At 37.4% G+C, this 144,179-nt stretch overlaps 8 protein-coding genes across 13 annotated transcripts in view; 1 reads left to right on the top strand and 7 right to left on the bottom strand.

Annotated features, from left to right (window-relative positions):
* Positions 1-17,304, bottom strand: part of hhla1 (HHLA1 neighbor of OC90) — a 24,590-nt gene extending 7,286 nt beyond the window's left edge. Inside the window, exons 1-12 of one of the 3 annotated variants that reach the window (XM_079875399.1) lie at positions 17,258-17,304; positions 16,646-16,729; positions 16,500-16,559; positions 16,065-16,145; positions 15,367-15,450; positions 15,161-15,244; positions 14,989-15,072; positions 14,558-14,614; positions 14,011-14,091; positions 13,885-13,914; positions 13,668-13,745; positions 11,596-11,949 (exon numbers count right to left, since the gene is read on the bottom strand). In XM_079875399.1, the coding sequence (XP_079731525.1) occupies positions 11,596-11,949; positions 13,668-13,745; positions 13,885-13,914; positions 14,011-14,091; positions 14,558-14,614; positions 14,989-15,072; positions 15,161-15,244; positions 15,367-15,450; positions 16,065-16,145; positions 16,500-16,559; positions 16,646-16,727 (1,075 nt within the window). In that variant the 5' untranslated portion in view covers positions 16,728-16,729; positions 17,258-17,304. Of the gene's footprint in view, positions 1-11,595; positions 11,950-13,667; positions 13,746-13,884; positions 13,915-14,010; positions 14,092-14,557; positions 14,615-14,988; positions 15,073-15,160; positions 15,245-15,366; positions 15,451-16,064; positions 16,146-16,499; positions 16,560-16,645; positions 16,730-17,197 lie in introns of all 3 variants that reach the window. The other 2 variants (XM_079875400.1, XM_079875398.1) reach the window with 2 other exon arrangements.
* On the top strand, positions 3,929-9,924 carry LOC307161007 (uncharacterized protein). The gene is made up of 7 exons (XM_079875441.1): positions 3,929-4,015; positions 5,913-6,015; positions 6,357-6,476; positions 6,558-6,647; positions 8,374-8,430; positions 8,556-8,603; positions 9,710-9,924. Exons 1-7 carry the CDS (start codon positions 4,002-4,004, stop codon positions 9,752-9,754), a joined length of 477 nt encoding a protein of 158 aa, XP_079731567.1. The 5' UTR covers positions 3,929-4,001; the 3' UTR covers positions 9,755-9,924.
* A 9,634-nt stretch (positions 17,305-26,938) lies between the features above and the next one.
* kcnq3 (potassium voltage-gated channel, KQT-like subfamily, member 3) lies at positions 26,939-69,439 on the bottom strand. Its single transcript, XM_079875362.1, has 15 exons — positions 69,043-69,439; positions 43,023-43,113; positions 42,797-42,923; positions 41,770-41,942; positions 41,294-41,467; positions 39,368-39,478; positions 37,008-37,103; positions 36,791-36,885; positions 33,908-33,934; positions 30,588-30,823; positions 30,052-30,157; positions 29,275-29,406; positions 29,009-29,104; positions 28,718-28,802; positions 26,939-28,641 (listed from the first exon to the last, which is right to left on the bottom strand). The coding sequence occupies exons 1-15, from the start codon at positions 69,345-69,347 to the stop codon at positions 28,099-28,101; spliced, it is 2,397 nt and encodes a 798-aa protein (XP_079731488.1). The 5' UTR covers positions 69,348-69,439; the 3' UTR covers positions 26,939-28,098.
* A 10,309-nt stretch (positions 69,440-79,748) lies between these two features.
* dnaaf11 (dynein axonemal assembly factor 11) lies at positions 79,749-89,261 on the bottom strand. Its single transcript, XM_079875402.1, has 12 exons — positions 89,197-89,261; positions 88,832-88,999; positions 88,664-88,741; positions 88,222-88,394; positions 87,020-87,201; positions 86,480-86,659; positions 86,227-86,301; positions 85,078-85,140; positions 84,875-84,944; positions 84,474-84,569; positions 83,073-83,155; positions 79,749-80,000 (listed from the first exon to the last, which is right to left on the bottom strand). The coding sequence occupies exons 1-12, from the start codon at positions 89,204-89,206 to the stop codon at positions 79,808-79,810; spliced, it is 1,371 nt and encodes a 456-aa protein (XP_079731528.1). The 5' UTR covers positions 89,207-89,261; the 3' UTR covers positions 79,749-79,807.
* A 3,636-nt stretch (positions 89,262-92,897) lies between these two features.
* LOC307160972 (tripartite motif-containing protein 16-like) lies at positions 92,898-96,887 on the bottom strand. The gene is made up of 6 exons (XM_079875378.1): positions 95,850-96,887; positions 95,581-95,676; positions 95,146-95,379; positions 94,900-95,059; positions 94,669-94,728; positions 92,898-94,280 (listed from the first exon to the last, which is right to left on the bottom strand). The coding sequence occupies exons 1-6, from the start codon at positions 96,435-96,437 to the stop codon at positions 93,748-93,750; spliced, it is 1,671 nt and encodes a 556-aa protein (XP_079731504.1). The 5' UTR covers positions 96,438-96,887; the 3' UTR covers positions 92,898-93,747.
* An 11,424-nt stretch (positions 96,888-108,311) lies between these two features.
* Positions 108,312-109,683, bottom strand: LOC307161835 (uncharacterized protein; the record flags this gene model as incomplete). Its single annotated transcript, XM_079876772.1, has 2 exons — positions 108,312-108,451; positions 108,624-109,683. 2 exons carry the CDS (start codon positions 109,681-109,683, stop codon positions 108,312-108,314), a joined length of 1,200 nt encoding a protein of 399 aa, XP_079732898.1.
* A 12,876-nt stretch (positions 109,684-122,559) lies between these two features.
* On the bottom strand, positions 122,560-130,398 carry LOC307161836 (tripartite motif-containing protein 29-like; the record flags this gene model as incomplete). Its single annotated transcript, XM_079876773.1, has 8 exons — positions 122,560-122,746; positions 127,511-127,693; positions 128,125-128,184; positions 128,355-128,514; positions 128,595-128,828; positions 129,026-129,121; positions 129,292-129,758; positions 130,266-130,398. The coding sequence occupies 8 exons, from the start codon at positions 130,396-130,398 to the stop codon at positions 122,592-122,594; spliced, it is 1,488 nt and encodes a 495-aa protein (XP_079732899.1). The 3' UTR covers positions 122,560-122,591.
* Positions 130,399-131,155: 757 nt separating this feature from the next.
* The window catches only part of crema (cAMP responsive element modulator a), a 13,897-nt gene continuing 873 nt past the window's right edge, over positions 131,156-144,179 (bottom strand). Inside the window, exons 2-9 of one of the 4 annotated variants that reach the window (XM_079875427.1) lie at positions 142,825-142,863; positions 142,441-142,540; positions 139,968-140,084; positions 139,115-139,200; positions 138,089-138,237; positions 137,667-137,855; positions 133,439-133,595; positions 131,156-133,335 (exon numbers count right to left, since the gene is read on the bottom strand). In XM_079875427.1, the coding sequence (XP_079731553.1) occupies positions 133,191-133,335; positions 133,439-133,595; positions 137,667-137,855; positions 138,089-138,237; positions 139,115-139,200; positions 139,968-140,084; positions 142,441-142,530 (933 nt within the window). In that variant the 5' untranslated portion in view covers positions 142,531-142,540; positions 142,825-142,863 and the 3' untranslated portion in view covers positions 131,156-133,190. Of the gene's footprint in view, positions 133,336-133,438; positions 133,596-135,925; positions 136,318-137,666; positions 137,856-138,088; positions 138,238-139,114; positions 139,201-139,967; positions 140,085-142,440; positions 142,541-142,824; positions 142,864-144,179 lie in introns of those variants that run through there. The other 3 variants (XM_079875426.1, XR_013821660.1, XM_079875428.1) reach the window with 3 other exon arrangements.

Below are 144,179 nucleotides of genomic sequence, written 5' to 3' on the forward strand. Positions count from 1 at the left end.
GGTAGGTTTAGGGATAGGGGCAGTGTAAGGGGATAGAATATACAGTTTGTACAGTATAAAAACCATTACGTCTATGGAGAGTCCTCACAAAGATAGTGCACCAGACATGTGTGTGTGTGTGTGTGTGTGTGTGTGTGTGTGTGTGTGTGTGTGTGTGTGTGTGTGTACTTGTTTTTATATCCCGGTTGGGACTTGGACCTGTTTGCACACCAAACCCGTGGGGACCTCATGAGCGGTGGGGACCTGATTCCAGGTCCCCACAGGCACACCCATTGAAAACGATAGAAATGGCCATTTTAACATAGGTGGCAGTGTTTCCCTCGAAATGCCAATTGGTCCCTACGGGGTCGGTTTATCGGAAAAAAATTGTGTCTGTGTATAAAGTGTGTTTGAGAGAGCGCCCCCTGTGGTCAACATTGGAACAACTGTGTGTGTGTTTTTTTTTTTTTTTTAATATGCTCTGACATGTTTAAACATATTCAAATGCAATATCTTAGGTGTTTCTTCTGTGATCTTTATCTTCTGTGATCTCTGACATAATCAGTGGGTCCTTATACGTTTGCATTCATTCCTTTTTTAAACCACAAATTAAAAATGGAAAATGTTGTTTTATTTTAACAATGATTAATAAAATATACCAGCTAATTTAAAACAATATTATTTCCCTTAAACAATATTATTTAATAATTAAAAAATAGTATAAATTATATTGTTAGATATAACAATATAATTATATTGGTGTAATGCATGTAGACTTTTCCAGAAGTGAGAAAAGTAATGAAAAAATTTGTAAGCATCTGTTTTCATGTCAATATACATATTTACATTAAATAAAAAAATCTATGAATTTTTTTAATTAAATCAAAATTCTATGAATTTAGACATAGCCTATACATACTGTAGTGGATGAGCTTGATCACTTTTCCTCTTTTAATGACAGCAAGGAGTGTTGTAGATGCACAATAATTCATCTTTATTCTAAACTGCACATCTTATGTTATGAGAACATACTTTTTAGTGAGAACAATGGTCAATATTCCACACTTATTTCGATATTAAGGTGGATACTGCTAGATTCGGTGGTCAAATGGTCCATTGTCCGGTATCAATGAATACAAGGACCAATGATAATAGCTTACTGTACAACCACAGCTGCATAAAAGTGCTATTGATGTGTGAAGGCATCTCCACAACATTATGAATAATGCTACTGTCTTTGAAAATGGTAAGATTTGCACATTTCCTTTTTAAAACACTTTGTGATACGCCAGCCCGTTCTCATCCCAAGTCGTCATATACTGACGCTTTCAAAATTTCTTCAATATCCGACGCACAAAGCACCCTTTAGCGTCCATATGAGACGCATAACCCTACCACAGACCTAAACCTACCCATAACCGAAGCGTCTCATATGGACGCTAAAGGGTGCTTTGTGCGTCGGATATTGAAGAATGTTTGAAAGTGACGATTTGGGGATGAGAATGCGTTTTGCAGCCGCCGCAGAGTCAGACAATTACAGTATATTCACACTGCAATATATAGGCCTATTCGTTTTTACACTAAAATAGCTAACACCTTATCATAAAACTTCATAAAGTTACTTTAATTTGAATTGTTTAAAACAGTCAAAATATTTTTTGGCCAGCGGAAATGAATGAGATCAACTCTATTCTAATATACAGTGCCTTGCGAAATTATTCATACCCCTTCATTTTTTTTTCCACATTTTGTTTTGTTGCAGCCTTATGTTAAACTGCTTTAAATTACTTTTTTTTTTCCATATCAATCTACGTCTCAAACACCATAATGACAAAGCACAAAACAGGTTTGTAACAACTTTGCAAATTTATTGGAAATAAAAAACTGAAAAGATCCCGCTGCATAAGTATGTAAAAAGTACCCTTTTCTGGGACACTGGAAATTTATCTCAGGAGCATCCATATTGCTTCTCGATGTTCCTACACTTGGAGTGAAGTTAAACTGTGGCAAATTCATTTGAATGAGTCTGATTTAGAAAGGCACACACCTCTCAGAAAAGGTCTAACAGCTGAAAATGCATATCAGAGCAAAAACCAAGATAACTGCCTGTAGAGCTCAGTGACAGACTTGCGTTAAGGCAATGATCTAGGGAAGAGTTCAGAAACAAATCTGCTGCATTGAAGGTTGACAGAAGCATTATCCATAATGGAAGACGATTGGAACAACTAGGACTCTAGAAAATGTCCAAGCTGACAGAGCTGACAGTGCACACACCTGAAGGCTCCAGACACTCAAACTGCCTGAACATCTGCTTTTATAGTGGTGCTCACTTCCTGGTCATCCGTTAATGTTAACAGTGTCCTAACTTTGTCACACGTCTTTTGGTTTTATTTTTGATAAATAAATAATGACACGGTGTGATATGTTGTGGTAGTATTCATCTGGGGTTTTAATTTCCAAATTTGAAGACCTGCAAATAGTAGGCCTTTTTTTTTTTTTCTAATACAGAAGTGGTGACCCAAACAGCCTGCTTACAAACTTTCTTCAAATTATCTTCCCTTGTGTCGGGCAGAACAAATAAATTCATACAAGTTTGGAACTACTCGAGGGAGAGTAAATGATGACAGAATTTTCATTTTTAGGTAACTATTCCTTTAAGTCAGTCCCAGACTAAAATGCATGTTTGAGCCGTCTCAACTGAAAATATCTTGCATCTTAAAATACGTCAGTGTCATAGTTCTATATCAAGATACCAGTAATGTTTCATTCTTGTAAAAGTTGCCTAAATATCTTAATTTAACTAAGGCCTAGTCCTGGCTTAAGCTCAGTAACGTCTATGAAACCGGGCCTAAGCATTTTCACATTAAGTGCTTTTAAGAGAGTTCCACATGGCTGCAGGGGATGTTGGGTTCAGTATAGTGACAGTATTTGGCTTGTGTATCCGACTGTTTTACAGGAGCAGGAGGGTACAGTCATACCCCTGGTTTCACAGACAGGGCTTAAGACTAGTCCTAGACTAAAATGTAAGTCTGAGCTGTTTCCACTGAAATAAACTTGCACTGACTGATCTTAAAAATATATCAGTGCCTTTTTAGTTTTAAGATGCACATCGGTAATGTTTTTTTCTAAGCATGTTTATAAAAATTACTTAAATGTCCTAATTGATCTATGGTCTAATCCTGGCTTAGTCTAAGCCCTGTCTGTGAAACCGGGCCATTGTGTTATTGAGGTGTTCTGCAGGGCCCATGTCATGAAATATAAAAACAATATTTTGTGTCCATAAAATGTATAGTTTAAATTGATTTAAATCTATTTAAATTTTGGTATTCAGCATAACATTTAAAAATACAAATTTGAATAAAAATAAAATCCAACTTTTTTTTCCAATTTTGAAAAAGGAATGTATGCAAAAGATCACAGATCTCATTGCCTTGTTTTGGATCAGGCATAAAACATAATCAGAGCTGGGCAGTATTTCAAATACATTTATTTGAAATGCAAATTACTATTTTGTTTTTAAATGCTTTTGCGTGTAAATAGGCCTATATTTAATCTTGGTATTTACATGTATTTTAAATATGCTTCAACTTGTAATTTGTAGCTTTTAAGTATCTTTAGAAAAATGTCATTTGTATTTAAATACATTTAATATTTTGACAATACAAAAATAGTAAGTTTAAATGTATTTAAATTAAAATAAGTTATTTAAAAACAAAATAGTATTTTGTATTTTAAATACATATATTTGAAATGCTACTAATCCCTGAACATAATCAACTTGCCAATGTAAGGGTGTAAACAAAAGAGCACCGACGACAGAGCGTCAGTAGCCTAGCTGCCTGATGGAAATCTCCAGAAGTGTGTGTTCACCGGACATAGCCAGTCCCCATCGCGACCACCCCTCCCCCTCTCGTCTGCGATCGCGCGGCAGCCATCTTTATTCATAACTAGCTGAAGTGCGCGGAATCAATTACCAGCCATTTTGAGACGACGACGACGCGGACAACATCTACGGACGCATCATGGACAAATTAAGGTAAGACTTGTAATAGAAAAATTAATATCATGGTAAATTTGAATTCTGTTTATAGTCGTACTATGATGAGGTAGATCATTAAACAGAGTAAAGTACTGCTTCTAATTAAGGTGTCATTAGGCAATTAGCCGGGCCAAGGTTATAACTAACAAGCGTGTTGGTTTGTGGTAATTTACGTTCGGATTTGCATGATTATTCGGTAAAATAATAGTTTTAGGCAGCAATGTACCGTGGTAAAGTTAGTTTGATGTTTGACATTCATTAGACATTCGGTTTCATACCAATTAAACTGTTTGCGGCCTTTGTTTTTAGCTCAAATTTAGTCAGATGGACATAACGTTAAATATATGTCCTTTATGTTGCACAAGGCTTAATTAAAAATAAATAAATAAATTAACCTTAATTATTAATTTATAATAATTTTACACTTTTTAATGTATGAAATAGCCTAATATAACTTCACTAGCACCTTTTGAGATAAAGGTATCAAATCAACTGTAAAAAATCTCTAAATATTATCTCCTGTCATGCACAAGGCTTATTTGTTCAGAAAATCCCTTTATTGTTTTTATACAGTACTGAAACTATTTTTGATGTTTAATATACGTTACCCACTTAAATTCATTAAACTCTGACACAGTTTGAGATAAAGGTATCAAATAACTGTAAAAATCTCTAAATATTATCACCTGTCATGCACAAGACTTGTTTTTTTTTTCAGAATCCTTTATTGTTTTTATATACAGTACTGAAACTGTATTTTTGATGTTTAATATTCTGTACCCACTTAATTTCATTAAACTCTGACACAGTTTGAAATAAAGGTTTCAAAACAACAATTCAAATGAAATAAAATAAAATAAAAATATAATACAACAATAAGAAAGGTAAAAATTGCAATTACAAAATATGATTACAAATATACTAATATGGAATTTTCACTTTATTGCTACATTCAGGCCAAAATTGGTGAATTTATTGGATTTAAATGGGTTACATGTATGTGAAGAGCTGAGATGCAAAAGCTTCTAAGTGTTACCTCTTTTTTTTTATTAATTTAAATTACATTTATTTATTAGGCTCCTACACTCTCACATAAAAGGTACAGAGCTGTCACTGAGGCATACCTTTATGTATAAAAGTAACAACAAAAAAAGTACAAACATTATTTTATAATTTATCAACTGTAAAAAATACTTTATATTTTAAGTGGGCACAGTATGTTAAATATCAAAAATACAGATTCAGTACTGTATATAAAAACAAAGGAATATTCTGAAAAAAAAAAAAAAAAGCTTTGTGCATGACAGGGGATAATATTTAGAGCTTTTTACAGTTGATTTGATACCTTTATCTCAAAAGGAGCTGTCTGTTGTTTAATTAATTAATATTATTTTATACATTAAAAGTTGTAAAATTATTATAAAACCCATAAAGTGCTAATTCCAAAAACAGAGTCTTGTGCATTTACAGGGAAGTTTTTCTGAACATTTTAGTATTGGTTTTATAGTATAATGTCATGTAGTTTAATTGTTTAATTAAGTTAGATGGTTAATTCTTTTTTTTTTTTTTTTTTTTTTTTTTTAAATTAAGCCTTGTGCAACATAAAGGACATATATTTATGTCCATCTGACTAAATTTGAGCTAAAAACATAAAGGCCGCAAACAGTTTAATTGGTATGAAACCGAATGTCTAATGAATGTCAAACATCAAACTAACTTTACCACGGTCATGTACCGAGTACATAAATGTTAGTGCAGTCTGACCGTACTGTAATAGGTCTATTTGAAAAGATTAACCTGAAGGCACATCTGTGCGTATGTGCACATGTGGCCTAATTGTGAGTTAATGAGGTGTACAGTATGTGTTAACGATTTTATTTTGCCTTTGGCACAGACCAGATAAACCCAACCGAAGCAACAGCAGGTTTGAGCGTCGCATCACGAGACTGAGAAAGCATCATGATGAGTGTGCCAGGAGACAAACAGCTAGACAGAAGGTGATTTTAATTTTATTATTTGATCTTATTTTTAATTTACCTACTTTAACATTTCATGTATGGAAGTAGCCTAAATCATTGGACACATTAGTCTGTATAATATTGCGGTTAAGTTGTTCACGTCGTATTGTTAAGAAATTTTGTTCATATGTAAAATATTTTGTTTTTGATTATATGAACATATGTACAAAACTATTGTCGACATAGCTTTAAGACAGACAATTAAATATCAAATAAAATCATATATCACGTCCACTATACACTTCTTAAAGCATGTGAAGCTGCAAAGTGAGACTAAATTATTTGTATGATTACAGTTGTGCTTTCGATTCTTATTTCAGGCAAAAGAAACATCAAGTGTTTGTCCCACCATGCCCTCCCAGGCCCCAGATGATCAGGTCCCATCTCCCCTCAAGCAGGACATACTTAACTTACAACAGATGTGTGAAACAGGATCCTTGGTAAAACACTTATTTATGTATTTTTTAATTCAGAGTTATCGTAAGAATTTGACAACTGACTATTTCTGTTATCCTGAACAGGCGGATTCAAAGGAAAATCCAGACAGTTCTGTGTCTTCAGATGTTCCCAAGCTCCTAGCCAAACAATCACTGTTTACAAAGAAATCAGTGGTAAGTGTTCATTTCATAATGCCCCTTTTCCGCTCCTGCTGGAGATGACACCACCGATACACACCGTAAAACAAACATCAGTTTGGTTGCGCTTTATCTGACAGTGGCCTGTGATACAGGAAACTCAATTAAATTAACATTTGTTTTTCTTTTAATATAAAACACTACGTAGTATATGATTAATATGAAACCTTAGTTTCATTACATTAGTGTTGTTAATTTGTAACTTGCTCTTATTCAATATTTAAAATTCAATATCATAAAGACAACTGTTGAACTGAACTAAAAATCATTTCATTGCAATTCTCTCTTCAACAAATCAATTTATTTATTGATTCTGAGCTTGGTTTTAAAAACTGAGTTAGCTTTTGAAAACACTTGTATTCTGCTTGCTTTTAATTCCTTACGCACATGCGTCACTCAAACCATTTAAAAAAATAAATAAATACAATGTAATGCTTTATAAACACAAATTTATGTTGTGCAACGTGCATGTTTATTTACATTGAGAAGGGCATGCTACAGAGTACAGAATTTATGAAAAGTCACAAAAGTCTATGGAAAAAAAAAAGCAAACCTTTAAATAAATTGAGCTTACTTAATCACAGACTACTGTAAGATAAAGCACAACCAAACTAATGTGTTTATGGCCCCCTATGCCTGACATTTCCTCTAAAGGTGTTTATTTTTTAACCTTTTTTATTAACTAAAACATTTGTTTTGCCTTTTTTATTTTTCTCCTGCATGTTATAAAAAAAAATCAAACAGACTTTAAATTAAAGCTATACTTTTGAATTTAAAAGAAAACCCTCTGCTCTAACTTTTTAACATGTATATCCATACACAGATTTTAAGCACCTCAATTATTTAATTCAGACATTCTTCACAACTTCATAGTACTCTTTCTTAAGTGACTGAATATCTACTGTTTGTATTTATTATAAAATAAACAATGAAAAATACAGTAAATACATTATAAATCTGTTTATGATATGTGCATAAACACCACTGACCCTTACAAGATCCACCTCCATCCATTATAAAATGCGATTTATCTTGTAGACTGATGTTTGCATTACCACATAAGGTCCTGGCAGATCACTAGATGAAAAAATGCACCCAGGAATCGAAACGAGGAATCGAAATTTTAATTTTATAATAAGTATCCGATTCTTTATCTTAAGTATCCGATTTCAGAATCGGAATCGATTTTCGATTCCCAACCCTAATCCTGTCTCCCACCCACTTCTCACTGGTCACCTCTGCTCTACACTGGGCTCTGGACAGAGCTATGTGTGGACAGACTGTCCTCTATTCACCAAACCTGCTCACTCAACCAGCCTCACCCATGGGTGATTGGCACCATCTGAAAGTAGTAATTGCTTTTTTTTTTCTTGACTGAAAAAAAGGGCAACCGTTAGTAACTAGTTCCCTGCTCATCACTTCCATCATTTGCTCACTGATTTGTGCCCATCCTACTGCATGTCCTCTGGACCCCATTCTTACTAGCCATAACTTTTACCATTGTGACAACAATCACACGTGATGTTTCATTTTTTTCTGGAACATTTCCTACAGCATTCAAGCAGGCTTTGGCAACTCCCCTGCTCAAAACCTTTCCTTAGTTCTTAGTTTAAAGTTGAGAAGATAATGTCGGGGGTCACTATCCCATTGTCTGATGCTAATAATGGTGTAAAGTTCTTAAGTCTTATTTTCTTCCCTTCAGAGAAATCTTCAGTTGGCAGCAAGTCTTCGAGTCATCAGGCCCCTTCATCATCTACAGGTAAAGTCAAACCTTTTCTTTTGGAACCTTTTCTTTTCAATAATGATGATTAATAATCATCATTATTGAAGCTTTTGTTTACAGTGTAGCAAAATTTTGAAATGGTTATTTGTTTTATCTTCCAGAAGAATGTTCCTTCTCGGCAAAGGAGAGAGAGAGTCCTTCAAGTTCAGGTAAAGAGTTAGGACTGCACTGCTAACTTGCTCTGCTCTCTGATTGGTTAGACAGCCCAGTCTGTTGTGATTGGTTATCCACACAAATGAGTTCTAGGGTGCTTTTCATTTCTTATTTTTGCATCCTCGTTCCCTTTCCTTGCTTCCTTTCCTCGCGAGAGAAGGATTTAAGGAAAGGAAATGAGGACGGAGGAATCAAAGGAGGAATATTGGAATATTCTTGACCACTCAAGCGTCACTTCAAAGCGTCATCAGCTGCGCTAAAGGGATCTGCCCATATGTTGTTAAAGTTAGTTATTTAAGGCATTCATAATAATTATTAACAAAGCAAGATGCACAGTTTAAATATATGACATTATTTACACTGCAAAGGGAAAATATAAAGGTAAATTACTATATCTGAAGGGGGAGGAGTGTGTCACGTTTAGTCGATAAAACACTTCCGCATAGGATAAACCCACGTATCCTCGCTCAAGACTCCTCAGGAAGCCTCCTCACTCCTCGATCCTCGCGGTGCAATTAGAGAATTGAGATGTCCTACAAGATGGCTGAACTCGATTGGTTTCTGGGTCATAGGATGGAGAACGGAGGACCGAGGAAACGAGGAATGATATTGACAAGCACCCATAGTGTCTGGGGCTTTAAGTTTTTGTGGGATGTCCATGCAGAACGTAGGCAGACATTATGCGAATTTGTTACCTTGTGGCCTCTGAACTTTGCGAAATAGGATTCAGTCTAAAAACGACTTAAACAGAGTCAACTTTTTCTTTATTGATGATGTGTGGTCAGTATACATTCACATACAGCTACATTACACATTTTCAAAAATCTGTGATGGAGATTGTTTTAAAGTGCTCCTGTTAATCTAGTTAAATGTACAATTTTCTTGTTATTAACCTATGTCTTGGTGACCTAGCTAGGAGCTACATTGTACAGAAAGTAAAATCTCATAGGTCTCAAGAGTAATGTCTGGTACTCCTCTACTTGGTATTGAATGCAGATGTTCTAGTGTACATTACCTCTGTTTTTTACTCTACACTCAGCCTTTTAAGGTAAGGTGAAACACTGTCTCTTGAAAGTTGAGGTAAAATTACTGTCATTTTTAGGTGTGTCAAGATGCCCAAAAAGAAAGTGGACAGAAGAGGAGGTGAAGGCAGTCGAGAACAAATTATTGGACTGCATCACATCTGGCAGGGTACCGGGGAAAAGGCAGTGTGAAGACTGCATCAGGTCAGCGCCGGTATTACTCAAACACAGAACCTGGGAATCAGTCAAGTTCTATATCAAGAACCGAATCGCAGCATTCAAGAGGGAATGTGAGAAAAGAAAAAATAAATAATCATGTCTCAGGTCAGTTTTTCTTGTTCAGGAAAGTCAAGCACTAGGTGCTAAAAGATCATTTTTTGCTGTTTTTGTTCGAGAAGTTTTTGCACTTGTATTTGTACAGTGAGATCTCTTTAAAGTTTTTGCATTTGGACTTCTCTTCTCTTCTCTTCTCTTCTCTTCTCTTCTCTTCTCTTCTCTTCTCTTCTCTTCTCTTCTCTTCTCTTCTCCTGAAAAAAAAATTGTTATAAGGAAAATTGAGTTTAACCTGAAGAGTATATTTGAAAAACATAACTCTGTTTTTGACAACTTTCAAAAATCATGTAACCCAACAAAAATAACCCAACTATAGTTTGACACATTAATTGGAATGCACAATGAAAAAAAATCCATTGTGCATTACAATTAATGTGTCAAACTAGAGTTGGGTTATTCTGACTAGGTTAAAGAAATAGTTAACTAACACCACAACATGATTTTTGAAAATTAAAAAAAAATGGAATAATTTGTTTTTGCAAAAACTTTATTGTCGGTTTAGACAAAAGAACTTTAGTCAAATGTGTTCAATATTTCTACTGTTCAACTGCTGCACAAAGCCAAAATGTTTGTCAAATAAGAGAAATGACAAATAAAGTTTAGTCAGAACTACTTTTGTCAAAGAACAATTTATTTGAATGCAATTGATTTGGATTTGAATGTATTTGCAATACGGATGTGATTAGTGGTAGCTAGGTTTGCCTACTGCAGAAACGAAAAATATGGAACAGTTGTGCTTATATTCAAGATTAAGGTCCAAGGAAAAGAATATGCAACTCAAATGTTATTTCTTTCTCTCTCTTTCCATTTTACAACATTAGTGAAAGATGGCTTACCTTATTAATCGCGTCCAACGTAGATTGCATGTTTTCTTGCACGGCTGGATGTTGTACTCAAGAAAAATAATCACATTGTTTGTATTTGCCAAAACTGATTTCCTAAAATGAATACAGGCAGAATTGGTCTTAGCGCAAACATCGCTTACAGTGAGGTGGGAGCGAGAAGTTGTCAGTGGATTATACAGCCTTCCTCAAACAGTTATGATAACAATTCTGATTTTGATAAAGTATTCTGCATGAGGGTGGCTGTGACTGCATGATGACAGGTGTAGTGATCAGCACTTCTGCAGTTTTATCAGTCACTGGTTAGCAGTCAAGGGAGGGCACATACAGGACACAAATTAAGCCCAAAATACGGGATATCCCGGTTAGTACGGACTGGTTGGCAACCTTAGTGGTAGCTGGGAGCACCTGTTGATCTGTATGATGTTAATTTAAGAAGTTTGGGGTGAGGTCCCCATTGGTAACCTTTTAAACACACACAGTGATGTCATTAATTAGCATATGAAAACATTACGTCACAGGTCCCCTCCAGGACCTTCTACCTGACGGGGTCCCCAGCAGTTGGTAAAATTTCAGGTCAGTCTTCTGGGGCTCAGCCTCAAGATTACAAGTGATAGCTGCTATAACAGTTGTAAATGGAGTGTGGATCAGTTTCTGCCTTGTCTATAGACCACTCAGAAAGGGTGGTTCCCACCAGGCTGCATGTAGTCATGTGTCCCCACCCAGTAGCAAAAACAAGTATGTGTGTGTGTGTGTGTGTGTGTGTGTGTGTGTGTGATGAAGGGTCTTGCCTGGTTTTTCTGTATGCGATACTTTAGTAAGCTGCTGGATGCTTGTCATGGTTGTTTGTCTCTGAGTTGGCAGTGAAATTGTTGTGGTCACCATGGTAGCGATGGTCTGTGAGGTTACCGTGGTAACAGTCGTGTGTGGGGATTTTGTTGGCTGTGTTGTCATCGTATCAGCTTTTGGCTGGGTTATCACAGCAGTTGTGAGATGGCTAGTGGATGTGTTTGTCATAGAAACAGTAGCAGTGGTCGTCACAGTGACAGCAGTGGGAGGGGCTACTGATGAGCTAATAAGGGGTGATGATGTCATTGTAGCGCTAGTGGTTGGCAAGACTGTTTTGGATTCGTCGCTGGTTGATACTGTGGAAATAGTGGAAGAACCAAGCAGTTAATTAACAGTTTTAACAGTTTATTAACAGTTTAAACTAACAGTTCATTAATTCTGGGAACAATATTTTATGGTTGCAAAATAATAACCTAAAAATAACCATTAGGGAATGTTCTGTATAAGTTATTTTAGATTATTTTAAAATAACGTCCCTGCAACATTCTGGGAACGTTATTTTATGGTTGCAAAAAATAAAACCTAAAAAGAACATTCATAAAATGTCATTTTTTGGTTCTCAAAAAAATAACCAAACGGGAACCAAATACTAACGTAAGTGTCAATCCAATGTCTGCTTAAAGGGACAGTTCACCCTAAAATTAAAATTAAGTCATCATTTACTCACCTTGGTGTTGTTCTAATGCTGTATGCCCTTTCATTCTTTTATGGATCACAAAAGGAGAATAAAAAAAAAATGTCCCACTCGCACGCATACATATAATGGGAGTGAAAGTGACATACATCAAGCTTTTGATCCCATGCCGTATATTCCAAGTGGGGGTATACAATAGGGTTTAGTGAAAAAACAAACCGAAATTGAATGTGCTATTTAACGAAATTCTTTACCTTGGCTGCATAGCGACGCAGTTCACTCTGTGTTGCTCAGAAAAAGCACACAAGTTATGAGAATTGAAGATTAACAAAAACGCAACATAAAATACAACGCCTAGAATCAAATATAACCGGACTGGAACTCCGTTTGTCTGATGACAGTCAGAATGACAATTGACAGATGTGAAGGCGATAACTTCTTGTTACGACAAAAACAACGGATATATTCACCACGGAGAAGAAGGTACATGGATTGTCGATGTCGGGTTTTTGTTAAAGCTACACTGTGTAGGATTTTCTCCCATCTAGCAGTGAAATTGTATATGACTAACTGAATATTACTTTCTAGCCACTCCCATTCCAAGGGCGTTTTAACTCCTATTATTTCAAATCTGCCGGCAGTCGCGAGTAACCTCCCAATCGCATTCGTCACGCTGCCACTGAGTGTAAAAACGCGAAAGGCGAAGTTTGAATTTCCAGGTATGTCCCTCTTTGGCTAATGTATTTTCAAGATGGATGCACAACATGGCTTCCGCCATTCGAGCGACTCGCTCGTATGTTTTCTAAATTGCAGATTATACACTTACGAGAATACTTAATTAGTTGGTTGAAGTGATTACACATTAATGAGAATGTATAATTTTGAAAGAACAAAGTGTTTTTTGCTAAAAATCAACTTAAAATATTACACAGTGTAGCTTTAATCTTGATTTCTCATAACTTGTGTGCTTTTTATGAGCGAGTAAACAGCAACTCTAACAGAATCTGATGAACGCACACGTCATGCAGCCGTGCAGAGAAGACCAACGGACATGGTCAAGAACTTAGTTAAACAATACATTACATTTTTGTTTGTTTTTTGCCAGACCCTATTGTACACCCCCAAGACACTTGGAATATATGGCATGCATGCCGTGATACTTTTGCATCTTTTTGCTATTCACTGCCATTATACAGTATAAACGAGTGCAACCAGGAGATTTTTTTTTAATTCTCCTTTTGTGGCCCATAAATGAAAAAAGGGCATACACCATTAGAACAACACCAGGGTGAGTAAATTATGACTTAATTTTCATTTTAGTGGGAACTATCCCTTTAACCCTTTAAATCTGCAGATTAAACTCCTAAATAGTCAAGATACCTCTGCTCCTGTAGGAATCTGTACTGGCTTTAGGCCACAGCACCAGGTCACTGTTGTTTGGAAGGTCATGCCACACTACTGTAAGGGTAGGACAGGTTCTGATTGGTCAGTATATATTCGCATTCTCATTATATGTTCATATATCATTTCAAAAAGAAAATTATAATACAGCATATAGCATCATAGCTGACAACAGACACTCTCAGAACTCACTTACCAAAGGGCAGCAGTGGAAATGTCATATTACCTACAGGGAGAAAAAATCATAGTATTTGACCAGCACGTTTCCAATTTATTAAATTGTTGGAGTGATAAATATAAGTGTGTGTGTGTGTGTGTGTACCTCTGGGTATTTCCTCTGTGATGGTCTGATTAAACAGAGGTGTGACTGAGCCCATATCCCACAGCTGAGACAAATCACTGTCTGTACACATGCCCTTACTTTAGTTTCAGGTTTTTTTTAACATAAACATGTAGTAACTTACATATTTTGACAATAAAAAAAGTATATTACAAATGAAAGGTAGGTGAGAGCAGGAATAAATGTCAGTAATAAATGTATGCAGAGTGCATTTATTTAAAAGTATGTGAGTTAATTAAGAATGTGCAATTTTTGGTTTAATAAAATAATAATAAAAAAATCAAATCAAATAATATCATGCATTATTTTAAAGAGTTAATTCTTCTTCTTTTGGATTGCTCTTGTCTGTATGCTTTTGTGAAAGAAAAAGTCATGGTTTTGAAAGGACATGAGGGTAATAAATGCTAACAGAATTTTCATTTTTGGGTGAACTATCACTTTAAGAAAATGACTTTTTGCAGTATAATATTAAAAGACGAGTGTGACATTTAGAATAAATTCTTACAAATCACTTCATGCTAGAACTCACCTGTCTTTCCAGCCATGACACAGATATAGATGCAATCAGAGCTGTTCTTCTGACTTACTGGAATAATGATAATAGCACACACACACACACACGTGCACGTTGGGTTTACATGTTTATTGGGGACTTTCCATTGACATAATGATTTTTATATCCTAAACCAAAACCCTAAACCTACCCATCACAGACAATTTTCAAAAAACATAATTTATTATGATTTATAAGCTTTATAATGATATTTAAGGTTACATTTTGTCCCCACAACGGGTTTACCAAGACCACACAGACACACGTAAAGACAAAATGACAGTATGACAAATCATGTGAGAAGGACCAGTGCTACAACATTATAGTACATTAATACTGAGGCAAACACAGGTTCCATAATGATATTATATTCAGGAATGTGTAGGTGATTATGGTTGGTGCTTTACCTGAAAGTATAGAGTTGGACTTAAATAGTTCTTGCAGGTAACTGGTGGAATTTCCCATCACATCCAATAGAATAGCTGTGAAATCTGGAAAACACAAAAGTGATTTATAAATATATTTCATTATTATTATTATAAGATTAGCAATCAAGGTCGACTGAAAGAGGTTTTTCACCTGTGAGGTCATTGGTCCTGTTTGTCAGACAGTAACAGTATCTCAAGGAAAATAAACTGCTCTCAATGTCCTGAAAGTTTGAGACTACACACACCCACACATGTGTACATGATGCACAGATACATGCTTGCAAACACGCAGAATAACATCATATTTGTGTCATATTGGTGCTGTAGTTACAGTGTTATTTGGATAAGGGTAGTTACTATTGTAGACCAGCAGCGTGAGCTTGTGGAGAGAGAGTGAACTGTGTGACGTCACACTGAGTAAAGAGAAAAGATGCTGTGAACCTGAAAACACACATACATAAAAACAACATTTTGAGATGTGTGCGTGCATTTGCATCTATACATGCGTGTTTCAACAATAAGCACTTTTAGAAAATAAACTCTCGTAAAACAGTAGTTTATTTGTCTACTAACAGTGTTCAACAATATACATGCATGCATCACAGGAATTCTGTCATTTTTAGCATTTTGTTTTTCTGAAACGACATTTTAACCACATCTCACATGTTGTATTGCGTTTAATAGTATTGCGTGCTGTAAAACGTTTTTGGAATAAAATGACTAAATACAAAAATCAATTAAATAATACTATAACATAATTAAAAATAATATATAAAATAATTAAATTATATATAAAACTATAAATAATTTCCCAAACAATAAATATTGAAATGTTATATCATTCTTTGTTTGGATTAGCATACATGGATTTCTAACATGTAATAATATTTTCATAATTGATTTTCATAATTTAAAATTAAATGTCTGGGTCTGAGACAAAGGTAATTTAATAATTTACTTTAAAAGGTTTTAATGTGCCCTTCATATATAACATACCCCTGGGACATATGATGCCCATAGCCAAAGAAACACTGTGTGTGTATATATTGTAATACCTGGTTGAGAAGAATTGATGAGTGTGTTGACGAGTCCAGTAAGATCTATAGAGGCAGGGTCAATGTTCTCTGCTGGGATCTCTGGGTAAATGAAGATTATACTTATTTATACCACGCGAAACATTCCAGCTATCGATCTGCAAAAACCATTATTTAATGCTCGGTAAATTACTCCTAAATCACACACACAGAAGCTGACCCAGTACACATGAACCTCATTACCAGGTTTCACCAGCACATTTATCATTTCACATTGACCTAATCAAAGGACTAAATGCCTGAGAAAGTAAAAGCATTTTAAACATTCAGTATATGCAATGATTCATAAACACTTAAAAGCCTTCTGTATGGCTTTTAAAATGTGTATCTGTATGTTAAGAGCTCTGTCCCGTTCATAGGTGCTTGTTCTCCATGAAAAAGTCTCTGAGTGGTTACCTGTGGACACCAGGAGCTCTCGTTTTTCTGTTTGCATCAACTGGCTTTGTCTTGAAAAAACTGAAAAAGACATATTGTTTACCTCTTGACTAGCAGATACATTAATGCAAAGTTTGTATTTTTATTTGCATTCTTCATTTACCAACCTTGTGCATAAATAAGGAACAGAGCTACTATGACTACGCAGATTCTGATGCTGATCCAATGTTTTAGTATGAGATTAGCCATCTCTGCAAAGCAAACACGTTTATTAAAAACACTAAGACAATGAACAACAACATTCCAAAGATTTCATACTATATATGCACCTGTTTGTACCTTAAGAAATTACATATAGCTAATCAACAAAAGTGTTTACATAGTAATTAGAACATACATTTTATGCAGTGAGCTTTCAACAGCAGAGTTGAAACTGTACTGCCATCAACAACATGCTTAATGCTAACCGCATAGCATAACTGCTGGTTTGTTAAAAAGAAACACTTTTTTTTTTTTAAAAGAAGAAAAAAATCCAAATCAAGCCAGGGTTATTAACTGAGTGTTAACTATTACCTGTTGACATTGTTAGTTGAAATAAAATTAAATATAAATATCAGCTGAAAAGCATAAGGTAGGCTACACTTTTTGTTAAAAACTAACTAAATTTAAATGAGTCAATACATCATCAAAACTTCTTACAAAACGTGTTTTTGTTTTACCCTGATTTATATTTTAGATTTGGCTGACGGGATGGTTTTCGCGGGAAATTGCATACATACGTCACTCGCCCGTGTGTGTCTCGTCATATCCGACATGGAGCACCTAACTCAAACCTCCGGGGAATTAGCACCAGTTAAAAACTAAAACAGAACAGAGGAGAGTCTGCTGGCAAAAAGAGAACGCGACAGAGCTTGTAAAAAAGAGAAACAACACTGGCTTGGCTTTAAGGCGCAGAAATTGTGATTTTATGACTCAACAGGTGAGTAAGGTATTTATTGAAACGATATAGCTCTCTAACAGAGTTCATTTTAAAGCATTAGCCTATCTAAAGGGTCATTTTCATCCGCACAGTCACGCAGAGCCGAAGCACAACCAAAATAATGATCTTCCGCAAAATGCATGCAGTTTTGTTTTTTAACCACTAGAGGGATAAAAGTTACAAAGTTACTGGTGTAAGTTGAAGCAATACAATGATTTACTGAAAATAAGTAAAAATGAAAACTAACTAAAAATGAAACCTATATAGCAATATATATGACAAAAGCACATAACAGAATTATTAGAAATTAAACTAAAATAAAGATGAAAACTAAAAATATAAGAATAAAAGCTAATTCAAAATCTGAACAAAACTATAATAAAAATAACATTTCTTGGCATTTTTTTACCTTTAAGCCGGCATATATTTTTTGTAATAATATAAAATAATAATACATCAAACATTCAACACCAAGTACGAAATAGCTATAAATTATGCAGAAGATATGCTAAGACAAAAACGACTGCTACAATATATTTTAAAAATAGTTTTCAGAAATTAATGAAAGTGGAATGAAATGATCAGAAAAAATTTATATATTTTTTTTTTTGTTGCTTCTTCTATTTTTGCCCTGAGTCCTGGTTGATTTCTGACTCTGGTGTGGACATGCATGTGAATTTGTGGAATAAAGCTCAAGGCTCTTTGTTTGCCAAGTGTGACAAGATTTGACAATTCTAATTAATTTCCACAGAGAGTAGATCAGTCACCGCAAACTCAATTAGCCTCTATCAGCGGCTCTTCACTAGCTCTCTACACAGATCATGATGTTCACAAGTTAAAATGAGCAAATAACATTAAAGATGAAAGACCTCATTAGTAACGGCACAACAGCACCAGCTCAATCCTCTAGAGAAATTTAGCTACAAAAATCCTTTTAACGCTAGTGTGGAAAAGTTACAGTCAGAATGTTTAATCTTTCAGTAAGTCCATCAGATTTTGTCTTTTTAATGACGCCTGCTGTAATTACAACACAAACTGAGAGAGAGAGAGAGAGAGAGAGAGAATTGACAGATGAAGAGAGAGAGGGGGGGAGAGAGTAATATTTTTCTTATATAAGAAGTTTCTTATAAACATGATTATTTTTCTGTGTAAAGTTGGTCTGAACGCAGACATTTACCTTCAACAAATTTGTGAAATCATTTTCCCTTAACCTTTCCTTAACTCTTAACCTTTTCCTTAACTCTTTTAAAAATAAAAAAGTTGAAAATAAATGAATAAATACATGTCAAATGTAGTAGGACTACACTAATTCAGTGCAAAAAAAAAAAAAATATATATACAAAGATAAATTAACAGCATTTATCTAATCTGAAAATTTCCACAAAGACAGAATTATTCATCCAAACTAAAATTTCATTAATCATAAAAAATACAAATATAGAAATAGTAAAACAAATACAGAATAAAAAAGCAGGTGTACAACATTAGCAATAGCTAAATATTCAAAGTGCATGAGCTGAAACGCCGAGTGTGTGAGGAAGAGTGTGAACTAAATAAAAACCCCACACTCACCTGCAGAAGAGAGACGCAGACGCTGCAGGACACAGACAGCCGTCTGCTCGCTGTCCGCTGTCTCTCACACACTCACACACAGAACCAGCAGGGCATCATGGTCCCCGGAGAGGGCAGCAGGCTGTAATAGCCCTCCAGTGTGTCACCTGAGCTCAGCTGGCAAACACAGAGGACCTGCTCTCAAACCAGCACACACACACACAGATACTCTCACAGATATAGAATCGTTCTCTCTTTCTCTCACACACACACAAAGAAACTCTCACAGATATAGATTCTCTCCCTCCTGCTAAATGTAACACACACACACATGCATACTGGTACATACATTTCATAGATGCAGTTGTTATTATACAAATGTGATTTAGAATCATTTCCAACATCCTAAAGAGCCAGTGTTTGGCGTTTCACTATAGTTGTGTAGACATTTGACCAAATTATAGCATTGCCTGTTTTGCACTTACAGATGTAGCTTGTCTCTCTACCTGAATTTGACACTTGCGCACACTTTTGGCCTCTCTTTAAATATGAAAATCACATGTCTTGTATATGCTAACCCGCTCTTCTCATGCACTCTGTCTTGTTTGGCAGCGTATGGTGTCTGGGACAGAGCAAGGCCTGGGAAACTCTGTTGTCCTGGAGACCAAGAACCAGGCAGCGGGCCATTCCCACAACAACCCCTCTACTTGTGTCCAGCACAATATTTCCACCTATATTCTGCTATCGTAACTCTACTGCACTCTGAATTCAGGCTCTTTGGTGTTCATTATCAATACTGGGTGTCACATGTTACAAGTAAGGCATGTTACTTAATCCCATTACTGTTTTTAATTTTAATTTACTTTCACTTAATTTATATATATATATATATATATATATATATATATATATATATATATATATATATACAGTGAGGAAAATAAGTATTTGAACACCCTGCTATTTTGCAAGTTCGCCCACTTAGAAATCATGGAGGGGTCTGAAAATGTCATCGTAGGTGCATGTCCACTGTGAGAGACATAATCTAAAAAAAAAATCCAGAAATCACAATGTAGGATTTTTTAACTATTTATTTGTATGATACAGCTGCAAATAAGTATTTGAACACCTGTCTATCAGCTAGAATTCTGACCCTCAAAGACCTGTTAGTCTGCCTTTAAAATGTCCACCTCCACTCCATTTATTATCCTAAATTAGATGTACCTGTTTGAGGTCGTTATCTGCATAACGACACCTGTCCACCCCATACAATCAGTAAGAATCCAACTACTAACATGGCCAAGACCAAAGAGCTGTCCAAAGACACTAGAGACAAAATTGTACACCTCCACAAGGCTGGAAAGGGCTACGGGGAAACTGCCAAGCAGCTTGGTGAAAAAAAGGTCCACTGTTGGAGCAATCATTAGAAAATGGAAGAAGCTAAACATGACTGTCAATCTCCCTCGGACTGGGGCTCGATGCAAGATCTCACCTCGTGGGGTCTCAATGATCCTAAGAAAGGTGAGAAATCAGCCCAGAACTACACGGGAGGAGCTGGTCAATGACCTGAAAAGAGCTGGGACCACCGTTTCCAAGGTTACTGTTGGTAATACACTAAGACGTCATGGTTTGAAATCATGCATGGCACGGAAGGTTCCCCTGCTTAAACCAGCACATGTCAAGGCCCGTCTTAAGTTTGCCAATGACCATTTGGATGATCCAGAGGAGTCATGGGAGAAAATCATGTGGTCAGATGAGACCAAAATAGAACTCTTTGGTCATAATTCCACTAAACGTGTTTGGAGGAAGAAGAATGATGAGTACCATCCCAAGAACACCATCCCTACTGTGAAGCATGGGGGTGGTAGCATCATGCTTTGGGGGTGTTTTTCTGCACATGGGACAGGGCGACTGCACTGTATTAAGGAGAGGATGACCGGGGCCATGTATTGTGAGATTTTGGGGAACAACCTCCTTCCCTCAGTTAGAGCATTGAAGATGGGTCGAGGCTGGGTCTTCCAACATGACAATGACCCGAAGCACACAGCCAGGATAACCAAGGAGTGGCTCTGTAAGAAGCATATCAAGGTTCTGGCGTGGCCTAGCCAGTCTCCAGACCTAAACCCAATAGAGAATCTTTGGAGGGAGCTCAAACTCCGTGTTTCTCAGCGACAGCCCAGAAACCTGACTGATCTAGAGAAGATCTGTGTGGAGGAGTGGGCCAAAATCCCTCCTGCAGTGTGTGCAAACCTGGTAAAAAACTACAGGAAACGTTTGACCTCTGTAATTGCAAACAAAGGCTACTGTACCAAATATTAACATTGATTTTCTCAGGTGTTCAAATATTTATTTGCAGCTGTATCATACAAATAAATAGTTAAAAAATCATACATTGTGATTTCTGGATTTTTTTTTTTAGATTATGTCTCTCACAGTGGACATGCACCAACGATGACAATTTCAGACCCCTCCATGATTTCTAAGTGGGAGAACTTGCAAAATAGCAGGGTGTTCAAATACTTATTTTCCTCACTGTATATATATATATATATATATATATATATATATTGGCTGCACTACAGTATATGATCATGCTATCATTCGTTCAACTGCTATTAAACTGCTATTCAAGCAAAAAGAACTGTATTTGCATACTCTCTGTGTATCTCCTGTCTGTGTGACAGACACACACAGGACTCATGCACACAGAAAGCCGCTTCACACGTCGGCCGCATTACATTGAGTTCTCTTTCGCGCTTGAACGGACAAAAACACAAAAGTATGTCAAAATGCCAGCTTTGTCGAGTATCCTCGTAAGCAAGTCTTAAATGAGTTAAAGTCTAAAATGACCGTAAAGAGTTGTGAGGACATCGGATATGAGTCAGAGAAAATTACTCGCTGCTCTTGTCTGAATAACTTTTGTAGCTTTAATGAGGATTAGTCTATATTAAAATGATAATTTATGCAGTGAAAACTGTGAAATGTTTGATAATTTATTCAATTTCTGTATAGGCCTATTTCCTACCTGTTAGATAAAATATTCAAAATATGATGTCTTATGTTGTTTTTTCTTATATGTTGTTTCTACATTAATTTGGAAATTATCTGTGAAATTATTACAATATAAAAATATTTACATTTTTAATGTTTAATTTTAATGTTAGGTGCGATTACTTGCGATTAATTACAGAAAAATGTGTAATTATTATTTTATTTTTTTTAATTGATTGATAGTACTATATATATATATATATATATATTAGTTTCTTGAGCAGCAAATCAGCATTTCTGAAGGATCATGTGACACTGGAGTAATGATGATGAAAATTCAGCTTTACCAACACAGGAATAAATAACATTTTAAAATATATTCAAATAGAAAACAGTTATTTCAAATTGTAATGAAATACTTCACATGGTCATTGTTTAGATACATAAACTACTTCTAATTAAACAAGAACAAACAGCAACATTTATTTTAATATACTTTATTACTAACTGGTGCAATTTGAAGATTTAACATAAAAAATCAAGTTCATCATAACATTTGCATATTATCTCATCAAATTAAACTATTAAAACTGGCCTTGGCCAGAATGTAAATAAAGATTATTATTCAAAACTGGAATGAATATAAGAGCTTAGAAGGCCACTAGTGTGAAATAATTTCATCTGAAACCAAAAAGAAGAGAGAACTAAAACATCTTTTGTCAGGTCTTTAAAAGGAAATTACACAACCGAATAGGTCCTAGTAAAATGAACAGATGCATTACTGATACCACTGAGAGCAAAACGATTATGGATGGCCTAAAAAGCAAAATGATGGCAGGTTTGATTCATGATGGAGAGAACGAAATGAGCGGCAGAGAGGGACTGGTGCTCTAAAAGGCCAAGGCACAAACAATAAACAGCAGTGTCTCTGTGTACATCAGAATAGATAGCAGTCATTGCAGTTAGGTAATAATAATAATAATAATGGGCAGCCGTATTTGTTCTGAGATAATAATTGACCGTTTTTAGTCTGAGATAAAATGAAGAGATAAAAATGGGCAGTTTATTAGACTGATAAGTGACTGAGAGGTTTAGTTTATGATGCTAACAGTGTGTTAACAGTGGACACCTGTGTTTAGAGACTAGTTTAAAATAGATTGCAGTGTTTAGTTTGAGATCACGAACATATGAGTTTAGGTGCGTGCACAAAATGTCGGAATTACGTGATTCTGACTTGTAAAAAGCATTCACGTCCTTGTAGAACTCGCAAAGTACAACTTGTAAACTCAGAATTTCTGAGAGCTCCGACTTGTACCACATGACCTCTGCAGATACATTTTTGGCATTAATAGTGTTGTCCAAGTACGTGAACATCTCAGAGTAGAACGTCACAGGTGCAGAACTTGATTTCGCCAAGTACATCATGTTCAACAAAGCAGTTGATCCTGGAACAACATTCCAATCAACCAATCAGATTTGAGGGCAAGTTTAGAGTCTATGTTAAGTTTAGGACTTCAACCAGGGTTTGGTGCTTCTACATTAGTGTCATTCCCCTATCATTTCCCTCTGATTTTAGGGATAAGTTATGGGTAGGGTTAGGTTTGGGGTAGGGATTTTCAGACAGGAATGTTGTTCCAAGATCAACAAAATATGCTGACTCAGGAACGCGTCTAACTTGGCAAAATAAGGATGTGCGTCACAGTTCGTCATCTAACTATGGTAATTACGACATGACATGGACAATTTAAGAATTGATGCCAGTGTTTAGTCTGAGATGATAATGAGCGGCAGGGTTAAGTCACATGATCGCAGATTTACAGGACATTTAAAGGGATAGTTCACCAAATATGAAAATTCTGTCATCATTTAAATCATGTCACATTACAATTTGTACGACATCATTTCTTACGCAGAGCACGAAAAAAAAAATATTTTGAAAAATGTCTGTTTTGTACAGAGCCCTGCACATGACATGCAGACAAAAATATATATCATGGCCACGAATTAAGAAATCGTTCACTCGTTTTAGTTCAGTCGTGGCCACAAATTAAGAATTTGTTCCCAAGACTTATTCATTTGGTCCCTCGTTTTGATTTAACTAAAACAAGAGAACGAATTATTACAACGTGGCCAAGTTTTAGTAAAACGAGGGATCAAATTATTATATTGTGTATGATTTACTTAAAATTAGGGAATGAATTAGTAAAAAGTGCTGACGTATTAGTAAGTCAGGGGAAAGAATGGTTAAAGGGTTAGTTCACCCAAAAATGAAAATTCTGTCAGTAATTACTCTCCCTCATGTTGTTCCAACCCCGTTAGATTTTCGTTCATCTTCGGAACACAAATTAAGATATTTTTGATGAAATTTGGCTCACTCCTTCATAGGCTGATAGGTAATCAATATCTGCCAGCCCAGAAAAGTTAGTAAAGACATTGTTAAAATAGTCCAAGTGACTACAGTGGCTCAACCTTAAGTTTATCAACCGACGAGAATACTTTTTGTGTGCAAAAAAAACCCAAAATAACAACTTTATTCAACTATTCATTTTCTTCTGTGTGGGCCTGTGTGAGTTCACGTAGTGTAACAGCGCAGCGCTTCTGGGTTGCACGTCAGAACATAGGTTATAGTGAGCCCACGTTCTGACGTACAACCCAGAAACGCTGCGCTGTTACACTACGTCAACAGCTTAGGAGAATGACATGGAAGAGAAGAGATTTTTGGGGGGTATTCTCGTCGCTTGATAAACTTGAGCCACTGTAGTCACTTGGACTATTTTAACGATGTCTTTACTAACTTTTCTGGGCTGGCAGCCTATGAAGGAGTGAGCCAGCTCTAAGATTTCATCAAAAAAAATTTCATTTGTGTTCCAAAGATGAACGAAAGCCTTACGGGGTTGAAACAACATGAGGGAGAGTAAGTACTGACAGAATTTTCATTTTTGGGTGAACTATCCCTTTAATTCATGATTCCCGCATGGCTCCATAGTTTTGGATTTTCATTGTATGAAATACAAAATACAAAAACATTCTTATTTTGGACAAAATATCTTCTTTTTTGTCCACAGAAGAAAGTAAGTCACATTTTCAATAGATGAACTATCTCTTTAAGCATCAAACATCACACTAAATCTCATATTACTGCCTTGACCTCATCATAACCCCAGGCTTTTAGCTGGCAGAAAAACAGAGAAGGAAAGAACAGTAAAGACAATGAACAAAGAGAAAAGCCCATAAACGGCAGATGAACAAATGTAAATGCATTGAGAATAGTTGTTCATTTCCATATTATGGCTTTTGTTCTCTGAATTCATAGTCTTGATTGTTACAGATTTACAGCTGCTACTATATTTATGTACTAATTATCTCTCAAACCCTAAATTAATGTGTTGCATTATTTCACATTTGTGCAATTTAAGGAGATTTACTGAGCATCAAGTCCCTTGAGTCAGAACTACTTGTTCAGGTGAATGAGATGGTGAATAAAACGATTTCAAATGATGTAGATGGAAATTATGACAACACTGACTGGAACAACACAACCAGCTGTTCGACTTAATTCACACTGGACTTGACAAATGACCTGAACCTCAGATTAATCCGCTTTTAATTGATCTAAATCTAGACATACTCGGTTGATTGGAGACTAAAAAAAACAGTGATATTAAATTTATACACTGTCAATTGTAAAATAAATAAATTAAAAATAATTAGATATTAAAGGGAAGTAGATATGCATAACCCATAATCTTGGGGCAGGGTTGTTATAGTTAAAACTAAAACCATAAAAAAACATTTTTGTTGCTTGAAATAAAATATATAAAAACTTATTTTATTTCAGCTAGTTGCAAAGGCAACATTTCTCATTTTCATTTACTTAATATACGAAAACAACTAAAACTGAAATAAAAACTAAAATAAAAATAGAAAAATAAAAACAATTTAAAAATATTAATAAAAACTATAATAGTATCTCAGTGATACTAAATAACACTTGACCTGGGGAAGAACTGACATTGATTAAATTGATTAAATGTAAAATTACATTTGAACAGTGAATTTACGCAGGATACCTATGTATTTGTTTTGGAGTAAACTTGCATTCAGTAAGTGTGACTATTAATTACTGTCATTTGACAGATAAGCTGATCAGAGTTAAAAAATAATTCTGCTGTCTAAGGGTAAGGTTTGCTAAGTTCCCACAGTCAAGTCCTGTCTTTCCCTGGAATGATTTGTGTGATGGATGTAGGTTTACCCTAAGAAAGCTGTGGTTACAATGGGAAAGTTGGTCCTACGTTACAGTGTCAATATTCTTTGAGCTGGCAGTTTGATGTGCCGCTCACAGATGGGATGTGCTCATTGGTTGGATTAAGGCCAGACACTTGAGGAATTCATAACTGAGGCTTTGCTTTTGGTCCTTAAAGAGCTAGTGGCGACGTTCATTCTGCGGAAAATATGCAATATCCCAGAGTGCAGTTCATGCTGACCAGAGTAAAAAGATTTGTACAATCTGCGAAGGGAACTAAAAACAAGCTCAAGGTGTGCAGAGAAAGAAGCTAGCGCGATCTCTCCTCAAACCGAAGTATTCAAAATGAAAGCAAGTGCAAACCGGAGGAGACGTCGATACATTTAGCTGCTCCGTGGATGAATCATGCAGTCCATGCATATGAAAAGATATGTAAATAGAAAAATAAATGTTTACAAAAATGGCATAGCATCTGTTGTGTTCTCCTCCCTTAAAGTTCCCAGTCAAATACAACCACACAGTCTCGATCTGCCAAGTGCAGTGTCTACCACTAGAGATAAAACGCATGCATTCCATGCAGTGCTCTTTGCTTTGCAGTAGGGCTGCACGATATTGGAAAAAACTGACATTGCGATATTTGCTTTTTCTGCTCTATGTTGCAATATGAAAGAATTACAACATAGGAATGTTCACCAAATGACTTTAATAGCTATATTTGGAAAGAATGATTCATTCTAGAATGAGTGCAAAATAAAAATTATTTAAAAAGCTGGAAAATGTTTCCTTTTAGGGCTGAACGATTTAGGATTTCTTTTTAAATTTGAGTGGTTTACTCTGTACAATAACACAAACAGCTTTCAGTAAGTAAGTTTAAAAATATATCTTTCCACTTGTGTTTGCATAGGGCACATTCCCACTGTTTCGAAAATCAGTATAAAATAATAAAAATAATTGTGTTTTTTTCTGTGATTATTATTAAATAATATATTAAACAAGTATATTGTAACTGTTGTACTGTAAAATAAGAAATCGACCATTTAATAAAAATAGATATTTTTTGTAACCGTAAAATTAAAGTCGGCATGAAACAGAAGTTGCGAAATATTTTTCTTCCCTGTTGTGATATATATCCGAGTGAAATAAATCCTAAAAAATGTAGGGCTGGACTTGATGGTTGGTTTTGCTGTGATGTCATGTGAGTGACAGGTTATTGTCCCGCCCTCATGCCATTAAACACATCATCAGAGAAGCGATGTCCCTGCAAGAGGGAGGGGAGTTATTCTGATTAAAGATTATGAGTCACATGAAAAATAATGATGTGCACAGATAAATCATTTATAATAAATACTGCAATATTCCATAAAAAATAAGATTTGTCAATTTTGATTTCATGGCGACTTTAATTTTTTTTTCTTTGTCGCTGTAAAATTACAATACTAATATTTACGTCTTAATTTCTTTGTTTTTAAATGTAAACCATCAAGTTTTTATTTTTGACAGGTTGCTGGTAAGTAGATGTATGCCCTGCCGGTTTCAGAGTGAAACTGCAGTTTTCACGCAGGCAGCTCGTGGTCCAGTGAATCACTGTAGCATAAGCTGCACGCGTGTAGATGAGCAGTGCCACTCTTGCGCCGGTAGCATGTGTATTTATTTAATTAAATCGATGTGTGTGTGATTTGAAAATCGCACTAAACCATATTGCGATATCAATTTTATTTCAATATATCGTGCAGCCCGACTTTGCAGGGGTAAAGCGTGAAGTGGATACATATTTAGATATGACGAGTATTATGTCTGTCTTTATGTGTCATTTGTGCTGTACAAGTCTGTAGTCTTTATAAAGAGTGTGTGTGTCTTTAGGGTGGTGTTCCCCACGCTCCATCGGATTGGAACCCGTCTCCGGTGGACGAGGGTGGAATGGGTCCGCTGGGGGTAAAGGGATCAGAGTCTGTATCCGTCTCGCCCTCCGCTAAATATCGGCGGTCGCGACCCCAGCTCGACCCCGTCGTTAACCCCGAGGCCTTGCCCGTGACCTCCTCTTTCTCAGCGGAGATGCTGAATCCGCTGGGCGAACGTTCCAGCTCCTCGTGAGTGACCGACAACAGCGACAGCGGCGTGCCCACCCTGTGGCCTCCTGATTGGTTGACGTTGGAGGACGGGGAGTGGCTTGGCAGTGGGCTGATGGGCAGGACGGTTGGTCTCAGTGGGTGCGTGTTAGACTGCGTGTAATACGGTGCACTGTGCAGCGGCGGGCCGTAGCTGCAGAACACGCGGTCGCCTGCGACGCTGACGGTCAACGTGGGGTCGCAGCGCTCCATGGTCATGTGGCCGGGGCCCGTGACGTCATGTTGCATATGCATATCCACCAGGAAATCCAGTTTCTTCTCCATGTCTTCCACCTGTGAGGGTGGTGCGACAAAGTTTAGCCAAACAATTCATTAGGCCACACAACGAGCTGTCAGAGTGAGTGAGTACCTGTCTCTCAACTCGCACAAATCTACCCATCATGCTTTGGTCTTCAGGATCTGGCAGGCTTGCCTTGGCAAGATATGACTCATGTCTGAGAAGAAAAGACACAGCGGTTATGAGAGCGGTTATATCTACTTCATTTGACTAAATATAAATTTTTAAAAAATCTGAAATTCAGCATCAATATAGGCCATAATGCATAACATGGATTTATGGCATGTTTAATAACATGTGGCTGGAGGATTTGCATGTCAGGGATTGATGAATCTCTAAATATATCTTAAGGTGTGATTTTACCTAGGTGACTGCTGGGAGGGGTACGGAAAAGGTGGTTTCTGGGGTTTCTTGTGTTTTGGAGTGAGAGGCGGTCCAGGTGTCAGAATCAGATCTATTCTGAAGATGAAACAAAAACAAATATTAGATTGTTTTTTACACAAAATAAAAATAAGAATATATATTTCAGTTTAAATGACGCAAGTGAATAATTTGAAATGAAAAAAAAAATATATATATATAGAATATTTCTTTAAAAATATGAGTATGTTTTAATGTGTGTGTGTTACCGTGTCTGTAGATATTTGATTCTGGTAAGCATGTCCAGATGTCCTGCAGAATACTGCTCAATCACATCCTTTACATCATACGGCCTCAGAGTCTCCTTAAAACGCTTCTTACTCAACAGGAACATTATGATCCTTCAACACAAACACAAATGAGAACTTTTTTTTTTTATTCTAAAATCTTGAGTTTAGCCAGAGTAGTTGAAATATCTGTTAAAATATACATATATATAAAGTGATAGTGTTTGCATGTACACTGCTGTTCAAAAGTTTTAAGTGTTGTGACATATTATTACAATTTAAAATAACTGTTTTCTATTTGGTCAGCAGTAATATTGTTTTAGGGTGCTATATAAATAAAAGTGACCTTGACCTTGACCTATTTGAATATATTTTAACCTGTAATGTAAAAGCTGAATTTTCTGAAAGTCTTCAGTGTCACATGATACAGTACATCATCCGAATATGATGATTTGGTGAATATGAAAAAATTTGTATCATTTAAAAAAAGTGATCGTTTTGTTTCAGGATTCTTAATGAATAGAAAGTTCAAAAGAACAATACAGTATTTATTTGAAATAGAAATATTTTGTAACATTATTAATGTCTTTACTGTCATTTTAGAAAATAAGTATAGTGATCCCAAACAAAATCAATTTAATGCATTCTTGCTGAATAAAAATACTAAATTCTTTCAAAGAAAAATCTTACTGGCCCTAAACTTTTGAACGGTAGTGTACACTTGGACTGTTTAGCAGTAGAAAAATAAAATGATAGTACCGCAGTGCTCTTATTACTAATTTGAGAGTTGGAATCATCTCCTCCAACAGTATGTCAGGTGGGAAGCCCTTCTCCTCAGGGGTGGGGTCAGGAAGACCACCTGTATCTACAATCAAACACCAAAACCAGGTCAGATTCAATCATTGTGTGAGTGCCTACTATACTTACTGTATGTATTTAATCTATTATTATAGTGTACATATTTCTAAGTTTGTGTATACGTGTGTGTGTGTGTGTTTGTGTTTGTTTGTGTGTGTGTGTGTGTGTGTGTGTGTGTGTGTGTGTGTGTGTGTGTGTGTGTGTATTGTGTATGCATATTAACTGTACAAGTGTGTGTGTGTTTACATGTCCACTGGTACTGTTTTTTTCTAGAAGTTTATTACTTTAAAGAAGTTCAGCTTTTAAAGATGCATCTTGAGTATTTGAAATCAGGAACATGTCATTTGTGTGTGTGTGTGTGTGTGTGTGTGTGTGTGTGTGTGTGTGTGTGTGTGTGTGTGTGTGTGTGTGTGTGTGTGTGTGTGTGTGTGTCATACCCTCTGAGCTCTGTCTCAGGGAGTAGGCCTTCATTCTGAAAGCCGTTCTGAATCGCTCTCTGTTACTGAACCCTGCTGGTTTGCCCTCTTTTGATGGACTCTCCTCAATCGCCTCCGCCGGCCCGCAGTTCCCCGACACGCTTTCAGGATTCGCAGCGGGCATCATCACACGGGCTCTTACTGTTGATGGTCTCGGCGTCGACAGCCGCACGCGTTCCAACAAACTCAATTTCTGACTGATGAAAAGACAAAATAACAGATGATGAATGACCTTATCATTTTGTAATTCTAATTGAGTGTTCTCAAAAGACAAAACAGTCTCTTTCTCTGTTTGAAGTCAAAAATGGGAGAGGAATGGATGATGATGATGATGATGATAGCGTCGTAAAGTACAGGTCTAGTTAAAAATGACAAAATAAAAAATATTTCCATTGATATACAGTTTACATTTTTCAAAAGTAAAAAAAAAAGTATTTTATTTAGCAAGGCTGCATTAAATTGATTAATAGTGAATATGTTTATAATTTCACATCAAATAAAATTCAAATAAATGCTTCTTTTGAGCTTTCTTTTCATCAAAGAATCCTGAAAAAATGTTGCACAAAAATATTAAGCAGCACAACTGTTTTCAACATTGGTAATAATAAGAAATGTTTCTGAGCAGCAAATCATCATTGCAGGAATGAAATGCATTTAAAAATATATTAAAATAGGAAACAGTTATTTTAAATTGTAATACTATTATTATAAGATTATTACTGTTTTTACTGTATTTTTGATCAAATAAATGCAGCCTTGGTGAGCATAAAATCCTTCTTTCAAAAACATTAAAAAATCTTACAGACCCCAGACTTTTGAACATTAGTGTATAAAGTCACCTGTGATGGTTATTAGATCTTTAAATTAAGTGGGCCGTTGAGGCTGTTGAGCAAACATCAAAGTTTATCTTGACAAACTTTACTTTTCTAGTTTAATATAAGTGTGTATGTAAGCAGTAGGTCTATGCATAGGTGTGCAGGACCCTATAAGAGCATCTGTCTTAATGCGGCCCTGCACACACACACACACACACACAAACTCTACCTGCAGGAGAAACTAAACCCTTCCAAAGAAACAACGCAGGGCATTCTACTGTGAAGGGTCCCCAAGGATGGACACACACACACACACACACAAACATATACAGACTTTGCACTGCAGCACACACAGTATCTCTTGAGTACAGTGAAAAGAAGAAGATTGAAGTGGTGAGAGGGACTGAAAAATCTTAAAATGCTCCACAATTACAGCTGATTACCAACCAGTTACTGATACAACACTTTCCCACACACACACACAAAACACAATCTGTCTACACTCGATTCAAACTCTCTGAGAGGGTTTTAATGATTGAAAAATGACTCTGTGTGTTTACAGTATGTGTGTGCGTGTTGTTGTTGTAGACAGGAGCTTATCAGACATACAGAAAAGCAGTGAAAGCTTGAGAACAGACAGGAAGAGAATCAACGCATAGATTTCACATGAACGAATGAATGGAGCAAAATATCAAGAGCTACTTAACAGTGCGTGTATGATCCAGTTTCTCCATTTCGGACTTGTTTTAGTAGGTCATTGATAATGTCAGGCTGCAGGTTTCCCAGCTATTTGTGTGTGTGTGTGTGTGTGTGTGTGTGTGTGTGTGTGTGTGTGTGTGTGTGTGTGTGTGTGTGTGTGTGTGTGTGTGTGTGTGTGTTTGCATTTGTACCAGAAGGTCAGGTTTTGCTTACATTTTGGGGACAAAATGTTCGCTAAAGGATGTTAAGATCTTCTACACACTAAATCAGCTTTTAATGAAAATGCAAACCTGCAGGAAGGTTTGTGTGAAGGTTCAGTTTAACGGATAAATAAAAAAGGGAATCATACGAAATTCTGATTCCACTTAAAAAATCTATTATTGATTCTTTTACTGAATGCTTTTTAAAAAAGAGGTGATATCAATCAATAATTAGTCTCAACTAATCATAAATGCTATACAATACTTGGGTACAGAGCCCCTAAAGGAACATTGTGATGGAAAAAATGTGATGGGAGGAAAATGTTATATTTCAATGATTTTACATTTTATGCATCATTCTTTTGCAAAACTTTCCTTCAAAACTTTTCTGTTTTTAGATTTTTTTTAACAAAAGTACCATTTATTAGAATGTGTATTTAACTACATGTTGTCAAATAAACAACCACTCAATAATCTGATCTGTGGATCATTTTGACAGATTCACTGATAAGAATCAGTTCATAAGAGTCGTTTGTTCCCGAATTAGACTAGACTGCACTATGTGGACAATGCAATATAAAGATGTGCTGTCTGTTTATTGTCTTTGTATTGTATCAAAAGACTCAAGAACAGTTACCAAACCAAACATCAAGAAAAGGAGAAACCAGTTCTGAAGAAAAATTTGTTTTTGATTCACAACCTAAAATAGTACAAAAAATAATAGAACTGAATGAAAAGACCATGTCATGATAGAAAAGCAAATGTGTGGGTGGTCTGGTTTCTCCATTTGGACTTTTTTGGTAGGCCACTGACAGTGATAATGTCAGGCTACATGCTTCCCAGCCAACTAGTCTTGCGTATGTGAATGTTTGCGTAGGTGAGTGTTTTGCACTTGTGTATTAGCAGTATTAATGTGTAATCTGATCTCTGATCTGGACTGAACATGGATTACAGGTCTCGGGTCAGGCGACACAAACAAGCACAGCACTCAATCCAACTCTCCCTCTGTTTCTATCAGTAAATCTCCCTTCTTTTAATAAACGGACTGTCAGGCCAGTATCCAGGTCAAGGACAACTGATGCTCATGATTATTAAATACGCAGTCCATCTTTGTCACGGCTCGTCGCGCTTAGACCGCTAATAACACTTCCCATCATTTTCCTTAGCGACACAGACGTCACAGATCCAGCCGTCGATTAAATTCTCCCACACACACTCGCAATCCCTCTCCCTCGCTCTGTTCTGACACCATCATTTATCAGTGATCCATAATTCACTCTTTTCTAATGGACTCTGTAATATCACATATAGCACTACTGGCCACATGTCCCCGAACTAAGAAACGCACACACACACACATACACACACACACACACACACACGCAGAGAAACGCACTGCTGGTCATTACGCCTTTGGCACTGAATTAATGGAGGTGGTGGTTATTAGGAGTTATTTAAGGAAACACATTTCACAGATTCATTAATCTCACACTTCACAGAGATGCTGTAAATCGTTAAAACAGTGAGCGAGAGACACAGGGAATGAGAGAGAGAGAGAGAGACTTACCTAGCCATAACCTCAAGAGGGTCCTTCCTGCAGACAACAGGAACAAGACAAACATTTAGTTTGACCAGGTAACTCTTATGACAACAGCAACAAAACTCATCGTTCACAACTAAACCAAATAACCACTATACTCCATCTCCATATATGTATAGGCTATATATATATAGATATAACTTGTTTATATGTTGCTAGTTTTAGGTTACTGAAATAAAATCACAATGGCAGGTGTTAATAAGAGAGCAGTTTAAATAATGCTAAATTAAAAGTTTTAAGTTATTTCTTTTTTTAAGATGAAGTGTGTCATTTTAGAATCACTGAATGGAATTGTAAAAAGTAATTACTGGTGATTCACCAAAATTTTGGCAACCGGAAACTATTTTGTTGGCCGAATTTTTTGTGTTTTCAGTTTTGGCCGAAATGATTTTGATTTTAATCAATGCAGAAAAAGATTCTTAAAGTCTCTGCTGTTTTCTGTTGATGCTTGAACAAAAGTTCACTGAACATTATTTGTAGCACACCTGCCATCCAATAATCACAATGAGCTGAGTGCTTAATGTGAAAGAAAGTCTCAGCTTTCAAATTCTGTCAACTTTATCATTCAATTCTAACAATAAGTGTCATTTTGGTGCTCTTTAATGTGGTGTGACAGATCGCTGTAGCCGCCCACGTGAAATGATCACCTCTTCCTCTTTACTATTTGTTATAGCACTAAATAAATATGACTGAACATCAGAAGGTATATTGAAAGAAAACGGTACAACTTACTGAAATGTATCATGTCTCATGTAATCGCACAATCAGTGTTTCAACCGGGGAAAGACGTCAAGAAAACAGCTTGTAAACAATATCACTTAATGGTATATTTACCTAAGGAAAGCCATTCAATGTGCATAGCACATTAGATAGCTGGAAACAAATATTTTGCTAAATATATGCACTGTATTACATATATTTATATTTGTACTTAACCTATTTAATGTTTGAATAAATCTGCCATGAAAACATTTTTTTTTATTACAGCCACATTTACATGTTTATATAACAACAAATTGGATTAGACATAAAAATCTGTTATTGAAAAACTGCCTTATTTGCAATTTAAATGTATTTATTTGAGTGTTTATTATTAAATAAATTTCATGATTTGACTGATTACTAAATTAACTTTATTTTCGGTTTTGGTTTTTGGCTAAATTAAAACATTAATATCTGTTTCAGGTAAAAATTAATTTCAGAGCATCACTAGTAATTATATAAAAATAATAACTTTAATTGGGCGGACAAACAGATATTCTTGCCAGTGTTATTTTAATATGTTTATAATATTATATATTCTTATTCATATTTTGAATCATCTTTAATTTTAATATTTTCATTTTAAATTTAGTTTAATTTTTAGTAATTGTGTTATTATTGTTTTAATAATAGTTTATTTTGTCTTTTTTTTTTTTTTTTTTAAATAAGGCTTCATTTTTATATATATTTTTAGTTCAGTTTTAGTTTTTCATTATTTCCACTTAGTAACTTCAGTGCTTCAAATTCAAATGAAGTTTTTCATCTAATATTTAGATTTTATTCCAGCTTTATTTCAATTAACAAAAATGTTTTTAATAGTTTTAGATTCAGTTAACAGTAATAACCCTGAGTCCTGCCACCAAACTCATGCCAGTAGTTGAGCCAATGTTGCCAGTCAAGGGATCAAGATTTGACTGGTTATCATGACCCTTTTAGCCCCTGCTGGTAGATATCGTAACTACGCCACCTGGCTGCAAAAAGCATCTTTCCCCATTGATGGCCATTCATAAATATTAAATATTCTGTCTGAATACTTTTTTGTCTATTCTGACAGATTTTTTTTTTTTGCAAGCAATTTATAAATTACAAATATTTTAATTATAGCAGATATTTTACTAGCATCCTCTTAAAAGAGTGAAATAGACACATATTTGTCCCTGTATGGCTCAGGATAGTCATTAGTGAATGATTTGAGACAATGGGCCAGATTTGCTAACAGCATGCACCAGCACAAATCCTCTTTTGGCATCAAAAAACTACTGTCAGGATTTACTAAAGACACAGTGAAAGATTAGCGCTGAAAAGGTGTGGACAGTTATTTTTGTGGCTGACCTTATTGCATATGCATTTGTAGGAGTTTCCCTTTCAGATGCAAAATGTATGGGAGGAGAGTATTTTGTGATTTATCACACAACGTGATTTACTAATGTTTGCACAAGTCAATTTACTGTTATTTTCGTCATTATTTAACGCCCAAAAAAGCATGTCTTAAACCAGACGTTAATTTGCTCTTCTCTAATAGGTTGGTCATTATGGAAATTTAATGTGTGCATTGTCAGCAAATCACCTGCAGAACTTTCCACTCTCATTGACGCTGTTATGGGATTGTGCTCTCACTCTAATTTACCCTGTTTAATATTGGAATTTTAAATATCAAAAAAGCACCAGTTTTCACTGATTTCGATTTTTTTTTTACTGAAATTTAATTTCACATAATGAGATTTGAATATGCTCAAATAGGGCTGATTTATTACAAATGTTTTGTTGTTGTTGTTGTTTTTTTAATCCCATCTGCTTTTTTTTTCATTTTTTCATTATAATGGAATAGTAAATTGTCCACACACAAGTGTGAGTACCTCACAGTAACCTCTAGTAGACCTCTAGATGATGTTGTCTCTGCATGCAGACAAACACACATATGGACATAAACATAATAAATAAAGAGATGGCAGAAATCATGAGTATCACTGAAATCATAAAAACGCAGAAATCATGATAATGACAAACATAAAGGTAAGCAAACTAAAATAATACATAAGATATTCAAATTAACTTTTATGTGAGAGATATAGTGTATGTGTATGATACCTGAAGCATGGCAGAGAGATCACAGTCTCATAGAATCTCCATGTGGCGATGAGATCGTCTCTGACGGGGTTGGTGGAGTAGTATCTCCATGCAGCCTGAAACCAATAATAAATATTGAACGTTAAGCAAATTTGCTGTTGAGGAATGAGCTTAAAAGCGGTGAACTTACTGCAAATGTTAGTTTATAGTCAAGGGTTGTTGGCATGTTTCTGGTTACCTGTATTAGTGAAGCTGCAGGATGTCTGCGTTTCTCAAAGTGTTTCTGCCTGTGCTGTTCCTGAACTTTCAGAGCCAGTCCAGAACCAAGAATACCCTACAAACATAACCAGATATACTTAGGATTTTTTTTTTTTTTTTTACACAAATCAAATGATTTTAGGTTCCTACAGCGCAAAACATAGTCGGTTCCCTTTAGTGAATCAAACACATACAGTACAGCTTACAACTTACAGTACTTACAATTTTAGCGTACATTTCTTGTGTGTTGCATGTAAGTCTTGTATAATTTACTAATTGTTTTTTCACATGACAATGCATAGTTAAAGATACACATAATACTGTGTCCTAACCAGATGCGGCACGACGCTGCAACACGTGATAAAATGTACCTTTTCCATGTTAATCAGAGTTTTTGTCTAAACCTAGCCTGGAAATCCCAAATCTGAAAGATTAATGGTCTGGCATCGAGTAATGAAAATTGCCCAGCTCGAGGGACGGCACCAAGCATGCATTTGAAAATCTCACTGCATGCAATTGGATAACACTACGACCAATCACAACAATACACGGGGTAACGTATCCAGAGCCCCATACGCTTAGCTACCAGCGGAGCTAACTGGTAGATTAGACTCTTGCCGTATCCAGTCGGCAAAACAGCAAAAACGGCCTTCTTGCAAAGGAACGATTGGAGCGGCGTCTTCTGTTCCTCTTTTAGATAAAAAGCCAAGTCTAACTCGTTCATTGTAGCCGTTTCAAACAACTGGTATTCATCCATAGCCATCTTGCAATGTTTACTAATGACTTTGACGTCGCAGCGCTGTCGTCATCTGTTTAGCTCGCCTCTGGCCCGCCTATATAAGATAACCCGATGTGATTGGTGCAGCTCGGCTACAAGGGCATATTTAATGAGCATCATTACTCGACTCCTGAGTAAACCAGCTCAGTTCAGTTCAAGTTTATTGTCATATGCATATTAGTACAGAGTACCACAGCAATGAAATACAATGTGCCTTAGCACTCTCTCAGCACCAGTCGATAATATAAGTTAAAACATCCGCTCAAGCCTCAACCCTCCTTCCTCTTGTACTATCTATCGTTCAGTAGCCTTACAACCTGTGGGTAAAAACTGTCCCTAAAACGTGATGTACACGTTGGGATGCTCTGCAAACGTCTCCCTGATGGAAGTTGGGAGAAGAGATTATGTGCCGGATGACTAATATCCTGTATAATACTTAGTGCCTTCTTAGTACTGCGTTTCCAATAAATGTTTTGGAGTGATTCTAGTGGAACCCCAATAATTTTAGAATAGCAAAGCTATTGCTCAAAGCTGAGCAAATTCAACTTGTGCTCTCGCGAGAACTCCAGAGATTTCCAGGGTAGTGAAGATGAATCAGAACCGAAAAGTATTATAGTCTAAAGATGCGGTCACATTTACCATTACTCTGCCAAAATTTGTGGGCAAAATCCAGTCATTCCGATAGGAATCCGGAGTTTTGTGTGAGGGTGAAAAAGTTTCCCATGTTGGATTTGGCTCATGTTGAAGTTGACAGAAAGCTGCTTGGTTCAAAAATGATTCTGTGTGAGCAGCGCTTCATACATCTCTAAGCTATTGCACGTGAAATTTCAAGATGAGATGCACCTTAACAGTTATATTGTAACTTGTATTAGGCCCTGTTTACACCTGGTATTAAGATGCGTTTTGGTTGATCGGATCACAAGTGGACGGCACTAAATGCAAGTGTAAACGGGGTCTAAAACGTTTTGAGATTGTTAACTTGTGTGACCACTTCCAGAGGTATTTGAAAACGCATTCAACCGGATTGCTTATGTGGTCGAATGAGTTCGATCAGCCGCAAAGACTGCCTGCTCTCCATCTACTGACCTAATGCGTAAACATTATGGGAAGTGCGCAAGCCAGACAGGATTTAAACTTTGTCGGCTGAAGACCCAAGTTTGGTTTGAAGAGGAAAAATGTATCAAGCACAATGTTCTCTCACAATGTTCCTGATTTCTAACACGCACTCACAGCGTTCGGCTGGTCTTACAGCTGTCAGAGCAGAAACGACAGCAGCTCTGTATGTTTTTCCGTCGTCTCCGGATGTGTTCGTATTTAAATTGCAAGTACTTATTTTGTCCATTAGATCGAAAGATCTGAAAAAACATACATTTACCCACCCATAGACCCTCCACTAGAAGAAATCAGGACAGATGTGGTCGAAATTGGACAAAAGAGACGGTTTAAACACTAGGTGTAAACGGGAATGTGTCTCCCTCGTCTCCTTGTGATTTGATCGACCAAAACGCATCTTAATACCAGGTGTAAACAGGGCCATGGTGTAAATGTTGAGCTGTACTCACGGCTGGAAGAGCAAAGAACGACACACCGATAAGAGCGAAGGTCCCGGCCAAAAGACGTCCTGCCCACGTCTTTGGGGTCTTGTCACCGTAACCAATGGTTGTCAAGGTGATCTGACACAGGAGTGAAATCATATATCATCAGTGTGATTAAGGCTAGCACGGCTAAGAGGCTATCAAGGTACTTGAGTTGTAAAACCATTAAAAAGGTAGTATTAATGGAGCTGCTGTTAACGTCAGGAGAGGAGCTGCTAAAACCATCACAATCAGTAGTACTAATGGAACTAAAGTAAAACCCTCACGAATGATAGTGTTAATGGAGATGCAGTAAAAGGAATTGCCTTACATTTAAAAAAAAATCACTTTTGACCTTGTAGCCCACGATGGTTCTGTTTCTAATAAATCGCCTTTTGCTTCTCAACATGGAGGAAAGCTTTTATACATGTTTAGCATAGCAGATAAAATCACTGAATAGGTGCATAAAAATGTCAAGAGTAAGCATGTTTTTTTATTCAAATTTATTTTTGAGTTTTCATACAAAAAAGTATTTTTTTTGTAAATAAAGCCATCATTGGCATTGTATGACTTTTTTTTTTTTTTTAAGGGTTGTGTTACAAGAATCTCTTTTGATTTCAATTCATATTCATTTTTACTTCCTTCCACAGGGCATGGTACAAAAGTAGTCTGAATTATATTACCTTAAATATACAGTACTGTGCTCAGTGCCCCCCCCCCCCCCCCCCAAATATCAGTTTACATTTCCAAACATTCTTTTTGCCATTAATTGTAATAATCCAGTGAGATTTGTGTATGCACAAGGAGTCTGACAACAGCCGGTATGAGCTGATCTCACCATCATCGAGTCTGTCGGTGATTACATGAAGAAACAGAAAAAAACTGAGACAAACTAAATCCAGAAGAACTGTGGCACTGTCTCCAAGATGCTCGAAGAAACCTTCCTGCAAAGCTACCTGAAAAACTATGCGCAAGTGTACCTGGACAAGAGCTGTTTTAAACGCAAAGGGTCGTTACACCATATATTGATTTGAATTAGTTAATAGAAGTTAAATCATAAATAAATTCAATTTGTGATTTTATTTTTGAAAGCATTCTCACTTTACAGCATTTTAACACAAGTGCCAGTACTTTTCACAGTACAGTAGCTTTGCAGGAAGGTTTCTTAAAGCATCTTGGAGACGTTCCCGCAGTACTTCTGGATTTAGTCTGTCTCAGTTTTTTCTGTTCCTTCATGTAATCACCGACAGACTCGATGATGGTGAGATCAGATCATACCGGCTGTTGTCAGATTCCTTGTGCATACACAAATCTCACTGGATTATTACAATTAATGGCAAAAAGAATGTTTGGAAATGTAAACTGATATTTCCTATATATTGATATTGATGGGGGTATTGACATGCCTAAGACTTTTGCACAGTACTGTATAATGTATAATGTAATGTATTATGTTACTGACTACAAATATTTTCATGTAATTTGGAATCAGTAACTGACTACAATTTGTAAGTTGTCCACCCAACACTGTTTAGGAGTAAGTGTGCAAATAAAAAGTAGGTCTCCAATCTTTTTTTTTATATTTTTTATAAAAATCTCAAATATCATAAATGTTATAAAAATAAGTGTTAATTATCAGTTAAATCTTAAATCATTTAGCATGTAAAATGACTTCTTGTACCACTTTATTAAGGAAAAACAAATTATTTGATACATTTTCATTGTGCCCCTTCATTTCTTTATGCGCTCCAAAATGTTTAAATTAGGAGCACATGTGCTCCTTTAGAAGAACTGTTACAATTCATATTCTGCATTCTGTTTGCTATCAGAAATTGAAATTAAATTGAGAGGCATTCCCAATTCCTAATTCTCAAAAAGTTATGAATGCATGTGAGTGCCGTGTGTAATTCTCACCAGTCCCCACCAGAGGGCATCTGCATAGGTGTCAAAGTCCTGCGTGGCTGGTGTCGGGGAGGGGCCATCAATGTCTGTTAGCTCGGCGGTGGCGTCATCCTTCTCAACCAGGTACACCAGGAAGGAAGCCAGGATCAATGACAGGAAGCCGATGTACCACGCTGTGATCAGCTCCTGACCACACACACAGCAGCCAGGAAACACACACAGTTGTATTGTCTGCGGTACTGAGATCAAACTTCACAAGACACTGATATGTGATTGTTTGTGCTTACGTATATACTTTGTATGTGTATGTATTGCAGACCATAGCAGTTTCGAGATATGAGTGTGTGTGCTTTGCATTGTGTGCATATTGCCGACTCCATCGGTTTATATGAGCGCGCTTGACATGATTTAAACAAGCAGGACATGCTCTTAGATGTTGATTAAGGGGTACGTCCTGTTTGTGCACATCATGTCAAACATGCGGATACCTTGCTGTGTGTGTATATTGCAGATCCCAGCAGTTTCCAGGTGCCTCCACGACGGTCCATTCGGAGCATCCGAAGGATCTGCAGGAAGCGCAGACTGCGCAGCGACGTGGCCAACACATTTCCCTGGTTACGTACGGCAACCACCGGCACCGAAGCGATCAGAACAAAGATATCTGAGAACATAGAGAGTACCCATAGTGCACAGGGGGATATACAAGTCTCTTAAGGCTGCATTTATCTGATAAAAAATACAGTAAAATCAGTAATACTGTGAAATATTATAAGAGTTTAAAATAAATGCTTTCTATTTTAATATATTTCTACTCCTGTGATGGGAAAGTCACATGATCCTTCAAAAATAATTTTAATATGCTGATTTGCTGAAAAAAGTTGTGCTGCCTAATATTTTTGTGGAAACTGTGATACTTTTTTTTCAGGATTCTTTGATTAATAGAAAGTTCAAAAGAACAGCATTTATTTGAAACAGAAATCTTTTGTAACATCTTTGCTGTCATTTTTGATCAATAGGGTATATGTCGAACGTCGCATGACGAAACCGGAAACCTGGTCTCATCGCATCCGCTTGTCATAGAAAGTGTTAACAGCCGTATGAACTGACGCCGATATCTATGGAATTTTAAGGTAATCAGCTAACCTACCTATCTCACTTTGTTATTAGCGTTTTATTCTATTTAAATATCTAAACGTTAGTGTGAAGATTTTTTTTTTTTTTTTACTTTTAAATATCGATCTTCACATGCGAGGGACATTGGTTATGATCATCTTTGCTCGCTCCTTTTAAGTTATCTTGAGTAAAACAGTAAAAAAATGCAAGAAGCACATACAAAAGACCTGAACCGGAAGCGATGCGTTCTGTTTTCCGGTTTCGTAATGCGACGTTCGACATATACCCTATTGAATGTGTCTTTGCTGAATGACAGTATTAATTTATTTAAAAACGTTTGTATGTACGCTCCTACATTTGTGTGTGTTTCAATGTTAATTTGGGTCAGTGTGTTTAACTCACCCAGGACACACAGCGGTTTGCGGGCGAATTTGAGCCGTCCTCTCCAGCCCTTATATCGACAGCAGCAGCCGGCGGCCCATATCCTCAATGCAAACTCACCCCCAAAAATAAAGATTGTAAATGTCTCCTACAGGTGAGAGAAACATTCAGTCATTTTCCTCTCAACCATTCAGTCTCACACACTCAAGCTGGACTGACCATGAACAAAAAAAAAACACACACTCACCAGAATCACAAGCCAGTGAGCCGAATCTTCCTCATGCTCTTTGAACGTTGTTAAAATAGACAGAATCAGACATCCCAAAACAATCAGAAACCTAGAGATTAAGAAAACAGAGTAAGCGTGACCTTTGACCAAAAGATTAAATTCATGTCACTTCTTCTCACACACACTCTTTATTTACTGTCTGTCACTATCAATAAAATGGTTAAAATGCACAAATATATATATATTTATGTATTTTAAAAAAACTCGGATGAGGATCTTTTTTAGTTGCTATGGATACCTAAGCTGAGTCATGATATAATCTTTTTTTTTTTTCCGGGAAAGACCAGCAACCTTTAGATATAAACGATCATGATATTGTTTTACCAGCAGAGGGGGCTGGTGAATGTAATGCACTGCATTAGGAGCAGTGCTCATTGAGGGGGGGCTGGGGGGACCCTCCATAAGGTATTAGGGACCCCCCATAAGAAGTAAAAAATAGACTTAGGGGGGTCCCTCAGATATTTTTATTCTAGTAAAAATAATAATGACAAATCTGATTAAATGCATGCAATGGATATGGTACATTTCGTGAATTAATTATTTACAATCATTTTATAGGCTAGTTGCCATGTCTCTTTAAAATGTAAACGCCCCGCCCCACATCTAAAGAGCGCTGTGCGCATGACATCGTTGACAGGACTGCTTGATTGGCGCTGCTCCGGTGAAACTAATTTTAGCTTTAAAAAAATGAAGAATAATAAACCTCCACTTACAGTCGGAAAGAGAAAGCTTCTTACTGACTTTTTTGATGGGTAATTTAATCTCTATATATATCTTTCTACTATATCTATATCCACTCCATGTGAGGGCTTTTGTATTCCTTGCATAAATTGGAAATATTAAGGCTTAAGTTACTAATTTTTCATTATTAATAGTCCTTGTTCTACGGGAGTGCTAGAGATTTCGATGAACACACAGAATGACAGTCTTTTTGTCACAATTTATATGTTTAATATCTAATAAACTAGTTTCATGAATTTAATCAAGTCTTTTGGAACAAACATTATTATCACAGTGTCACATCAATCATCCAGTTGTTCTTAGGGTAAATACTACATTGGTAAATTAAGCCTGAATCATTCTGTTGGATGTACACTACTGTTCAAAAGTATCTTCTGCTCACCAAGCCTGCATTGATTTGATTTAAAATACAGTAAAAACAGTAATATTATGAAATATTATTACAATTTAAAATAATAATACAATAAAATGTCATTTATTTCTGTGATTAAAGCTGAATTTTCACCATCATTACTTCAGTCTTCATCACATGATCCTTCAGAAATCATTCTAATATGATGATTTGATGCTCAACACACATTTATGATTATTATCAATGTTGAAAACAGTACAATTATTATTATTATTATTACTGTACAATTATTATTATTATTTTATATTTTTATTTTACTTTGACTTTGATGAATAGAAAGTTCAAAATAACTAAATTTATCTGAAATAGAAACTTTTGTAGCATTATACACTATTCAAAAGCTAAAAAAATCTTGGGAAAGAAATGAATACTTTTATTCAGTAAGGTTGCATTAAATTGATCAAAAGTGACAGTAAAGACATTTATAATGTACCAAAAGATTCTATTTCAAATGAATGTTGTTCTTTTGAACTTTCTATTCATCAAAGAATCCTGAAAAATAAAATGTATGACGGTTTCCACACAAATATGAACTGTTCCAACATTGATAATAATCATACATGTTCGTTGATCATCAAATCAGCATATTAGAATGATTTCTGAAGGATCATGTGACACTGAAGACTGGAGTAATGATGCTGAAAATACGGGTCTTCAATATGTAGTGCCCTGGTATATTTGCCATAGTTGCCCTTTTGGGTCTGCTGTTTTGTCACCCTCTAAATCCAGTATTATTTTAGTAAGTAATTTAAAAGAAGAATAGTAGTTAACATTGGACTGAAAATGTATGTATGTATGTATGTATGTGTGTGTGTGTATTATATATATATAAAAATAATTTTTAATCAACACAAGGTATATATTTATGCATATTATGATCAAATATATTGTATATTTTGTATAAATTGTATATTGCGAGACTAACCAACTAAACAACCCCCCAGATTGAGAGAGAGAGAGAGAGAGAGAGAGAGAGAGAGAGAGAGATGTATTGGATATGTCCCACCACACACACTTGCACAACAATCCTATTACCAGATGCTGAGCTGGTAAGATTTACAAGCTTAATTTTTTACGACAGGTAATCAGAAACCTGGTGCTACTGTATACTGTATAGGATTCTCATTCAATTTCCTTCCTGAATTTCAAGCCATGCAATGACACATGCTTTGCTTGTTTACCTGTGGGTATTTAATTATTAGTCTTAGGCCCAAATGTGAGTATTTAAATAGAAATCTTAAAATTCTGTCATCATTTACTCACCATCATGTCTTTAGAAACCTACATGTTGTTTAATGCTCCAAAAAGGACAAAAATGGTGCATCATAATAAATATGGCATATTAGAGTGAAGGGGACCATTTTCAGCAAATAACATCTTAAAGTCAGCATGAAATAAAAATCCATCCTTACTGTAAATGATTCATCCTAGCATGTCTTGTGGTGTCGATTTTTAGAACTATATCTTTACTGTTATCATTATAGTTACCGTCATTGGTGTGAACAGGCATTAAAGGTTCACCCAAAAATGAAGATTTTGTCATCATTTACTCACTCTCTTGTTGTTCCAAACCTGTATGAGTTTCTTTCTTCTGTTGAACACAGAAGATATTTTGAAGAATGTTGGTAACCAGACAGTTGATGGACACCATTGACTTCCATAGTTGAAAAGAAAATACAATGGAAGTCAATGGGGTCAATCAACTGTCTGGTTCTCAACATCCTTCAAAATATCTTCTTTTGTGTTCAAACACAGAAACACAACCATTGCCATTATTTATTTAATATATATGTGTGTATTTATTTGTGTATGCAAGTGACTGAGGAATTATGTGTGTGTGATTAAGTCCTCAGATTCCTTTTTATGCAGTCTTGCTGATACGTGTATTGTTACGTGTACAGTTGACCTGTTGGCAGTTACTATGGTTTCGAATTTGTAGGTTATATCATTTCTGAACCGTGCTGTTTCCATGGTTACACATATTCGTCTCACACACACACACACACACACACATACACGGCCTTACACACTGGTACATGCTCAGCATCTGGTCTCCAGTGAAAGCTTTTAGCATCATCACACTAATAACCTCTAATGGTCATACCTCTCTCTGTCTCAGTCGAAGTATGTATGATTTTTTTTTACACAAAACTATGGAATACCATGACTCTCAGGGCCCATTCTGGACAATTGCTGGACAATTAATGTTGTTGTAATGAAATGGGGTATTAAGAAAGGATACAGCTTTATAAAAAACGAACTAAAAATGAACTAAATAAATATGTCAAAATAAATACATTATATTCATATTATGTAATATATTATATTACTATATAAAATATATATTGTAATCAAGATGCAACGCAGGGCAGATTCAAACTTGCATCTCCCACATGAGCACCACAGCTCAATGTCAAGGCCACAGCTAATAATAAAATAAACTGATGCTAGGTGGCGCTCTTTTACAAATCTGCTAGCTAATTTCAAGTAGGCCACAATTAAATCTGTTCATCATACAAAGAAATCGAGTCTCTTCAGAAAATTTGGACTAAACTGCTCGATTCATATGGATTAGTTTTATGATATCTTTATGAACTTTTTGAAGCGTCAAAGGGGTAGTTGTGTAGACTGTCAATCAAAGGACAGAAAGCTCTCAGATTTAATTTAAAATATCTTTATCTGTGTTCCAAAGATGAATGAAAGTCTTATGGGTGAATAATTAATGAATTTTTTTTTTCATTTTTGGGTGAACTAACCCTTTAAGGCATTTCCTCTATAAAAGAGTTCCCTTAAGTGAAGTGTGAAGTGAAATTAAATACATTTTCATTGTTAAACTTTTCGATGTCCCTTTTCCATACGCTCTTTGACCATAGGAATTATAGTTTGCCATGTTTTTAAGACTTCTATGGTGTGAAATGAGCAACACAGGATCTAAGTAAGCAACAAGGTACAAGAAGCTGTGCTGTCACGGCTGAAGGGCGTTGTTAGGCACGACGCGAAGTGGATAAAACGGTTGCCACACAATAAAGGCAAAAAATATGTATCAATGCAACTTTCATGAAGTAAAATCACTAAAAGCCTTCCTTCCTCTAGAAAAAAATAGTCCCTGACCATGAACAGCAACAGAAGTTACATTATTTCACCATTAGATGGCGGCAGAGACTGTCTTTATGAGTGAGTCAGTCAGTAGAGAAGACTTTTATATTGAAAGGACTGAAACTTCTTGTGATTGTGGACACGGAGAAGCAAGACACAACTGACAAATGACTAGCGTGTAAGGACACGGTAAAATCTCAACTGTTAAAAGGAAAGGATATAGCAGCGGACATTCAAATGGATGTTTGTTACCTGAAGGAAAAAGCTATATCTACTGTAAATGCAGGTACATTCGTTTGCTCGATCTCTCACAATACTCTATAAGCTTCAATGCACAATATCAATGAGAACATGTGTTTACATTGCTAAGAGTGGTTGCTAGGGGTGTTGTGTAGTGATACATAGAGCCGTTGGGTGAAGCGGTCGTAGCCATGTTTTATCGTGAGTAACGTTAGCTATTGACCAATCAGAATCAAGGACTGAAACAAACTTTTTATAATATTATGTAATCAAATGTTTATGAGGTCTATAGTATCAAAGCCTGAAAAATGATGGTTTGTGACTTATTTCATAATATATCAGATGACTGAATTTTAGCAACGAGATGCAAGTGTCTGATCATGTGATAGGCATCATTGGTGTGCAACGGTTGGCAGTCGTGCGTTGATGCATTCATTTGTCTGACGTCAGAAAGCTGTGGACATTTATAACGAGTGGTTTTTGCTGCTTAGTTTCAATAAACGCTCTTTTTGGATTGATGAAGACGTTTTGAGCAAAAGTTACTGTATGTTTCCACAGTATATCAAACACTTTTATCTAATAGAATCAAGGAAAATCGGATTGTTCATAAAATTACCCCAGTCATTGCTGTTTACAAAGAACTGCAGAATTGTTAGATATTTGTTGAATATATAGGATGGTGAGGGAGAGCAATCCACACCAATCAATAGTGATTCAGTTGGTAAGAGGAAACCGAAAAATCTGGGATCATTTCAGTCCGCTAAATGGAGACAGCTGTGCAGATTTTAACTTAACACCATATAAGACCATGGCATGTAGAGGCAAGGATATAAATTATGAGTATGCATATTGTCTGTGGTAAACATGATCAGTGTTACTACTACTACTTTTAAGTAGCCTTCTATTGTTTAAAGTGCCCCTGTTATGGATTTTTGAAAATGACCTTTCATGTAGTGTGTAACATAGCTCTAAAAGAATGAAAACGTCCTGCAAAGTTTTAAATCTGAAAGTGCACCGTATATAAAGTTATTGTCTTTTAAAAGTACCCTAAGAGTCGACTCTGAGTCAATAAAATGAATCGTTTTTCAAACGAGTCATAAGCCGTTTCGTTGTGATGTCAAGACGAAACATTAGCATATATACATAGTTTTGATTTTTATATTGTGTAGGTCTCCTTTTAACTGGTTAACTCACATTATCACTGTCTTACTGAAATACTTCTGCTGATCAGTTGTGGACCACTATTACCTATAACTGTGTCTATTAATGCAGATTGTCTGTCGTTCTCACTACTTTGAGTAAAGATTAAGCATGGAGCAAGATTTGTTTTACCAACGTTTATCTTACATCAGTCATTCACGCTAGTGCTCGGTTAATGTATACTGTTATTGATACAGTTTCCACGTTCACTGCAATAAATTAGAAAAGTACTCTGTAAATAAATTAGTACAAGTAATCGGTTTGTTGATGCACTTGTTAATGCTGATGGTGAGGAATTACAGTTGCAACATCTCATAATGTACCTCAAACTGAGTAGCGTATCACTGAGAAACACTGAGTCCTGCTCTAGTCGTCCTTACGATGGAGGTTCGGGTTGAATAACTAGTTCTTCCAGTGTTTCATTATTGGACTCGCGCTCAGATTGATATGGTAAAATCAACGTCATTGTTCGTTACTGTGTTTAGTTTGCGGTGTAGGAAGCCTCAGGACAAGCAGAGCTGACGTTGTTTTGGCAATGGGCGTTTTTGTTTTCGACACGCGCGCTGCACACGGTAGACCAATCACAACAAACTGAGCTGTCTGGCCAATCAGAGCAGAGTAGCTCGCGGAAAGGAGGGATTTGGAGAGATTGATTCATCTCACGAGTCATTTGAGAATCATTGAAAATGTGGTGATGTGCAAATGTATATTATGAGAAAATTAAACAGTTTTTTGACCTTTGATGCATGTAAACCTGTTGTAGGAGACTCCAAAACAACATTAGGAAACTTTAAAATAGCATAATAGGGGCACTTTAACTTTACTTTGCCTGTACAGGCATTTAAAATTAAAAAATGATTTACTGCACAACACTAGTGCATATATTCTACAGTGAGCAATTCTATAGGAAATCTCATTTCAGTCTCTTTAAAGCAGTTTCGAATTTTGCTACATCGGCACTAATATTGAACTGAAGTGAATAACGAAGCTATAGTCTTCTGTAGCTGCTTTTAGCTGAACTGAACTCATTTCAGAATTGATGAAGTTTACAGTTATTGAACTGAACTGAATCAACACTGAACCGACTTCGGCTGAGTAACGACAGGATAGAGCTGCTTTATAGCAGAATTTGAATTTGTCTTATATTTGATGAAGTTTGCATTGTTTGTTATTTTCCTGTTTATCACTGTGAAGCTGCTTTGAAACAATTTGTATTGTATAAAATGCTATATAACTAAAGGTGACAGAAAGTTCAAGAGAACAGAGAAAATGCAGAAACACACTGTACAAAACCAGTAATACTGTGTGTCTCTGAATGAGAGCCTGTCATGGAAGTTTCCCTATGCCTGTGTTCTGTCTTGGTAATGCTGTCAGAGTAATGTGTGTGTGTGTTGTTCAGGTAAACCCTACGTTATGGGGACAAAAATATGGCAATATCCAAAATCCTTGTCCATGGGGACATTTTTTTTTTGGTCTCCAAGAGGAAAGCAGCTTATAAATCATTTTAAGTGATTTTTTTGGAAATATAAAAGTGCAGAAAGAGTTCTGTGATGGGTAGGTAGTAGAGATGTGACGGTGATAATATTCTCCCACCGGTTAATCGACTTGTGACAACACCGGTATTACCGGTTTCATCGTGGGGGTGGGGGTGTTAGAGTGACATAATTTTTTTTTACATGGCGTCAATTCATCATTCGTATTGAGTTTGATTGACATGCGATCTGACCAATCAAATTCCACCATTTTTGTGCGACAAAGCAGTCAGAAGAGTTATTGATTAACTTCGGTGGATTTGAACTTGGCTTTAATTGAGGCAATCTGTCACAACACATTAAAGAGCCAAAAAACGGTAGGCCTATTTTATATTTGTTTGACTGACCAAATTTGAAAGTTGAGACTTTGTTTATTAAATATTACCTGCTTGGTCCTGTCTTTCAGCGCGTTGTCAGTGTCCTCTATTTTTCACTACTTGAGATCATGTTGAGAACAATAACGCCCTATTTGAGGGTATAGGGCGTGATTTCGGATTCAACCACAGTGTTTGAATGGTGGGTTCGTTATTATTCTTGAAAAACGCAAACACTTATATTAAACATAAAACGTTTATTAAAAAGAATAAGAATACACCATGTAAGGTTACGTTTCAGCACTTCGCGAATGGACAGCGACTCTTAAGTAGCAGGAACGCGTTCTCGCGCATTCATGTTAAGTGCATTTTTGTGAAACGCGCGTGGAATTGCGGCGTGTGACGAGCGTAACCTTGCACATAGAGAACGCTCTTAAGAGCTTAGATACATCGTTATCGGGAAACCCGGCCCTGGTCTCCGCACTAGCCTAACTGTAAACTATGAAAGCCGTGTGACCGGCCAACCGGTAAAAAATAAAATAAAAAATACATTAAAGAAACTATTCCCTCTGATTTTGTTTCATTAACACATTTTGACTAATCGCAGCAGTCTCACATTCGTTTAGAGCTCGTGTGAATTTAACGAACAACCTCGTTCCAACAGAAAACGCCACATGAATTTCACTGCGCTTTATGAAGAGTTTTTCTTTTGCGTGAAAAGTTCGCCGGAGATGTGTTAAAAGATTAATTCATGCACACAAGAGAGTGCATTCATGATTATTAGGCTACCGGTATACCAATCCTTGTTCAAGGCCGAAAACAGAACTCGATACTGACGACGCGCGTCTTTTTCGTGTGTGTGTGTGTGTGTGTGTGTGTGATAGGCAGGACTTACAGCGCGGTCTCTTGTTTTGTCACGCTTGAATGGTTGAGCATGATCATACAACGCAACTGGAGACAGAAAATATGGATACTGCGTAATTGCTTTAAAAAAAATGTTTGCGGTGCTGCGGTGGGCAAGTGATGAAACCGGTGTTGCGACTGAACACCGTGTAACACCGGTAACACCGACTATCGCGCCAAGCCTAGTAGGTAGCAGTATAAAAATCATTACGGCTATGGAATGTCCCTATAAAACATGAAAACCCAGTGTGTGTGTGTGCGTGTGTGTGCATGTGCGTGTGTAACTTGGCTGTTTGATCGATGTTGGGGGCATATTGGCTGTAATGGGAGCATCAATTTATGAGGTGAGTCATAACAGGACTCATCAACCTTTATAATATAGCACACACATACACACACATCCTTGCAGCTCTGCCCCAAAGCATGCTGGGTGGGTACTACAGTGAACTATTCTGTAGGACCTGTGAGGAAAAGAAAAGGAGCCGGAGAGAGACATGTAGCCCCATTAGAGGTTATTAGTGAGGTGGATGTTAAAAGCTCAGTATTTCTCTGCTGATTTCAGGGAACAGCAGATTACAGCTCTCACTGGAGACCAGAGCATAAAGAAGGAAGCATGTGCATGAAGGTGGTTCACAACCCAAAAACGGATTGGTTGTTCCGTAAAAAAGCAGGAAAATCTGTTGCCTTTGGCTTGCTCAGTTGGGGATATTTTGGGGATATTTAATTTTAATTTTATCAATCAATGAATTCCACTAGAAACAAACCTTGTTGTATTAATTTAATTTAATACTGTGAAGCTGCTTTGATACAATCTGTATTGTGAAAAGCGCTATACAATTATACTTGACTTGACTTGAAAATGCTAATAAATAAATAAAATCAGCACCAAGCCAAGGCTTTAAACGATCAATAAACATTTGATTTTTCCTAAAATGACCCCTTTAAGTAACCATAAAATCAAAATTGACAATTCTTATTTTTATGGAATGTTGTATTATTTATTATTTATTATAAATTATAAATTAATTAAAAATGTGCCCTCATAATCTTTAATCAAAATAACTTCCCCTCACTCTTGCAGCGCCATCTCTTCCCTGATGACATGTTTCCTGGCGTGAGGGCGGGACAAACTGTCACTCACATGACAACATGCAGCAATAGCAAACCATAACCATTGAACCGTCCAATCAATTACTGATCGACAAAATCAAGTCCCGTCCTACATTTTTTCTTGTTTGAGAAGCCATTTCACTTGGAGATACGTCACAATAGGGAAGAAAAGACTATTGCAAGTCTTGTTTCAACTTTCATTTTATCCCGACTTTAAATAAAAAGTATATGATTGGTCCTCAGTCAAGTCAAATCAGCTTTATTTATATAGCGCTTTTTACAATACAGATTGTTTCAAAGCAGCTTTACAGAGATCACAGGAAAATAATGCAACAAAATTTGTTTCCAGAGGAAATAGATACCTATTTTAATCACCGACACTGTCTACAATGGATACTGTATGTGTATAGATGCACATTCAGGTTCTGACATACTCCACGCTCTTGAGTCTGTCGCCAGGACAAATGGAAGAGTGAAAGAACGTTTGCTTTGACACGTCCAGTTTAAACAGCTCGTTTGCATCTCTGTACAGACTTCAGAAGGATCCCAGCGTCAGAAACGAGTGGATGGTTTATTTTAATGGCGTCCCAGATCGAGTTGAAGGATTATATTTGTTTGTGTTTTGTTATGTTTGTTCGGAGCATTTTGTTTTGTCAGCTAGGCACAGTGTAATGGAGAGTTCGCAAAGAAACTTGTTGAAAGATGAAGCAACCAACTTGGATCTGACAGCATCTGCACCACAAACCGTATGTAAATGATTTCATAATCCTTTGTCTGTAAATGCTGGTTTTATTTGGACAATGTTTTCAAAACACGTGCAATAGCAAGTGGCTGTTGATACTGTTTCCTATGCAGTGAGGTTAGCCAATCAGAACAGTGGATGTTTACTCCAATAATAACTAAATGCAGAACCACAGCCATAAGTCACAGCAGTCTGAGGACAGCAGCACCAGGCCAGCAGTCTCAGACCTGTGTTGGGGTGGAGCTTATAGCATCATTAAAAACTGATCATTTCAGACAGAGGGTCAGAATAAAGATAGAAAATAATTGTTTTTCCGCATATTTATTTGTTGTTTTTTGGGGGGGGGCAAAAAAAACGTTAAGTGAACCTCAAGAAATATATTAAAATAATAAAAAAATCCATGTCATGACTCCTTTCAAATACTACAAACATTAAGCAGTATTTATGATGTAGGGTTACTAGTCATATTTAGACTAACTTAATTGAAAATGTGTCTTTTGACTCAGAGACGATTCATCAAACACATTCACATACAACTAAATGGTTGTAGTTTTTAAAACAAAATGTAATGTTGTACACAAAGTATTTTAATGATTATTTAGTTCTTTAAAAAGTGAAAATAGTTGACATATATTCAAATCGCCCTTGTGAAAAAGTAAATGCCATAATATTAAACCAAATATCTGGTTGGACAACACTTTGCTGCAATAACTTAACAACTAAACACCACCTTTGTTAGTTTCAGTTGAAGAATCTCAGCTCATTCTTCTTTGAAGAACTCTCTCTTTTAACCCTGACAAACTAGGTCTTCGAGGATGAACTGCTCTTTTCACATCCTGACACATCCTCTCTGTAGTATTCAACTCAGAACTTTAACTAGGCCACTCTAAAACTTCCATTTAGTTTCTTTTCATCCATTCAGATGATGATTTGAGTCCTGAACATGGAACTAAGCTAATGCATAAGATGCATGCAGTTGTGCTGGGATCTTTTGAGACTTCCCGGATGAGGTGTTGTTGTACTCTCTAAGAAATTTTGTCCGGTCAACCACTTCTGGGAATATTCACCAGTACTCTATTTAAAAGTAATGGCTTGCACTGTGGTTCAATGACTTTGTAACCCTTTCCAAACTGATATATCTCAACTTTTCTTCAGCTGTTTTGGAATTATTTTTAACTGTTCTGTTGTGAACATGTAAAAGCTTTGGAGTGAATAGTTGTCTATAAAAAAATATATGTGTCAATTTAAATTCAACAGGACTGGTTGCAGTAAAGTATGGAAGCTTGTTTCTGCCACAGAATAAAAACTAAAAAAGGTCATTGCGACTTCTCACAATTCTCAATAATTTTTTATTTCAATCATTTATTTATAGAGCACGTTTAAGACACAACCGAAGTTGACCAAAGTGCTTTACAAGGAATAAAAGAAACACAAAAATGTGTAGTATGTGAAATATCTCGCAATTCTGACTTTAGAACTCGCAATTGCAAGTACATATCACGCAATTCTGAGAAAAAACAATGTCAGAATTGTGAGAAAAAGGTCAGAATTTTTTTTTAAATAGAGATATAAACTTGCAATTGCGAGTTATAAAGTCATTTTCCCCTCAGAATTGGACTTTACAACTCACAATAACGAGTTTATATCTCACAATTCTGAGAAATTAAGTCGAGATATAAACTCGCAATTGCTAGAAAAAAAGTCAGAATTGTGAGCTAGCTTATATGGGTATTCTGTGAATTTTTCTAGTAAACATAAAATAATGATGTAAAAACTGTCTACTGTTCAAGACTTTAGGGTTAGTAAGTAAAAAAAAAAAAAAAACTTTTATTTAGGAAGAACACATTAAATTGATAAAACTTGAAGGTAAAGACACTTGTAATGTTACAAAAGATATCTACTTCAAATAAGTCTGTTCTTTTGAACTCTATTCATCAAAGAATCCTGAAAAAAACTGTAACCGAGTTTCCATTGTGCTATATAAATTAAATATTTAAAATATAAAGTATTCATTTTTATTAATTATTTACTATATGTCAAATAGTATTGTCACAAAAGGTACTTGTTCCCTTTAGGGCATGTTATAACTTGCCTAAGGCACCAGAATCACTAAAGCACATACCAAACCTATAGAGTTACACATTTACTTGTACATAAGGTGTCATGTAAGTCCAAGCCACACGCTTCCTGGGTTTTCCTGGGTAGTCATAATCTGTTTGTTCACATTTAGCTGTGGCTCTAATTTGGGACAGTTGCTGAGCAACAGAAGCTGTGGAGCACATCCCTGTGTCATGCATAGAAAATAAAACACATGCGCTCACAACACACTATCACACACATACACAAACATGCACACTCACACGCACTTTGACACTTACTCTCTTATTTTTGTTAGCTGTTGGTTGCACAGCAACTGCTTAAATTAGAAGTGCATGTAAGAGTGTCTGTGTGGTGAGGGGAGCAAGTGGTGTAAATATGCTGGAAGTATGAACGTTCATCGGCGGACAGTTGAGCAGCCCTCCTCCGCGGCACAAGGAGATGTTACCGTGGTAACATGTCACATGACTATGTGCTTGAGGAGGCAGTAAAGCGGCCATAGCAAATGGAGAGAGAGGAAAAAGACAGAGATGGGCTACACTGAAAGCTCCTCTTTTTACATCAAAATATATACATTTTCTACTCTATAAAACACATGTGAGTGTTTCTGTTTGATTTGGGAAAATGCATTAACAACAGCTGTTTTTAAAAGTGGACAGATTGGTCATTGTTCTTCAAGACAAACTCTACACTTGATCAGCCTTGAAAACTAAGAACATAAAGGTAAATAATAATAATGATTCACTTATAGGGACGATGAACATGGTTTGAGCTGTGAATTATTGGTAGCCAACAAAGAGCATAAAATCACCTGTCAATTTCCTATTCAGCCAATGTTGTGTTAATAATCTTGCAAATTGTGGGGCCTATGCATTTTATTAAAGTGCCTCTATTGTATATTACATTTATTGTAGTGTGTAATATAGCTGTTTGTGAATCAACAAGTCTGAAATGTTTCAAAGATCAAATTGCACAATCAATGGGCTTGTCTCCCAAAAGAAATCGATTCTGAACTGCCTGAAACGAGTTGTCAGCAATTCCAGTCTTACTTCCTGCACAAACGTTGTAACAAATTTGCATAAAGCTTGCCAATGGTCTTCAATGGCAATGGCTGCCCTCAAACACTGTAGTTGTGGCTGAGGCCTGGAAGAGTTTGGTTCGTGCTGTCAACATGTCGAAGATGCTGTTTTCTGTGCTGCGAAAGCAAATCAACTTTGCACAGACTTCCAAAGCATAAGGACTCTGGCTTGAGTTGAAACTATAAAACAATGGGCGTTTCATTTCCGACATGCGCTGTAATCTGTAGTCCAATCACAACAGACTGGGCCGTCTGACCAATCAGAAAAGAGCAGGATCTCAGAAACAAGGGGTTTTATGGAGACCAAATCCTTTATCAAACTGTTTCAGACACTGTGACAAAAAAAGGTACAATGTATATTCTGAGAAAAATGTTTTTGACCGTGGATGCATGTAAACCTGTTGTTTAAACCTGTTTGTTAAACCCCGCATTTATGAGCAATCCCCAAGGTGACTCTGACTAACTGGCCTCCGTTACGCACGCAATCCAAGAGTGGATGTCTGTTTATCATAGCAGAAGCGCAACAAAATAATGCTTCACAAAAATTAAAGCGCAGATGATGGAACGAGTGACAAGGAAGCACGAAAAATTAATGTACAGTACACAATAGTAATTACAAACAAGAGTTGGTTGTTAGTTGCCAACAGCACAGCAGCTCCAGACACACACTGACACTCAAACAGTGTTACTCACGTGTGGAGCCGAATCAAAGCAACCTCCGTGTCTGTTTTCAGGCCTTCCCGCTTAGCTCTCTCCAGCGCTGGAAAGCTTTTCTAACATTAACGCGGGTCCTTAAGCTCTTGCCCAGTCATAACCCTTCATTTCAGTGATTTCTTCTGAACTCTCCTCCACCATCATAATGCTGATTGGCTACATGTTTGTTGTTGTGTCGGTCCGACAAACTTCCAAACAGAATATTTCAAAAACGACTTGCCCCACCTTTTTAAGCGTGAACTATCCCTTTAATAAATAATATTTAGAAACTTAATGAACTAAAGTTTGATTTAAAGGACATTTTTGCACTTGTCTTGGGTTGCCATTGATGTCCAATGTAGAATCTGTGTCCTGAAACAAAACCAGGATAAGATTAGATTGTGTTTTAGAATATGAGGCAGTGCTTTTAGCTTAAATATGTGGAAGCAAGGAACAGATCTAATACAGAACAGATCTAATAAAGAGCTCCTAACAGGAAGAAAGCCCTTGATGGCCTTACATCAAGCCGCTCACTTTTGACCATATTCACTAGTACATAACCAGTACTATACAGCAACAGAACTTCTCTAGAAAGGTGATGCCACATAAAACTTAGAGCCAGAGGAGGAATGACTCATGACCGATTACCGCTGTGCTTCTGAGCAAGGCACCAGGGAGATTGTCCCGGTAGTAAGTGTACTGTAAGCTGCTTTGGATAAAAAGGTCTGCTGAATGACCACTTCTTTCCCATGACAAGCAGCATATTAGACTTACTGCAAGTCATTCTGACAGAGTAGGCAAAGAGCAAAGATTCTGAGACATGAGGGAATCGGACCTGGTTGCTTGTCCAGTACATTTGGGGACTCTTTTACCCACACAGACCTGACTCAGGCAGATGTGTGTCTGTGTGTGTGTGTGTGTTGACGGCAGAGCTGGCGCTCATGGCCTCATTAAACTCAGCAAGATCAATCAGTGGTAGATCATTTTATGCTTCCTTTCAAATTCTGTATTCAGCAGGTTACATTCACCTGTACAGTGAGCTCTATTGATGTGTCTTTAGGAGTTTGCTTTCCGCATTAATTAAATGTTAACGGACACCAGCGTTGGGCAAACTTCAACATTTAAAGTCCCCCTGCAGTCAATCATTTTATTGATTAAAACTTAAAATGTATTTTTTTTTCTGTGAAAATAATTTATTCAGGCCTTAAAATAGCTTAAATGTAACTCTCCACCCTTGCTTCATTTAGCATAGGGTCCAATATGCAAATTAATATGCACCATCTCAGAGTCAGACAGCTGCCTTCTAAAAATCAGCATCTTAGAAACACTTTGAACATCTTAGAAAGCCAATAGAGAAAAGCCCCGCCCCACACATTGACGGGATTGGTTGCATGTTTGTGACCGTGGGAAGCAGGGAGGGTTTCAAACCTCATTTTTGAGACTGTCTTTGGTACACATACTCAGAAATGGTGTTGACTGATGAATTTGTGCATGGTTTGTTTTAAAGCATATTAAAAACACCACATAGACATAAACAACATTTAAAAACTTGATTTTCACCACAGGGGGTCTTTAAAGGGACCACATGTCATACTGAATTGGAATGACAGGAAGACAAATTTACTGAATTGCAATTCAAAGAAATTCAAGTCAACACAGTCACACAACAGAGGAATTTCATTAGTTTGACAACAACAAAATTATTAATAGCATAACAATAATAACTTCATATAAGTTCTATTTAATATTTCCAAAATTTACTAAAATTTTAATTAATGATATCAAATTTAGGGATGCACCGAAATTTCGGCCGCCAAAAATTATGGGCAGAAAATGGCATTTTGGGTTTTTGGCTGCAACGCTGGTAAAATGACGCTACCCTCTCGTTCACTGATCCGCTCCAAGCTACGCTCTGCTCGCATGCTCTGATAATAACAACTTTGTAGGACTATACATTATTTGTACAATTGGTCAAAAAATAAATCTGTTAAATCTGATTATGTTGCATTGAACTGATTAAAGCTACACTGTGTAACTTTTTTAGTTGATTCTTAGCAAAAAACACTTAGTTCTTTCAAAAATATATGTGCTCATTAATATATATTTACTTATTTCAAGTAATAAAGTATTCTCTTAAGTTTATAATCTGCCATTGAAAGTACATACGGGTGAGGGGTTCGAATGCCGGTCGCCATGTTGCCCCTCCATCTTGAAACTACATTAGCCAAAGAGGGACATGCCTGTAAACTCAAGCTTCGCCTTTTGCGTTTTTCACTCAGTGACACCGTGACGAATGCGAGGGGGAGATTACTCGCGAGCTCGCGAGTGCCGGCAGATTTGAAAGATAGTGTGGTGTGTGTGTGTGTGTGTGTGCGTGCGTGCGTGCGTACTCACATTTGAAAGAGAGAATTAAAACGTCAACGCGACAGACAAATCAGCAAGACCATAGTCAATATTGGAGTAACTTTTCCCAGATGGAAAGAGCTCATGAGGAGAAAAGATTTTAAAACGGACGCCGAGGTTGCCTGCTTTCTTCTCGACAGGTAATTCAGCCTGTTGTAATTCATTTGTGTAAATTCGAAGTTTTATAGTTTCTTGTCTAACCATAGCATGGTTGTGCATAACGCCAGAACGACCTCTAGTATAACTTCATCCTTGCGTCAATGGTGAAAAAGTATTGTTTACCTTGTAACATAAATCTGTGCTGCGACGGATCACAGGTAATAAAGGCGCAATTTTTTAAGCTATACAAAAAAAGACACTGTAAATTTTAGTTATTTTTAATTGCTTTTACTTTGTACACATTGTAACGTTAGCCTAATCTGATTATGCTGGGATAGCCGATTCCAAGGGTGACGTTTACCTCCTGACATCTGTCCTGTAGTTTTATTCATTTTAGATGTATTGTTTATTATTGTCATGGACGAAGTGATAACTGGAAGCCATGTTAATCTTGGAATAATACGGCCACCGTAGGAGTTAAAACGCCCTCGGAATTGAGAGGAGCAGAAATTACTATTCACTGGGTAGTCATATACAATTTCACCGCTAGATGGGGGTAAAAATCACACAGTGTAGCTTTAAAGTTAATTTCAGTTAGTTAGTACCTAATATATTATTCACTCTCAGAAAAAAAGGTACAAAAGCTGTCACTGTGGCGGTACCTTTTCAAAAGGTACACCTTTGTACCTAAAGAGTGCATTTAAGTCCCTCAAAGGTACATATTGGTACCAAACGTGTACATATTAGTACCTAAATGGTACATATTAGTACCCTTTTGAAGGGTACTGTCCCAGTGACAGCTTTTGTACCTTTTTTGCTGAGAGTGTTCTTTATTCAGTTCAATGCAGCATAATCAGATTTAACAGATTTATTTTTTGATAATTAATATATATTGATATTTAATATTAATAAATTATCTGTCCAATTTAAGTGTTACTTTCGATAAAAGTGTGGTTATTTTATTTTATTGACTTGTATCTTTTAAATTCAGTATCAATAAAATTGTTGAATTTCATTAAAAAGACTAATATTAATACAATTATACAAAAAAAAATACTAATTTAAAATGATAAATAAATAATTTTTAAAACGCGCTTTTGGTTTCGGTTTTTCGGCCAAGTGCATCCAGAATTTTTGGTTTCGGCCCAGAATTTATTTTCATTTCGGTGAATCCCTAATTAAATGACATAAAATTCCATCAAATTTCAGAGACTCGTAATTAATATATTTATAATATAAGTTTCTGAAAATACCCCATATGTTATATACATATGTACAGGGCTTGACATTTACTTTTTTGCTCACCAGCCACTGTGGCTAGTGGTTTTCCAAAGTTACTGGCCACTCAGAATTTCACTGGCCACAATTTTGGCTTTGATACCATAGGCAAAAACTGACATATAGATATTTTTAATATCATCTCATAATTTGGCAGCTGGTATATTAGGCTGTTGTCGCTTGAAGGCCTGACTCACAGACCCATTATACTGTTTTAGCTAATATACTTGTCTTTATGTGCACGCACTTTGGGTGTGAGCACAAAATCTGCGGGAATGAGTAAAATTATGCTTAATGCGCGCAATCCCTCGCCGAAATTCAAGCCCTCCAACAATATTCATCCGGAGCAAATTAATTGAGTGAGTCAACTCGCTGTCGGATAGATGAGAGAGTGAGAATGCGCAGCTGGTATTGTGCATCCTGCGGAGGAGTTTCAGATATTTTAGTATCGATATGTATCGAAAAATCTATATTTTCTATAACATTCAACCCACCAAAATGGCTAGTAGGAGTGACTGCGTTACACGCCACCGCTGAAATACATCCACATTTGGCGGGTTGGCGGGTGTTAATGTCAAGCCCTGGTTGTGTGTATGATAAAATATTAAAATATTAAAGGCACAAATATTAAAGGCATAGTTCACCAAAAAATAAAGTACTCACCCTCATGTATTCAAACCTGTACCTTTCTTTTGTGTGACACAAAGACGATATTTTGAAAAATGTGTTTTTCAAAATAAAATCAATAGGTTCCAATCAATAGGTTGCAATGTTGTTTTGACACAACTGACTTTTAAAATATCTTCTTTTATGTTTCACAGAAGAAAGGCTTTCATGCAGGTTTGGGATAACATGTTAGTGAGTACATTATATCCTTTAATGTACAATTAATATTTTTAAAAAATATGAATTTCATTTCATTTTAATTGTACTTCTAATTAATCTAATTCTAATTCATCTGCACTATAATATCTAACCATTTTGGAATAAAAAATAATAATACACGCACCATATTTGCCAAAAAATGCTGCTCGATTCAGGCAACCTTTACTCCACACCACTGACGCACTACGGTGAGGATCTGTCTTGCTTCTCCATTATAAACCAAATTACATGAAGCCAAAATTCAATTTTACAACTGGAGTCTTTGCAAAGAATTATGGTTATATGTGCCTTTTTGCTGCATTCTTGTCACTTTTATTTATAGGTACAGAAGAGAAAAAAATCATTAAACGATGAGAAGAAATGCAGGTAAAGTGCTCATACGGGCATCATGGGTCATGTGGCGCCAACCTGCTCCAGCATCTTTAATTCAGTTGATCAAGCAAGTTTGCTAAGCAAAAATAAGGAACATTATTTTGTTGGCACATATCCGCATAAAACACACACACACACACATACAGAGGGATTTCCCACTCTGACAGCACGCCATTTCCATTCTCACCCAGTAACAACAACCTGCCGTGATAAAATGATCTGTGAATTACAGAACCGCAGAGAGTGCACACACACACAAACATATTTACACCTCCACATTGCGAGTGTGTGTGTTAGTGAAGGAGACAGAGTACATTGGCCTAGAGCTGTACATACATGACATAAATGGATTTTCTCTTACTCTGAAAAAAACAAACAAGTCCTTTAACCTTTAATCTGACTGGGAAGGTCACACTCACACCCACACACACACACACTTGCAGAGAAGGCCAATTAGAGGTGAGGAATCACCATGTGGCCGTAGAATGCTGGGTAATGCAGTTTAGGGAGGAGGAGACTTTGCACCTACTGCAAATGTGTGAGGTGATACTGCGTTTGCTGTTAATGTTTCCAGGTTTAACCCACTGCAAAACTGCTGCTTAGACAAAAGGAGATTTAAGTCACTCACTCACCAGTTGCAAATATAAGGGAAAAAAAACAAATCTTTGAATTGAGCTCATGATGCTTAGCTGATCTGAAGCCAGAACACCCTTTCAACCAGCTGGAATAGCCTAGAAATGTCTAATAACCAGCCAAAAGACCCTAGCAATGTCCAGCAACTTCCTGGCTACAACATCTAGAATACGCTAGAAATGTCTAGTAACCAGCCAAGAGACCTTAGCAGCAACAGTGCTGGGGAAAGTTACTTTTAAAAGTAATGCATTACGATATGGCATTACTCCCTAAAAAAAAGTAACTAATTGTGTTAGTTACTTTTCATGGGAAGTAATGCGTTGCCTTACTTTTTATCATCTGGGCTGGGCTTGCTTGTTTGTTAATAACAAAAAAAAAATCTATTTTTGAAAAATGTAAAGGCCCTTTCACACCAAAAGTTAAATGAATAAGCCTCAGGCTGAAGGAAATGCAAATTCACGCTTGAACAGTAGAGGCTGTAGCTCATACTAATCTTTCAGCTGTGATCCATTCTGGATCGCAGAAGAACAGGACAAAGTTCGACATTCTTACTTTAGCAATAAAAAAGAGAGAGAAAGAAACACAAATGTGGTTTCACTAAAGTCATTTTTGCTTATTAGTATGGTTGAATAGGATCGTTGAAGGTCAGTGCCACGGGTGGTTGCTGGCAGACAGATGAGGAAGACGTATACGATTCAATTCAGAAGGTTTATTCTCTAAAGATCCAACAGGAAGGCAAACGGATAGCAACACTGAACAGACAATACCAGACACTGGACTGAAACAGAACTGAACATATATACAGGTGTTAATGATAATTATAATAATAATAATACCTTTTATTTATAGGCGCCTTTCAAGGCACTCAATGACACTGTACAACATTAAAAGTAAATCAGTAAAATATACAATCAACAATACATACAGTACAATCAACAAATCAAATCACTAAAAGCTATTCTAAACAGATACGTTTTAATCTGAGCTTTGAAAAACTAGTATGATGGTGACTGATAAGTGCACAGCTGAACGTGATTAGTGTCCGTGACAACAATTGAGTGACGCAGGCAGGTGATGACAAAACTTAACGAGTCCAAACTAACGTGAATGTGACAGTCAGCAGCAGAGATATGTTTAATAAATGAGATTAAATACATAAAGCATATTTGTGTTATATAACATTTCATTATTGCAGGTTTGCGTACTATTCTGAGTTTGCATTTCACTGTTTTTATTCATTTTGAGGAATGCTGAATCTGTTTTTGTGCATGTAAGATGAGTAAATGCATGCTCACATTTAGTCTGTAGCTATAATAAATGTCATGTTTACGCAGCGCACACATCTCTGCACTTTCTCCTGATTTCTCTCAACATGGGGACAGGGCAGATGTTAGTCAATACATGGGAGAACAAAGTAACTTGCATTACTTATTTGAAAAAGTAACAGATTATCAGATGTAATTTTAAATGTAATGTGTTACTTTATAGTTGAAAAAGTAATCTGATTACGTAACTTAATGCGTTATCCCCAACACTGCTTGACAATTGATCTATTATAAATAAAAGTATGTAATTTGATATTTACATACTTATACTTTATTTGTATGTAAATATCTGATAACGGATAACGGCTGGATCAATGGAGAGAATGGATTAGGTGGGATCACCTTCGTGAGGAATAGGGGTGGACGTTTCTGTTTGCTGTTGAAAGCTATGAATCAACATTAATCAGCAGTTAAACTGGAAAGACAGTGAGCTCTTCTCAGAACCAGTCCCAACCTCCCCCACATGCTCTCTCTCTCTCTCTCTCACTCTCTATGGGTTGAAGGTCACAAGTCATCCCCACAAGGTGAGTGCAAACCCTGGAAATCGTCCTAGATGTCCACCTGACCTTCAGTTATCGTTGCATTGCGACAACCACCTGCTCTTGCAGCCTTACTTGAAGATTAGCTTCTACTAGACTGGTTTACTGCAACTCACTCCTCACAGGCCCTCTTGAATCCATCCAACATGCTATTTTATTAGTCATTCAGCTGACACTTTCTTAGCCAAAGCAACTTACAGCATATTTGTGACAGGAGAGGCCCACCCAGAGCAACCTGCGGTTAAGTGCTCTGCTCAAGGGCGAAACTGTGATGGAGGATCCCAGTAGCTCTCCACTTCATGAATCACAGCATCAACCTTCAGATTACTAGCTCAGATCTTTAACCATTGAGCTGCTGCCCCCCCCCCCCCCCCCCCATTCTAAAATGCTGCTGCTTGTTATATTATTCATCATCCATAAATTCTCATATTATGTATTTCCTGAGCTCCCTGTGTAAGTGTGATTTAGCTGCCAGTATCAAATTCCACTTAGAGATTCTAGCCAAGAGTGCAGCCAGAAGCCTTGGCCCCTGTTACCCACAAGCTATGACCCGACCGTACAACACAGTCCATCTGCAGCAGCACAAGTTTCTGATATCAAATATTCAAGGTAACATAAGAGCGTGGTATAATTTAATCATCATTGCCCTGACCTAAGTCTGCTTCAGCCATTATTCATACATGACCTGACACCTTTCCAAAACTCATTTAATGAAGCACGTGGCAAGTTTAATAAAGCAAGCGACTCTTCATAACACTCTCTTAACTGTTCGGAGTAAATCAGCTTCAACCTGACACCTTAAACAAGATAAATCTAATTGTTCAAGAAAAGTAGGACATTCTTTTCTGAGATACAGATCAAAGAATTCCTGCGTTCTGAGAAATGCTTTGCAATTCCCTGTTGTACACGGTGGTCACAAATCGATAGCCAAAGGCAAAGTGAGAACTCAATGCTGAAAATCACATCCTGTCAAATTTTAAAGAGCAAGTATAATGGATGCATGAAGCCCAAAACCTCTCCTTTTTTACTGAGCTAAGCAGCACCGCTGATCCCATACCACCATTGCATCTGTTCTATACGCTATTCTACTCGATTCTATTCTATTCTCTACACAACTCCACCAGCAACCCCCACCCCCTCTCACCCAATCGTTTATTTCCTATGTAAGTTTAAATCCAGTTTGTCTTGTCAGAAACAAATTGTGAATGAAATTTTCAAATTAGGGTACGTTTACACAATAATGATATATGATATATATTCCTGTGCGTTTTTTGCGTACAGACAATAACATTGTCAAAATAATCCCGTTCAAACGGATCAACGAAAACTGCTAAAAACGCTGTATTATACATGCCAGGCCAGTAGTTGGCGATGACAATTTCTAAAGAAACACTACGCACTTATACACTAAACACTTAATATGTCACTATTTCCATGAATTTGCGTTTGTGTAGTTTACACAGAGACAATAACGGTATTGTTTTCAATAACTTGCACTTTGAAACCTGTTTTCAGACCTTTGCATTTTCAGGCCCCTAAAATGCTGTTGTTGTGTAAATGAGCGGCCATAATAACGCATAAAAAGGTGTCGTGTAAACAGCTCCCTACACATGAGACACAGGGAAGTAAAAAGTGTGCTGGTCTGATATATTTTTCTATACATTTTAACACTTTTTTTTTTTTTTTTTACAGTGTCCTAGTGTTACCATAGTAATAACAGTAAAAAATGCATAATTACATGCAACTAACCCTCAACCAAGCCCTTATCATACCCTAACCCTATTGTAATACATGTTGTTAATTAATATTACTCAGTACTTTAATATATAATTACACTGTAAAAATAGCCTTGTTTCCATTACCCTTCAAATTGTGCAAACTGAAATTGCGAATTAAAAATATGCCCAATGGAAACACGTAAATTTCGCAAAAACTCCCATATATCGCAAACAAATAATTACACTCGCATGAAGTGATTTTTCTGGCAATTCGAAAAAGGAATATTTCGCAAAACTGCATTGGAAGCAGTTTTTTCGCATTTACAGGTCAGCAGGCGTACTTAAAAGTTGATCATTCTTTAAAGATGACTCGGTATGTTTAGACAGAAGACGAAACAGAGTTCTTCATTAAACTCATAAAAGACAAAAGTATTATGGGAATACTGGATTCTAAACAACAAAGAAATGCCACAATTTATCAAGACCTTGAAATAGATTGGAGGGGAAAACATCTCATATGTGCCCGCTCCCCAGTATAAGGGGCTTTCCTTGCCATTAATGCTTGGATAACATGCCTATGAATTCTTCCATTAAAAATAATAGCTGTGGTGGCTGGGATATACATAAAAATTAAGTTTTAGTCCCATAACATCGGTTAATGGAAATTTCGCAATATTTTTTTATCGACATTTAGAAAATATCGCTAAAGTTTTGTGCAAATCTGTAATGGAAACGCAGCTACTGACAGCTTAAAATAAAGTGTAACCTTTTTCTTATTTCAGCCTATCGTCCATAAGCACCCCATTGCTATGGGAACAACTAAGGCAATTAACTGCAGGAAGTTACCAATAGTTGGCTCACCCATCCTGCAATAAAGCTAATTACGTCTCTAGAGGTGCAGGCTGAGAATCAAATGTTTAATGACCTAAAACATCAATTCATATATAAAAATTAACTATATACTATAAATATATGCTGTATAAATACTATACTACACTAAATAAATACTATACAGTTATATATATATACTGTAGGCATATATAAGTGTGTGTGTGTGTAACAACAGAAAAAAAGGACTGCCCCACCCAATGTTTAACAACTTAATTTAATCCCTTCCCAGATACACTGGGCTGGCAGGGTGGGGGCAAGTTGAATTATTAACAACAACTTGTTCCAAAATACACACATACAGACACACACACACCACACTCACCACACAACATCTTATCAGCAAATAAAGCATTTTTTAATCAATTATTCACACTAATATGGTGTGGAATACCTCACATGAGGGCCTGGTTAAAAGCCCTGATTCAGTCTGAGAAACCACAGATACACTGGAGAAAATATGTGCAGCTGAATTGCAGATACTGTATGATCCATATCCTGATAAGGCATTAAGAGCACTGGACAGAAAATGGGCCATGAATAATGTGTGTTTGTGTGTAAGTAGGCAACAGAGGTTTAGTGTCAAGCTTGGGGATTCAAAGGAAGTTGTTCATCTGCACTCTAATGCCTTACAAAGAACAATTTCCACTTAACCAATATTAGCATTCTTGCTTCTCTTATGTATGTCTCTTAAGTATCTCTTGCATTGGCACTGTCTATGCAGTTACTTTTGTATAATCGCTCAACCGATACAGATACCAGGACCACGGAGAGCTACACAGACCAGGGGCACTTTGTCAAGCTCTTTACTTCAGTGTCACAGCAGCACACAGTGTCCTTATCTCAGCGCCACAAAGATAACAGGCAGTATCTCTGGCTCTACGGTGAGCGTATGGTGCTGTTTTACTACCACAAACGGCAGCTAGAAAGCTTAAGTGATTTGATTTCTGGTCACTCAACTCTGGCGGTAGCAGTTGGAGTTCGTGCTCTGCCTCAGCACCATGGAGAGCTCCAGCACAAATGGGCACTCATTACACACTACAAAGTGCATACTGCAAAAGCACAAAACTCAGAGTGTGATCAAAACACTGCTTACCTGCTTATTAAAAGGCAAGCTATCACTCTCTACACAGTTATTTCTACAGCACTTTATACAATACAGATTCTTTTAAAGCAGCTTTGCAGTGATAAACAGGAAAATAACATTCAATGATGATCAAAAGACAAAAGTAAACATTTATTATTCAGTCGAAATCCGAGGACTCCATCATAAACATTAAGGAGAACCTCAATATTCAGATTAGTGTTGAATCAGTATGGGTTTTTTAATGATTGACTCTTAAACTTTTAAATTTGCTCCCCTAATCTTGAGTATTTTGTTACATCTTTGTGTACATCAATTCCAGCCAAGATTCAGCAAAGGCATAAATGGGATTTTTTTTTTTGTATTTGCATTCAATTTCCTCTCTTTATTAGGGTCATTTATCAGTTATTAGAAATCGTATTATAGGCTGTCTTTGCCTTTAAGGGGCTGCATTCTCTGTAAAGCTGCTGCTGGAACAATGAAAAGGGCTGTACAAATAAATTGGATTAAACTGAATTGTTATAATGTATAATTAACTGGGCTGTTCCCTCTGTGTGTGGGCGCTTCAGGGTGTGAAGTGCATCGGGTCCACTTACACAAACGCATGGTAAAGCAGCGCCCATCCTCGTGGTCTCTCGAGCGCGTCGTAGATGAGGGTTTGGATCCGTCGCGTCCTGATATTATTCCTCTTCACAGGACGCGTGTAGCCCAGGGGCGTCTTGGCGAGCAGACCGATGTTCTGTGAGCCCCTTTTGAAGTCCGATTCCCTGACCGAACCGACGAGAAGCAGCGCGCCGTCCCGTTCCTGCCCCGCGCACTGCTCCAGGTCTCCGGCCAGCGCGCTCTTCCGCTCGCGTGAGTCCTCGGCGCCGTTAGTGGCATTTCTGGACCTGATCCCCATGTTCACTGCTCTCGAGCCTCGGCGCCGCGCGTGTGGAAGTCCGGGATGGGGCGCATGCCATGATCCGGACAGGGAAAGCGCGAGCTCCTTAGTCGCCGTGGGTCATTTAAGGACCTCGTTCAGGGAGGGAGGCGCGAGGATGGGCTGTGGATTGAAAAAAACATTCAAGTCTCTCAAACGCACACACGCTCTCATACATGGCCTTAGGTTGCCTGAACAGTTCTCGAATGTGAATTCTTCTCACAATGTGAACGGAACAGTACTAACATACACTGGCAGTGTTTCCCGCACTATCACAAACGCAACACCACGACTGAACATACGAGTGTACTCCGACTCCCGAACCGGTTCTTCTAAGTGGATCCAAAACACACAGCTCGACCAGTGATCCGATTCCCGAAGGAATGACTCTTACGAGCCAATTCATTTTAGTGAATAAAATATCCTTAAATAAAGAAATGATAAAGATAAATCAGAGCGAATGCAGAAATCATCCGATTCACATTCTGAACACGTTATTACATCTGTCATATGAAACTGGAGATGAAACAAGAGCCGTCACTGCTGTAGTTTATATATGGCTACTTAGGGCATGACAGCATGTAGTTAGAGGTACACAAGGCCTACGTAATCGATGGTAGGCTACTTCATTAAAAAATAATTAAGTAATGAATTAATAACATTTTTGTTTAGTATTTTATGTAGCCTACCAGCATAATAGGACGACAAGAAGTCAGTGAAAATTCATTAAAAAGTAGGTGAATAGCCTACTTTAAAATGTATTTGGGAATTGTTATAATTAGCCAATGTTCTGTTAAAATCTAAAATGATTTCATCAGTTGAAACTGCTGAAGGCAGCATGCAATAAGATTTCACTTTTTTTCCAAATAAGCTATATTTTCCGCGAGAATAGCCTACTAAAAGAATATATAATGGAACCATCGGAACTGGAATCCTCTGATTCATTACGACTTCCATCTGATCACAAATACCTGGTTAAATGGAAAATCTGCGGTATTAGCTAAATGCCGACTGGCTCAACAGCGCTGACAAAGAGCATCTGGTTCATCCGCAACAATTGTATCCCCCCAGCTCATGCCTTCAGCCGACACCGGGATGAGCAACACACACCGATGTCTGAAAGCATAAATATAACGGCGGTTCTGCTGTCCGCTGTACACACACACAGCTGCCTTACCGTATTCTCCGCGCGGCCGCATGATTGCTGATCCGAATTGATCCAGTGTTCTGCCGTTGCTGGTTGAGATGAGGGAGGAGGCTCAGACGGTGGCGCGAGACAGAGAGCTTGTGGGCACGTGACACACTACTGACATAGCATCTCTGCGCCCCGGCAATGCATTACTGTGGATGCCATCGCAACCCAAAACCACGAAGAGGCTGCTCGAGATGCTTTCACATGAATCACACAGCAGAAGATTGCATTCCCCCTTCCTCTCTTGTGGACTGGTAATCTTAACCTAAACAGTGAAGTGCACGTTAAATAATCAGACTTTAGTTTATACAGCAATGGTTAGGCTACTTGAAGAACCTTTAACGTTTTTTTTATGGTGGGAAAAAAAGGTTTGTTAGATTATTAAAATGTTCTTCATTCTAAAACAAAAATGGTTCTTTTGAGATTTGATCACTGAAAGGTTATTTGGGGAACCCAAATGGATCTTCTATGGCATCTAAGCCAATGTTACATAGTATGCATTGCTCATGAAACAGTAGGCGAACAATACCCAGATTACCTACCGCATCTGCTGATATTCTGCACAATAGTTCACTACCAAAGCTTATTTTTGATAAAGACATAAGTACTTTCATTTAAATCTAGTACCATGTTTAATTTGACCTTAATTTCTAGACAATAATTATGCCATTATAGAGTATAATTAATTATAATAAATAGCAAAAAAAAAAAGAAGTAGCAAAGAATAGTCATTCTTTTTATGTATACCTGATTAGACACACTATAGGGGTCTTAACTGTTCTCAGTAAAAAATGTGCATTGTCTTAAAGTGACAGCAGCCTAATATTCCTGCTGTTTATGTTTCTAATCACTTCCTGCTCTTGACTGAAAACCTTTTGTAACTTTAATAATGATTCATCTTTATTTAATTTATCCATTGAAGATTATATGTGATGTTGGTTTACATTTGATTACTTTATTCAATTTCTGTACCTGAAAACTTTATACCTAAATAAATAACCTTAAAAGCGCTGTTCATTTTATTTGGATGTTTGCTCTATTTATTGGTGCTGTTGCTTGTAGTTTGATTATTTCTTATTTTCTTTATATTTATTTGACAGTAGTCCTTTTTCCCCCTGAACATAGCACCTAAAACCGTGATAAAAACCAAACCGTGAGTAATTTGAACCGTTACACCCCTAATGTATATGTCAGACTGTAGCTGTCATATACAGAAAGCTAGTCTATAGAAAATGAAACATCAGTATAGGTCTTTTCTGTTAAAAAAAGGATAAAAACTAAGAGCTATATACTGTAGAAAACCTCAGTGCAAGAACTGCACATAAGTCTACTCAGCATTAGACGTTTGCAGTGACATGTATCTCCCCCTCCCTTGTTTTATACTCTCTTTGCTTTGCTGTGTAAATTCCTCCTTTCACCGCATCTCAAGTCCCAGAAGCCCCTCTCTAATTTCTGCTCAATTCTAACACTGACAGACCTGAATCTGCAGACGCCTTGTATTTGTGCATGTAAAGAATTAGAGGGTAAAAGCACCACAAATTTGCTAAACGTAACTCAAGGTTTCTTTTTATCTCATACACTATTGCTGCTTATTATATTTACTATTAATTTACAGTAAATACACTTTGTGTACAGTAAAACTGTATATATATATAAATACTGTAAATATCAATGATAGTGCCAAATAATATTCTGAATAATATGATGTATGCAGGAACACATTTTTTAGTTTGGTGTTGGAGCATTTGAACCTTATACTGTGGGTTGTGGAGGTACAAAGACAAAAAAAGGTTGGGAAACACTGCAATAAAGCACTCTAATCTGAAACTGAATCCGAGAATCCCACAGTGAAGCATTTCTCAGGATTTCATTTATCATTAATGAGATTTACACTCTTTCTGAGAATAAAGTTTCTTAGGTTTCAAATCTCACACATCAGAGCAGATGAGAATAGTCAACACACACAGGGGTTTTACAGTATACGTGCTGTCTTATTTAAAGTTGACTATTTTCCATGAGGATGCTTTTTTAACCTCTTTGTTGGGTGTTGTTTAGACTCTACTGCGGTGGGAGTATCTAACCGCTCTCTGCTGAATTCAGATGCATTATACAGGGCTAGTCAAGATGGCTGCTGAACTACCTCTCTTTTTCACATGCACACACACACACACACACACACACACACAAACTCTATAGACGTAATGGTTTTTATACTGTACAAACTGTATATTCTATCCCCTTAACCCTACCCCTAAACCTAACCATAACAGAAAACTTTCTGCCTTTTTACATTTTCAAAAAAACTCATTCTGTATGATTTATAAGCTTGTTTCCTCATTGGGACCTCAAATTAGATCCCCACAGTGACACAAGTCCCCATGAGTCTGTGTGCATTCAGGTTGAAGGTTGATAGAAACGCACACACACACACACACACACACACACACACACACACTCACACACACACGCACACAAACACGTGTTTTCATGTTTTATGGGGACATTCGATAGACATAATGATTTTATACTGTACAAACTATATATTCTCCTCTGACCCTAAACCAAATCACAGAAATCTTTCTACATTTTTACATTTTCAAAAAACATGATTTATAATCATAAGCTGTTTTCCTCATGGACAAGAATTTTGGATATTGCCATCTTTGTGGGGACATTTTGTCCCCATAATGTAGGGTTTACCAGGACACACACACACACACACATCCGCAAAGGTGTAAATTCACATTGTTAAACTCAAAAACTGAAAGGTACTGCTTAAATACACAGCTTTATGGGACACTCTAAGGTGACCCCAGTGCATCATGGGAACATACTTGTAAATCAAAGTACAATCATGAATCTCTTTATCTTTGGCCTTCTCTGCTTTGCTTATCCAGTCATCCACATCAATTCAAATCCAGTCCCAATTCTCTTTTGGGATGAAGCAGTTGAAGTAGATGCAGGCTTTCTTAATTCCTCTTTCTATGAACACAACCAGATTACAGCCATAAATTTGTGTGATTTATAAGCCATAAATTTAAGTGCTCGTGATGTCAAGCAGCTAGGAGAGATGCCGTTAACCTTAGAGCTTCACAGAACGGCCATAGTTCAGCTCAGAGAGCCTGTGACACCACGCTCTGACATACACATCCCTCGGGAGAGTAGGATCCTACGGCTACAGAAAGAAATGGAGGAGAGAGAGAGGACGAGAAAAGCTGGGATGAAAAAGACAAACCGATCAATAAAAGTGAAGTAACATCAAAAATGAACTAACTTTAAAGTTAAACTCTTGGAAAGTCAGAGCAGGCGGCATCTTCTCCTTGTCAGAGATTGGAGGAACAGCGGAGCCAGGGGAGCTGAAGAGACGGGATGAGAGAAAGAAAAGAGAGCATCTTTGTCAGGTTGACAGGGGGTGAATAATTCAGTCTATGTCCAGCTGCTGGCTTAAATCATCATGTTTTATTCATTCGCAACATTTTCAAAAACCTAAAATTCCCATTGGATACATTAGGACAATAAGTAACACATCTGGAACATGATTAACCTTTGGTTGGCAATTCCTATAGTGTGAAAAGCATGCAGTACACATTTCAAACAATTTACTGAATTTACAAACACTCAAGACACACAATATTTAGCAAATATTTAGCGCAATACAAAAATTCTAAATCTAAAAAAAGAGAATTAAAAGTCTAAACAAAGAAGAAAACACAGAAATGTTATGATAAAGTTTGTGTTCACCAACACTGCATTTATTTTATAAGAAAAAATACAGTAAAAACTGGGAAATGCTATTGCTGTCACAATTATGTTCAGTTTTTTTTCATGGACTTTTAGTTTTTTAATTTAGTTGCTGGTTTCACTTTGTTTGATTTTCCCGCTACTCTTTTGTTACCATGGTTACCGTAATTATGAGTTTGTTTGTTTCAGCTGTGTCTAGTTTATCACCTGATTTGTTATAGTATTCTTGTATCTTGAGCGGTCACGTCTGCGTTAACATTTGTTCCTGCCTATTTGCGGTGTATTATTATTAAAGATTGTGTTTGAACTTCTTTATCTACCTCTTCAGTCTGTCTTCCTTCACACGCGTGCTGACAAAATTATGAAATATTATTACAATAAATGTTTTCTGTTTTAATATATCTTAAAATGCAATTTATCCCTGTGATGACAAAGCTTGAATTTTCAGCATCATTACTTCAGTCTTCAGTGTCACATGATACATCATGTGATGTATCATGAAGATTTATTATTATAGCCTACCATGGTCTCTGAATACTCGATTCTGATTGGCTGGAAGGTGTGCAATAAGTAGGGGATAATCAACGGCTAGTTGTGCATTAAACGATTTTAATGCACAACGTGGAGGCAAAGAACCGCCCGACGCGAAGCGGCTTTTTTAATTCTTTAAAAAAGAAAGGGGGAGAAATAGGACAAAATCATTTCAACCTTTAAAAATAAAATTGGCTTCAGAAGTCTGATGTCATAACTACAGGTGCTCCAACGGTTCAGGTTTTTAAAAATCTGTCTTACATCAGACTACTGCCTCTTTTCCTTTGGGTTCTCTGAAATCTGAGATTGTTTCAGTGGAAACAAGCTAAAAAGCTAAAAATGGAAATCAGTTACATCTCTCAAATTTAATACAGATTCAGGAATATGAATGATTAAGCAGTGATAAGGCATAGGATGTCATCAAGTCCCAGGTCAGATGATTATGCTGTCGACAACAACTCAGTGTATAATCAATGTCAGCATTATCAGGAGGGTGCTTCTCTTTTTCTTTTTTTTAATTGTCCATCTTCATCTGCCTTCAGTCTTCACTCTTCACTCTTCACTAAAGGAGCAATGTGCTCTGCATGCAAGACATGGGCTATGTTTGCAGTGTATCATTCTTGCTCATGTTCATGTCTCCTGCACTACAAGAAATCTGTTAAATGACTTTATTCAGGAAATTCCTAACAAACTTTACTAAAGCAAGGTGCATTTTTTAAGAATGTAGAAAAATAGATGCTTTATTCAAACACTTTAATAACCTTTTAATCGATCTATTACAGTGAGTAACAACACAAATCAAACGCAAATAAGCACGCAAAACAAGGAACAGAGAAATAAGGTAGATGCACCATTGTTTGAAACTGTGCTAGAGAAGTCCTGCAACAACTTCTCTGCGTCAACAAACAAGACTTCTGTATAGGATGCATGTTTTCTCTCTAATGAGGAAGCATTAGACTACTGAGAAGTGCACATGCAAAACCAAAATGGGCGTTTACCAATCAGTGGCTAATTTCAAACTACAATAAATGTTTTTCAACTATTTTTTCAACAGACTTGCTAAAATCATGAAGGCCCACCCCTAAACCAAGCCCGCAGTGGATTAGAGCAAATCGTGGTAAAGCGGTTGAAAATGCACATTGTGGTTTGAAAACACCCCACTGATTGAGAAACACCCACTAGTGTTCTGCAGAGATACATGCCTGAATGATCTTGTGCTCATCAACTACAAATCACTGTTAGTTCAATGTCACTGTCTCCACCCATGTGTGCTGTTGGCTTTCATCAAAATTTCAATGCTGATCCAACACACTTTAAACATTGAAATGTCAGTCTCAACCAAAATGATGGTTTGGATCAAAACTCAACATTGTATCAATGACACCATGCTATCTGGGTACTGTTACTTGCTATTACTAAAAGTCGCAGGGCAGTGTTGATAAGTTTCTGTGCTCCTATTTCTGTGTGTGCACAGCGCAATCTCCACTCTCTCTATGTGCGAGTGACGTATGTGTATGTGCACTTCAATGAAAACAAGGCATTAATATAGAACGGTGATTAAAGTGACCTGGAACTACCTGTGCATTAAGTAAGGGTTAATGCCCGACGAGGTGTTCATTGTCAGGTATCAATGGACGACGGCGAGGCGTGAACCGTCCGACGCGCAGCCTCTGCCGAAGTCCATTAATACCTGACAATGGACATCTCGAAGGGCATTAACCCGCTTATACCATGGTCACTTGCCAAATAACACATTTTTAAAACATTAGTTTATATTTTAATTAGTTTTACAATCGAAATCTAAAGTTTTTACAAACAATAACTTGGTTTCCCTGGTTACGCCTGACGGTTTATTTACTAGGTGTCCTCTATCACTTTTTAATGGACACCCTGCAGCCAATCAGAATCGAGTATTCACCCAGACCATGGTATAAACGGTTTTATTGGACACCTTTTCAGACAGACCATGGTATAAAACCGTTTAATGCACAGGTTATTCCAAATCAGTTTTATCACCATTCTATATTGATGTGCTGTTTTCATTGAAGCGCACATACACATACGTCACTCACACACAGCATTATCTAACTGCTAGATCTAACAAGCCGTCACTGACGAAAATAACCGTCAATTTTACCCTTCCGGTCAAATATTGCGCTGAAAACATCATTAACAGCGTTGAGTTGACGATGCTGGCAAGTGACCATGGTATAAGCGGGTTAACCCACGGCTAGCTGTGCATTAAACAATTTTATTGCACTTTGCGTAGGCAACCAGGTTCTTTGCTTCCACGTCATGCATTAAATGATGCTTCATTAAACAAAGTTCAGGAGGAGCACGTTCAAATAGGCTAATCAATCCAATCAATTTGTCATCAACAATTACCATGTTGTCTATCCTATCAGCATGAGAGGAAGTATATATATATATATATATATATATACTGTGTGTATATATATATATATATACATACATACATAAATTCACTCAGTCGACTCACCTACATTCCTCGACAGTTTTCAGCATCCCTCCATCCCCCTGACTCCTCGCTCTTGGCTTGTTCCTTCCACAGCCAGGAATACGGGGGGAGTACTCTGGGTTCGGGCCGAATACCGAGCCCGGAGCCCTCTCCTCAGGGACGGCACGGCAAATACTCACACCATTTATTCTATCTGACTTATTTTTAAGTGTGAACTCGTGAAAATCATTTAATTCACAGTTAGCTGTGGATTATCCCTTACTTAGTGTCAATGTTGAAAACAGTTTTGCTGCTGAATATGTTTGTGTAAGCTATGACAAATAGAAAGTGTAAAAGAACAAAACATTTTGTAACATTATAAAACTCTTTAATGTCAGGAGAGACATAATGGACTGAAGAGGGCGGGTTTCTATGGAAGGCCTGGAAACAGTATATAACAGCTTGTATATACTCTTGTATGTTTATTTTTTGTTCTTTCTTTTTGTTCGTTTGTCATCTTTGCTTTATTTTTCGTAAAGTATTATTTTGCTTTGCTTCAAGCTATGATAAAGAGACATCCAGTCTTGCATTGTGTTCTTGTGCATTTTGGGGGCGGAGCAATGAAGGGAGGGGTGTGTATGTTTGGCTTGATTTTAAATATCTAGTGTTTCTCAGAAATCACTTACTGCACCTTTAAGGCATGAGACATTCTTGTTAAATTTCCAATTAAACTTTTCACTTAAATGGTTGTGCTGATAATATAATTTGTAAAGAAAATGTTGGTCGTTGTTACATTAGAAAATCAAAATACAAGCTAAGACATTTGGCCCCCTCTGTATTTTTATAGAATCTGGTTAGCCTGAAAGGAATGAATTAAAATAATCTCTAAATACTGCTCTTTGAAGTGTAATCTGTTTACTCCATTGAAGCGTCTCTGAAATGGCTTTTATGAGATTTAGTCCAGAACAGCACAGGGCTGTTTAAATGTCAGCAGTACGGTAAATTACTCATCTGCTGACAGGAGTTTTTAATAAAGGTGGAAATGAAACTAGCACAGCCCATCTGCACATATCGATAATTCACTTTTACACTCATAAAGCAGCAGGGGAAAAGACCCAGGCATAATCCTGAAGAATAACACTTAAACACTGATGAAAGGTACATACCTGCTGCTGACCCTGAGTGTGAGCTATAAAGAAAGCTTGTGTACTGTGATGTGTGTTTGACCTTGTGTGTGTGTGTGTGTGTGTGAGCTGTAAGGAGTGTGAACTATAGGGTGAGTATATCTTCTTGCTTTCCTGAAAATAGAAATACTGCAGAGAAATGAGCTCATCCGTTGGCAGTTACACATCTGACCTCTTCAGCGCACAAACACACACACAAAACAGTATTTACCTTCAAGGACTTTTGATGAATAGAAAGTTCAAAAGAACAGCATTCATTTGAAAAAGTCTTCACTGTCACTATTGTTTAATTGAAAGCATTACTGCTGAAAAGAAGTAGTAATTTCTTTAAAGTGTGCTGCTCTGAAACTGTGTCGCCTCATAATGCTTACTAACCACAGACTAATTGGCTTTGGCAGTTTATTTTCAAATGGAAACTCATTGACATAGACCTTATTCAGAGCAGCGATATGACGGGAATGAAAGTGAGGCTGTGGGGTAGACTTAGGCCTACTATATTTTTAATGGCTTCCACTGTAAAAAAAAAAAAAAAAAAGAAAAAAAGGATGTAGGGCAGGCTATAAAGCTCCTAGATCGTGTATAATTTTCCACAACTCATATTGTCTGGGGTTTTTTGTTTACTGAAATCTCTTTGAAACTTATTTTTGGCAGCGTTTCGTCAGCAGAACAATCCAAAAACACATAAATTAACAGTATAACCCACTGAAGAGATCACAGCCTCGCTTTCATTCCCTTTAAAAATCAAAGTTGGCGCTGCTGTGAATAACAAGGTCTATTAAAAGTTCACTTTGCATGGCCTATTTTAGAAAAGTTGAATCATTTTAATTGTAATGATGCTACGACTACTAATAGTTAGAAACAAATGACAATTTAAATTAGTAGGCCAGAGGCATCGCAAGTAATACATTTTCACACATCCTGAAAAACACACCAAAACAGGCATTTTTTATTGCAGGCAGCTTCATTGATTATAATGGGAGCGATTTAGTTTTGATGCCCGCATTCAGTTTAGACATGGCATAAGAGACATCTCCTCCTTTATATCAGACAGACATGACTGTAAGTCAATAAATGAGTATCTGAGTGAGTGTGTATGATCGAGAGAGTGAGAACCCATTGATAGTGAAGGATCTGTAGCAGTGAAATATTCAGCGAGCTTTAATGAGACTGACAATTACTCATCTGCTTAACTATACGTCTAATGAAGAGTGCTAAATATATCTCACATTATTTCATCACACGCACAGTTCCACAAGCTCAGCAGAGAGGGAGATTACGCTTATGCTCACTTGCTGTGTCATTTCATATCATATTCTCTCTCTCTCTGACTTGTTCACATAAGTGGAGGCACTTCTGGATCATCCAAAAAGTCCTTTGACACTGGCCTCTCATCGACGCCACAATGCTGGTGAGGCTGTGAGAGTTGCAGGGGCTTGTGGGAAGACTCCTTTCCTTTGGGAACAATGTTGGCCAGACTCCCAGCCAGACCGGGATCCACCTCCAATAATTCACGCCCTGGCGCTGCCCTGCAGAGAGACAGATCTTTCTGAGATTGCCGTTTTGTTGTATTTTAGGAATTTATTAGTCTATAACTCTAGTCTAACTGTTCAGTCAGCACAATCCCTGCAAAATTGGTCGGTTTCCCCACCTGCTCTTTGCAAAATCCCATCCAACACAAAGGCACACCCTATATGACAAATTTGCCCCTGTTTACTTCATGAATAAATGTCCTAGTTCTTATTGTGATTCATCAATGCACTAGACTGGGTAAACCCAGCCCGATCTGCTGGCGATTTGATTTGGCCCTGCAGCTCAGGCTGGAAACCTGTACATTCTTCTATCCTGCTTCCGTTACAAATTTGCGGGGACCAATCACAAACTGGCTTATCCACCTGGCGCGCTATTCGCGGGTTTAATCCAATCCAATTTCTTTAACCTCTCGGCGATTCTAAATGGCTTCTTTAGTTTAGCAAACAAATCGCTCGAGTGGGTGTAAATACCACTCACTTTCAAGGTTTTTTTTTTCTGCACAACCTGCAAAAATCACTCTATGCCATTGCTGCTTCTGCAAATCGCTGATCAATGCTCCAAACCAACACGTTTGTTGACACGTTTCCTGCCTGGAGTTTTCGCTGCAAAGTACGTCACCTGGATCATTGGTCTGATTGGTTGAAGGACTATCCGATTGCGTACAGACTGTCATTTGGACTATGCCCGTTGATCACGCCTCTTGTGCAGTAGAAAATGCAGAGCAGAATCCCCAGACCAATGTTCAATCTTAAAAGATTGAGCTTGGTCTGGTGATAGCCAGACTATCAGTGCGCCATATTCTAAAAAAAAAAAAAAGTTACGTAAGAGACTGCATAATCTTAATCTATAAACCTCTCAAATGACTTTTCAGACAAAACAGGCCATGTGGGTGAAATCAATAATAAATTAGGGGTATTTTACAGTTATAGAAACATCAGCGGCAAATGTTAGAAGGTCTAGCCGAGGTGCATGAGTGTTGAGTGCCCAGAATAAACCGCAGATTTGAGCTTTAAATAAACATACATTTCGTGACACAATGGCAGTAGAATTTTTAAAAATATACAGGTTTTCTCCTCCGCCATTGACGCTTGCTGGTTGGTGCGAGATGCATTTTGGGATACCTGGCTGTCTCAAGTTTGCACAAGTTACCTCCTGATGCATCCTCGATAAAAGAGGTAGAGCAAGAACACATCCAGGGATTTGAACTGTACTTGGCTAGCTGAGAACTTTGAATTGGAACAGCACTTGTGCAGCGAATGATGAAGTTTCACAAGTCCACAAGTACAGACAAGAACACATAATGAGAAAGGGCTCATGTTTAGTCACTGCTTGAAAAGTAGTAAGCAGTGAGGTAAGCTGATAAATGCCCATTAATACACTACTGCTGTCCACCATGACAACATCAACATGTTGTACTTGCATGGAAACACAAATCCCAGTATGATGCCCCACCCATCAAAATAACAGATAAATCAGCCCTGACATGCTGTGGACTCAAACTGAACACAGCAGGGCTTTATTTAAACTGTTTGCTAGTACGATCCAGGACAATTTCTGCTTAATTATTTGACTACACAATAACACTAATACAGTATGTTATTTATAGTACAGTATTAGAGCCCCTCTTTTTATCTCTACTTGCACCTCTTTCATGGTTTAAGAATGAATCACTGAAAATTTAATTAGTGCGGCAACTGAAACCTGATTGGACTCTGAATTACAGATAGTGTGCAATTACATTGTACTTTCAGAGCCAATCAGTGCATCGGCGGGTACATTATCACACACACAGATGATTTACAGAAAGTGCAATGATTTCCTCAGAGGCAGGAACACAAGCACAGGTGTGTTAGTGTGTGTATGACCTGAGGGTCTCAGTAAATAATAACACAGGCGTTTGTGTATATGTGAGAGCATGAGCATCTGACCTCGCACAGTGTGTCAGGAGGTCAGGAGTAATAATCAGGTTCAGATAATGTCATCCATCAGGATGAAGTCAGAGCGAAAGTGTATGTGTTTGTGAGGGGAATGATAGTAACTGGCTTATTTGCATCTTATTTGCATTTTTATTAGGTCTTTAATGTTATACCCTGGTGTTCACTTACTGCACTGATAAAGCGACTGAAGGACACACACAGACACATGATCGCACACAGACACATGATCGCACAATGGAATGAAACCTTAAAGTCATCGAACTAATTCCACAGCCACAAGGGTTAATGCAAACATGCATTAAGACCCATTAGGCGTGCGTGCACACACACACAAGGGATATTGTTCTGTGTGAAAGTGAACCCCACAAGCCCTGCTGCTGTGAACTGCAGAGATAAAACTAGAGGATGAGAGGGAGGTCTATAAAGAGAGATCAATTATAAGACAGATAAGCGTGTATGTGTGTGTGAAGAGTTCAGATGCAAAAGCCTCTAAGTGCCATCTGAAATTTTCTTGATCATTTTTATCAACCTCGTATATTAAGTTTCAGTAATTTCACTTAAATGACAATTAATAGGTAATCTCCACTGCCATTTAAGTGAAATTACTGAACTTAAATATACGAGCTTGATAAAAATGATCATTCTAGAAGAAAATTTCAGATGGCACTTAGAGGCTTTTGCATCTGAACTCTTCGTGTATATATTGCAATTTAGTCTTTTAGCAAACTTAGCTCTAAAGCCACATTCCTAATGAGAAGCTCAGTGTCCCTGGAGTGACCTGCAGTTGAGTGTTTTGCTCAAGGACACAACTTCGATTCTTGTCATCTTAAATGGATAGTTCAACCAGAAATTAAAACACTGCCACCATCTCACTCACCCTCATGTCATATGAATGCCAGATTTTTCTTTTTTAGTGGAATACATAAGTTATTTAGCAGAATTCTGTTTTAAGATTTGTGTATTTGATATGTGAACCAAGATTAAAAACTAACCCCGACTCTGACCAAGGTTACATTTATTTGGTCTGGAGTGGTATAAAGACCAAGATCATAATATTAAGACATGAATACAGATGTGTGTATGTGACACACACATTCACATAGACAGGCAGCTGAACTGCAACTGAATTACCTGGGCTCTTTCTTTGTTTTCTGGTTACTGGTAACACTGGTCGGCCTTACTGTGGGTTTCTTTGTTTTTATCTCTCCATGTGCCTAGAAAATAAACACAAATATATCAGATATATTTTAAGGCACAGGCTAGTTTTACACAGTCTAGATATGTATACAAAAACTTGTCTACTAAAAAAAAACTAGTAAATGAACTGATCATTCAACCAGACTTTCAGAAAGCTGTTAGCAGGCACCTTTATACAATCCCATTCCAGTTTCACTGCACTTCAAGTGGGTAGTTGACATCTATGAACCATATTTTTAGCGCAATTTTCCACCGGACAAATTGCGATTGTTAACTCATGATTTCTGTTCTGTGCGTCTGTGCGCACCAATCTTGCACTTCTATCTACTCCTCAACCAGACCACCTAGAGACTTCGGGTTTTCGGCATTATGTTAAGGAAGGTCTAATCTCGGGAACGCACAAAAAAAATCCAGGAAAATATTTACTATCTCTTAGTGTTGTGATCCCATGAGGTGAGAAAATTGCGCTAAAACACTCACTGAGTTTTTATTACTTGTTTTTAGGATGTTAGGTTAAACATTACACTACCATTCAAAAGTTTGGGGTCAGTAAGATTTTTCTTTTTTAATGTAATTCTAATTTCAAATAAATGCTGTTCTTTTGAACTTTCTATTTATCAAATAATCCTGAAAAAAATGTATCAGTTTCCACAAAATTATTAAGCAACACCACAGTTTTTAACAGTGATAAGTTTCTTGAGCAGCAAATCAGCATATTAGAATAATTTCTGAAGGATCATGTGACACTGAAGACTGGAGTAAATGGCTGCTAAAAATTCAGCATTTCATCACCGGAATAAATTTCATATATCAAAACTAAAAACAGGTATTTTAAATTGTCATAATATTTCACAATATTGCTGTTTTCACTGTAAGTAAATGCAGTCATGGTGAGCTAGTGTACATAAATGTATAAGAAAAGGTTTGTAGTGCTGTGAATGGTCACCATTTTTTGCATCTTGCAACATTTTTAATTATATTTTTGCATTCAGTAATTAATTTTAAATGTACAGCACGTCACACCACAGGACGTGTCAACTTTCTCAGCTAACTATATTATGGCATAGTTCTGGGATTATGTTTAAAGGGATCATTTTAACAGATATTATATTTTATGAGATTTCTCTTGCTGAAGTTCATGTTGCACATACTGACAATCAGCTGTTTTATTTGTCGAATATAAGCTTAATGAGATTTTTAGATCATCAGGTTTCATTGAACTTATTACACATGGTCACTGAGGGAATAAACCCCCTATATATATGAAAACTGGAATGGAAATGATGTTCAAAGACATCAGGTGTTTGAGGAGTGTTTCAGGTGTACCAGCCGTACCAGAGGCAGGGTGAGCAGCAGGTGGCCGGTGGTTTGGGATCTCTGTGCTGTGCTGTTGTCAGGTGTCACTTCTGCAGGCAAAACCAGCTGGAAAACCTGCACACACACATACACTTTAATTAATGTGGGGTTTCAAGCACTTGCCACTGTAAAAGTGAACTACAGTATAAACTAGTCATAAACTCATTTCCATCAATACTGAGAGTCACACACACATGTACATCTGGGGTGTGGTGAAGCGAGAGCCGTTACTTTGTGCTGGTCTGCGGCAGATTTGTGAGGAAATGAGGCAGAATAAAGAGTGTAGATTTACTGCTGGCTAATCAGCTTTAAAGGTCAAACTCATCAGATGAGAGTGAGAGAGAGATGGAAAGAGAGAGAAAGAGTGATGGATAATCTACCTTTCCTTTGACGGTCACTCTCACATATGTTGGCTGAACATCCACATCCAGCAGGGAGGTGTCCATGTGCCTACAGCACAGAAGAGAGCAATGTGAGTGTGTGTGCTGTTAGGAGAAAAGTTACTAAATGACGACCAAATACACTCAAAGTTCACGCAGAGAGAAGTAATTTTGGGGTTATGTTGTGGCGAGTGTATCTGTACCTGTAAACATGTAAATCCAGAAGCATGCAGTTGTTCTCGGCCTCAGTAAGACTGAAGTCCAACCTTGCAGACGGAGATCAGATTGAATAATTATATCCAAACTCAAACCGCTACTGTAGTGTTTGAGTATGTGTGTGACCTCATTCATGTCGCTGCTTGGAGTGGAGCTCTGTTGATATAGATTTATGATATAGGCTATATCTTTCCTGTGTCCTAGTTCAGCCATCTTACATGTTGTTGATTCTCACTATAAATAGAATTGTGTTTTCAGTTGTGCTTTTACGACTTGCATGCCCTAGTCTTATTTAGCCAAAATTCAATCATTGCAGAAAATTCAAATGTATCATTCCCATTTTTAATTTTTCTTTTTTCTGTTTGTATTCCCTCACTGAGCTATGGCCTCATGCACACCTGTGTTTGGACATTTGCATTTTGTATTTTCTCCATGGGTTTTGGGGGTTTTGTTTTGAATGTTGGCTTGTTTCTTTTAACCTGTTAACTGTCACCCCTTTTTAAGCATTGACTTGAAAATGCACTGAGCTTAAATGGTTGTAATTAATGAACAACTTGCAAAACAGACCTACGGTTGGTTTCTTTTTACAGAAGACACTCTACAGATGACACTCTGCAAGTGAAAGCAATTTTATACAAAATATATATTTTACAAAATATTTTGGACTTGCTTTGGAATTGCTACAAAATTAAAGCCATATGTCTAACCAAATTGTGTTCCAAATTTGCCACCAGTGACACCCATACTCCACTGAAATGATTTTGATGCATTCCCCTGTGACAAATTAATACATTTCTGTCACAGAATCCCTTCTATCACAAAACAGTGGCCAAATATGCAACAGTGTTTTGTCAAGATTTGAAAAAGATTTGATTTAAAATCCTTGGGAGCCCCAAGGTTTTTTAAAGGTTTATCAGCACCATTTCCATGGTAACGCAATGTCCAATTTCAATTTTTCAATTTTTAATGTTTAAATAAACTTACATGAGTCCTGACCCTTTCAGATCAGAAATTCAAAATTATTGCTACACCATTTCTGACAGTATGGGTAAAAAGGTTTTTATCTGTGTGTGTGTGTGTGTGTGTGTGTGTGTGTGTGTGTGTGTGTGTGTGTGTGTGTGTGTGTGTGTGTGTACTTTGGCTCGTTGAAGTTCAGCACTCGTCCGTCTGCAGTGATCAGAGTTCTGGGGGTTTTCGTTTTAGGCTTCTCCCTGTAGAAATAATCGACTGCTATAAGTGAAGGCGTTTACAGCAAAGACATTCAAAAGCTTAATGTCTTTCTCTCTTTGTATCTCATAAAAATGTAAAGATGGTGAAATGGCATCACAGTGATAATTAGATATAGAGACCATTACAGTGATTTAAACCCCTTCTTAGTTAGCAAAGTACCTCTCTTTCTCATTGGCCCTCCTCTTGTCCTCCAGATGGCGATGGGTCTCTAGTCTGGATTCTGGTGTGAATGCGCATGGCTTTTCCCAGAATTCCCTCTCCTTATCCTCTGCGTCTGTGTCAGCCTTGGAGCTTGATTCTGGATTTTGATGGGTCCCATTTTGGTTCTCAGAGAGCGATCTGTGAGAAATCATTGCAGTTAAGTCTAATTAAAGAGAAAAGCACACAGGACAGGCACAAAGCAGATAACCCTCACTGTTTTACCGAAAATTCCATAGTACGTTCACATTCACAGAAAATTCCTCAATGTCAGGTGCTTCATTCTTAAAGAAGCTTTACTAAGGGGATTTTTGGGGTGAATTAGTATAAAATTTGTGTGTACCTTCCACTGTGTGAATTATACCCTGATTGCTGAGAAAAAATATTGCTTAAATTCATTTTTAAAAGGTCATTTTCAGGGTACAGTCTGTTAAAGTTAATCTCATACAACCCAAAATTGTCTTCAGTTTTCCAAACTTCAGTTCTCCTAAAGACACTCACTGGTTTATTTGAGGATGCTCCTGCTTTTCCATGGTTGAGGTCTCTTTCAAAGCACTCCTCTTCTGCTTCTCTCTCTTCTCTAAATACTCCGCCTCCTGCTCTAAAACGCGTCTCCTGACTGCATCCAGTTCCTGCAGGGCCTGGATACGCTCAGCTCGACCAATTTCTTTCCCGTCCAACCACTGCAAAGCACAGAAGACAATCATTCATTCCAGGGGCGTTTCCTCCGAGGAGGCAAGGGAGGCAGTGCCTCCTCAAAATAAGTGTATAAATCACTTGTTTTTCTAAAGCAACACTGTCCAACAGGAACACCCGCATGTAAAGTAACAGTAAGAGTCCGCGTCTCTCATGCCTCCCCTGAGCCCGTTGACTTTTAACAGACCCCCTAAACCGTGCAGTGGTTTTGGTGGGGGGTAACTGAGAATGAATGGGGAAAGTCACGTGAGAGAAGGCAATGCCTCCATCACGCTATGATTGGTTATGGTTGGATGTGATTGGTTTGTGTGATAAATCCCACCTCTTGTTTTCGTGCGCGTTCGCGAATCAGTCTGATTGAACAAAATGATGCCGTTTAGGAAGACTAATTAAAAAGTAAATAAACTTTTCAGCCATTTAGATATCACTGCTTTATCTCATGTCAAAATCAAACTTGAAATGGACTGAAAACATAATGACTGTGGGTTTTTTTAGTGCGCAATCTTCTTGGTGAAATTAAAGGTAGGTAGCATCTTCGCCTATGATTTACCGAGCTTGATAACTGATGAAAATAAGTTGACTATTAAAAAGAACAGCTGAACATCTAAAATACAAATAAAATATAGTTTAAATTGTGCCTTTTAGTTACTATTTAGAATAAATGTAAAAATGCTTAAAAAACTATCTTGATGAGATTTATACTTGGTTTTTAATAAATAGAACATTAATTACATAGTTATTATAAAAATACTAAATAGAATTTTATTTGGTTTCTTTTTTTAATGTAGGTTGATGTTTATTTAACCAGGAAGATGTGAAAACATTAAGTGTAACAGGGACATGAATTTACATTTGATTGATATATATAAATATATAAATAAAACATTAATTAGCCTATACATATAAAACATTAAAAATGGAGGACTTTGCCTCCTCATATCAGAACACCACACACCACTGATTCATTCATTGGACGAGGCTAAAAATGTCTCTGTACTGTGCAGTACCTGTAGTTGAGGCAGAACTGCCACCACATACTGTCTGTATCCGTGAAAATCAGCACAGGGGTTTCCCACCAGGTAGAGCTCTCTGAGATGAAGGTTCTGCTTCAGAGACTCCACACTGCTCAGCTTTCCCACGAAATTCACTGTCAGGTCTAGTTTCTGTAAGCTCTCGCAGCCTACAAACAAATCAACACAAATATATTACTATGCGCATATAGAGTACATGAACTGGAGTGAAACAAAAACCTCATACAGTATCTTCTGGTTAGAGTATATTTGCAACAAAACACACCATGCTTTCAAACAAAACCATTCAAAAAGAGTTACATTTTAAAATGATAAATCCATGTAGATATACTGCTAAAATTAAGTAAATTAAGTATAATATATAAACTGTTGGCAATAGGTTAATAATGAAAAGAAAATCAATGAAACATTCTGTCACCTTCTAAATTCTCAATGACTTCGATGTTGTTCAGTGCCAGATTGAAATATTCCAGCTTCTTTAGTCTGCCCACATTTTCTGCAGAAACAAAGTTAGACTATATGAACAGCCATTTATTTAACGTTAGTTGTTGTGTTCCCACTGACATGTACAGGAATGTCAGATTACCTATCTTAGGGATGAGGTTGTTTTGTAAGTAGAGGATTTTGAGGTCTCTGCACCATTTGTGGATGTGCTCGATCCTCTCGATGTCCTGCTGATGGAGGGAAACCTCCTCCAGGGAGAAGATCTCTCCATTATTGTGTTCTGCTCTGCGGCGGACCAGATCCTCACTGACTGAGCAGAAGAGAGACAGTAACGTTAGTTAGCTGCTAGTTTATCTGTTACCAGCTAAACCGCTAATACAAAAAAAAATCCCATTAGAGTTTATTTGGGAAGAAATATTATTTATTTAAAGATGCATATAATATATAAATGATCACTTAAAATAATTAATAAAAATATAGTCTTCACATAAAGAATAAAGCACTTACTGCGGACCATGGCTTGCTCGCGGTAGTGTTAGCCGTTGCTATAGAAACGGACACGCTGTAGAATATGCATCAACTGGTGCTCGTGTTTTCCATACTGTCTATGGTGTTTTCAGACGTTTCCGTTGAAACATTCCAGCAGAGCAAAACACTAGAACTGGACAATCATTCAATATTAATTTCGACAAGAACAGCTCTAACACGATGTAATTCCTGCACATGTTTTAAACTATGTTTGTAGCTTTTTATCAAAGAAGCAGAGGCAAATTTGCGCTCTCGTTCCTCCGTTTATATTCAAGTAGCAATTCTGTCATCTAGCGGTCAGAGTGAACACTAACAGTCGACAAGACAGACGATGGATGTAGATTTTGGAGATGCTGAGTTGGAACCATAGGGTTGGAACCAGTTTAAGATTTGCGCGACCGACAGGTTTGAAAAACGCTTGTGTAAATTACAATATTAACTGAGCTATACATACCTGTCAACACTCCCGTTTCCCCAGGGAGTCTCCCGTATTTCACACCCATCCATCTCCTGCCCCCTCCAGATTTATTTTTTACAGCCATTTTTGATCATATTTACCAGGGGTGCCATTAATTCTGACCACAACTGTATTTAGTCAAGAACGAAAGACTTGAGAGAATATTCTATGTGCAGCAGTTTTTAATAACTAAATCAAAAATAACAATAATACTCCTACACACACAGGCTACACTCAGAAAAAATGGAAAATACGAAAGCAGTCACTGGGATGGTACCCTTTAAAAGTGTTCTAATATACTTTTGCTACCAATATGTACCTTTGAGGTATAGGCTAATGCGCAGTTTTTAGATACAAAGGCTTACCTTTTGAAAGGGTACCGCCCAGTGACAGTTTTTGTACCTTTTTTCTGAGAGTGTAGGCAATCTCAAGTCAAGTCACATTTATATGGCGCTTTTTACAAAACAGATTGTTTCAAAGCAGCTTTACAGAGATAACAGGAAAATTATGCAAAAAAGTTTGTATCCAGAAGAAAATAGTGTCACAGCTCAGCTTAAGTAAGTTCAGTTATGTTTCATTTTTGTTTAAAAAAAGTTATTAATTTATAGTTCATTAATATTTATATAGCCGCTCTGGAGTAAACCGTGATGTCATCGTCCAGCTCAGTTCAGTTCTTGTATAATAGTGTCATTGCAGGCAGATCAATATTATTGTTGAATATTAAATTAAATGTTAATTTAACAACTAAGCAAGCCAAGCCAATGGCAACAAAGGTGGAAAATGGCGAAAGTGGCAAGGAACTAAAACTCCATCAAGTGGCAGAATGGAGAGAAAAAACCTTGGGAGAACCCAGGCTCAGTCCGGGGGGCCAGTTCTCCTCTGGCCAATGAATGAACAGTGTAAGATTATGATTCAGGCAGAATCATAATTATGTTTGGAACAATCAGAATATTATCCAGTTCCATCTGGTTGAAGATCGGAGTCACGCCGGTATGGAGATGGGTTTGTTGAGGATCAACATTGGCAAGTTTTATCTGCCTGGAAGAGGATGTGTGTCTTTTTAAACTCCAACTAGAATTGGCAAGTTTTTTGGTGGCGCGAAGAGATATAGAGCTGAGTATCATCGGCATAACAGTGAAAACTAATCCCATGCTTCGTAATGATATCTCCAAATGGTAGCATGTACAGACTGGACAGCAACGGTCCTAGTACTGAGCCTTGTGGTACTCCATTCTGAACTTGTGATCGATAAGACATTTCTTAATTTACTGCTACAAACTGATAATGGCCAGATAAGTATGATTTAAACCATGCTAATGCAATTCCACTATGCCAACATAATTTTCGAGTCTATTTAAAATAATGTTGTGGTCAATAGTGTCAAATGCAGCACTAAGATCGAGTAACACTAATAGAGAGATACAACCACGATTGGATGATAAGAGCAAATAATTTTTAACTCTAATGAGAGCAGACTCTGTACTATGGTACGGTCTAAATCCTGACTGGAAATCCTCACAGATACCATTTCTTTCTAAAAAGGAACAAAGTTGTGAGGATACTGCTTTTTTTAGTATCTTTGACAAAAAGGGTAGATTTGAGATCGGCCTGTAATTGACTAATTCTCTAGGATCAAGTTGCATTTTTTTTTTAATAAGAGGTTTAATAATAGCCAGCTTAAAAGTTTTCGGTACATATATCCTAGTGACAAAGATGAATTAATGATATTAAGAAGAGGATCTATGACCTCTGGAAGCATTTCTTTCAGTAGCTTAGTCGGTATAGGGTCTAGCATATGTTGTTGATTTAGATGATTTAACGAGTTTAGACAATTCTTCCTCTCCTATTGCAACAAATTAATGGAATTTTCCCTCAGGGACACTATAATGCACTGCCTGATGCGATTATACTGTAGTAAATGGTTGAATAGTTATCATTTTCTCTCTAATATTATCAATCTTGTAAGTAAAGATGTTCATAAAGTCATTACTGCTATGTTCTTTGGAAACTTCAGAAGAAGAAGCTTTATTTCTTGATAATTTAGCCACTGTGTCAAATAAATACCTAGGGTTGTGTTTGTTTTCTTCTAAGAGAGTCAAAAAATAAGCAAATCTAGCCGTTTTTAAGGCTTTTCTGTAAGCAATTGTGCTCTCTCTCCCCACAATCCGAAAAACGTCTGGTTTTGTTTTCTTCTAGTTGCACTCCATTTTTCTGGCTGCTCTCTTAAGGGCCCGAGTGTGCTCGTTGTACCACAGCGTTGGACTATTTTCTTTAATCTTCTTTAGGCGCAAAGGAGCAACTGTGTCTAAAGTGCTGGAAAAGAGAGAGTCAAAAGTTTCTGTCACAATATCAAGTTCTTCTAAGGATCTGGGATGCTGAGGAGATGAAACTGATCAGGAATATTATTATTAAAGCAATCTTTAGTGGCAGAAGTGAAAGGTCTAACATATTTGTAACAGAGTCGGCTTTGCAACCTAGGCTAAATGGAGTAAACGAGACTAGATAATTATCTGAGATATCATCGCACTGCTGCAGAATTTCAACTGCATCAACATTGATTTCATGTGACAATATTAGATCTAAAGTATGATTATGACAATGAGTGGGCCCTGACACGTGTTGTCTAACTCCAATAGAGTTCAGAATGTCTCTAAATGCCAATCCCAATGCGTCTTTTTCGTTATCTACATGTATATTAAAATCACCAACAATTAGGACTTTATCTGCAGCCAGTACTAACTCCGATAAAAAATCAGCAAATTCTTTGATAAAGTCTGTGTGGTGCCCTGGTGGTCTGTATACAGTAGCTAGCACAAATGTCAAGCGCGATTTATCATTTACACTAGATAGATTAGAAATTACAAAGAGCTAGAACAGAACAACCACAACGAAATTAACAGACAAACTAAAGTACAAACTGAGGGCTAGCTATACACAAACTAATCATGGGTAAAACAGGACAGGTGTGACTAAATCAATGAACTAATGAGTAAGAAACTAACCAGAAGTGGGAACAAAGGAAACAGGATCAGAAAACTGAAATTAAAACAAAAAATGATGTCCCTAAAGCTTGGTGGCAGTAACTTTTGGAACATTGACATTTATTTGAAGTGAGCAAGATTTTAACTGATTTAACAACTTTATTGCTTATATCAACCCAAAGAGGAGTTGGTAGATATGCAGTCATGAAAAGAATAAAGTAAAAGAGGAATGAGAGACTTGAGAGAATTGCCCTCGCAGTGATATTTATTGAGTGAACTGTACCTAGAGTTACAGAGTGTTTCTTGTGGTAAAACAGAAATACAAATATGGTAAAAACAGAATACATCAGGAGAAACACACACTCACAATGTGAATATACACAAAGTACAGAGAGATTTTATTACTCCTACTAAAGCTGATCAAGTAAAATATTCTTTGATGTAGAAATATGCATGTTGTTTTTTTAAAAACTTATTGATACTGGTTCACCAAAGGAGACTAGCTTTAGTTTGCTTGTTAACAGTGGATTACAGTATAGTTATATTACAAAACTTTCTGTTTTTGACTTTTGTCTAGGTCATATATGACAACAATAAATCAAAACCAAACCACTTGATAATATAACAAATATGAAATAAAATAATTGTATACTTTTCCTGCCCTCTTGAAAAATTAAGGGGTACATTTTATTGAAATAGAACACATACAATACAAGAATATGCATGTGTGAAACCTAAAAACTTGCAGTGGGATATAGCCGGGTATTATTCAGTTCTGCTTAGTCCAAGTGATTTTATAAAATAAATGTACACAGTTGAACGTGACTCCTGTACGTGTTAAGACAATACAGTGACATATTATTTGTGTTGTTACTCTCAATGGCAACTTTCATATTCGTTAATTACTTTGTTACTCAACCGTCATCATTAGAGCGTATGAGAAGATTTTTATTTTAGAAATCTGTCGTTATTTTAATGAGAGAAGTTCAGTTTTGATTAGAAAATTAAAGACTTCAATTTCTCACAGTTGCTGATTTATCATAGAGCTCAAATTTATAAGCTAATTTTATTTGTAAAATCTCTGTATCATATTTATAATTCACACAGTTTCAATTTTGATCCTTTATTGCATGAGAAGAACTCAAACCCAAGATAGAGAGGCTGAGTGAATGTGGTGTGGACTCTGTGAATGAGGGTCATTGTGTCAGAGACGCTGTAGAAGGACAGAGTTCCTGCACTGTGATCCACATACACTCCTATTCTAGAGGAGCTGGAGACTACAGGGAGTTTAGTTGATTTGTTGTTATGCCAGAATGAGCTACTGGATTCAGAGCAGTGCAAACTCCAGGACTGATCATTACGTCCAAACTCACACTTATATCCCTGTTCCTTCCTACTGATGTTCTGGTATGACGCTGAGATATCCACTTTACCACTCCTCTCAACCTCCCAGTAACAGCGTCCACACACACTCTCTCGACACAACACCTGAGGATAACCATCAAATCTGTCTGGATGATCAGGATACGGCTGTTCTGTGTCAGTGTATTTAATCACTCGGTTCCCTTCAGACAGTGCCAGGTTTTTATTCACTGTGTTTAAATCCACAGTGAGTTGATGAGAATCTGATTGAGACAGAGCATATAATCAACATGTAATTCAGTATTTTAATCATTAAAATAATACTTTTACTTTTATTTTTTAATGGACAGTAACACTGTTAAAGTGAATGTAACAGAGAGTGTCACTGCATGTGAGTGAGTGTCACTGTTATTGACATCATAAAGCTGTGTGTGTGTGTTTGTGAATGAGTATAAAGCATTATATAAATGAATAAGACTAATAATACAATTATTCTTAAGTACTTTAATTTCATTTGTTGACTATTTAACTGATTTGAATACAGTCTCATGTGAAACATATTTGTATTGATGAACTGATGTTTGTGAGTGTTTATAGAGTGGGTTAAAACTTGTTTAGTTTCAGTATGTTTGTTTGTTAATAGAGACTTACACTGAAGGAACTCCTGCCTGGTCTTGGGTTCAGGAGTAGGAATAATCTCAATGTATGTTACTATGGAAACCAACAGATCTTTATTATAATTCACATGCTGTATAAAAAAAAAACTGTCAAAACCATGTTACATATAATTATTGATATGCGTTGTATGATCTACAAAATATTACAAAATTACATTATATGTATTACCTATTTCTCTCATAATAGGATGAATTAGTGTTTTACCTTTTCCAGATATCTTTTCTATTTCCTCTCTGCAGAAATGCTCCAGTTTCTCTCTCAGATGAGACACAGATTTACCAACATCATCAAAAGAGAGACGAGAACTGACAGTGATGCTGGACGAGTCTGTAGATCCAGGAGGGACAGAGAGAGACTGGAAACTCTACACAGACACAAAGACACAATAGAAGCACCAGCTAAACACACAGAATAATTTGATAGGAAACCTGTTTGTCAGATCTCTGTTACCTGGAGGAATTGAATGTGATCATCTGTGTGTGAAAGCTGCTCCAGCTCAGTGTCTCTCCTCCTCAGATCCTCAATCTCCTGCTCCAGTCGCTCCAGTCGTTCTTCAGCTCGATTCACTGCAGTCTTCTCCTGGTCTCTGATCAGCTGTGTCACCTCAGAGCGGCTTCTCTCAATGGAGCGGATCAGCTCAGTAAAGATCCTCTCACTGTCCTCCACTGCTGCCTGTGCAGAGCGCTGTTAGGACACACACACAGAGACGCATTAGAACCAGTCCATTCACTCAGCTCTTACTGGTCCCTCACACAGCCTGTTCCCCACAGTGGGCTTCAGTGGGACTGAAAGAGCTCCAGCACTGGCTCCTCACGGACTGACTGGAGGAGAGTCCTAACTGAGTCTGAAACAGCTCTTCCAGCAGTTCTTCTGCTCTAAACTCACCTTGTGAGACTCTACAGCCTCTCTCAGATCCTCAAGCTCCTTCAGTTTCTCCTCCATTCTCTGCTGGTATTTTCTTTGCATCTCACCCAATTTTCTCTGCAGGAATGACAAATTATCCCCACCTTATATTAATGCATGCTAAAAACAAGTAAAGCTCTGTGTGAGTTTAATATTTTCACAAATCTAAATAGCTGCAAAGAAGCTTTATATATATATATTTTATAATGATCTTCATTTATATAGCTGTTAGGGGGTAATTCAAGTCATACCTGTTTCTCAGTCCTCTCTGCTGCAGCTGACACAGTGTCATGATTTTTGTGTTCATCCACCATACACAAGTAACATATACAGTGTTGATCAGTACGACAGTAAATCTCCAGTAGTTTCTCATGTTGAGGGCAGATCATCTCCTGAAGTCGTCCAGTGGCGTCCATTAGATTGTGTCTTTTACTTTTGAAGAAAATCTCATGTTGTTCCAGATGATTTTGACAGTAAGAGTTCAGACACACCAGACAGGACTTAATGGCTTTGTTTTTATCTCCAGTACAGACGTCACACTCCACATCTCCAGGTTCAGAGTAACACTGAGCAGGACGAGCTTGTAGTTTTGTCTTCTTGAGTTTCTCCACCACTTCAGCCAGCATGGTGTTTTTACCTAAAACAGGTCTTGTAGTGAAGCTCTGTCTGCACTGAGGGCAGCTGTAGACTCCCTTCTGATCATCCTGATCCCAGCAGCCTGTGATACAGATCATACAGTAACTGTGTCCACAGGGAATGGTCACTGGATCCTTCAGTAGATCCAGACAGATTGAACAGTTAAATGTATCCCGAGAACATAAAATACTGGCGTCTGCCATTTTGTTGTGTAGAGAGGTGTAGGCTACAACTGCTTAACTTTCGTTTTCTCCGAACTGAGGCGTTTCCTGTTTCTGTACGTTAAGAAACGTGGGCATACGGGTTCCTATAATATAATGTCAACTGTAGAACATCATAATAGACAGACCCAGGCAGACAGTGTAAGAATGCAAAGCTACAGAGAGTTAATTTTATAACTTTCTAACTCTTGAAATAATTAAATGTTTATGCAATGGGATTGACATGGTACATGGTAGCCTACCTACATGGTTTAGAGAATGCAATTGTGATAAACTATTTAAATACTACTGATATTTGGATCATGTACACTATTAGTTAAAGAATACGTACTAGTAACAAAAATAGATAATTTGAATATAGATTTTAATAATAAATGTAAAAACGGCTTGCCTTGAACATCCACTAGATCAGCCATTCCCAAACTGTGGTCCGCGGACCACTAGTGGTCCGTGAGGGTACTGCAGGTGGTCCGTGGAAAGGCAAAATAAAATATAAAATAATATATATTTTTTACCTTCATTTTACTAGGAAATTCCCATAAAAAAAGTAAAAAGAATATGTAGGCCTATATTGATATAACATTTTAATTAAATTGTCAAGTTATTGTGTGATTACTAAAATAGCCTAGTGGTGTTCTGCCGTGACATTCAAGTTCAGTGCCGTTAGAACCACAACATTGGTTCGGTGGATAGCAACAGGTTCTCTGAAGAGAAAAGGGCAGAGGCAAATCTCATTATCACATCACACGCATAGCCTTTAATGGTGCGTTCACAACGGACGAAATTTCGCTTCAAACTTTTGTTTTTACGCGCGTCAATTTCGCTCTTGACGCGCGAATTGGTACAAAGTGGTCAAGCGTATCACTAGACGCGGCAGGCGCGAATTTGACATATGATCCCTTTTTTAATTTGACGCGCTATGAACGCACAGTGGCATATAGGCAGTTTATATGAAACGAAATGTTAAATGGAATGAATAAGGCCTGTTATTATTTTAATTTCCAGTTAGTTTCTTTATTTCGCGTTTCTGAAATGTTTTGCGGATGTGCTGTTAAGTGGACAAACTCAAGCCTAGGTAGGCTACTTTTTGAGGACTTGTAAAACTCTGAAGATTAATAATCCCCTAAAATCGCCAAAGGTTTTGAAATGTTGACTATATTCCAGTGTTCTTATTACTGTATAGATTTCATACTCCATTGCTATGGAAATAAGCATGTTGTTCAAATGAACCTGATTATGCCCTCGGGCGCTTCAGTAAATAAATAAATATATGTGGCAGCCGTTGTGTGCAGTAAACTTTCTTTTAACAAGCCTGTTGTACTGATATGATGACCAATGATAGTTTTAGTGCTAGTAAGCCTATTTAGAGGTGCGGATTAATTCAGGTAGGACTCTGAGACATATTTTATTATGAGGTGGTCCGCGAAAATTCTTGATTACAAATAGTGGTCCACACACACAAAAAGTTTGAGAACCCCTGCACTAGATGACAGTGTCGTACAGGAACACAGTTCTCTTACGAGAGGTCTCTCGTATTGCGTAAGGTTAGCTTACGCATCGGGAAAGTCTTCTTTCTTCGAGATCTGAAGCCAAAACCCAGATAGCAAATAGTAATTGAAACGATGTTAAATCAACATCCCACTGTTAGTAGGGAGGTTAAGCCCAAAAAATAGGCCTTTGACTTCAAGTCATGATGCAAAGGTCCCCTTTGGTATGGAAGTACCTTAGGGTCATACTAATAAATTTATCCTAAGACACAAGTGAGATCACACTTTGTATCAGAAATAAACAGATTTTTTCAAAAATGGCCGCCAATGCGCTGAAAATACTCTAGAGCCCATATCTTTGCTTCTGTTATCGCTATAATGACAAATTTGGTGTCAAAGTGTACATTTTTGGGGTCGAGGAATCCGATAAAATTGGTTTCAAGTTTAAAAAAAAAAAAAATTTCCCCCATACCATGACAATTGGTGGTAAATATGCACATTTCACATAAAAATTGTGTCATCAGAGTGACTTTACTTATCTTTTCCTTAAAAAAATTGAATTTTGTATTTAAGCAGTGCAGCTACTTCTGTACATTGCATTTGTCCTAAATAGGATGAGATTTCGACCAGTCAGGAGTAGCCTATAGCAAATCAGTTCCTGCAACAACACATCCCATCTGCACCAGGAGCTGTGACAGCTGTTGAAGGTCAGAGGTGACAGGTTAACACTTTGAGGTTCGTATGACTTTCTCATTAAATGTGACCTGATCCAGCAAAATGAGTCACAGTGACCCAAATTTAAAAATTGAGATTTTGGTATTAATGGAAAGAGGAGACCATAAGCTTTCAAATGATATCCAAGTCAAAGTCATACCTTGAATGGTTGTAAAGATATACACATTTGAATTATGGTCGTCTGTCCTCTTTTTACAATTGAAAACCTGAGAAAATCGCTTTTAAAGTTTTTTGCCCGTTTTTTGTTGATATCTTTCAAAATCCATTGCATTTGGGATAAACTATTTATTGTACAGCTTAATTTGACCAAAGACATTAATATATGCTATTAAACCAGGCTGAAGCTCAAATTATTTTAAAGTTTTTATTTTAATAAATAATTTAAAAGGCACTTTTACAAACATTTACTAAAATCAGAAAGATTGAACAGAGGTGCTACAGTTGTCCTTGAGAGAGGGTGTGTGTGTGTGTGTGTGTGTGTGTGTGTGTGTGTGTGTGTGTGTGTCTGTGTGTGTGTGTGTGTGTGTGAGAGAGAGAGAGAGAGAAAGAAATTGAGAGAGGCAGAGAGACAAGGAAACAGAGAACAAAATAATGTTAGCCTATGCAATCATATCTTTGTGTAGGCTAGTTTACAATAACAGTTTAACACATTCATAACGGAGATACCAACAGTTAAATATTGGGTTAAAATAAATCAAACACATTGTAATGGATTCTCCTTGCAGATAAATACACTCACAGAATAATTGCACTCACTCACATCCATACACAATAAATACCACAGGGCTGTCACTGCTGTCGCTGTCATCAGAGGATGACACGTCTCCATATCCAAAAACAATCACTGACTAGCCTTAGCCACTCTTGATGACCAGCAGCAGAGCTTAGGTTAGAAGCCTCTAGTGATTTCAACGCTTTTGGCGACTTTGCTCTCTTTTGACAGCGACATTTCTCAAATTAATAATATTTAATCTTTCTGAGGAGATCTGCTAGCTTGTTTACACATAGCGCTACGAGTCTGACAGGAGGATGGCTCGACCAATCGCGTGCCGGTGTTGTACCGAAATCCGACTCCCCGGACAAATCGCACTCCCCTTCGCGTGCACGCGCAAGCGAGTTTAAATGCACTTCCTTTGCCATATCCTCCTGGGACCCAGAAAAAAAAAGTTTTTTGAATTTAGTTTTTTTCCATGTCATCACACTGTTTAGAGCACAATAAACAAATGGTAAAAAAACATTTTTGAAAAATAATATTTTATTCATACGTTATGCTATGTCCTCTGTAGTGGACGCCAGGACTAAGTTGTTTAAAAAATAAAATGACATGAAATTATATGTATAGGCAAAAACAATGGGATTTTTTTTTCAATCACCGATAAATTTGGGGGTTTCAGGATTTTTTCAACCAAAATTTGTATAAAGATTATTCTCAACTATGTTATGAAAGAAATAACTGAATGAATTGATACACCATTTTACTTTATGCAATATGTGGGTAAAATGTCCATAAATTAATATTCCCATTCAATGCAATGTATATATAAACTGTATCTAATTTGCACCTTAATGTGTTCTTGGAGCAACATTTAATGAAAAAAGAAGTGTAATAATTGGAGTAATAATTGGCAACATTTTAATAATAATATCTAATATTTCATAGGAATATTGATGTATAATTTATTTCCATATTCACTTGTTGTGTCTCACAAAATGCCTGATAAACATGATTTAAGTCCTGGTGTCCTCTACAGTGGACACGTTTGAAATCAACGCCCTGTTCTGTAACAGAAATATTTTTTTTATTTGAAACCCCTTAACATTTTCCTGAGATGTTGTTTTATGAAATACTATTTGAAAAGTAGTCCAATTTAAATTATAATTACAATATATTATCATATTTCCATAAGAATGCTACATTTGATCACTAAATTAATGTCAGACATTTTTAAAGACCAAGGAGAAGTTGTTTTCATGGTGAAACCTCCAAACATTTGGTGTCTCTGAAAAGTCCTGAATGTGCTCTTTACAGGACACCCAGGTTGTGTCATGTGACATGTATGATGTCAGAGAAATTCACTAAAATATAATGTCCACTACAGTGGACAAAAGTCTATTCTTGGGTCCCAGGAGGATATATCCGTTTATCGATCGATTTTTCACACAGCAAGCACCTAGATCATGCATGGAAGCTTTGTCTACATTTAAATAAATTAACAGAAAGTGAACTAGTGTGGATAAAAGATGCAAAAAAAAACAAACATGGCAGATCGATTCAAACTATATAAACTTCGACGAAGGAATAACGCTACCAGCTATCAAAACAAAACTGTTAATTTCGCTTAATTTGACCGAACTTATCGTTTGTGTTAAACACGCTGGTTCATAGGAAAATATTCTCCCCATTGCACATGAATGTCATTAAAAATAATAATATTTAATATTTTTTTCCACGAAGATAGATAGGCTTTAAGAGTTCATCAGATACATACTGTATATAATATGATCTTTTTTTTTTTTTTTTTTTTTTTTTTTTTTTTTTGCTTAACTGCGTCTTAAAAATAGAAATAAAACATTATTAGTGATAATTGACACTTAAAGCTAAGAATGTAAAAAAAAAAAAAAAACTTAGACATTTTTTAAAATAAATTAATAGTTATTTTCCAGCACATTAGGGCCCCCAAAAGCATTATTTATTTATTTCATTCTTTCACTTTTACATCTTATGGATATGGCCTACAATTAAAATAGCTGGAGTAGCACACTAGCACACTACTGCCCCTGTCACATCTTGGTTGAGAGATTGTGTGGTGACAAAAGCATTTGATTGTAACTTCATTAAGATGGGTTTTCCAGGGGGAGTCGGATTTTCACAGCACTAAAATACGGACTGGTGAAATCACACTCCCCTCTCCAGCACAGGTGTATAAGGTCATTTACTCACCACACTACTGCCCCTGTCACATCTTGGTTGAGAGATTTTGTGGTGACAAAAGCATTTGATTGTAACTTCATTAAGATGGGTTTTCCAGGGGGAGTCAGATTTTCACAGCACTAAAATATGGACTGGTGAAATCACACTCCCCTCTCCAGCACAGGTGTATAAGGTCATTTACTCACCACACTGCATTAAAATACGGACTGGTGTATAAGGTCATAGACTCACTTTAGAGATTGTGTGGTGCAAAAGCATTTAACTTCATTAAATTATGACAATTTTAATTTTTGGGTTACCTATCCATTTAAGAATTTTAACAAAAACAAATTACAGTTGAACAAAAACAAATTAATCTCTATTTACATTCTATACACTGAATAACAATAACAAAATGACACTAAACACTTAACTAAAAGTGAAAAAATTTACAATATTCGCACAAATATTCATTCCTTGCAGTCTGCCGATCTTGCAGTTAATACTCCTAGGTTCTCTGGCATTCCTTTATCCAAATTTACTTTATTACAACCTGAGATGCTTTGCAACCAGGTTTCTAGTATGAAAGCTACCACCTGCATACTTGATCCCATGCCTGGTGGCCTGTTTAAATCTTGCTTTGGTCCTTTATGTCCCTCAGTTCTTGCTATAATAAATGACTCTTTATCAATTGGGGAGGTGCCAGCAGCACTTAAAACTGCTGCAGTCACTCCTGTTTTAAAAAAGCAAAATTTTGATGTGAGAAATCTGTCAAATTATCGCCCAATCTCAAATCTATCATTTCTGTCTAAAATCTTGGAGGGTGTGGTTGCAGCTCAATTAAACAAACACTTAATTGAAAATAAACTATGTGAGCCACATCAATCAGGATTTCGAAAATTACACAGCACTGAGACTGCGTTGGTGAAAGTCGCTAATGACTTACTAATTGCCTCCGACTCCGGCTCCACGTCCGTTCTCATTCTCTTGGATCTCAGTTCAGCCTTCGACACTATTGACCATGCCCTACTACTCGATCGCCTCGAACATGTATTTGGCTTGTCAGAGACTGTTCTTGACTGGTTCAAGTCCTATTTCACTGACCGCAGTCAATTTGTTTTCATGGGTGGTTATAGGTCCAAAGTTGGTTCTGTTCATACGGGTGTTCCACAAGGGTCAGTCTTGGGTCCTTTACTCTTTAGTATGTACATCTATCCACTTGGTCAATTACTACAATCTCTCAACCTTAACTATCACCTTTATGCTGATGATACACAGATTTATATACATACTAGACCGGGTCAGCAAGTGAACGTTGGGCATCTTTCTAACTGTATTGCTGAGATAAAGACTTGGATGTCCAATAATTTTCTGTCTCTAAACGGCTCAAAAACAGAAGTTATGCTCCTTGGATCTCCACATCAACTGCGAAAGGTTGGGTCTCCTACTCTGTTTGTTGATGGCGTTGCACTGGAGTTTAAGACCAAATTAAAAAATCTGGGTGTCATATTTGACGCCACACTGTCATTTGAGCCTTTTGTCCAGAATACAGTTAAGACATAATTTTATCACCTTAGAAATATAGCCCGGCTACGTCCTATGTTGTCATTTTCGGTAGCTGAGAAGTTGATAAACTCTTTTGTCTTTTCGCGCATTGACTACTGCAATGGTCTTCTAGCTGGGGTATCTAAATCATCATTGGATAAATTGCAATATCTTCAAAATTCAGCTGCTAGAGTACTTTCTGGGGTCAGGGCCAGGGACCATATAACCCCGGTCTTGGAGTCCCTGCACTGGCTACCTGTTAGGTACCGTATTGATTTTAAAATCCTTATGCTGGCCTATAAATCTCTGCACAATCTGGCACCTCAGTATTTGACTGATTTATTAATCCCCTACACACCACGTCGCAATTTGCGCTCCTCTCAGAGTGGTCTTTTGGTTGTTCCGAAGACACGGCTTCATACGTGGGGTGACCGAGCATTTTCTGTCTATGCTCCTAAGCTCTGGAATTCTCTCCCGGCCGACATCAGGGAAGCAAGTACATTAGTGACTTTTAAATCTCTTCTTAAAACATTTTATTTTAGGATTGCTTTTACATGAACTTGATTTTATGTGTTTATTTGTTTTGTATTTCCATTGTGTTTATTCATTTGCTGTTATGCTTGTCTGTAAAGCGCTTTGAGAAAGCTACTTTTAAAGGCGCTATACAAAATAAATTTATTATTATTATTATTATTATTATTGTAAGAGGTTTTGTGGGTGGTTTTTTGAACCGTTGATTAGTACCTCTGTCTTGTCTGGATTTAATAAAAGAAAATTGCGCGTCATCCAATCTTTTATATCTTTAACACACTCTGTCAATTTGGATAATTTAGCGTTTTCATCTGGCCGTGATGAAATATAGATTTGAGTGTCATCAGCATAACAATGGAAACTAATTCCATGTTTCCTTATAATATTTCCAAGTGGCAGCATATATATTGAGAATAATAGAGGGCCTAACACAGATCCCTGCGGCACTCCATAGTTTACTGGAGTTATGATCGATTTTTCTCCATTTAAATAAACAAAATGGTAGCGGTCAGATAAATACGATCTAAACCAGCTTAGTGCTTGTCCTTGAACACCAGTATAATTTTGTAGTCGATCTAAGAGTATTGTATGATCTATAGTATCGAACGCAGCACTAAGATCAAGTAAAACTAGTATTGAGATACAGCCTTGGTCAGAAGCTAAAAGTAAATCATTTGTAATTTTAACAAGCGCAGTTTCAGTGCTATGATGCGGCCTGAACCCAGACTGAAACTTTTCATAGATGTCATTTTCTTGCAAGAAAGAGCCCAGTTGAGCGGACACAGCTTTTTCTAGTATTTTAGACATAAATGGAAGATTTGAAATTGGTCTATAATTTGCTAGATTATGTGGATCTAATTGTGGTTTCTTAATGAGAGGTTTTATAACTGCCAGTTTAAATGTTCTTGGAACATGACCCAAGGATAAAGACGAGTTAATAATATTGAGGAGAGGCTCCTCCACTATAGGTAACACTTCTTTCAAAAGTTTAGTTGGTATAGGATCTAGTAAACATGTTGTTGTTTTAGATGAAGTGATAAGTTTATTTAACTCTTTTTGTTCTATAGTTGTAAAGCATTGTAATTGTTCTTGCAGGGTGATAATTGAGGCTGAATTATAAGACGCAATTGAGGATTGAACGTTTACAATTGTGGTTCTGATGTTTTCTATTTTCTCAGTGAAGAACTTCATGAAATCATTACTACTAAACTGTAACGGAATATTTTGTTCAGGAGACATCTGTTTATTTGTTAGTCTAGCCACGGTGTTAAATAAGAACCTAGGATTGTTTTGGTTGTTTTCTATTAGTTTGCGGAAATGCTCAGCCCTGGCCTCTTTTAGGGCCTTTTTATAACGTGACATACTGTCTTTCCATGCGATTCTAAAGACCTCTAAGTTAGTTTTTTTCCATTTACGCTCTAAATTACGGGTTTCTCTCTTTAGAACATGCGTAGTATTGTTGTACCATGGTGCTTTACTTTTCTCTCTAACCTTTCTTAATCTAATGGGTGCAACAATATCCAATGATCCAGAGAGAATGGTGCTCATAGTGCTAGTTAATTCCTCAAGTTCATCTGTTTGTTTAGGTTCACTGAGCAGCTGAGACAGATCAGATAAGCTATTTGAAAAATTATCTATGGTGGATGGAAGGATTGTTCTGCCTAATCGATAACGCGGCGCAGCATGACATATTACAGGAGTACGTAATATGCAAGTTACCATGTAATGGTCAGTGACATCGTCACTTTGTGGAATGATATCTATATCGGTTGGATCGGTTCCATGTGATATAATTAAATCGAGTGTATGATTAAAACGATGAGTTGGTCCGGTAACGTTTTGCTTGACCCCAAAGGAGTTTAATAAATCTGTAAACGCAGCCCCTAGCGCATCATTTGAATTATCTACGTGGATATTAAAGTCTCCAACAGTTAATGCTTTATCGAAATTAACTAATAGGTCTGAGAGAAAATCTGCAAACTCTTTTAGGAAATCAGCGTAAGGCCCAGGCGGTCTATATACGGTAGCCAAGGCTAGAGATAATAGGGATGTTTTTCTAGCATCTAAGAGCGTAACATTTAGTACAAGTACTTCAAACGAAATAAACTTATAGCCCGTTTTCTGAGTAACATTAAGAATATCTCTATAGATTGTTGCAACACCGCCGCCACGACCAATCAGACGGGGCTCATGCTTATAGGAGTATCCTGATGGAGTAGACTCATTTAGACCGAAATAATCATTTGGTTTAAGCCAGGTTTCAGTAAGGCAAAGTACATCGAAGCTATTATCTGTGACTATTTCATTTACAATAACTGCCTTAGGTGTGAGTGATCTAATGTTTAGAAGACCTAGCTTTAGAAATTGTTTTTGATTACTAATAGCAACATTTTCTGGTTTAATAACAATTAGATTTTTTCTAGATCCTGCAGTAGATTTATTATTTAATCTCACTAAACGAGGAATAGACACAGTTTCTATGCAATGTTCTACACTATTTATATCAGTTAAATTGGTGCAGCAGAGACTATGATTTGGACTTTTGGTTACTAGTCAAAAGGTATTTAACATTTTGGAGATGTTATCTGACAGAAGATCCGATCCGAATCTGCTTGGGTGTAAGCCATCAGCACGGTAAAGCCTAGGACGCTCCCAAAACAGATTCCAATTATTTACAAAGAGTAGTTTCTGCTCATTGCACCATGACATTAACCATTCGTTTAGCGCGAATAATCTACTAAACTTTTCATGACCTAGACGGTACGTGGGAAGCGGTCCTGACACAATGATCGTTATATCAGGCGATGTGCTGCGTACCGTATCGATCAGATTCCTGAAGTCTTTCTTCAGAACCTCCGTCTGGCGCAGCCTGATGTCGTTCACTCCCGCGTGCAGGACCACAGTTCCGACGCGCTCGTTATCGTTCAGAATCTCGGTAACGCGAGCGGCGATTTCAGAAACACGAGCACCAGGAAAGCAGTGACTATGCACCTTACTTTTATTTAACATAGCGTGTACGTGTCGAACGATGGAATCGCCGATGATCACAGCATCGCGTTCTGTTTCGCGAAGAGGGGAGAAGCGGTTTTGTGTGGATATCTCGAAAACCGGGAAGGTCGGAGAGAGTTTTCTTGGTCTAGACCTGACTCGCGTCTTCCGCTGCGGAAATATCCAGGCTTCGTGGTGGCATGTTGGAGCCGGAGTGAACGAGACCATGGCTGATCGCGACCTCGACGCTCGCCGATGTTGAGAAACGCACGGAGTAGACGAGGTCGGAGTCAGCGGGTTAGTAACGTTAATCTCTGATTTGTGTGCATCGGCGCGTGATGTTTCAAGAGCTAACCGCCGGTCTATCAGCTCGGCCTGTCTCACTAAAAGGTCGTGGATCTGTTTCTCAACAGCTTCCAGCTCAGACTGCACCGCGTGCAGCTCAAATGTGTCTTCACCTGCACCAAAAGGTAGACTACTTACATCTAATATATTCGCCATTTTAACAGATGGACAGTACGTTAAGTTAGCAACGACGCTACCAGTGATGCTATCAATATTAATACTAATTTATGGCTGAAGTCTTGGATATAATCCGTCTTTTTAGTGGTACGGGTGTAGAGTAGACGCACGATAGGCGAAAAAAAATGTTTGTTTGGAAATGAGTGCGGAGAAGACGCGTTCAGCCGTGATCCACGGACGTAACCTATAAGAGTATCCAGCGTTGGATCACTAGGCTTGAGACACGTCTGCTCAACAGTCCGCGTTGTAACTATGAGGTGAGGAAAAGTAGAAAATGTTCGTTGTAAGTGAGTTTAAAGAGAAATCAAGAATTATAAATCAATCGAGCTCCAAAGACAACAACGCGTTCAGACGCGACGCATGCGCATTCGAAACAGGAAATGCAGAAATGCCATTTCACCAAAAAGAATGACACAGCTGTAAGTTGCAACTTGTGTGATACAGTGCTTGATTTCAGTGGTAACAGATAAGTTGATGATGATCATCATCTTTCTGTATTATTGTTAGCACTACCTCAAACTAAAGCGGCGTCTCTTCGGAGCTGTCATTTTCTTAAATGAGCCGCGGCAATGTTTCAAATGAGCTTCTAACGCTAGACAAACACCTTTATTTTCAACGCGATCACCTTGTACCCAAACCATTTCGAAACTAATAAGGAGCCATTTGTCCTCCGATTACATACAAGCTCCTCGGCGCCGCGTCTGCGGGACTCATGCTTTGCGCTGTAGGGGATTTAAAAAAAAAATGACGTAAGTGGAAGGGCGGCAGAGAGATGCGACAGAGTTGTGACATTGCAGGCGCGGCTCGAAATGGCCTATTTCAAATAGCCTATATTTTAAACTAATCGGTTAACCGGTTTCAACCGGCTAATGAGGCTCGGTGGTCGGTCAAGAAAATTTGTGTTTTCGCCATCACTTATCGTTACACCCCTAATATATATATATATATAGGCTTTTTTTTCTCCTTTTGTGGTGCATAAAAGAAAGAAGGGTATATCACATTAGAACAACACCAGAGTGAGTAAATGATTACTTGCTTTTTCATTTTAGGGTGAAATGATGGAATTATGTGGCAATACGATTTGGTTTTATGAGTAAACATTTCGTTTTGACAGACAGTTATTAATAGAATGTACTGTTAGCTTGGGCCAAGTCTAACCTCACTTTCCAGTTCCATTGTAGGTACAGTGCGATGAATGTCAGCATAGAACAGCTTGAAAGGTCCGATTTTTGAAACGAGTATGTATACCTTTTTCCCATTCCAAGCCTCTTTCACACCTGTAAAAGGGAAACAATACAGGTATGTATTCTCTTCTTAAAGGGGGGGTGAAATGCTCATTTTCACTCAATCGTAAGAAATTTTCCGGTTCCGATTCCGGTTCCACCAAACGAAATATATTTGTTGCTTATTTGATCTGCTATTGTCATTTGTGGAATACTAAACACATACATGTTTCTATTACTGTGCCTGATGCCTGGACAGAAATCTCATCTGAAGAGCTGAGTGGAGATGGAGGATGGCCAGCAGGAGGAGACGATGCAGTGGAGCTGACTGGAGATGGAGGATGGCCAGCAGGAGGAGACGGTGCAGTGGAGCTGAGTGGAGATGGAGGATGGCCAGCAGGAGGAGACGGTGCAGTGGAGCTGAGTGGAGATGGAGGATGGCCAGCAGTGGAGCTGATTGGAAATGGAGGATGGCCAGCAGGAGGAGACGGTGCAGTGGAGCTGAGTGGAGATGGAGGATGGCCAGCAGGAGGAGACGGTGCAGTGGAGCTGAGTGGAGATGGAGGATGGCCAGCAGGAGGAGACGGTGCAGTGGAGCTGAGTGGAGATGGAGGATGGCCAGCAGGAGGAGACTGTGCAGTGGAGCTGAGTGGAGATGGAGGATGGCCAGCAGGAGGAGACGGTGCAGTGGAGCTGAGTGGAGATGGAGGATGGCCAGCAGTGGAGCTGATTGGAAATGGAGGATGGCCAGCAGGAGGAGACGGTGCAGTGGAGCTGAGTGGAGATGGAGGATGGCCAGCAGGAGGAGACGGTGCAGTGGAGCTGAGTGGAGATGGAGGATGGCCAGCAGTGGAGCTGAGTGGAAATGGAGGATGGCCAGCAGGAGGAGACGGTGCAGTGGAGCTGAGTGGAGATGGAGGAAGGCCAGCAGGAGGAGACGGTTTCTGGAGCTTGTGAGGGACTTTTGGGGTCTCTTCACAATGGGCCCTCAAATGGTCTGTGTTAATTTTTGGTACCTTGACACCCCTCTCATCCTCAAGGTCAGCACTCTTTCCCACCAGTGCTGTAATAGTGAAGGGACCCAGGTAGTTTGCCTCCAATTTCCCACCTTTTCGCTGCTGACTTCTTACATTTTGTCTCCAAACTTTGTCTCCCACTTTAAAGTGGTTGGTGGATGGAGACATTTTTTGTTTTACTTTTTTTTGTGAAGTTTTGATGTTTTCCTCAGCCTCACGCAAAACTTCACTAATCCTTACTGCCGATTCTGTCACTTGCTCCACAGTCATCGTTTCTTCCACATTTTTTTTTATCTAAAAACAATTTCAAAATCACTCTGACAAAAATCACTCCGACAAAATATCTTCATTTGATAAACATGAAAAAATTAATGAGTTTTTTAACATTACATTATCATTTTGATGAATAATAACTTTAATTTTCAGTTACCTTGTATTGCTCTGGAATCTCACAAGGGTAACGAGCTTCTCTCCCAAACATTAAAAAAAAAGGTGAGAATTTGGTCGTCATTTGTTTTTTTGTTCGAAGTCCGAACATGACGGCATCAAGATGTTTGTCCCAGTCCATTGGTCGGTCCTGGCAAAGCTTGCAAAGGGCTCTGTTGCCACAAAAAACATTGAATATAATATAGCTTGAATATAACATAGCTTCTGGTTTTGTTTTGGTTTTTTTTTTTTTTAAAAACTATCACACCCTGCAATTATATATTAATTTTCGCCTTCCCCCTTGTTAAACAGACAGTAGGTTATGGCGATAGAAATAAACTGTCAAGGAATGCATACATTTATAGAATTTATACTGGAAATGCAATGTTTGTTTGGTAAGATTTTGGCTAAAGATATCTGCCAAATATAAATGCAATATCATATATAAACAGGCACCTTTGAATTGTGGCATTCATCCTTTCCACAAGCCCATTTGTTTGTGGATGATAGGGTGCACACAAGGAGCGCTTGATATTAAGTGTTCTGCACACATGTTTGTTCAGCTAGAAATGTGAAAGAAACATATTAACATTTACAGGCAAAAGCACATTGTAGTTGTTATTGGTGATAAAAAGCCATGTTCTATGGACATGTCATGTTTACATAAAACTTACCTTATTCACAAACTCTTTCCCCTGGTCAGTTAGGACCCTCTTAGGGGCTTCAAACTGATGCACAAATTTGATTAAACATTCGGTGACCTCTTTGGCAGTTTTGGAGCGCAAAGGGTAAGCTTGGGGCCACTTTGTGAGGTAATCAATGATGACACAAATATACTGATTACTGTCACCTGTCAATGACAATTTGCCGATGAGGTCCATGCCCACCAGCTCAAAGGGCTGTTTAACCTAGAGTTAATAAAAAAAAAATATTTACCTGTGTCTTGTTTTGTTCCTCAGTTAGGGTGTACATTTATTGCCCCCAGTTTCAGTTATATTTGTACAGCCTCGTTTCAATATCTGTTCTATAAAATAATTTGTACCTCAATAGGTGTGTAGTCAGTCCCCTGTTTTAGAGAGGATCTATTGGCTTGGCATTGTTCACACTGTGCCACCTTTTCAAAGCAGATAGAAGTGTTAGCCTAACAAAACATTTGAATTTGTTGAATTGGAAATTATTAAATTATTAATTGGTTTATAAATAGAGTATTAAAATAAACACAGAAAAAATGTAGTAAAAAAATGTTTTGTGTTAGTTAACAAACAAAAAAATTCTCCACTGAATCAGCAAATGTGTTATTACCCATTTGTCAATGTCCTGTGACATGCCAGGCCAATAAAATCTGTGGGAGACTGCATCTCTTGTTTTATTTTGCCCAGTATGTGCTCCCATACTGCTGGCATGGAACTCCGTGAATATGGTATTCGCTTCTTCAGCCCCTTTGACAACCTTGGCTTTTTTTTCTTTTACAGTGTTTGGGTTCCGTATATAGTATAATTGGCCATCTATGACAAAAGAAAGAGTTGTTCATATATGTTGAATAGAATAGGTGTTATTATACTGTATATAACATTGTTTACAGTTTTTGAGTTTGATTGATAGTGGAACTTTTTTTTATGTTGGAATGTGATTAATAATGTTATCTGTTTTAAACCCTCAAAAAATGTAAAAATGATATCACCTTGTGTGTGGTTATTTTTTGACGGGATATATATTTTTGTAAAAATATATTTATTTTGGAATGAATTTGAATCATTCGTTTGTTAGACCTAGAGAATGAATATAATCAGAAACAAATTGACAAAATACACTGTGTGTGTGTGTGTGTGTGTGTGTGTGTGTGTGAAGCCTAGGGCGGTCATCATGGTACTTTAACTCGTCGTCACGGTATTTTACCTCGATGCCGTGGATTCAAATAATTTAGCTAATAAATATGAACGTGGATATTGCATATGCATATCTGTAAATAAACATTCACATAAATTGGGAAACTTGGAAGTTTTAACAACTGCAGTAACCTACTGAATTTAATTTAAATATATTTTGTTGTGTGTATTAGAAGTAACACTAGTAAAATGATGAATTATTTATTATAGCTTAAATCGGTTATTCTGTTTAACTAAATAATTTAACTAAATCCTGATAACGTGGTGTGTATGAGCTGGCTAATTTATAAAGTGTAAGTTACGGTAGGCCTAACGTTATATTGAATTGGTGAAGCCAACGTAAATGTATATGAAACATTTTATGATATATCATTTACAATAAATATATATACAAATCACATCACATTACAAGTTAAAATTTTTCAATATAAAAAATATATATTTTACCTTCGATCTCAAAGTTGTGCGCTTTTTTGCGCAATGTGTTTTTTTCAGTCTTGCCCAACCCATCAGGGTATGTCCCATGGGACTTGTAGGAAAAGATGTCATCGTAGATCCCAGGATCCATTGGAAAACGTGTTAAGCGTGCAAATAGGTAACTTACCGTTAGCTATGCCTGGAATGAATTAGCGCGCGCGATTTTCACAAGTGCACATCCCCCCTTAGATGAATACGACATTCAGACAATTTCTAAGTAAAACTATAACAGTATATTTTTAATTATTAGTAAATTAATATATAGGCATATATTATAACTATTATTAAAATATATTTTTAAAATAAAAAATCTATCATACTAATATAATAAATATAATATTTATCATAAAACCAATTTCCAAGCAAAACCGTATTTTTTAAAATTATTATTAAGTTATATTTATTAAATATAATAATATTAATATAATATATAACTAATTTCTATAAAATTATTCTTAAAAATTATTTCTAAATTAAGTAAAACTATATACATATATTGTAATTATTAGATTATTATATGAATTATTATTAAAATATTTTTAAATAAAAAATACATTGGATATTAAAAAATACAATACAAAAAATGTATACAATCATAAAATTATTAAACACATTTTATTTGGATGTAGTAACATGTACAGTATACACTCACACAAAATTAGTTACAATCAACTGATTTCACCAGTCCATATTTTAATGCTGTGAAAATCCGACTCCCCCTGTAAAACCCATCTTAATGCAGTTACAATCAAACGCTTTTGTCACCACACAATCTCTAAACCATGATGTGACAGGGGCAGTAGTGTGGTGAGTCTATGACCTTATACACCTGTGCTGGAGAGGGGAGTGTGATTTCACCAGTCCGTATTTTAGTGCTGTGAGAATCCGACTCCCCCTGGAAAACCCATCTTAATGCAGTTACAATCAAATGCTTTTGTCACCACAAAATCTCTAAACCATGATGTGACAGGGGCAGTAGTGTGGTGAGTCTATGACCTTATACACCTGTGCTGGAGAGGGGAGTGTGATTTCACCAGTCCGTATTTTAGTGCTGTGAAAATCCGACTCCCCCTGGAAAACCCATCTTAATGCAGTTACAATCAAATGCTTTTGTCACCACAAAATCTCTAAACCATGATGTGACAGGGGCAGTAGTGTGGTGAGTCTATGACCTTATACACCTGTGCTGGAGAGGGGAGTGTGATTTCACCAGTCCGTATTTTAGTGCTGTGAAAATCCGACTCCCCCTGGAAAACCCATCTTAATGAAGTTACAATCAAATGCTTTTGTCACCACACAATCTCTAAACCAAGATGTGACAGGGGCAGTAGTGTGGTGAGTCTATGACCTTATACACCTGTGCTGGAGAGGGGAGTGTGATTTCACCAGTCCGCATTTTAGTGCTGTGAAAATCCGACTCCCCCTGGAAAACCCATCTTAATGCAGTTACAATCAAATGCCTTTGTCACCACACAATCTCTCAACCAAGATGTGACAGGGGCAGTAGTGTGCTAGTGTGCTACTCCAGCTATTTTAATTGTAGGCCATATCCATAAGATGTAAAAGTGAAAGAATGAAATAAATAAATAATGCTTTTGGGGGCCCTAATGTGCTGGAAAATAACTATTAATTTATTTTAAAAAATGTCTAAGGTTTTTTTTTTTTTTTTACATTCTTAGCTTTAAGTGTCAATTATCACTAATAATGTTTTATTTCTATTTTTAAGACGCAGTTAAGCAAAAAAAAAAAAAAAAAAAAAAAAAAAAAAAGATCATATTATATACAGTAGGGGAGAGGCGGGACGATTGAAACGCGGGACGGATGAAACACTGAGATTTTCTTGAAAACCACTCACGTCATGTACGGCAAATTTCGTCAGCACGTACAGCACGCAATGCCTAACATACCCGCGAAAACATTTCTTCTTTACGTCGTGTCGTTTTGGAGTTAAAGCCGCAAAGCTGTTTTTGAATGCGGTGAGTGAATTCTTTCGTGCGGTACTTTTTTTTGACTGACAAGTTGGATTTATTGTTTCATGTGCCATTGTAATGATAATACGGCAGGTGTATTAGTACTGCAACACACCCTTAAGTGGGCAATATCAGAGTTTTTTAGTTTAAGAGCAAAAGAGGTTTAAATGACAGGATGCGCTGTCGGGACGGTTGAAACAGCGTTTCAACCGTCCCGACCGCGCGTCCTGCCCGTTAAACCTGGTCATAGCCTATACTGTTCATAGATTCATATACTGTTTCTAGACTTGTGTTTCTTTTAATGCAAATTAATTTTCAATTACGCAACACATGCTATCTCTGTAATAATCATCAATTGTCCAATCTTCAATATTCAATAAATTTCATTTATCGTCGTCTGGTTGACCTCGTTTTCTTCATAATAACAGGTTATTCAACTAGCAAACACTCAATATGACTGAAGGAAGAAATGTAAGAAAATTAATTGTAAACTGATTTGTCTGTCTTCGTCAAAATAGCCTGTTAGAAAGATTACAAAATGCGCATAGGCTTATCGCCTATTGTTTATTGGGCGACAGAACAAAAATGGTTAATATGAACCTTTAAATGAAAATAAATTACAAAATATGTTTGTAACAATATGTACATAACTTACTTGTCAGGTGTTGTTCACAAAAAAAAGCATTAGATGAATAGTTGCCATTTAAACTGTCATGTTTCATCTGTCCCACCCCTGTGTTTCAACCGTCCCGCCTGCGGGACGATTGAAACAAAGCACAACTCCCGTTCAAAGTAATATTTTACTTAAATCATTCTATATTTGTACCGAATAACACATGATACTAATAGAACACATATGTGAGTTGTTAATCACAAAAAAATAAAAAATCTATCTGTAACCTTATCTTAGAAAACGACATTTATCTGAAAAGTGTTTCAACTGTCCCGGCTCTCCCCTATGTATCTGATGAACTCTGAATCGATCTGCCATGGTTTTTTTTTTGTTTTTGTTTTTTTTGTGTTTTTTTTTGCATCTTTTATCCACACTAGTTCACTTTCTGTTAATTTATTTAAGTGTAGACAAAGCTTCCATGCATGATCTAGGTGCTTGCTGTGTGAAAAATCGATCGATAAACGGATAAATGGCAAAGGAAGTGCATTTAAACTCGCTTGCGCGTGCACGCGAAGGGGAGTGCGATTTGTCCGGGGAGTCGGATTTCGGTACAACACCGGTCAGTCGAAACGGGGCTTCCCATTGACAAATGATCAGCGTTTGTGTACATTTCTAAGCTCTTTGATTGGTTCTATACAACGTGAAACACCATATTTGGAGAGCAGAGACGTTTGAGGGGATTCCCGGGAAATGCTCAGAGGTGACGAGAGGAGTTGAGAAAAGCAATATTCATTTTCAGCGAATTTAGTAAAACTTTGTAAACTTTAATAGTCATTTAAATACCTTTACTCAATTATCTGGACTACGAAACTTTAGGAGATTATTTTTGGATGTCTGTTCTTTGGATTTAGCAAAAAAAAAATATTTTTTTTTTAAATCTATTATTTCATTGTTTTCCCACATAATCGGCCCATATCTTAAAATGGAACGTTGCGACTTCCGACTCATTTCGCCGGATCGGGTCACAAATAGAAAAATGTTTTTAATGTTAGATAACTAATAACTAGCTAGCTAGTAACTAGTTAGCTTCATTATAACTAGGTCGCTAGTAACTAGTTAGCTTCATTATAACTAGGTCGCTAGTAACTAGTTAGCTTCATCATAACTAGCTAGTGACTAGTTAGCGTCGTTTTTGTTGACGCAAGCACATAGCCTACGGCCCTGTCCCAAATGGCACACTCCGGACTTGTGGACTTCCTCAGAGTCCACACTTTGGTGACGTCATGTAGTGCAGACCTATAGGGCCCATGGCGCGAGTCCACGAGGGCACATTGAGAGGTATTTTTGGGACAGACTCGATCGGCACGCCGGAAATAACGGCCTGGTTGTTGTTGGACAGGAGAAATCACATTTTTGCGTTCCGACGTCTTATCTACATGTCAACTACACAGCCTAATTTTACAGTTCTATATTTTGATATTGTGAATATCACCTGGGCATTAGACAATAGATATATCATGCTTATTTAAATGATAATACAGTTGTACATAATAATACATAATGTTCCATTTGAACTAAGATTACAATTTTAAAACATAATGAAAATGTGCATGCGTTTCAGATTAATTTAGTTTCAATATTCATACTATGATATGACTCAGTAAAGCCCTGCCATTCGGTTCTATTTATTTAATGAATCATAATACGATCGTATTATTAAACGCGCTATTATTATGTTTGAGACATCAACCACTGGTCGATGACCATAATGTTTGTATAAACTGTAGGTAACAACTGGTAAAATGTACATTTTAGGTCATAAAAAACGTAATATTTTCCATGTCAACAATAATCCATGAGTGAAATCTCCTCCCATCTGTTGTCTGATTGGCCTTTCGCAAGGATTCCTGGGTAGTTAAAGTGCGTGGAGCCTGCTTCTATGCGGGCTTCGCGGAAGACCGCTTCAAGGGTACAAAGGGGGCGCCGCTGAGCACACCTCAGAGCGGTAAAATGCTGAATGGGATGGCCTACGGACTCGTAGACTCAGCGAGCACGCGCAATTCAAGTCCACGAGACCGAAAGTCCGCATGAAGTGCGCCATTTGGGACAGAGCCTATATGTTGCTAGCTAGTTAGTTAGCTTCATTATTTGATAGATTTGTACTTTTGCGAATGCTTGTTAATGCTCATATTATCTATCTCATGATGTTAAAGCAACTTCATTTATTTTTTCAGATTAGCCATAATGGAATGCCGTGACTGAAGTTTATGCTTCCTATGTCAGTCCGCCCCAAAGATTGAAAAAACATTAGATCCCTCTTCATCATTCAAACTGAGAAACAATTCTGAAAGATTGAAATCATGTTACAAAGAAGCTTTAGATAACATCCAGGAGCTGAAGGCATTAGGGGATTTGCCTGAGTTTATAGTGGACATTAGTGGTGGTAGTCAGGATGTAGTTCAGCTGATGATTCAAAATCCTATGGTGTGGCACAAAAGCTGCAGAAATGCGATTGATAAACAAAAAGTTGAGAGAGCAAGAAAAAGAAAAAAGCATGAAGAGTCTGTGAGCCCAGTAAAAACACAGCACATGAGTGACAAGTCCACCACACTCGCTTTACCCAGACCCTCAACATCATCATGTGAACCATTCGATAAACCGTGTCTCTTCTGTGGTGAAGTGGGCAAAAAAAAAGGAACTGAGGAGTGCTGCCACCCTTGGCTTGGATAGAAAAGTGAAAGAATGTGCTCAGGTGGTGGGTGACAGGCATCTATTGGCTGAACTAGCTGCTGGTGACATGGTTGCTATTAATGCTGTTTATCATCGTGCATGAGAACAGGGCATGCACATCCTCAACTATTTCGACGACTGGCTCATATTAGCACACTCTCGAGATCAGTTATGCGAACACAGGGACCTCGTGCTCAGGCACCTCAGCCAGTTGGGTCTTCTGGTCAAGTGGTAGGAGAGCAAACTTGCCCCCATGCAGAGGATCTCTTTTCTCGGTATGGAATTGGATTTGGTCGCACAGACAGCGCACCTCACAGAGCAACGCGCTCAGTCGGTGTTGAACTGCTTGAAGTCAAGTCAAGTCAAGTCATCTTCATTTTTTAAAGCGCTTTTAACAATGTAGATTGTTTCAAAGCAGCTTTACAGAGATAAGCGTATAATTTAAGGTAAGATTGTTTTGGCTTTGTAGCGGTTCTTTAATAAAGTTATTTTCCATCTAAAGTTAGTTTTGATTGATTCGCTTCCGTCGCAACGATCATTTGTTATTAAATTAGGGGCCGCTAAAACGACACCATTCTCTCTACACAGAATTTAAACGAGAACCTGTGAGAAACCACCTTTGAACACCTTCAAAGGCAGGACGGCGGTCCCATTGAAATTCTTTCAGAGGCTCCTGGGGCATATGGCAGCGGCAGCAGCGTAACTCCGCTCGGGCTGCTCCATATGAGGTCGCTTCAGCACTGGCTTCATGGCCGAGTCCCGAGATGGGTGTGGCATCACGGCACTCACCGGGTGACAATCACACCGGCGTGCCGCCAGACCTTCAGCCCGTGGTCAGACCCCTCATTCCTGCAGGAAGGAGTCCCCTTGGAACAGGTTTCCAGGCATGCTGTGGTGTTCACAGACGCCTCTGCCACCGGCTGGGGTGCCACATACAACGGGCATGCAGTGTCAGGGGTGTGGACGGGCCCTCAACTGCATTGGCACATCAACTGCCTCGAGTTGCCAGCAGTATGTCTCACTCTAAGCCACTTAAAGAGGCCGCTACAGGGCAGAGATGTGCTGGTCCGTACGGATAACACTGCAACCGTTGCGTACATCAACCGACAAGGTGGTCTATGCTCCCGTTGCATGTCACAACTCGCCCGCCATCTCCTCCTCTGGAGTCAGAAGCATCCGAGGTCACTTCGAGCCATGTATGTCCCCGGTGTGCTCAACCGTGTGGGCAACGAGCTATCATGAGCTGTGTTCCCGGGAGAATGGTGACTCCACCCCCCAGGCAGTTCAGCTGATCTGGAGAGAGTTCGGGGAGGCTCAGGTGGAGGCTCAGACCTGTTTGCCTCCTCAGAGACCTCCCACTACCAGCTGTTTTACTCCCTGACTGAGGGAACACTCAGCACGAATGCACTGGCCAACAGCTGGCCCCAGCGCCTCCTCAAATATGCGTTCCCCCCAGTGGGCCTACTTGCACAGACCCTGTGCAAAATCAGGGAGGACGAGGAGCAGGTCCTTCTGGTGGCCCCCTATTGCCCCACCCGGACCTGGTTCCCTGAACTTATGCTCCTTGTGACAGTCCCTCCCTGGCCCATTTCTCTGAGGAAGGACCTTCTGTCTCAGAGACGGGGCACCCTATGGCACTCGCGTCCGGACCTCTGGAAACTCCATCTCTGGTTCTAGGTGACTTACCCCCAGAGGTACTTAACACCATCACTTCTGCATGGGCGCCGTCCACGAGATGTGTGCCTTGAAGTGGAACCTGTTCGTCGAGTGGTTTTCTTCTCGCCGAGAGAACCCCCAAAGCTGTTCGATAGGGTCCGTGCTTTCCTTCTTGCAACAAGGGTTGGAGCGAAGGCTGTCTCCCTCCACCCTCAAAGTACATGCTGCCGCTATTTCAGCTTATAACGACCACATAGATGGCAAATCAGTTGGAAAGCACGACCTGGTTGTCAGGTTCCTTAGGGGGGCGAGACGGTTAAACCCTCTTCGTCCCCCCTCCATACCCTCTTGGGACCTTTCCCTGGTGCTTCAAGCTCTTCAGGATGCTCCCTTTGATCCTTTGCACTCAGCAGACTTAAAGCTTCTCTCTTTGAAGACTTTGCTGCTGATTGCACTGGCCTCTATCAAGAGGGTAGGGGGCCTGCAAGCATTTTCGGTCGACGAATCGTGCCTATAGTTCGGGCCGGGTGACAACCATGTTGTACTGAGACCCCGGCCTGGCTATGTGCCCAAGGTTCCCACCACTCCCTTCAGAGATCAGGTGTTAGGCTGGGTTCCATATGTGTGACCCTATGGGGATTCCATATGTGCATACTTCCACGGCTGCTCCTAATCGAAGCCCTGTGTCTTTCCCTTGGGCTAAGTTACCCAATATTGCAGTACAACCTTCGGGCTAGTCCATATGTATTTTTTCACATAACTCCCTCGAAGAAAGTGGCTTCCGCATCGTTCCCCTTCCATAGAAAGGGCACAGTTTCCCAGTGTTATCCAATAATCTCGCTGTATGGGTTATCACGGAACAACAGTGACAGATACGCTCTGTGTAAGCCCTTTCCTATCGTCCATCCAGGCAAGAAGAGGTACAGGCTTACACCGGGCACTGGATGGGGTGCAGCAGATGTGGCGCTTTGGTAGGGATTCCTATCAGTCGGTCACGACATACAGTACGTCGAGAGTGACCGACCGATAAGGGAACGTCTCAATTACATATCGTAACCCTCGTTCCCTGAGGCAGGGAATGGAGACGTACATCCCATTGTCACATCTGCTGCTGCCCGTTGGGGCGGCCAGTTTACCAGGCTTGGCTCTTCAGCAAAAAAGGAGCTCACCTCGCACCTGCTGCTCATTATATACCTGCGCTGCGAGGCTTAACAGCTGATGCAAATGACTGCATGCCAATGTGTTTTGGCTCATTTTAGTTTTACTCGAAGTAGATTGGCCTCTCTAGCGAGATTCCTATCAGTCGGTCACGACGTACGTCTCCGTTCAGGGAACGAGGTTTACCATATGTAACTGAGACGTTTCGCCATATGGCTGTAAAGATTGTTTACCTGTACAGAAGGTTACTAACGTTTACTATATTGAAGGTTGGCTTTTTGATAACAGACTGCACACTAGGGTCATCTTTATTCCTTGTGTTGTGAGGACTTTGTGGACTTTAATAAATCTCATTTCATTAATAAATAAATTTGGTTAATTGATTTTGTGTAAATGTACCCTATGTTGCACCCTGACCCCAGTCCACTTAGGGGAGGTCTATTCAATTCAATCATCTCCGTCTGGCCCAAAGGCACCCCAACCTCCCTCCGCCTCTTTTCCTGGCGGTGTGGCTACATTTGGTTAGATATGCGAGTGGCCGTAGTGGCGTGTGCAGCTGTACGTCTATACGCACTGTGCGTACCATGAGCGCTCCAACTAACCTGAGAAACGTTTTCAGTCCGAATATTTCAGAAGTTATTATGTGTGTCCCGTATTTCTGTCGACTGAACCAGCGATACCAATCATTTGTGAATGGTGCGAATCTTTTGTTGTATCTTTGGTTCAATTATTTCCTTTCCATGAATTGGCCAAATGCGCTTGCATAATGGTCTGAAATGATTCAGATTCATTTGGACCGCTCTGTCACTGAATCATCTGAAGCGGTTTCTTGGTCAGTAACAACAAATATAGAACAAATAGCGCTGTTTTCAGTTTACTTTCAGTTCAACTCGCAGTTTAGTTTACTTTGAACTGCGCAGCACTGCCCAGTGGATAACGGAACGTTTTGTCTTTTGGGGTATGTTGAGGGTGATATTTGACAGCAAAAAGGCAGCAATCCCCAGAATCTTTTTCTGCTAGTTTCCCCTGTGTGTCAGGATACACCATGCAAAATTGTAGGGTTATATGGCCATTTATGTAGCTGCAGTACCTTAATATTCACAATTACATCATTCCGCCAAAAGCTTTTCCCAAAAAGGGTGTTTTTTGGCCCCTGAGACCAAACGGGGCCGAGTTGGGGGTGATAGTTATCAACTTGTGATGGCCCAAGGTATAAGATAATAGGAAATAATAGTGAAAAAAGGTAGCAAAAGACATCCTGAGGAGTGGACCTGGCTCCTGGCCTAGATGAGGTCTTGTATGTTCCTGCCCTGAATACCAACAGTCATCCTCATCCAGCCTCCCGTCCTCTCATCAATGTAATTGAAGAAGGCTACCAGTGGTTAGAGAGAGTCAGAAACATTCTTGTGAAAGAGAACCTTGAAGCCGGAGAATGGATCTCATGGGCTGCATATTATGCCAGCATCACAGAGGCTACTTCACCTCCCCCATCCAAATCATACATGTTGTGTTGGCATGCGTTTTTTTGATAAAAAATTGCATACTTCACCTCCAATTGTCATGGTAAGGACAACATTATTGTTTTTTAGTCTTGGAACCTATTTTTTTGGACTCCTTGACCCCAAAAATGTACACGTTGATAGCAAATTTGTCATTATAGATATAACAGAAGCAAAGATATGGGCCTCTCAAGTATGGTCGGCGGCCATTTTTAAAAAATGTGCGTATATAAGATACAAAATGTGATCTCACTTGTGTCTTAGGATAAATTTATTTCTATGGCCCTAAGGTACTTCCATACCAAAGGGGACCTTTGCATCATGACTTGAAGTCAAAAGTCACTTAACCTCCCTACTATGTCAACGATAAAATCATTGAATCAACGTCGAACTCTGATGTTGATTCTTCATCATGTTGCACCCTCTATTATCATAGAAACAACGTTTAAATCATACCTAGAGATCAACAGAATTTCAATGGTATTTCGATTACAATGGATATTGAAACAATTGTTGAAATCCCAGCATATCAACAAAACTTCAATGGTGTTTTAGTATACCACAGGTTTAATCTGAAGGTCTGTAATTTTAATATAATATTAAAAACATTATTATTAGGCTATAATCCTGCTTTATCGACAGCCAGGATGGGCTAGCAAAATATAGAAAATAGAAACTATACCTTTAGGCTATAACCTAGACTAGCACAAATGACACCCCACGCATTCTTTATAAATTAAACAATCATTTTTATTGTATTATTTCATTTTTTCTTTTTCTTTTTCTTTCTAAGTCCTGCTGCGTCTGTCTTCCGTCTTCCAGCTCCTCCCGCAGCCGCTCGGTCTGGGGCGTAGCGCAGCCACTTCTGTACAGCTTGAGCGAAGTCATAGTGTTTGCCGTTGTAAGACGTTGAGGCATCTAGAATACAAGTAAAAAATCATGTTTATTATTTTATTAAATCAGAACTAATTGTTAACTCAACAAATTAAATATAAATAACTGGATACGTATAACTAATTAAATAGTAAATGTATTGATTAGAGTTACCATAGACAAAAGATTTTTCTGGTTGACTAAATTGCACATTAATTTCTGCTTAAATACTGGGTGCATGGAGGAATATGCATAAATCTCACCGCAAAAACAGGCTAATAATAAGGCTATGTCTTTAAAATTAACGAGGCATTTTAATTGTTTCTAAAAACCCTAACAAGTATTATGTCTCTAAAGCTTGGTGGCAGTAACTTTTGGAGCATTGATTTGATTTATTTGAAGTGAGCAAGATATTAACTGATTTAACAACTTTATTGCTTATATCAACCCAAAGAGGAGTTGGTAGATATGCAGTCATGAAAAGAAGAAAGTAAAAGAAGAATGAGAGACTTGAGAGAATTGCCCTAGCAGTGATATTTATTGAGTGAACTGTACCTAGAGTTACAGAGTGTTTCTTGTGGTAAAACAGAAATACAAATATGGTAAAAACAGAATACATCAGGAGAAACACACACTCACAATGTGAATATACACAAAGTACAGAGAGATTTTATTACTCCTAAAGCTGATCAAGTAAAATATTATTTGATGTAGAAATAGGCATGTTTTTTTTTTTTTTTTTTTTTTTACTTATTGATACTGGTTCACCAAAGGGGACTAGCTCTAGTTTGCTTGTGTAACAGTGGATTACAGTATAGGTATATTTCAAAACTTTCTGTTTTTGACTTTTATCTAGGTCATATATGACAACAATAAATCAAAACCAAACCACTTGATAATATAACAAATATGAAATACAATAATTGTATACTTTTCCTGCCCTCTTAAAAAATTAGGGGTATATTTTATTGAAATAGAACACATACAGTACAATAATATGCATGTGTGAACCTAAAAACCTACTTTTTAAAAATGAAAGTGGCCGAGAGCTACTCATGTAATACAATACTTAAATCTCTTAAATAATGTCTCATAACTCTCATATTAACAACTATCCAAACTGTTTTAGACCTAAAAGAGTTTTTGTAGGCCTATATATGTCACCCTTAATTAAATGTCAGAGATAAAAAACCGGCGTGCACCATTAGGGCTAGTCCATTTCACTGTGAAAGTAGGGGGTGTATGTGTAGGGACAGATAACCATGAACTTAAAACTGGACATTTTAACAACTACTTCAACGTTTCAACGTATTACTTAAGAATATTAATAAAATTGACCATGCTTTTGAAGCATTCATGATAATAAGGGGCTTTTTCTTTTCTTTTTTTTGAGGTTGGTTGGGGGCCCCCCTACTACGACCGCTGGTAGGGGGGCCCAAGCAGCCGCCTACCTATGCCTCTATGTTAACCTTATTCTCTGTTGGGTTCCATCGTAACTATTAGTTTGTGTAGTGCTACACTTTGTGCAGGGTTTCCCCAGGTTTGATCACCCCAAATTTAAGACATTTTTAAGACCTTTTTAAGACCACTTTAATGAAAATTAAAGGTCCCGTTCTATGCCCCTTTTCACAAGATGTAAAATAAGTCTCTGATGTCCCCAGAGTGTGTATGTGAAGTTTGAGCTCAAAATACCCAACAGATAATTTTTTACAGCATGTTTAAATTGACATTTTTTGGGGCTCAGAAAAACGAGCCGTTTCAGTGTGTCCCCTTTAAATGCAAATGAGCTGCTGCTGGACGACACAGGGGGCGGAGCTTCATGAGCTCGTGCTCAGTCTGTCAGGAAAAATTCATCTCACGGAATGATGATAATATCAGAAACTCTCAGTAACGGCATTCATTTCGAGTCGGACAATAATGCCTACAGAGTCAGAGTGCTGTATAGAGATGAAACAGGTATGGTTTAGTAGTTTAATTACGGTTATTATAACGTATTTGTCATCTGCTTGTAGGCTATGTATCCATTATTTATTAATAGCCTACAAGTCTGCTGTCTGAATGATGATCAAACATGTACTGATGAGTTTAATAAAGTTTATTGTACATCACACAAAAGATGAAGCGTCAGTTTTACTTCAGAAAATCACCGTAAGAGCTGAGTAAACACAGTAGGCTAAGTTATAAGAAGTGCGCAAGTAGCCAGTAGAGTTGAGGGAGCATTCCTGTGGGCGGAGGTTAGCCAAGAAACGGTTCTGGTGATGTCACTAATGCAGGATGTAGAGGTGTGTAGTCCAATCGAGCCGTTTTTTGTAGTCAACTTCTGTTAAATAAAATATCTCGCTTGGCATTGAACTTTGAGCTTTATAATTTTACAGATATTATTTATGCTCTAACAGCAACATTACACACTAACTAAAGTTTGAAACATGGAATCGCATGCAACGGGACCTTTAAGACCTACATCGCACCCATTATGCAGTCGTAAAACACCAGATCAAATCCCAATAATGACTATTATTAACAAATGTTTTAATTAAAAATAAATTTATTATAAAAAAAAAAACTCATTCAACAATACACTGCAAAGTGATGTTTTTGGTAAATAAAGAAATACTCCAAGAAATTAGACGTTCTCTGTTGTTACGCTTAACCCTGTTCAGGGCCTGAATTTCATTTTGGAAAATGGGGGGAAATTTTTAATTTGAGGGGGGATTTAGACTTTTTTTTATTATTATTATTACATTTATCTCGCCTAAATGTATGCTTAGGCCTACTCATTGCATTTTTACAATGGGGTAATTTTGTTCTCAAGAATTTACACAACTCAAGGAAGCTTGATTTCAATCTTTGAATTAAATTGAAAAAAGTAGCACAAATAAATACAATAGAATAAAGATACCAATAAAGAGAAATAAAGAGAAAAGTTTTTGCTTAGGTCTAACACTAGTATTCTGAAATACTACAGAGACTGAATAAAGTAATCAAATGTAAAATAACACTGGGTAGTATTTTAGTCCTGACTAAATTAAATACATAGGCTATTAATCCTGATTCCTTAAAATGAAAGATATGTTTTGTTGTTTTGACAACCAAATTAATGACAGACACATATGGCTACTGTCACTTTAAGAGCTAGTGCACGCCACGGATCCTGTTTTCATTATACGGTCACGTGCGATTTATGCTTATTTAAGGGTTAACCGACTGTGTTTAGTGGATACTGAGCTGTTTGTGAGGCGGCTTTACTCTATGTATGTGTGCAGAAAAAAAAAACATCTCTCAGACAGCGCGCAAGTACCGAAGAGTTTAAAATCACGTGAATGTTTAAACTGGTAATACTTAAAAAGACGTGCAAATGGTTAACTTTAGTTACTCATGATGCAATGCTGGCCCGATTATGCAAGTGACAATTCTGTCTATCACGACTCCCGAAAGGCGAGAGTCTATTATCGCCGCCTGCGCTTAAAGGAGAACTCCGGTCAATTTTAACATTGAGCTCATTTTTTTGTACATTTGGAGTGCTGTCAGTACAGAGAAGAACGACAAAAATTGGTGTTGCCTACACCGTGTTATCCTCTTTTTAAAATTTGCACCCTGTTGACTTCAATGGGGCAAGTTTTAAACCTGCGCCTCTTAACATCCTTGATGTGTCATTACAAGTGCACAGGTCATGTGAGTGATTCCTTCAGAGTGAACACGGTGAATCTGACTGCAGTAGATGTGAAAGATATGAATAAAAATCATGTTATTTCAGCCAGCGCACATACCTGTATTTACATCCTGTTTTTGGTTGAAGTCCACAGTAGTCGATTGTCAAGTTCACGCGTATAGGTTTAGTACGTACAATCATGCGCCCGAACTCGACAATCGATTACTATGGACTTCAACTGAAAACAGGATGTAAATACAGGTATGTGCGCTGGCTGAAATAACATCACTTTTATTCATATCTTTCACATCTACTGCAGTCAGATTCACCCGTGTTCACTCTGAAGGAATCACTCACATTGGCTGTGCACTTGTAATGACACATCAAGGATGTTAAGAGGCTAAAAGCAGGTTTAAAACTTGCCCCATTGAAGTCAACAGGGTGCAAATTTTAAAAAGAGGATAACACGGTGTAGGCAACACCGATTTTTGTCATTGTTCTCTGTACTGACAGCACTCCAAATTTACAAAAAATTGACCGGAGTTCTCCTTTAACGATTGCCTTGTGCAACCCATTTTGAGAGACGAGAGATAGAAGACGCAGCACGCTGAATCACTCACGCTGTTTGTGAAATTGCGTCTCGCAGACAGGTTTAAAATGACTGATTTGATTTTATAATTTATGTGGATTAATTTACTAATACAAACTACATGCTAAAGTGAATAAATGTTTGCGGGAATTTCCCGCATTATAAATGGCGAAATTCGCCCCGAAATTCGAGCCCTGCCTGTTGAATTTTCACGTTGTTGTTTTTCCCCCCATTTCACCTTGCGTTGCAGTCTGGTTGTCTTTGAATAAATATTCTAGTATAATGAAATTTAAGACCTTCGTTTAAAAAATTAAGACTTGGACAATGGAATTTAAGACTTTTTAAGGCATTAATTTAGGAACATGACATTTAAGACCTTTTTTAAGACCCCGCGCTACCCTGTTGTGTGTTCTCTGCTGGGAATACCCTGAAGTGTATGCAGAGTTTAAAGGGGAAGGTTTTTTTCTCCTCTACAACCTTTACTTGCACGTAGATTAGTTTAGCCACCATTTATTCTGGAATTTTTTTTTCCGTTCTCTATTAAAGATCGAATCGGGGGCTCCATATATACCTTCGGCTTGGGCCCCCAATTTGCTAAGTCCGCCACTGATGGCAACGGCCCTTGACGAGCTGCGAATCAGGCCACGAGCTCCTAGTCGCTCGCGAGTGACGTGTTGGAGACCCACTCTGTTACCTTCAGACAGTGCCAGGTTTTTATTCACTGTGTTTGAATCCGCAGTGAGTTGATGAGAATCTGATTGAGACAGAGCATATAATCAACATGTAATTCAGTATTTCAATCATTAAAATAATACTTATTTTTTAATATACAGTAACACTGTTAAAGTGAAGGTAACAGAGAGCAAGTGCTTTACACCTGACTGCATGTGAGTGAGTGTCACTGTTATTGACATCATAAAGCTGTGTGTGTGTGTTTGTGAATGAGTATAAAGCATTATAAAAATGAATAAGACTAACAATAACATTATTCTTATTATTAAGTACTTTAATTTCATTTGTTGACTATTTAACTGATTTGAATAAAGTCTCATGTGAAACAAGAATTTGTATTGATGAACTGATGTTTGTGCTCATATCTATGTATTTTATGGAGTTCATTCTGCAATTTTAAGTGGGTTAAAACTTGTTTAGTTTCAGTATGATTGTTTGTTAATAGAGACTTACACTGAAGGAACTCCTGCCTGGTCTTGGGTTCAGGGGTAGGAATAATCTCAATGTGTGTTACTATGGAAACCAACAGATCTTTATTATAATTCACATGCTGTATAAAGAGAAACTATCAAAACCATGTCACATACAGTTATTGATATGCGTTGTATGATCTACAAAATATTACAAAATTACATTATATGTATTACCTATTTCTCTCATAAAAGGATGATTTAGTGTTTTACCTTTTCCAGATATCTTCTCTATTTCCTCTCTGCAGAAATGCTCCAGTTTCTCTCTCAGATGAGACACAGATTTACCAACATCATCAAAAGAGAGACGAGAACTGACAGTGATGCTGGACGAGTCTGTAGATCCAGGAGGGACAGAGAGAGACTGGAAACTCTACACAGACACAAAAGAAACACCAGCTAAAGACAGAAATATCTATTTCAAAATCAGTTTGTATGTCAGATCTCTGTTACCTGGAGGAATTGAATGTGATCATCTGTGTGTGAAAGCTGCTCCAGCTCAGTGTCTCTCCTCCTCAGATCCTCAATCTCCTGCTCCAGTCGCTCCAGTCGTTCTTCAGCTCGACTCACTGCAGTCTTCTCCTGGTCTCTGATCAGCTGTGTCACCTCAGAGCGGCTTCTCTCAATGGAGCAGATCAGCTCAGTAAAGATCCTCTCACTGTCCTCCACTGCTGCCTGTGCAGAGCGCTGTTAGGACACACAGAGACGCATTAGAACCAGTCCATTCACTCAGCTCTTACTGGTCCCTCACACAGCCTGTTCCCCACAGTGGGCTTCAGTGGGACTTAAAGAGCTCCAGCACTGGCTCCTCACGGACTGACTGGAGGAGAGTCCTAACTGAGTCTGAAACAGCTCTTCCAGCAGTTCTTCTGCTCTAAACTCACCTTGTGAGACTCTACAGCCTCTCTCAGCTCCTCAAACTCCTTCTGTCTCTCCTGGATTCTCTGCTGGTATTTTCTTTGCATCTCACCCAATTTTCTCTGCAGGAATGACAAATTATCCCCACCTTATATTAATGCATGCTAAAAACAAGTAAAGCTCTGTGTGAGTTTAATATTTTCACAAATCTAAATAGCTGCAAAGAAGCTTTATATATTTTTTTATAATGATCTTCATTTATATAGCTGTTAGGGGGTAATTCAAGTCATACCTGTTTCTCAGTCCTCTCTGCTGCAGCTGACACAGTGTCATGATTTTTGTGTTCATCCACCATACACAAGTAACATATACAGTGTTGATCAGTACGACAGTAAATCTCCAGTAGTTTCTCATGTTGAGGGCAGATCATCTCCTGAAGTCGTCCAGTGGCGTCCATTAAATTGTGTCTTTTACTTTTGAAGAAAATCTCATGTTGTTCCAGATGATTTTGACAGTAAGAGTTCAGACACACCAGACAGGACTTGATGGCTTTGTTTTTATCTCCAGTACAGACGTCACACTCCACATCTCCAGGTTCAGTGTAACACTGAGCAGGACGAGCTTGTAGTTTTGTCTTCTTGAGTTTCTCCACCACTTCAGCCAGCATGGTGTTTTTAGCTAAAACAGGTCTTGTAGTGAAGCTCTGTCTGCACTGAGGGCAGCTGTAGACTCCCTTCTGATCATCCTGATCCCAGCAGCCTGTGATACAGATCATACAGTAACTGTGTCCACAGGGAATGCCCACTGGATCCTTCAGCAGATCCAGACAGATTGAACAGTTAAATGCATCCCGAGAACATAAAATACTGGCGTCTGCCATTTTGTTGTGTAGAGAGGTGTTGGCTACAACTGCATAACTTTCGTTTTCTCCGAACTGAGGCGTTTCCTACTTCTGTATTTAAGAAACGTGTGCAAACGGGTTCCTATAATATAACGTCAACTGTAGAACATCATAATAGACAGACCTGGTCAGACAGTGTAGAATGCGAAGCTACTGAGAGCTAATTTGATAACTTTCTAACTCTTGAAAGAATTAAATGTGCAATGGGATTGATATGGTAGCCTACATGATGTAAAGAATACAGTTGTGATATACTATTTACATACTACTGATATTTGGATCATATACACTAGTGAAAGAATACGTACTAGTAACAAAAATAGATCATTTTAATAGAGATTTTAATAAATGTAAAAACGGCTTGCCTTGAACATCCACTAGATGACAGTGTCGTACAGGAACACAGTTTTCCAGCGTGTAAAACTGTCGTGTTCCAGTAGAGGGCGCTCTAACACGCTGTGGAATTTTCCATGTTCTGCCTGTTCGTGCCAAACGCATGATACAGCACATTCTAGCGCCCAGACCGCTCTGACAGTAGTGCAATATCATTAAAAAAAAAACATCACTTCATGCTGATTACAAAAGTCTCGAAAACACTCATATTAAACCCTCAGATAAAGCTGAAAACAGATAAAGATGCTTTAGCTATACCTAGGCTATACATGCAAAGTAATTTGCTATAGTAGAAGTTAAGTGAGGAAATTTGGAATAAAGAGAGAGACAAATAAACAGAAACAAGTATGCTGAAAGATTTTAGTTTTATTATTTTTGAGATAACTGACTGAAACCATCTTAAAGCAGATTAAGCTTGTTTGCTGGTCTTTGATGGTTTAAACTGTTTTCCAGTTAGGCCCAGCTGGTGTTAAAGCAGTTTAGCTGGTTAGCAAGCTAATCTCCCAGCTAAGACAGCCAACAGACCAGACCAACCAGGCTTGGAGATCATTTAAGATCAGCAAAGCATCTGGTTAAGAATGTGTGCAATACAACATTTTCAGATAAAACAAATTCTTGAAGGTCACACTCACAGGATCTGTTCAAAAATACATTTACATTCAAGTGTGTACTTGTGTTAGTGTTGTGCAAAAAAATGTGCACAAAAAACATGAGTAATTTTTTAGGATTTCAAAAATGTGTCTAAATGATCTAAATGGGGATATTTACTGTTTTTATATACAGCTAGTTATAAATACTACACCCTAAAAAGACATAAATAGAGCTTCTCAAAATTCAGGTTTGACCATGTGGGAAGATCATATACATTTACAAAAATATTTTATTAAAAATAGATGTCAGCGCTCTGTACAGTGTTAAAGAAAGGCAGGGCATACAATCTGTTATATTAACATCAATCTGAAGAGTCTAATTAAGAGGTTAATTGAAAACATAAGCTATTTAAATATCAAACCAAATCCATTTTCTGACCAGACTACATAAAATAGTACAGCATCAAAACACAGAAACATGATTGGCTGTAAGTGAAGATGAATTCATGATGACTAGCAGTCTGATAAACAGAAGATACACACACACACACACAGGCATCCTAACAGCTGAAATATGAGTTAGTGCCACCTCTCTGACTTAGAGAACCTGCACTTTTATTACTCATAAATGGCTCTTTACTTCCATACTTCACTTCTAATATTATAATAAACAATGAAAGATAAATTCATTACTGAGATAATATACAATATTACATCAAAAGCAATATTTGTGATGCAAGTAACATTCAAAATTCATAAAGTTACACCATTTTCTTTCCTTCACCATGCAAAATGTACTGTTCCTCACATTTTATGAATTGGAGCACAGATAAACAAAGCATTGAAGCTGAAGTGTGTAATTTCTCTGCCTCTAGCATCACCAAAAAAAAAAAACATTAGAAAAAATGAACATTTTCAAAAAGGTAGCTCTGCCTCAAACTCACTCCATTGGTTGATCCAAAGATGCTATTTTTGGGATGCTCAAACAAACAGAGCAATCAACCTACAAATGGCTAATTTACAGTTTGTCTGCATATTAACATACACTTTATATTACAGACATGAGGAAATTGACAGAGAAGTGCTTATGCTTGTATTTTTCTTACTTGTACACTCGGAATAAAAGTGTGCTGAATGAATAAAAGTAAATCTGTGTGATATAATAGAAATAAAGGGAGTTAAGAGCAGTCTTAAAGAGAGTTTGCTCCAATATAAAAATTCTGTCATCATTTACTCACCCTCATGTTATTCCAAACCTGTATGACTTTCTTCTGCGGAAAACAAAAGAGGATATTTTGAAGAACTGGTTTTGTCTAGACAGTGAAAGACAACGGGGGTCCAAAACAACACTTTTTTTTTTTTAAATGTCATCTTTTGTGTTCCACGGAAGAAAAATAGTGCACACAAAATTAAAACATTTGGGTGAACTATCCCTTTAAGCACTTACATCAATATTATGTAATCATCAACATTATGTCACATTTCTTGGTGAAGTTATGGGTCACTGTTACAATCAGCCATGAGCTCATGTCTGTTAATAAACAACTTAAAATAGTTCATTGCATCTAACACATAATTTCACCGATATAAAAACTACTATGTGGAAACTGGTGTTTCACACTGCGCACATAAACAGCATAACCTGAAAAGAAAATAGTGGTTTCTGGGGTACTACATTAACTATTTTCTTTTATTAAAACCATAAATTATAAAATAAATATTGAAATGTACAAATGTGATTGAAATCTAATTTAAATATACATCCAATAAATCACCTGGATTCAATCAGACTTACTGAAGAGAAACTCCCTACAAATGTAGCCTGCTGCATCAATGAATAAGTATATCACTCCATTATTTTACGTTACTTCAAATGGGCTTTAAGTGTATTTTCTCCATATTTATGAGCCAAAACTGTAAACATGCTGCTTATGTGCGCAGTGTGCACCCAGTTCACATCTACTCATCAAACTTAGCTTTTTCTGATTTCAACTTAAACTAAAGCTCATACATTTTTTCACACATATCAATGAAGAGTTCCAGTTTTTTCAAAACACGGAGGACAGGAATAATATATGCCAATCTTAAAATGTATGTGTGTGTGTGTGTGTGTGTGTGTGAGAGAGAGAGGATAAAATGCAGACAGCAGTAGACCTCAGCATCCTCAAAGCAACGTTAGCAACTTCTTATAAAAACATTTGGCTAAACAAACGAGCGAAAACGATCAAATCCAGGCGGTGCGACAGAAGAAGAGAAGAGACAGGTAGTTTGTGTATCACACAGTCCTTGCGCAGTGTTTGTGAGGTTCTATTCTGGCTTGTGGCAATAGATGTCTTTGAGAGCTTTGAGCTCCTCTATGAGAGTCTTGTTCTGGTTTTCCAGCACAGCGACGCGATTCTCCAAACACTTGACATATTCTTTCTTCTTTCTGCGACACTCGCGCGCCGCCTCCCTACAACACGCAAATAAAAGGTCAAACAGGAGCAGGCTCAAAGAGATAGTTAAGCCCCCAAAAAGAAAAATGCACGAGTTGAGACTCAGGTGTGTGTGTGTACCTGTTCTTCATCAGGCGGACTTCCCTCTTGCGTGTGGCCTCCTCTGCATTCGGCTGTGGGCTGTGCATGGCCCCCGGCGACGCTGCCATGACGACACCTGGTGGTAACCCTGACGACGGGGAGCGGATCTGATACGCCGGCATGTCTCCTGTGGCAGCTACATGCACAAATAAACCAAAATGCATTATATATTTTGACAGATGAAAGGGTAACATTTTAAAGTTTGGCTGTGTACATTAATTTACAGTGAAATTGGTTACACAACAGTTGACAACATGAACTAGCAATGAACAATACATTTACATCATATTAATCATAGTTAAAGTTCATTTCTACATGCATGTTAACATTAATGCATTAGAAACTAAACTGTACAATGGTATATTTAGAAATGAAACTGATTTTGAAATTAAACTACAAAAAATGAAGCAAAAATTATTGTTCATGGTTAGTTTATGTTAGCATTTACAACTATATTGTAAAATGTTACCAATAATTTATGGCCAGTGATGCAACATACAATATTATGACGGTTTAATCTGTATCTTAAAACTTAAAACAGTGTATATCCTTAGGGATGTAAAATATAAAAAATAGTGTATAATTATTTATTATTGATAATAACAATAATTTGATTTATTTATTGTATAATTATTATTATTTCAAAACATATGGAAGAAAAGAGCTGAGTAAATCGTGAAAATATAATAATAATCATTATTTGTGCAATTCTGGTTATGGTTTCATCTGCAAAAGGTTTAATACTCAAATGAAAAATGTAGATTAGAGGTGATATATGGACTTGAGCAGAGACACCAAATAAATAAAAAATTAAGTGCATAATTCCATGTTAAATTATAAGTGAATAAAGTAGTTTAATTTATTGTATAATTAAATGTATAGGTTCATATAATTCATTATTATTGACAATAATTATACTCAACAACATTAATTTCATGTATTAATTATTATTTCCAAACATATGGAAACAAACAGAAATCACAGTTGTTGTTATCTTGAGAAAACAGTATGTAATAATAATAATAATCATCATCATTATTTTTGCAATTCTAGTTCTGGTTTAATCTGAAAAATGTTTTATCTGTGTCTAAAAACTCACAGATAGCGTAAAGCGGCACATAAAACTGGATCTAACCAATCAGCTTTGACTTCTATTGTAACCAGGTTTAAAAGAGCAGGTCTAATTGGACTCATTAGTTTATGTAATAAATCCAAAACAATAACAACGAACAGAGCAGTTATATAAAAACTATAACATCCACCCACACAAACAACATTAAAAATACCTGAAGTAACATTCAAATATAAGTATAAGGTCACTGGTGCAGTACAGACAGTGTTAATGCAGCTATCAGTCAATGTTCCCAGCAGTAAACGTCCTTCAACAAACTGGATATGCCTTGACTTAACGTGCATGTGTGTGTGTGTGTGTGCGTTTGTTATCAGACAATGTGACAAAATGCTGATGTCACTGTGTGCGTCGTTGCCCAAACCCCCGCCCCATTCCCCCTCCCTCTCTCTCTCTCTCTCTCTCTCTCTCTCTCTCTCTCTCTCTCTCTCTCTCCCTCTCTCTCTCTCTCTCCCCGTCTCGGCTTCGGCAGGCTTCCAGGAAACAGACTGACGTCAAACAGAAAGCTCCTCCCTCCTCCCCCCTCATTCTCTCTCTGCTTTTGTCTTGCCTCTCTCTTTCTCTCAATGATTCATGTGTGTGAATAGACAGGCAGATTTCCAGCCTGATTTCGTAAAACAGGAGCATGTCAATGAGTGTGTTTACGACTGAGAAGTAAGTTTCAACCACATAAAAGGAAAGAAGCAAAAGAAGCCCGAAAACAAGTGTCATTCTTCCACTGTCTGATGTCCCACTTTCTCAGAGTGTTTACAAACTTTCGCACATGATATAACTTCTGTTTATTTTTATCAGTTTTGTAGGATTGTAATATTCACTATATTAAATGTTATTATTATTAATAATCTAATATTATATTCACTACATTAATTACTTTTGAGATTGTTGACATTTTCTGCTGTGACTACTCCATATAAAAAAATGTAAACAGCATTTCATAATTATTATTGTTGAGTTTTATATGTTTATAATAATTACTATATTTATAATTATATTTAAAATTATTATTATACATCCATTATTATTATATAAACTCATATTAATTGAGACTACATGGAATATATAGAAACATTTATTTACTACACCACATAATTTAAATTTACAAGTAAAAGGCAAAAAAGTTAAGAAGCAACTACATAAAAACAAAATTAAAGTTTAAATAACTACCAATATTCACTTAAAAAACAATACAAAGCAATGTCTATTTCATCATGCTACTAGCTTATTTACCAAATGACAAAATACAGAACTTCATAAATGCATACAGCATATATACATTAGCATCACTGACTTTTCCCTCATAAAACACACACATGCACACACATCTCTCTCTCTCTCACCTGACTCGGTCTCTTCCCCGGTCACTGCCATCTCTATGCTGTAGTAATCCAGTTGTGATTGTCTTTTGAGCACTATCTTCTGTTTCCTCTTTATTTCCTCTTAAAGCTCTCTCTTCCTTTCAGCTGGTTCACTGAGTGAGTTTCTCTCTCATAGACTCTCTCTGACTGTCTGAGTTTGAGTTGTGACACTTAATGTTTTGCCATTAACCCTCCCTCTCTCTCTCTCTCTCTCTCTCTCTCTCCCTCTCTCTCTCCCTCCCTCCCTACGTCCTTCTCTCTCTCTCTCTCAGTCAGATTACAGGTTACTATTAAGGGCATTGACATCACTATGACATCACGGCAGTCTCACAGGGAAATAACACACTCCCTCTGGAGAATGCCCCCCCCCCCCCACACCCATGCCTGTGTGTGAGAGAGAGAGAGAGAGATTGAGAGAAAGAAGACACTAGGTTTGTGATTAAACTTCTATGCTTAAATTTATGGCCTCAGGAACATTAAAACTGCTTTCTAACAAGTCTCTGCAACTGCATGGAATTGAAATGTTTAAGTTCATGGTAAAAGAGAAGGGAAGAAGACAAGAGAAGGAGGGATATGTTATTGAGTATGTATTTTTAGAACATGGTGACGCAAAAGCATTGCAGCTCAAACAAAAGGATACTGTGCCCATTTCACCTCATAACACTACACAGGCATCTGAAATGGTCATCTACACACACACACACACATAGAGACTCACACGTCAGGCGTCATATTACTCTGTTTACATAGATGAATATCTTTAAGGATATCTCTAAAGGCTTATCTGTTTCAATAGGTGGGAAATCATTTGAAACAATCTATCTATTCTTATGATCTGTTCCGCTCAGAGCTGCTGTTTAAATGTTCCATCTCTTTGTCAATATTACAGTTTTACCAGGAGCAAAGTATAAAACAATTATTTTTAGTTACTTTTATTGAACTAACGAACACAAAAACATTAGACTAGTCACTTTGAGGAAAAAAATGTAAGATGAACACTTAAACACTTCATTCTCTCTCTATTCACTGCAAAAAATATTGTCTTTATCAGTATTTTTTTTTTTGCAGTAAAATTATTGAAACCATTAAAATAAATAAAACTTGCTTGGCGATTTATGCTTAAAAACAACTATTTGCAAATAGGGTAAGATAATCTTAAAATAAGTATATATTCTCTAATATTCTCTTAAAACTCGTTTTAAATTATCTCAAGGATGTTTAGATATTTTACTGAAAATCAAGACCAAAATACTGTTTAAGAAAATTATTTTTGCAATGTTCAACACAGATACTTTACCAGGGTATCTGGGTACTTCTATTATTATTGTTATTTAGGATAATATTCAAATAAAACATTGGATTTCCAACCAGTAGTGAGTGGGTTCACATGCTGAAACTCTTATCTTTGCAAATCAAGGAGATTTTCAACCTTATTTCGTAAATGTAATTTCACAAAAAAAAAAAAAAAAAAAAAAAATCTCACTTCCTACACAATCTTGACTTCAAATCTAACTAGATTCCCACAATGCAACGTGTATATTTATTGTCCTTCCACGATCAGGGCCTGCTATCAGCTAACAGCTCATATACACACTTTGCTGAAATTACAACAATTTTAACATTTTTAAAAGATTTTTAACCTCTTTCTGTCTGACTGACTTCAGAAGAGAAGTGGTTCAGATTAAAGCTTTTAAAGATGTTCATAAAAGTCCCAGTGTCTTACCCTGAACGAGCACCTGTCCAGCACTTAGCAGTAGCTGTTGGCCAGGGTCTCCAGGCTGGGGGCCGTACTGCAGGATAGTGGCCCCAGGCTGGGGTGTGGCGGGGCTGGGAAGAGTCAGAGCCTGAACCCCTTGCAAGGCCTCTCCTCCAGGGCCGGCCAACTGTATCGCTCCACCCTGAGTGATTGCAACTGCACAGACACAAAACAATGAGACAGTTTATCTTCAATTTCCCAAACACTTGCTATAACAACTGATAAGAGTTTCATAAATTTGTGAAACATTTGTACAGTATCTAATGTGTTGCTGTTTCGTAAGAAAGGGCTGATGAACAACAAAACCCTTCATTTTAAGGGTAATAACTTGAATTCACACGTCATGCCACACAATGTGATAACTATTTGAGCAATGAACTCAGACGTACTGTATTGCCCTGAGCTGGTCTGGTAGATTGAAGATGGTGCCGTCACCGTAGCAACACTAGAGGTGGGCGTGGCTTCTTCCTCAACTTTCTCCTCTTCCTCGATCTTTGGCACAGCAGGTACATCTGATGACAACTCATTAAGAATTTTCCTGAAAATGCATTTGTACTAAAACATCAGTATCTGTCACGAAATGTCAACACATTCAGACAAGAACTATCATGTGTGCGGGTTTCTGGGTATTATTTGGTTTGGAGTATTTTGTTGTTGACTCCAGGGATGAAATGAATTGATTGGCCGCCAGGGTTTTTACGTAGCTAATACTATCAAAAATAATTTTCGTTAATTAAAATAAAGCTGAAAAAAATCTATTATAAATATTAAATGAAACAATTTAACCTAAAATTTTTTTTTTTTTAAAGAGTAAATAAATAAATAATTAAAACTTAGAAATGTTGCCTTGTTTTAACTAACTGAATTTCAATCATGACAACTCTTGGAATAGTAATAGTGTGGACTTGCTACTGTTAATAGATACACAGACTGACTGCTGTGAGCATGTAAGATATGCTGCTGCTGCATAAATAGATATGCATAAATCCCGTAGCAGATCTAGGCAGGTGGAGCTGGGGAAGGTGGAGGGTTTCAGAGGAATAACTTACAGCAAACAATGAACCAGACTATTTAAATGTTGGGCAAGCAATCTCATTGGCTGCAGGATCAGCAGAGGCCAATCAGCTTGTGCCATGTGCTAATGATATGATTGCTTGTACAGGACCTGTCATCCTGCACCCTCTAGAGTTTCATGACTGAACTAGATATTAAATAAGTTGAAGTTGAAGTATTAAATGACAATAAAAATGACAAAAGCATGTTAAAATGACTAAAACTTAAACTAAAATGAAAACTGAAAATATAAAAGTAAAAGCTAATTCAGTAAAAGTAAAAGCTAATCAATATTAATAAATACTATAATAGTTTATGAATAATGCTAAAATAACACTGTGTCGTTCAAGAATGGATCTCACCTATAAGACGGGCGTCTGGACAGAATCTCCCTCCTCTTCTGAGAATCTGATGGTGTTGTACCTGGGCCACCGGTATCAGAAGCTACCTAAAAACATTTAAGCACACATATGCGCTCGCCTTAATGCCAAATGAGCCTTTAAAAGAATCACATGTGGAGGGGAAAATTTCAGTGAATAACATCTTATATTTCTGGGTGTTCTTTACACACATCTTTAGTATTAGCTCAGCAGTCATAGAGACTATATAGAACGCTTTTTCATCATTTTAAGGCTTCATTGAATGAAAAAATGAGGATATTCTTTCAAAATCCATCTTTAGTGCTGGATGAAATATGTCTTTTACATATGGGTGTCACTATAGATAACAATTGTGCCAAGTGACCATGAGTTTTCTATCTTCTCCTGAGCTGATTTGTTTTGTCTGACGTGGGCTTTGTGTGTGTGTGTGTGTGTGTGTGTGTGTGTGTGTGTGTGTGTGTGTGTGTGTGTGAGTGTTACCAAGAAGATCAGATGCATTGACTCTCACACAAATCTCATTACTGCTCTATACAGCTACTCTCACTCTTCTTGTTACTATGTCAATCTGCATCTCCTTCATCCCATTGATCCCAGGATGAGTAAACGTGCCCTGTGATTGGCTACAGCTCAAACTGCCTGCAATGTGATTGGTCAGCCTCTCCAGGTGAAGGAACAGGTAAATGAATGACAGGATTGTGCTTGAATGGCTCACAGAACAGCACACGTTATGGTTTAATAAGTGTGGACTGTATAGATGGTAACTTTTCCTAAGGTTTATATTTACACCAGTCCTGTACAAATGTATTACATACATAAAAAACCTGTATGTGTGTACCTGCACAGTTTGTATCTGAGGTGACTGTATAACAGAGGGCTGTGTTGTCTGAATGACTCCCTGCACATGTAGTGTCTGTCCATCAGGTAATGACACCACAGTTACACCCTCGTTCACCTGAGAGAGACAGACAGAGGGTAAGACATGTCTGAGGCTGTTTAACCCAGTATTGTTATTGTTCAATTCTGTCATCATTTGCTTATTTCTTTCTTCTGCTGAACACAAAAGATGGTAACCACTGACTTCCATAGTATTTTTTGGTCACACTTTAGATTAGGGTCCAATTCTGACTATCAACTAACTATGACTTTTGCCTCAGTAAAATCCTAATGACTGCTCATGAATAGTTAGTAAGGTAGTTAAGTTAAAGGAGAACTCCGGTCAATTTTAACATTGAGCTCATTTTTTTGTCAATTTGGAGTGCTGTCAATACAGAGAACAACGACAAAAATCGGTGTTGCCTACACCGTGTTATCCTCTTTTTAAAATTTGCACCCTGTTGACTTCAATGGGGCAATATTTAAACCTGCTTTTAGCCTCTTAACATCCTTGATGTGTCATTACAAGTGCACAGGTCATGTGAGTGATTCCTTCAGAGTGAACACGAGTGAATCTGACTGCAGTAGATGTGAAAGAAATGGATAAAAATGATGTTATTTAAGCCAGCGCACATACCTGTATTTACATCCTGTTTTCGGTTGAAGTCCAAAGTAGTCGATTGCCGAGTTCACGCGTGTGATCATAGGTAACTAAACCTATGCGTGTGAACTCGACAATCGATTACTATGGACTTTGACCGAAAACAGGATGTAAATACAGGTATGTGCACTGGCTGAAATAACATCATTTTTATTCATATCTTTCACATCTACTGCAGTCAGATTCACTCGTGTTCACTCTGAAGGAATCACTCACATGACCTGTGCACTTGTAATGACACATCAAGGATGTTAAGAGGCTAAAAGCAGGTTTAAATATTGCCCCATTGAAGTCAACAGGGTGCAAATTTTAAAAAGAGGATAACACGGTGTAGGCAACACAGATTTTTGTCGTTGTTCTCTGTATTGACAGCACTCCAAATTGACAAAAAAATGAGCTCAATGTTAAAATTGACCGGAGTTCTCCTTTAAGTTCAGGCATTAGGGTAGGATTAAGGGATGTAGAATGGTCTCTAGAATTAGAAATGGTCATGCAGAATAAAGCATTAATATATGCTTTAGAAGTACTAATAAACAGCCAATATCCTAGTAATATGCATGCTAATAAGCAACTAGTTAACAGTGAGAATTGGACCCTAAACTAAAGTGTTACATATTTTTTTCCAACTATGGAAGTCAATGACTACCGTCCACTGTTTTATTACCAACATTCTTTAAAATATCTAAACAGAATTTCAGAAACTCATACAGGTTTGGAACAACTTTAGGGTGAGTAAATGATGACAGAATTGTCAACTTTGGGGGAACTATCTCTTACATAAAACTAAAAATATGGTTTTTTTTAGCGCAATTTTCCTACGGACAAAATTGCGATTGTTAACTCATGATTTCTGTTCTGTCTGTGCGCACCAATCTTGCACTTCTATCTCCTCCTCAACCAGACCACCTAGAGACTTCGGGTTTTCGGCATTATGTTAAGGAAGGTCTAATCTCGGGAACGCACAAAAAAAAAAAAAAAAAACATAAAAAGATTTACTATCTCTTAGTGTTGTGATCCCATGACGTCAGAAAATTGCGCTAAAACACTCACTGAGTTTTTATTACTTGTTTAATTAATTGAAATAAAATAAAATATAAATATTAGATTCAACAAAAACTATAAACTGACTTAAATACAATAAGCAACTAATAAAATAAGTTTAATTAGAAATACTAAAATTACTAAAATTGCAAAATTGGCAAAAAAAATCTAAACCTCAAGCTAAAATGAAAACAAAAAATATAAATAGAAAAGCAAATTCAAAATATTAATAAATACTTTAATAGTGTATATAATACTAAAATAACACTTGTTTAAACACTTTTAATACAATACAAGTCATATTTTGCACAATCTTTATTTTTACATTTAGTCTGTAAATATTGCAGTCTAACAACACACATAAGTACCATGTTTTTTGGACACTGTATCATAATATTACCATGTTTTTAATGGTATTATCATGTTATTATTCTAAGTAACTTGAAAATCCACGGTATATGAATATGATAGTCAAACCATACTTTTACTATGGTTAGGAATGTGTATTACGTGTCAGTTTAATTGTAAATAAGATTTTGAAACATTTGTCAAAATGGTGGTGGTGGGTGAGGAGAGACTCCTGTCCTGAAATGATTATAAAGTGCTTTGGGTGTACAATAGTAGATAAATTCTTCATTCATTCACTTTCCCTAGTTTATTCAAACATTAATGTATGTGTGTTCAGTTTGGCACGATCTTTATATACAAAATGAAACAGACGTCATATCTGTACCTGTGTGAGTGAGTCAGAATCTGACTGTATCTCACTTGTAATTTTCTCAGTTGCACTGGCTTCCTGTTGCGCTATGGTTGCAGTTTCCATGGCGATCGGCCTAGCGACAGAGCAGAGAGGAAATGCACAGTCAGCGCTCTGTACAGTCATACGTCACAAGATTTTAAAAAGCCTAAATTGCATTTGATGCAATAATCCATCATTTCAGCCAAAGGTTTGCCAATCGAGTGGTCCAAGATGTGAGGCAATAAAACTGTTCGGTATTAGTGTTTGTGTTGATATGTATATGTTTTTTTGAGACTTGTGAAGCAGTTTCTTATTTTCCACAGTGGATTTTTCACCTGCTGACAGTGTAAATGGCCGTTTTAGCCTTATATACAGTACCTGCATCAGGGTGAATTGTGAAACATACCCTTCCACGATCTTGTGAGAAATGAAAAATGCATGAAAAAAAAAGTTAGAACAGAGGGCCAAAGCTTCAATAATATCTACCAATGGACTACTTGCACAACTACTTCCATGTTCTAGTTAGTACATATCGGGAGCGTTCAGCGCACCTACATACATGAGAATGCAGATTATCACTTTGTTTTATGGCTGCCAATAGGGGTTATGCGGAGCGCCCAGCGTTTGAACCGGAAAACAGCTCTAAGCATTTCCGCTTTTCATGGCTGCCAATTGATCAAAACAATGAATAATGATCTCTGTATTAATTATCTTGAGCCTGCTGAAATGTTCCTATAAATATATTTTCTTTCCAACTGTGCATTCTGAATAATAAATAGGCTAAATATATTTATCTACTAAACTGCAGCAGTCCTATATGCTGGTCTTCTCATTAACAGTGTTTTTTTCTTTCTGACATTTCATACCTGTTGGGTTTACATTTTTTAATGAAATTGACTATTAAAAGGATTGCTGGTGTGCGCTGGTGTTTATTCCAGTCTTTTAAAATAGTTGAATGAATGAATGCTCGCGAGGGCCCTGTAACAATGTTAAGGCTAGGCTATTTAATCAATAACATACACAGCATAGAGGAGAATGACAGTCAACTACTTTGAATATTATAGCATTTTGGGCATAAACATGTAAATAGTGAAAAGATTGACATTGAAAAATGACACAGAATGATTAAAATATTTAATCCAAATAAATAAATGTTTGTTGTTCGTACTGATGTTATTCATCTGTATTCATACACTTCAGCGTCACGGTGAAATCATTTTTCTCAGATCGGCTTGGGTTGGATTTAAACTTCATGTTCCGATGAGTTTGGAAAATTCTGCACACAGTAAACATCAGAATATACCTTCTCCTGTCAATAAAAATTGCCACATTTTTAAACCTTATTGCCGACACTCATTTTAAGTGGCGTTTGTTCAACAACTCATTGACCACAGTACATTGACCACAGTACATTGACAGTAAACATAACCGGAAATAAGTGAGACGTACTATTTCCAAACGGAAGTGCGTCACGAACCTCAGTGAAAGTGGTCCATTGGGTTTGATTAGGACAGAGGGACTTTAAAATCTAAAGAGCTTGAAGGGAAAACAAATTAATTTTCATACAATACTGCAAGAGTTAAATTGCTGCAGTTAAACATAAACAAAGAATTCTAAATAATGAAAAAAAAAATCATATGTCAAAAATGTATATGTAATTTAATAGTTGTTTTTTATGGGGTAATTAAAAATTGCGCGTCACGCACACAAATACGGAGCGCGCTCTAACGGCC

This window comes from Squalius cephalus (genome assembly GCF_949319135.1).
Source record: "Squalius cephalus genome assembly, chromosome: 7".
NCBI lineage: Eukaryota > Metazoa > Chordata > Actinopteri > Cypriniformes > Leuciscidae > Squalius > Squalius cephalus.

Bases quoted from the DNA above. Each gene is read 5' to 3' on its own strand.
- LOC307160972 (XM_079875378.1), bottom strand. From the start codon at position 96,437: ATGGCAGACGCCAGTATTTTATGTTCTCGGGATACATTTAACTGTTCA. The intron at 95,380-95,580 runs GTGAGTTTAGAG...GTGTCCTAACAG, and splicing joins AGGCTGTAGAGTCTCACAAG to CGCTCTGCACAGGCAGCAGT. The intron at 94,281-94,668 runs GTAAGTCTCTAT...TGTCTCAATCAG, and splicing joins CAGGCAGGAGTTCCTTCAGT to ATTCTCATCAACTCACTGTG.
- kcnq3 (XM_079875362.1), bottom strand. From the start codon at position 69,347: ATGGGGATCAGGTCCAGAAATGCCACTAACGGCGCCGAGGACTCACGC. The intron at 42,924-43,022 runs GTGAGTGTGTGT...TCTCACCTGTAG, and splicing joins CTCACTGGCTTGTGATTCTG to GAGACATTTACAATCTTTAT. The intron at 28,642-28,717 runs GTACTCACTCAC...CCACCCTCACAG, and splicing joins TTGTGCGAGTTGAGAGACAG to GTGGAAGACATGGAGAAGAA.
- dnaaf11 (XM_079875402.1), bottom strand. The intron at 88,742-88,831 runs GTAATCTGACAT...TTGTTTCTGCAG, and splicing joins CAACCTCATCCCTAAGATAG to AAAATGTGGGCAGACTAAAG. The intron at 80,001-83,072 runs GTAATTCAGTTG...GTCTCTCTGCAG, and splicing joins AAAACAAAGAAAGAGCCCAG to GGCAGCGCCAGGGCGTGAAT.
- LOC307161007 (XM_079875441.1), top strand. The intron at 6,477-6,557 runs GTAAAACACTTA...TATCCTGAACAG, and splicing joins TGTGTGAAACAGGATCCTTG to GCGGATTCAAAGGAAAATCC. The intron at 8,604-9,709 runs GTAAAGAGTTAG...TGTCATTTTTAG, and splicing joins AGAGAGTCCTTCAAGTTCAG to GTGTGTCAAGATGCCCAAAA.